At 38.7% G+C, this 133,682-nt stretch overlaps 3 protein-coding genes across 18 annotated transcripts; 1 reads left to right on the top strand and 2 right to left on the bottom strand.

Annotated features, from left to right (window-relative positions):
• Positions 1 to 2,087: 2,087 nt before the first annotated feature.
• On the bottom strand, positions 2,088 to 2,611 carry LOC128932434 (uncharacterized). The gene has a single exon (XM_078328742.1). It carries the CDS (start codon positions 2,544 to 2,546, stop codon positions 2,202 to 2,204), a length of 345 nt encoding a protein of 114 aa, XP_078184868.1. The 5' UTR covers positions 2,547 to 2,611; the 3' UTR covers positions 2,088 to 2,201.
• A 21,784-nt stretch (positions 2,612 to 24,395) lies between these two features.
• LOC128932433 (uncharacterized) lies at positions 24,396 to 24,899 on the top strand. The gene has a single exon (XM_054257996.2). The coding sequence runs from the start codon at positions 24,457 to 24,459 to the stop codon at positions 24,772 to 24,774; it is 318 nt and encodes a 105-aa protein (XP_054113971.1). The 5' UTR covers positions 24,396 to 24,456; the 3' UTR covers positions 24,775 to 24,899.
• A 20,352-nt stretch (positions 24,900 to 45,251) lies between these two features.
• Positions 45,252 to 118,341, bottom strand: AGFG1 (ArfGAP with FG repeats 1). Of its 16 annotated transcripts, none has more exons than XM_008999626.5 (15): positions 117,918 to 118,341; positions 103,126 to 103,219; positions 77,818 to 77,933; positions 74,052 to 74,214; positions 73,098 to 73,251; positions 68,134 to 68,253; positions 67,133 to 67,204; positions 65,601 to 65,810; positions 64,037 to 64,217; positions 62,622 to 62,701; positions 62,330 to 62,422; positions 55,999 to 56,046; positions 53,924 to 54,082; positions 52,580 to 52,671; positions 45,252 to 51,977 (listed from the first exon to the last, which is right to left on the bottom strand). In XM_008999626.5, exons 1-15 carry the CDS (start codon positions 118,082 to 118,084, stop codon positions 51,918 to 51,920), a joined length of 1,809 nt encoding a protein of 602 aa, XP_008997874.1. In that variant the 5' UTR covers positions 118,085 to 118,341; the 3' UTR covers positions 45,252 to 51,917. The 16 variants fall into 16 exon arrangements, with proteins under 16 accessions (XP_008997874.1, XP_008997875.1, XP_035161833.1 ...); XM_008999627.5 differs by having other exon boundaries at positions 52,580 to 52,665; XM_035305942.3 differs by lacking the exon at positions 117,918 to 118,341 and adding an exon at positions 117,698 to 117,802.
• Between the last annotated feature and the right edge of the window lie 15,341 nt (positions 118,342 to 133,682).

The raw sequence follows: 133,682 nt of genomic DNA, 5'->3' as shown, positions 1-133,682 counted from the left end.
TGGGATTACAGTCGTGAGCCACCACTCTCTGCCAAACCTGCCTTTTTATCTAGGAGTTTCTCTCTCTCTCTCTCTCTCTCTCTCTCTCTCTCTCTTTCTTTGACAGAATCTCACTCCATTGCTCAGGCTGGAGTGCAACGGTGCCATCTTGGCTCACTGCAACCTCCACCTCCTGGGTTTAAGCGATTCTCATGCCTCACCATCCCAAGTAGCTGGGATTATAGGTACATGACACTCTGCGTGGCTAATTTTTGTATTTTTTGTAGAGATGAAGTTTTACCATGTTGGCCAGGCTAGTCTTAAACTCTTGACCTCAAGTGATCTGCCCACCTCAGCCTCCCAAAGTGCTGGGATTACAGGTGCGAGCCACCATGCCCAGCCTATGTCTAGGAGTTTCTTGATGAGCATTGGTCAACAGAAAGAAGTCTCTTCTAAAAATTGTTAATGCTTCTAAAGACTACTCATGGTCTGAGTCATAAAACATTATTTGCCTTTCAATTTATATCTTCCAAGTGAATAATTATTGAGGATTATCTAATTATTGTCTACTTTTCTCTCTAGGTATTAAAAAAAATCATAGATCCTACACACACACAAATGGTTTTTCTACCAGAAATGGATTCACTTGTCTGGCAAAAGGACACAGATTAGATTATTCCCATCACAAGGCCCCTTAGGCTTATGAATTGGAAAAAAAAAAAAAAACAAAAGAAATGAATGAAAACATAAATCATAGTTCAAATTATTAAGTAATATCTGAAACGAATTAGAACAAAACCATAAGCCTTAACAATACTCCAACCATGGTTAAATTAATTTAGACAGAAAAGCAAAAAGCAATTGACTTAAAAACAAGAAGTGAGGCCCAAAGTGGACACAAGAAAGCCAGGAGAGCTAAGATAAATCCCAAATCCAGTATTCATCCGTGCCTCCTCAGCCAGTACAACCTGATGGCTTTAATTTTGTGGTTAGGGAAATGTAAAAGCAAAACCGCTAAAACCAAAGCTCTAAACGTGCACTGCTGGCTGAATATATGGTGTAGTAGCGGGTGGTAAAAATTAGGCTTCTAAGGAAGGGTGGAACTCTGCTCTCCAGGCACAGAGTAAATGACCCAGTAGATGGAAATCTAAAGCAAATGTAGTCACCTACATTTTGCAAATAGATGTGTTTCTGAAATTTTGTTTGAATTGGTTCTTTGTGAATAAAACAGGATTTTGAATGCATTCAGGAAATTTGTCAATTTTTTTTTTTTTTTTTTTTTTTTTTATGGAGTCTCGCTTTGTCTCCCAGGCTGGAGTGCAGTGGCACAATGTCAGCTCACTGCAACCTCTGTCTCCTGAATTCGAGTAATTCTCCTGCCTCAGCTTCATGAGTAGCTGGGATTACTGGCGTGTGCCACCATGCCCAGATCATTTTTTTTGTATGTTTAGTAGGATGGGGTTTTGCCATGTTGGCCAGGCTGGTCTCTAACTCCCAGTCTCAAGTGATCTGCCCTCTTCGGCCTCCCAAAGTACTGGGATTACAGGTGTGAGCCACTAAGCCCAGCCCAGCTTGTCTATTTTTAAAAGAACCTGCCATCTCAAAATTGAATACAAACTATAGAGAGAATCCAGGCTTTCAAATATTCTGCTTGGTAACTAAAGGGCACAAACAGTAGAGGCAGGAAGCGACTCTCAGGGTCTGTCACTTGCTCCACTGTCACTGCCTATCCACCACAGACTCTCAGAGAGGTTAAGATTTTCTAGGATGTGAGATATGTTCAAACCAAAATAAACACAAAGATAAACTTTTAACGACAAATTTTTATTTTATTAGGAAATTTAGAAAGTAGCTATTGACAAACCAGAATACAAGATAGAAAAGAAGCAGAAAAAAGCACACGAATGGGGATAAAATGATCGTATATGTCAAAAAGTCTGTTGGGACTCGTGATCCCCTTTGACTGAGCTCAGAGATGTGGACTCTTCCTGAAGAGGTAGGCTGTCCTCATGTCTTTGGTTGGCTGCTTGATATTAGAGAGGAAACTTTTCATATAGGAAGACTGGAAACAACTGAAGCAGAAAATACAAGAATCCAGAATTCAGGAGCAAAGTTACACACGAGCATAAGTGCAAGAATACCCAGAGGACAGGCAAGGCAGGTGAATGGGGTGAAGGAAAGTCTCCAGCATATCCTGCCACAGGACAGAGGCCGGGGGCCGCCTAGCAGCAGCATTGCTTCTGGCAGCAGCACTTTTGCTGACAACAGCCCTTCTGCTGGCAACAGCCCTTCCCACAGCCACAGCCACATGAGCTGCAGGTGCGGCGGCAGCAGCAGATCACGGGCGTGCTGCAGCAGCCTCCACAGCAGCCACGGCAGCAGGGGCAGCAGCTGGAGCAGCAGCCCACCCGGTAGCACCTGCAGGTGGTGCAGCTGCCACAGCCACCACCACAGCCACCACCACAACCACCACAACCACCACCGCAGCCACCACTGCAGCCACCACCGCAGCCACCGCCGCAGCCACCGCAGCCACCGCCGCAGCCACCGCAGCCACAGCAACCCATGGTGTCAGTAGAGAGGTCTCAGGTGAAGTGAGAAGAGGACTCAGGAGAGGTGAGGAAGATATGATGCCTCTTTCTCCTGGAGGGTCCTTATATACTAACTCTGGGGGAGACAATTGACCTAAGACTCAGTGCCACTTCCCTGTTGTTTATGCAAATATCCAAAACAGAATCTCACATGGCCTTTGTATGCTTCCTTATTGGATCCTTCTGACCTCAAAAACTTGCTAAATTTAGCTTTTACTTGTTTTTTAGAGCCATCTATAATATATAGAACAGTAAACACCTAACTGAAAAACACTTTTCTTTTCTTGGTAATTGTAAACATCAGAGTGGGATTGCAGTTTCCCTTAGCTATGGTACATTTCTCCCAGCCCAGGACAAAGATTTTTTCATTCCTAAATTATTTGTAACTATTTATTAATTCACAAAACATTCCTTTAGATGGAGGAGAGGACTCTGTATATTTAAAAGGAAAGAGTGATCTCAGGTTATGTCATTTTGTCCTCCCTAGGCAGAGCTCCTCAGGTGTTTGCTAGTCCTGTAACCTGAGTCAGAACTCTGATTCAGAGAAGAGGGGATCCTGCATTCTCAAGGGTTATGACATAGCATCCTTCATGTTGTACAGATGACAAAATCACATTCTGAGCAGAACATTTCCAAATTACTTGCCAAACTCAAAGAGGCTGTTATCAGCCTGTTAAGGAAGGAGGATAATGCTGAAGGCATGCTTCTGGCAGCCACCTGGTGCCTGGTTGATCACGGACCAGTACCTCATGGAATGCTTACTTGAAATGATTAGTTTCAATTGGCCATCCCTATGCAGACTACTCCTTTCTGTCAAAGGAAAGATGAAAATGAAAAATGGAATCGTTGAAGGCCATCAAGGAAATCTATAGGTTTTAATCCTGCATGTCTGCTCTTAGCAGTCACCCCAGGCCACGCCAAGGAGAGCAAGACAAGGAGAACTCAAGTGTCCTCTCAGCTCCCTGCAGGACCCAGAGTTGAAGGAACTCTAATTCCCCTGCATGAAGGTAGATTTTGTGTGTCAACTTGACTGGGTTAAGGGAGGTCCAGATAGCTGGTAAATATTATTTGTGGATTTGTCTGTGAGGGTGTTTCTAGAAGAGATTAGCATTTGAGTCAGTGGACTGAGTAAAGATCACCTTCACCAGCATGGGTAGGCTTTGCTATGGTCTGAATGTGTTCACCAAAATTCATGTGTTGGAAACGATCTCAGTGCAACAGTGTTGGAAGGTGGGGCTTAATGGGAGGTGTTTAGGTCCTGAGGACCCTGCCCTCATGAATGAACTAATACCACTATAAAAAAGGCCTGTGAGGCTGTGTGCGGTAGCTCACACCTGTAATCCCAGCACTTTGGGAGGCCGTGGTGGGCGGATCACTTTAGGTCAGGAGTTTGAGACCAGCCTGGTCAGCATGGTGAAACCCTGTCTCTACTAAAAGTACAAAAATTAGCTGGGCGTGGTGGTGGGCACCTGTAATCTCAGCTACTCTGAAGGCTGAGACAGGAGAATTGCTGGAACCCGGGAGGCAGAGGTTGCAGTGAGCCAAGATCACACCACTGTATACCACCCTGGGCAACAGAGCAAGACTCCATCTCAAAAAAAAAAAAGGCCTCTGAGAGCCTTTTCTGCTTCATCCTCTTCTGCTCTTCTGCCAGGTGAGGACACATGGTTTATCTCTGCCTTGCCCTTTTGCCTTCTACCACAAGAAGTTGCAGAAAGGCCTCACACATGCCAGTGCTTTAATCTTGGACTTCCCAGCCTCTAGAACTGTAAGAGAATGAATTTCTGTTCTTTATAAATTACCCAGTCTCAAGTATTCTGTTAGAGCAACACAGAAATGGACTAAGACAGGGATCATCCAGCCCACTGAGGAACCAAGTACAACAAACAGATAAAGTGAGGGGAATTCTCTCTCCCTCCTCAAGCTGGAGCATCCGACTCCTGCTCTGAAATCTCAGTCAGGCTCTGACTGGTACTTACACCATGGGCTGCCCTTCTTCTCAGGCCTTCTGACTTGGACTGAATTGCACCACTGGCTTTCCTTGCAGAGAGCAGATTGTGGGGGTCCCATGATCTTGGCATCCATAATCACATGAGCCAATTCCCATAATAAATCTCATTTATCTATTCATGTTTCCTACTGATTCTGAAAAATACACCTTGGAACAATATTACAATCTGGATTTTTTTTTTTTTTTTTGAGATGGAGTCTCTCTCTGTCACCCAAGCTGGTGTGCAGTGGTGTGATCTTGGCTCACTCTTGGCTCACTGTAATCTCTGTCTCCCATGTTCAAGCAATTCTCATGCCTCAGCCTCCCAAGTAGCTGGGACTATCAGTGTGCACCACCACACCCAGCTAATGTTTTGTGCTTTAGTAGAGATGGGGTTTCACCTTGTTGTCCAGGCTTGTCTTGAACTCCTGAACTCAGACAATCTGCCCGCCTTGGCCTCCCAAAGTGCTAGGATTACAGGCATGAACCACCACACCCAGCCATATGAGCCGGATCTTTAACATTGGACTTTCTTCGGATTAATTTTTAGTTAATGTGCAAGAAGTCTTAAAGATGACTTTTTTGAGAATGCAACTGTGTACTACTTTTCAAACCAGAAAGACACTGAAGTGGTTCCGCACTGTGGTTCTGTTGTGCAGCCCTCTACGTCCTGCCTGTACTTAGTTGGCTTCCGGTACCATGGTTCAAGGATGGGCCCCTGTGGAAAATAGTCAGTTTTTGGTTGATATTTTCCCCCAAAATTTTGGAATGTAATAATTTCCTGCGATGTGCTTAGTAACTTTTTTCAATATTCCAGATTAAAGACAGAACCGTTAAATTGCTTCAATAACTATATCATAAAAACACACACTGAACAAGCACTTCTTCTGGCATGCATTTCTTTCCAACTCTCTAATCTCCAGGATTTGTCTGTTTTTACTTAAGGAGGCCCATTACCTTCTACTTTAATGCACCATAATACTTTCCCATCATATAAACTTGCAGGGAGCAGTGTACTCAATTTAACAAATAGCTGTTGGATTGTCCTTCTCTTAGAAGAAAGTGGTTCTGCAGGACACTGAGAACCTAACAAGATGAAACCACAAGCTCCCAGTCTGGTAAGAAATGCATGAAAAGAAATTTCTATAAAAGCACCTGCAGCAAGAACCCTGCAGACCAACTCTCTTAGATGTATGGGGGAAAACTAATCAAGTCTGAGCATCTGTGGGAGAAAAGGAATTGGAAGGACTCTGACAGGGACTGTCTATCACAGGACAGGGCTTCAGTAAAGATTGGAGACAGGGAAATATGAGGACTAGTCAGGATGCACCTACTTGCAACTGCTCACTGTTTTCCTACCAATCCTCCACACAATTAGATCAAAATGTAAATTTCTACATGTAGTGAATGTGCTCCAAAGTGTACTTATTACAAGCCAAGTAGGGAGAATTGTTTCATGAGGTTTCCCCATGCTGAAAGTCATTTTTCAAACCAAGTATTCAGATAAGGAATGAGGCATTGACAGGTATCACAGTCACGTGGAAATTGCCATTCAGAAGCTCTGCTCTTGATTGGACTGATATCGAGTGGATTAACAACAATGAAAAGTTTCTTGTCTCTAAACAAAACTGAATTACTTGTTTGTATCTTGAACACTAACTGTGTACTTTTTTCTATATTTTGTAAGTGAAGTAGTGGGAGAGCACGCTTATTTAAAAAAAAAAAAAAGGAATCTGCTTCTCCTTCCTTCTTATAGGAAAGGAAAGAGGGGCTCTGTCCACTGATACACTGCCCTAGAGGAAAAAACAGACATCAATGGACTTGCAAAAGTATGTCCATTAGGGACACTTCACAGAGTATAAGAGATGATAGAAAGGAAGGGTTAAGTTGAGAAAAGGTAGACAGAGGTTGAGGAAAACTGGACTCTGGGCATTCCAACATCTTGGTGACTCCTGGACCACTATATATATGTGTGTGTGTGTGTGTATATATGTGTGTGTGTATATATATGTGTGTGTGTATATATATGTGTGTGTATATGTGTGTGTGTATATATATGTGTGTGTATGTGTGTGTATATATGTGTGTATATATATGTGTGTGTGTATATATGTGTGTGTATATGTGTGTGTATATATGTGTGTATATGTGTGTGTATATATGTGTGTGTATATGTGTGTGTATATATGTGTGTATATGTGTGTGTATATATGTGTGTGTATATATGTGTGTGTGTATATATATGTGTGTGTATATGTGTGTATATATATGTGTGTGTATATGTGTGTGTATATATGTGTGTGTGTATATATGTGTGTGTGTATATATGTGTGTGTGTATATATATGTGTGTGTGTATATATATGTGTGTGTATATGTGTGTGTATATATATGTGTGTGTATATATGTGTGTGTATATGTGTGTGTGTATATATATGTGTGTGTGTATATATATGTGTGTGTATATGTGTGTGTATATGTGTGTGTATATATATGTGTGTATATATATGTGTGTATGTGTGTGTATATATGTGTGTGTATATATATATGTGTGTGTGTGTATATATATGTGTGTGTGTATATATATGTGTGTGTATATGTGTGTGTATATATGTGTGTGTATATGTGTGTGTGTATATATATGTGTGTGTGTATGTGTGTGTGTGTATATGTGTGTGTGTGTGTATATATATATATATATGGTTGCACTCTTGTTGCCCAGGCTGGGGTGCAGTACCACAATCTCGGCTCACTGCAATTTCTGCCTCCCAGGTTCAAGCAATTCTCCTGCCTCAGCCCCATGTATATATTTTTAATTTTAGATGCAGTGGTTCATATGCAGGTTTGTTGCATGGATATATTGTTCACCACAATACTAACAATACTGCCTTCCACTGTAAGAGGAATCCCAAAGACTAGACTAGACTCCTACAGAGATCGCAAATACCATCTAATAGGTTCTTTGCTTTTCTAGACCTTTTAAACCAAAACTAGAAAAAATAATGATACTGGGCAACGACTAGAACTCTGGTGTATCTGCATTGAGATTCACCTACATACAGGCAGTCAACTCAGCGTGGCTTCATGGGGACAGACAGCGGTCCCAACCCCCAATCAGCCAACCTGTAAAATCCAGGTCATTGGAAACCACAAGGGATTCAAATGTGTGACCTGTTAGTCAGTAGCATAAGTTTCTACATAAAGCATGGCTCAAGTGTATAAGCATGCCAGTTAAATATAACCTCTATCCTAAATAGAGGATGCTATTCAGCACATCTATTCATTAACCTCTTGCTTGTAATCCTATTGTGAAAGATAAACATTTGAGCAAAATCAAACTGAATCAACAAGAATTTGCTGAACCCTTGCAATGTGCAAGGCAATACAGGTGATATAAAGATATGTATGCCTAAATTATTTCAAAGTAATAAGAGAGATGATGTCTGGGCATGATGGCTCATGCATGTAATCCCAGCACTTTGGGAGGCCAAGGCAGTTGGATCACCTGAGGTCAGGAGTTCAAGACCAGCATGGCCAACATGGTGAAAACCCCTCTTTACTAAAACTACAAAAAAATTAGCTAATCGCAGGCTGAGGCAGGAGAATCACTTGAACTTGGGAGGCAGAGGTTGCAAGGAGCTGAGATTGCACCATTGCACTCCAACGTGGGCAACAGGAGTGAAAGTCCATCTCGAAGAAATAAATAAATGGAGAAGAAATGATTGGGAAAAGTAAGGAACAAAAAGATTTAACTAATAGCCCAATAAGAGTTGTCTCAAAGTAGTTGCTGGTGAATATTGACTTACAAGAGAAGACAAGTTACTTCCAATCGGGTAGTAAAGAAAGGGAGGTTTTATGAAGAAGGCAGAGAGCCTTCTTGAATGGAAAACTGGACTTGAGTAGGTGGAGAGGAAGGAGAAGCAGAGGATGGAGGGTGTGGCGCGGTGCAGTCTGGGATCATCCTGTGTAAACTGATCCCCTGCCTCTAGAAAGATCTGATTTTTACCTGACTTCCCTGATGGAAAAATAATATCTATATCATCGGTTTATTATGAAACCTAAATGTGGTAACACATATAAAACACATAGAATAGGGCTTGGGACATAGTAAGCACTCAATAAATGTTTTAATTATTATTAGCATTTTAAGGTAGGCTACACGTTGTAAGGGAAAATAAAAGACTTATTCAGAAAACAGAAAGGAAAGCAATTTACCTATAGTGGAAATTTTATTCAATGGAGTTAGTAGATATTTAAGCTGGAAATAAAATTTGAGAGTAGTTATGAACTTTAGGCTGTGAAAACTTCAATGTTTCTTTTGCAAATGAAATTTATAGTACAGTAAAAATGTCATTTCAGGAAGTTATATCTGACAGTAATTTGTAGGATCAAAGTGGAGAAGAAAACCTATAGATGGATCAGCTAGATGGCTTTAGAGAACTTCATCCCCATGAAAAATTCTCAAATGCAAACAGTCTTCTTGAAATTCTTGTTCATCATAATATATTACACTAATGAATACAATAAAGATAGTTCCCCAAAGTGATTAGCCAACAACAGAAATACAAACTGAACATGTGTCCTGTTATTCTTTGCCGACAGAACCATCACACCGGGCTGCACACCTTTTTGCCGGGTGGTGTTCTAGGCATGGCTGGGAGTGAGAGGGAGGATCTACGAAGGTGACTGAGGAGGGGCTTCTGCTCCTGTGCTTTGGGCATTTCATAGGCTGAGGGCAAACTGAGCAGATGTTCTTAGTTTAATGTCAAAAAGTTCTGTTAGAGATGTGTGAGGGGGCTGTGGGAGAGCAGTCGCAGGCTCTGTCTATGGAGGGAGATGAGATCTGAGCTGAACCCTGAAGAATGAGAGGAGAGCACGTTCCCTGAAAGAGATCTGGTGCCCTACGTGTTCCTGCCAAGATCAGAGTCTACCAATACATTGGAACACAAAGAATGCGTTCCCCCAGTTGCTAAGAAAATCAAATCTATATTAGGAGTACTTCCATAATGCTTATACCTTTCTGGTTCTCTGTAGAAATATTTTTGAGCTCTTATAATGTTGCAGGCACAATGCTAAATATTTTACATGTATCATTTGGTGTGATTCTTGAAATAACTTTGCAAAGCATATACTCTTAATACCCTCATTTTACAGACGGAAAAAAAAACACCAAACCATTGTCCATAAGGAAATTGGAGAGTTGGAAAACAAGCCCAGGCAGATTGATCTCAGAGCCAGCTCTCCTAACCACTGTGCAACATTGCACTTCTCTTCACAATTCAACACCAGATCAGGAGTCAACAAACTAACGCCCACTCTTGGCCTGACACCTGCTTTTGTACACAGTGATTTCTTGGAACACAGCCACTTATACCTTTCAGTGCCGTCAGTGGCTGTTTTAAAGGTAGAATGATTGAGTTGACAAGTTGCAACAAACCATGTGGCCTGCAAAGCTGAAAATATTTACATCTGATACTTCACAGAAAAAAATTGCCAAACCGTAGTCTAGATCATGAAGAACGTTTAGGCAAAAAAAGATTCTGAATGCAAGCAAATTGCCTTGGGCCCAATACACTGTGGGTAGCTGCAATGCAATGCGAGTTTGGTGACTTGTCCTTTCTCCCACTTTGAGCATTACGTGTCTCTAAGCTTTTGTAGCTGAACTCCCTCCTAAGCGGAGTCTGTTTCGTTACCATAACCAGTGTTAGAATGCCTTTCTTATTTCTTTTTGCTGACCACTGTGGGGTGATCACGACTCACTATAGCCCCAACTTCCTGGGCTCAAGCAATTCTCCTGCCTCAGCCTCCCAAGTAGTTGGGACTACAGGCATGCACTACTATACCTGATTAATTTTTGATTATTTGTAAAGATAGGGTCTCACTATATTGCCCAGGTGGGTCTTGAACTCCTGAACTCAAGTGATTCTCTTGCCTCGGCCTCCCAAAGTGCTGGGATTATAGGGACGAGCCAACATGCCTGGCCCCAACTTTCTTACTTATTTACAGGTCTTTAAGACTACTGATGCCTCGTCGTGGTCTGGGAATAACCATTTGAACGACGGGCAGTCCCCAGCTTACACTGTTTTGGCTTAAGATTTTTTGACTTTATGGTGGTGTGACAGTGACATGTGTTTTGTTTTGGTTTTTGGTTTTTGTTTGCTTGTTTGTTTTTTGAGATGGAGTCTTGCTCTACTGCCCAGGCTAGAGTGCCATGGCACGGTCTTGGCTCACTGCAACCTGTACCTCCCGGGTTCAAGCAATTTCTGGCTAATTTTTGCAGTTTCGGTAGAGACAGACAGGGTTTCACCATGTTGGTCAGGCTGGCCTCGAACTCCTGGCCTCAAGTGATCCACTCACCTTGGCCTCCCAAAGTGCTAGAGCACACAGGCATGAGCCACCGCGCCCAGCCTCAGTGATACACATTTACTAGAAACCATACTTCCAGTACCCATGCAACTATTCTGTTTCTCACTTTCAGCACAGCATTCAGGAAGTGGCATGAGACATTCAGTCTGTTACAAAATACGCTTTGTATTGGATGATTTTGCCCAACTGTAGGCTGCTGTTAAGTGTTTGGAGCACATTTAGGGTAGGCTAGGCTAAACTATGATGTTTAGTACGTTAAATGTCTTTAATGCATTTTTGACTTACATTTTCCAACTTACAATAGATTTATTAAGAGGTGACCACACTGTAAGTCAAGGAGGGTCTACAGTCACTCTTCCCAACACATGCCATGATTCCAGATAGAATATTTATTTAGATCTGCATGAAAACAACAATGGTGGGATGGGCAGGGAATATTTGGATCCATGTGAGTTTTTCTGAGGGCTTGGACAAGGGGGAAGTAAATGAGGCACTTGCCTGGGGTGAAGAACTTAAAGTGGCACCAAAAACTCAAGTGTATAACTTCCCTCAGGAAGACAGAGGTAGTGGAAGGTTAATAGGGAAGATGGGATTGAAGCGATACCATACCACCTCTAAAAGTTCTTGAGCATATTCAAGAGGCATAAGTAATAAGACTTGCAAAATAAAGTCTTGCCATCTCAGGAGTGTGTCCTGCAATATCTATTGTGGAACCCAAAATCAACACAGCAGCTTCAAGAACTTCTGGAGATGTCTGTCAAAACACACATCTCCGGGAGGCCGAGGCGGGTGGATCGCGAGGTCAAGAGATCGAGACCATCCTGGTCAACATGGTGAAACCCCGTCTCTACTAAAAATACAAAAAATTAGCTGGGCATGGTGGCGCGTGCCTGTAGTCCCAGCTACTCAGGAGGCTGAGGCAGGAGAATTGCCTGAACCCAGGAAGCAGAGGTGGCGGTGAGCCGAGATCGCGCCATTGCACTCCAGCCTGGGTAACAAGAGCTAAACTCCGTCTCAAAAAAAAAGCACATCTCCCTCCTGTTAAGCATCGGTAGACATTTGCATTTCATCAGTAATGAGTTGATAGAGTAGCTGTCACTTTGTAAGCAGAGAGCATGCCTCTATGCAGCCCAGAAATATCTCCAAGCAGGGTCAAAAAGGAACTGGCCAGAGTGCAGGCTCCTACCCAGGAAGCGAGAGCCAAGGACCACCTGGCAGGGTGAGGAACAGCATGCGCGGCATGTGTGTGCATTAATGTGATGAGAAACGGGGCAACAGGAAAAGGAAATGTCTCTAAACTTCAAGAATCAGTACAGTATAGAAAGAGGGTCATGGGTTGGTGTAAGAGAAACCTGGGATTAAATCAGTCCTACTTGGTTAGGAGCGGCAGCTCACGCCTGTAATCCCAGCCCTTTGGGAGCCCAAGGCAGGCAGATCGCTTGAGACAAGCCTGGCCAACATGGTGAAATCCCATCTCTAGTAAAAATATGAAAAATTAGCCAGATGTGGTGGCACATGCCTGTAGTCCCAGCTACTTGGGAGGCTGAGGCATGAGAATCACTTGAACCCAAGAGGTGGAGGTTGCAGTGAGCCAAGATCACACCACTGCACTCCAACCTGGGAGACAAAGCAAGACTTTGTCTCCAAAAAAAAAAATCAGGACCACTTGTGTTTGTTAGGATGAGTTTTTTAACTGTTCTAGACTCAGTCTCTTCATCTGTGAAATGGGTCTAACACAGCTCACATCTGGGGTTATCATGAGAAATAGAAGTAGCCATGTTTGTAGGATTGCAAGGGAACTCACCACTTACCCCTTCTTTTCTGAATGGACATGGGAGCAGGAAATAGATGGAACAAGAGGTCCCCTCTGCTGCACTGCTGGTGGAGGTGGACTTTGGAAACCAGACCTTGGACCCAGTATCAATGTGGGGCTCCCACTCCTGCCCACTGGGTTGGATTAACCCACAAATTCAGCACCTGGAGACCAGCAGGTCTCCCTGCTCCAGGGTTTGCCTGGTGAGTTTAATGCATGAAATCAGCAGAAGAGACACACAGCTGTAGGAGGCCATGCCAAGGACACCAGCAAGGACATGAGCTACATGGAACCTCCCCACCCCGCACAGTGCTCAAGCTCCTTGTTCTGGCAAATATTTTACAGTCTTTTCAGAAACCACTCAGCACAGCAAGGTAGAGGCTACATGCATTCCCCCTTCCTTTGGGGCTTATTTTTTGTTTCCTAGATAATTTTTTTTTTTAAGATAGCGTCTCACTCTGTTACCCAGGCTGGAGTGCAGTGATGTTATCATGGCTCACTGCAGCCTCAACCTCCTGAGATGAAGTGATCCTCCTGCCTTAGCCTCCCATGTAGCTGAGACTATAGGAGCACATCACCATGCCAGGCTAACATTTTGTTTTTTTGCAGAGATGAGGTCTCTTATATTACCCAGGCTGGTTTCCAACAACTGGCCTCAAGGGATCCACCCATCTTGTTCTCCCAAAGTGCTGGGACTACAGACATGAGCTACCACACCTGGCCTTTTAGATACATTTCAAGAAGAAACGCAGACCTATCACCACCATCAATTCACATCACCCTCATCCCACCCTAGAAAATCTTTGGGAGAGTCCGAGTACACAGACCCCACAGGTAAGACATGGTTTCAGGGCAGCAGCACAGGGGGCTGTGTGACTCTCTGATAAACAGCTACAGGTTCGGGGGCTGGGCCAGCTTCAGGAGGGTGCAGGGGTGTCAGAGCCAGAATTGGACTCACTGCACAGGGGCAGATGCGCTGACGAAGGAAATGATTTAAAAACTATGACTAATGAAGCGGTTTTTGTTACGCACCAAGTCATTTTATTAGGAAATTTTAAACAGCAAATAGACAAAAGAAATGGGAAAGACTGCACAAAGGCAATGAACAGGAAAATGGTGAAACCCAGGACTAACTATTTAGGAAGGATCGAACATTAAGAAACAATAAACTACTAAGGTTCCTGGTTGGCTCTGACTTTAGCCAGTTACCGTCAGCTGCTTGGTTGGTCGTTTGTTTCACACTGTGTGGTCCTGGCAAGTTTGTGCCGAGTTCGGGCAAAGGAAGATCCCAGGACACAAAGTACAAGGCCCATGAAGCATAAGGCAAAGGGATCTGCTGGTGACAGATAGGTTAGAAAAAGGATTCGACAGAATGGGGTTAAGCAGAGCCTTACCAGCGGGAGACAGCGAGGGCTCCCAGAGCTCCTGGGCATGGGCGGAGCCAGGCCAGCAGCCTAGCAGCAGCATTGCTTCTGGCAGCAGCACTTTTGCTGACAGCATCCCTTCTGCTGGCAACAGCCCTTCCCACAGCCACAGCCACATGAGCTGCAGGTGCGGCGGCAGCAGCAGATCACGGGCGTGCTGCAGCAGCCCCCACAGCAGCCGCGGCAGCAGGGGCAGCAGCTGGAGCAGCAGCCCACCCGGTAGCACCTGCAGGTGGTGCAGCTGACACAGCCACCACCGCAGCCACAACCACCGCAGCCACCACCACAGCCACCACCACAGCCACCACCGCAGCCACCGCAGCCACCACAACCACTGCGGCCACCACCACAGCCACCACCGCAGCCACCACAACCACTGCGGCCACCACCACAGCCACCACCGCAGCCACCACAACCACAGCAACCCATGGTGTCAGTAGAGAGGATTTAGGTGAAGAGAGGAGGACGGACTCAGGAGAGGTGAGGAGGTCTGATGCCTCCTTCTGCTGGGGGAGGCTTTATGTACCAACTCTGGGGAGGAGAGGGAAGGCACATGACCACTTCCTTGTTATTGTTTATTTCCATTTCCACAGGGAAACCTCCTGGGTATGTCCCTATTAGGCACCTTTCATCTCATTAAGTCACTTATCTTCAGTTCAGCTAAATTAGCCTCTGTTCCATACAGTGGGAATATTCAGCCAAGGACCTATCCCTATTTTCAAATACAACCAGTCCTGGAATAGATGAGCCAGAGGGATACATCTGTCATTGATGGTTTCCTTGCTCATCAATATTTTCCCAGGGGAATCACATATTTCCCTTGACATCTCTCCAGAAAAAAATCCTAAGGTTTACTTCAGTAGGAGAAGGAGAACACAGAAGCTAAAAAGGAAGTTTCCAATGTTTGCTATTTTCTATCACTGGTCTGGAATTCAAAGAGGCCACATGCATGTAGGTTAGTGGCTATGTCTGATTCTTCTACCTGGGAGATGCCCTCAGCACACACAGTGAGCTCCTTTAGGGAATTATCAAGATCAGCCTCACTAGGGAAGCCCACAGCTCTCAGATCCAGCTTCAGTACCTTCTAGTCCTCAGGTTTCTGCCTCCTAATTCTTCTCACACAAGTCACATTTTGAAGGTCCCACCTTAACAACAGAGCTGGCAATAAGCCAACCACAGGTAAGAGTCCAGAGGCCCCAGGAAGCTCCACTGTCTCCAAAGACACCCTCATCTGACCTTGCAATGTTGCTCAGAACTCAGGAAGAAGGGGATGAATCAGTGTCAGGCTTCCCAAAACATATATATTAGAAGGCTCGTTCCACGGGACATTAAAAGGCACTACACAAAAAAGGTTTGACTATCTGTGAGAAATAATGAATTTAAATAAAGCCAAATAGGCTTTTTGACTCTGTTCTTTTCGGTGGTTTGCCTTTGTCATGTGCTCTGTGACTCTCCAAATGGGAGGGGAAGTACGCCGAGCCCCATACCTGTCCCCGAACTTCCTTTCAGTCTGGAAAGCAAGGCTTTCATTTACTTCTCAGGTATGAAGTCCCACGATGTCCCACGTTCGGATTTTGATGGTGGATTTAGAAAACCACATTCACACAGGGAGGGGAGCATCATACACTGGGGTCTTTGGGGGGGTACTAGGGTAGGGACAGTGGAGGGTAGGAAGTTGGGGAGGGATAACATGGGGAGAAATGCCAGATATAGGTGATGGGAAGGAAGGCAGCAAACCACATTGTCATGTGTGTACCTATGTAACAATCTTGCATGTTCTTCATATGTACCCCAAAACCTAAAATGCAATAAAATATATATATTTTTTAAAGCTCAGGTTTTATATGTTAATTAGGACAAGCGTGTGTCATATTGTTGAAATTTTTGAATCATCAAATAGTTGTGTTATCACAAATATTTAAAAAAAAAAAAGGAAAGCACATTCACACATTGACCAAAGAGGAGAAAGGGTAGAGCAGCAGTTCTCAAACTTATTACTCTCGTGACCCCTATGCTCCTAAAAAGTAGGGAGAACTCCAAATTGTCCTTGTCATATGGCTTATATCAATAGATATCTATTGCATTCTAAATAACACTGAGACTTTTTTAAAGTTTATTAATTCATTTTAAAAGAACAATATAAGCCCATTACATGATCACATACATAATACATTTTGGGAAAAAAGTAACTGCATTTTCCTAAATAAAAAAGAATGCATGAGGACAGTGTCCATGATTTTATATTTTTGCCAAACTCTTTAATGTCTGACTTATCAAAGACAGCTGGATTCTCATTCTCCTTCTGCAATCAATCTAATATGCTATGGTGTTTTGGTTGGAGTCAAAATCCAGCCTGACACAGATATGCAGCTGGAGAAAGGAGGAGTATCTTAATAAGCTCAGGGGCCCCAGAGGTCCTTAGACCATACTTTGACCACTGCCAAAGCAGAGGCTTGGAAAAGTTTTGGTCCTTGAGGAAACAAACTACTTTAAAATAGTCTCTTTTATTGACTATTTGTCATGGCTATACTTCATGATTTATACTCGAAGTATAAATCCTTATACATGGTCAGTGTATGGTATAATGATGGCTTAACACAATTTTATGAAATTTTTGGACTTCTGTATTTTAAAAGCTACTTTGTGCTGCTCTATATTCTTCAACATTTCATTCTCACTCAACAATTCAGACTCACTAGTATGGCGTTCAAATGCCCTCAACAATCCAGCTTCACTGGGTGCGGTGGCTCACACCTGTAATCCCAGCACTTTGGGAGGCCGAGACAGGCAGATCACTTGAGGTTAGGAGTTCGAGATCAGTCTGGCCAACATGGTAAAACCCTGTCTCTACTAAAAATACAAAAATTAGCCTGGCGTGGTGGCATGGGCCTGTAGTCCCAGCTACTCAGGAGGCTAAGGCAGGAAAGTGGAGGTTGCAGTGAGCCAAGATCACACCACTGCACTCCAGCCTGAGCAACAGAGCATGATTCCATTTAAAAAAAAAAAAAAAAAAAAAGATTATACACAAGAAAAACAGGTACAGTGGAGCTGTAGTCCCAGCTATTCGAAAGGCTGAGATTGGAGAATCCCTTTAGCCCAGGAGTTTAAGGCCAGTCTGGGCAACATAGCAAGACTCTTTCTCTTAAAAAAATAGATAATTAATTTTAAAAAAAATTATGCATAATAAAATGTGTGGGCATGTCTTTTAAAATATAAAAAATATAAAGCAAAATATTATCTATAATTCTAATTAATAACATTTTCTATTTTGAAAGTTATACATGCTTATTGTAGAAAATTTAAAAAATACACAGAAATATGAAGAAAAAAATTATCCACAATCACATCTTATGGAAATAATCATTCTTCACTTTGTAATTTTCTTCCAGAATTTTATGTCCACCAATCTGCACTACTTAAAAACAAAATTGGGGATTGTTGTTCCTTTACTATAAAACACAAGAATCTTCACCAAAAATTCTCCAAAACTTCCCCACTCCTCCCTAGACAACCCCTGCATATGAAATGCTCTGACTCAAATCCCCAGTGACCTCCATGGTGGTGGAGTCCACAATATGCTCTTTGACAATGTTACAAGATGACTTCATAGCACTATGTAATAGACAAATCTCCCTTTCTTAACACATTCTCATCTCTTGACTTATGAGACAAATTTCCTTGTTTTTCTCCTACCACTTCTGTTATTCTTCTTCAGTCGACTTTGCAAAACATGACTCTGGGAGGTTTGAGACTTGGTAAATAAGGCTTCCTTGTTGTGTCTTTGGGAGAATTTCACTTTTTTCAGATCCCACATACTTCTTTGTTGAATACCTTAGACTTGATTACATGGATCTACCTTTTTAAAATTCTGATTTTTCAGAAGACCTTCAGTCTGAAATATTTTCAATTATATATTCCTAAATGTAAGATCATTGTTTCTTTTTGGGGGGCAGGAGGCGGGCATCACCAGGCCTTCTGATAATCACCTGAATAATAAGGGAGCTCTAATTCTTCATCCACTTGGATCTGGACCAGAGCTGCCCAGTAGGACTTTCTGGGAAGATGGAAATGTTCTATTCTGAGCTGACCAATATGGTAGCCACTTGCCACATGTGTCTATTGAGTATTTAACATGTAACTAATGAAGCTGAAGAACACCATTTTTTACTTTACTTATTTTCGATTAATTTGAACTTAATTAGCCTACATTGTGAGTGGCTGCCATATTGAACAGAACAATTCCAGACTGTAGTTCTTTGAAAGAAGGAATGATGCCTTGTCTTTACTGGCATCGATTTATAAAAAGTTTAATATTTGTCTGCTGTTACACATTTCAGACACTGTGTAGCACTTGGGAGAGTAAAAGGAATGAGAGATGAAACTAGCCCTAAAGAAGCATGTAAGGTCCATCAAATAAGACACAAAAGCAAATCATAAGAATTTATTATGAAAACCCCTAAAACAGACGAGTAGAAAACATACAGGGGATCAATTATTTAAATTCCCAAAGCCTAGCACAGTTCCTAATATATAATACAGTCAGTTCTGCTATAACACTTGTTTTGGGAAATGTAAATATGTTCCAAGGAGGGTTGATGTATTGGGCAACAACTGGAGCATAATGCAAATTTTGCTCTTGCTTGTATGCAATTTTGTCCAAGAGAAATACCAAGTAGATAGAGAAAACTGCACCCAGCTAAAATGCACACATGCATACTTCAAACAACTACCTACTAGCTACCTGTTCACCAATGTGCTGAGTGAAAACCATCCACACATGCAGTTACAACTTTGTTTCATTTCAGATACCACTCCCTTCCTATCACTTGACAATAACACAAGCTGCAACCCTTCTTATGCCCACTTCCACAAACTTCAGGTAAAGTGCCGCATTTATTACAGGATACATGTACATCCTGTAACTGTGCATCCTTTTTATTAAGTTCTCCATCTTGTCTTTAATGAGTCACTGAAGTTTTTTGAGTGCTGTTCCCAGAGCTCAGTTTTAGCCATAAGTCCTATGATTTGATTGCACAATTTTGTACTATCTCATGATTTTTAGGAGCACATAGGTTGTGTTATAGAAGAACTGACTATAGGTGCAGAAAAAAAAATCTTAGCAATGAGTGCAGTTAGTACCCAGATCTTGGATTGTAAATATCATTATCCAATAAAAGGAACCAGAATCCTTGGAGAACAGGCTGATTCCAGATCTGGAACAGGAAAAGGATGAAATGGGACCTTGAACATCTTATGCCAGAATATAAGTTAGTACTTCAAAAATTATGGAGGTATTTTTTAAAACCACAGACCAGCTTGAAGGTGGTACCAATGGTGAAACTTGAAACAACTTGAGTATCAAAATAATGACAGTAACAGATTTATAACTCAGTGACTAGAACAGGGTTCTATCAACCAATATTGATATAAATGACAAACAGGAGAATGTGTATCTTTGACCTAGCCAGACATGGCTTACTTGCTCCCAGAACAGGGTATAGCAATTTACACTCCCACCTAACAAAGTATGAGAATTCCAATGGTTTGACATTCTCACCAGTATTTGGTATTGTCAGACTTGAACATTTTGATAATCAGGTGGGTGTAAAATTAAAACCACGTTGTGGTTTTTCTGTGCTTTTCTGATTACTACTGAGGTTGAGCATCTTTTTGTGTTGAGTTTTGTCTTCTATAACTTCTCAGTTCATATTCTTCAGTCATTTTTCTATTAAGTCGATTTCTTTTTAAAATTAATTTGTTCTTCAGCCTAGAGTTTAATCTTTATTTTTAGCATTTTGTTGGTGGTGGTGGTGGTGGTGGTGGTTTTTGGGTTTTTTGAGATGGAGTTTTGCTCTTGGCCAGGCTGGAGTGCAATGGCACGATCTTGGCTCACTGCAACCTCTGCCTCCCAGGTTCAAGTGATTCTCCTGCCTCAGCCTCCCAAGTGGCTGGGATTATAGGTATGTACCACCATGCCTGGCTAATTTTTTGTATTTTTAAAATAAATGGGGTTTTAAAATGTTAGTCAGGCTGGTCTTGAACTCCTGACCTCAGGTGATCTGCCCGCCTCAGCTTCCCAAAGTGCTGGGATTACAGGTGTGAGCCACTGCGCCCAGCCAATTTTCAGCATGTTTTTATGTGAAGATGTTTTCTTCTCTTTCATTTGAAGTATTTTCATTTTAATTCATAGTCTATTTTATTGTTTGGATTTTTCTATTCTAAGAAATAATTTATCCTTGGTGAACACAGATGCAGAAACGCTCAACAAAATGCTACAAGTCAAATCCCACAGCACATCAAAAAGCTTATCCACTAGATCAAGTAGTCTTTATCCCTGGGAAAAAGGTTGGTTCAACACATGCAAATCAATAAATGAGATTCATCACATAAACAAAACTAAAGATAAAAACCACACGATTATCCCAATACATACAGAAAAGGCTATTGATGAAATTCAACATCCTTTCATGTTAAAAACTCTCAATAAACTAGGTACTGAAAAAACATATCTCAAAATAATAAGAGCCATCTATGATAAACCCATAGACAATATTATACTGAATGGGCAAAAGCTGGAAGCATTCCCATCAAAACTGGCAAAAGACAAGGATGCTCTTTCTCACCATTCCTATTCAACATAGTATTGCAAGTTCTGGACAGAGCAATCAGGCAAGATAAATAAATAAAGTGCATCCAAATAGAAAGAGAGGAAGTCAAACTATCCCTGTTTGTAGATAACATAATCCTACATCTAGAAAACCCCATGGTCTCTGCCCCAAAGCTCCTTAAGCTGATAAAGAATTTCAACAAAGTTTCAGAATACAAAATCAATGAACAAAAAGCAGCATTCCTACACACCAACAACAGTCAAGTTGAGAGACAAGTTAAGAATGCAATCCCATTCACAATTGCAACAAAAAGAATAAAATACTTAGGAATATAGTTAACCAGGGAGGTGAAAGAGCTCTACAATGAGAATTACAAAACACTCCTCAAAGAAATCAGAGATGACACAAACAAATGGAAAAACATCCTATGTTCATGGATAGGAAAAATCAATATCATTAAAATGGCCATACTGCCCAAAGCAATTTACAGATTCAATGCTATTCCTATCAAACTACCAGTGACATTCTTTACAGAACTAGAAAAAGTATTTAAAAATTCACATAGAACCAAAAAAGAGTCTGAACAGCCAAGGTAATCCTAAGCAAAAAGAAAGCAGGAGGCAACACGTTACCCAGCTTCAAACTATATTACTGTAAGGCTACAGTAACCAAAACAGAATGGTACTAGCACAGAAACAGACACATAGACCAATGAAACAGAATAGAGAGCCCAGAAATAATGCTGCTCACCTACAACCATCTGATCTTTGACAAAGGTGACAAAAACAAGCAATGGAGAAAGGACTTCCTATTCAATAAACAGTGCTGGGATAACTGGCTAGCCACATGCAGAGATTGAAACTGGACCCTTTCCTTACACCATATACAAAAATCAACTCAAGATGGATTGAAGACTTAAATGTAAAACCCAAAACTATAAAAACCCTAGAAGAAAATCTAGGCAATACCATTCAGGACATCAGCATGGGCAAAGATTTCATGCTGAAGATGCCAAAAGCAATTGCAACAAAAGCCAAAATTGACAAAAGAGATCTAATTAAACTAAAGAGTTTCTACATAGCAAAAGAACTATCAACAGAGTAAATAGAAAACCTACAGAATGAGAGAAATTATTTGCAAATTATGTGTCTAACAAAGGTCTAATATCTGGCATCTTTAAGGAACTTGGTCAAGTGTATAAGCAAAAAGCAACCTCATTAAAAAGTGAACAAGGGAAACAAACAGACACTTTTCAAAAGAAGTCATCCATGCAGTCAACGAGCATATGAAGAAAAGCTCAGTATCACTAATCATTAGAGAAATTGCAATGAGATACTATCTCACAAGTCAGAATGGCTATTATTAAAAAGTCAAAAAATAACAGATGCTGGTGAGGTTGCAGAGGTAAGGAAATGCTTATATACTGTTGATTGAAGTGTAAATTAGTTCAACCATTGTGGAAAGTAGTCTGTTGATTCCTCAAAGAGCTAAAAACAAAACTACCATTTGACCCAGCCATCCCATTACTGGGTATATACCCAAAGGAATATAAATCATTCTACCATAAAGATACATACACACAGGTTCATTGCAGCACTGTTCACTACAGCAAAGACATGGAATCAACTTAAATGCCAATCAGTGGTAGACCGGATAAAGAAATTTATTCATTTAGGAATTTCTTTATCCAGCCTACTATCATGGAATATTATACAGCCATAAAAATGAGGTCATGCAGGGGCATGGATGGAGCTGGATCCTTAGCAAACTGACGCAGGAACAGAAAGCCAAATGCTTCATTTTCTCACTTATAAGTGGGAGTTAAATTATGTGAACACGTGGACACAATAGGAGAACAGCATACACTGGAGTCAGCTTGAGGGTGGAAGCTGGGAGGAGGAAGGGGATCAGAAAAAATAACTATTGGATACTAAGTTTAGCACCCAGGTGATGAAATAATTTATTAACCAAACCCTCATGACATGAGTTTACCTATAACAAACCTGCACATCTACCCCTGAACCTAAAAGTTAAAAAGAAAAAGAAATAATTCATTGTATCTTCTTTAAATATCAAGCTTTGCTTTTCATTTTTAGATCTCAAAATTATCTGGAACTTTCTTTGATGTATAGTGTGAAGAAAGATGCCAGGATATTTTTATTCATGTGGATAACCTGTTCTTTCAGAACTAACACTGAATAGTCAATATTTTCTTCCGATTTGTAATGGTTCTGCCAGGTACCAAATTCCAAAGTCTATGTGAGTCCCTTTCTGGGCTCTCTATTCCTCTCTCAGCAACAAAATTTCTCATTGTTTTAATGACCATGGCCTTAGAATTAGTCCCAAAATCTGATATGGCAAACTTTCCTCCTCATTCCTCTTAAAATATGTGTTTGATATTATTGAACTTTCGTTTTGTCAAATGTATTTTAGGGCATCTGTCAAGTTAAAAACAAAACAAGAAAAGTGTTTGCATCTCTTAATGTTTTTAATAAATTGCAATTAATGTATTAATTTATTTGAGAAGGATTGACATCTTTTAGACATTGAGACTTCCAATCCACAAACCTCTATTTATTTCTTCTATGTCCCTCAGTAGAATTTAGTAATTTTTTCTATCAAGATCCTGCATGTCATTAGATTAATATATTTTAATTTTAATGTTGTTATTTTAAATGGATTCTCTAAATCCTTGTTTTGAGTAAACCCATTCAAAAAGTAATTTTTAAAATTACATTTTCTATTTGATATAAAATCTCTTTGTGTTGAATGTTCATTTTTCTTTTGAGACAGAGTCTTGCTCTGTTGCCCAGGCTGGAGTTTAGTGGTGTGATCTTGGCTCACCGCAACCTCCACCTCCTGGGTTCAAGAGATTCTCCTGCCTCAGCCTTCTGAGTAGCTGGGACTACAGGCACACACCACCATGCCCAGCTAATTTTTGTATTTTTAGTAGAGCCAGGGTTTCACCATGTTGGTCAGGCTGGTCTCAAACTCCTGACCTTGTGATCTACCCACCTCAGCCTCCTAAAGTGCAAGGATTACAGGCGTCAGCCACTGTGCCCAGCCTGAATATTGATTTTTAAGAGTACCATTTCTTCCAGGACTTCCTATATCCTTTAAAATATTAATGTGAATTTTCCAAATGGAGACAATATGCAAAATTTCCTGGGCTTCTTTGATGATAAAACTCATTTTAATAAAGACTCTATATACCTAAGGTGTCTGGTTTTTTTAAAGGGTGATTACGGATAATATACACAAAACATATATACTTAAAGACAGATAAAATTTGAAAGAGGACTCTCCTCTGGGCAGCTATTACTGATTTGCAAAAGAGGAGAAAAGGCTGATCTCTTTGGCTACTATCAAAAGAATTTTACCCTCAGGCAGACAGATTGAAACAATGCAGTATTTTAGGGGAAAAAAAAGTTCTGATTTCATTTCTGAAATAGAAGTGAATTTATCTAAAGCTGAACTAAAAATCAAGTTGTGTACACCCTGAGGAAGTAACAAACAGGAAACAGAAGTTTGCCACAGAAAGTGGCCAAAACAATAAGGAAGTGACTGCAGTCAGGTGCCACGTCCCAGCAGGAGTATTTAAGGGTCCCTTGCAGAGGCAAGCATCAGACCTCCTTACCTCTCACGTCCTCCCTCCTCACTTCACCTGAGTCCTCCCTACTGATACCATGGGTTGCTGTGGTTGTGGTGGCTGCGGTGGCTGTGGTGGTGGCTGTGGTGGTGGCTGCGGTGGCTGTGGTGGTGGCTGCAGCGGTTGTGGTGGTGGCTGTGGTGGCTGCGGCGGCTGTGGCAGCTGCACCACCTGCAGGTGTTACCGGGTGGGCTGCTGCTCCAGCTGCTGCCCCTGCTGCCGCGGCTGCTGTGGAGGCTGCTGCAGCACGCCCGTGATCTGCTGCTGCCGCCGCACCTGCAGCTCGTGTGGCTGCGGCTGTGGGAAGGGCTGCTGCCAGCAAAAGTGCTGCTGCCAGAAGCAATGCTGCTGCTAGGAGGGGCACCTGCCTCTGGAAGAGGTTGCTGGATCTCCCTTGCCCATTGTAAGCCACCCCCCACCTTGCCCCGGTTCTCTTTCCATCACCGGGAGTCACGCATGTGCTCTCAAGGGCTGTAGATGTGATACCCTCCTCTCTGTCACATCGCAAATCTGTAATTTCAAAATATTGAGTGATATTGAGGTGAACAAGGAAAACCATGAAAGCAGGGGAGAGCCCAGCTCCTGCAAACAATTCACGTGAAGAAGTGGAAACTGAAAACATAGTTACTTTTATGTTTTTCTGAAATTCCTTAACACAGACTTCAGTGCCTGCCCTTCTTTTAACTGCACCATAAATTACATGCTGTTTCTACTCCATTTTCATATCCAACAGTTCCGTACCGCCAAAAATTAAATTCATAGAATAATGTACCATGTATTGATGGCTAAAGATCTCTTTTACCTTTACTTATTGTCTTGCTATAAAAGGACCTTTTGTGCTGTATAAATTCACCCAAATTAAATAAAGAAACCCTGTTGGGAAGAATTTCCTCTACTGTCAGATTCATTTCTTTTATGATCAAAGTTGTGCTAAGATGCATTATGGGCCCAATATCCAGGCCAGAAACACTTCACATGTAGAAGCAGGTCTCAGCTGGGTCTTATTTACCCAACTTCAATTTCTGTCTCACTGTTTGTGACACTCATTTCTTTGGAGTCAATGGAAATGTTATTTACTCCCAAATTGCCTACATCCCACTTCCACTCACTGTGTCAGGTCAAAGGAGCATGAACCCAATTTGAGTTGCTGACACTTCAAGAATAGCGGATGCTTTACCACAAATCAGCCTAATCCATCCCTGAAAACAATAACCTTAAAACAAATGTAATCCATTTTTTAATCTGCCTTAAATCTTTCCTTTTCTAATCCCAATTACAACTATATGACCTTAGGGCTGGGCACAGTGGTTGACGCCTGCAATCCCAGCACTTGGAAGTGGGTGAATCACCTGAGGTCAGGAGTTTGAGACTAGCCTGGCCAACATGGTGAAATCCCATCTCTACTAAAAATAGAAAAATTAGCTGAGCATGGTGGCAGGTACCTGTAATCCCAGATACTCAGGAGGCTGAGATGGGACAATTGCTTGAACCCAGGAAGCAGAGGTTGCAGTAAGCCAAGATCACGCCAGCCTGGGTGACAGAGCAAAACTTTATCTCAAAACAAAAAAAGGAAGCATATGACTTTGGATACAAAATACTTATCACAGAGGATTTTCAGAAGAGGTCACAACCAGGCCAGGCCAGCAGATATCTGCTCATGCAGAATTGGCTCTGTGCTGGGATGGGTTGAGACATATTGGGAGCAGGTGTGTATGCAGGTGCTGACAAAGTCTAAGGACCCAGATTATGCCCACCTTGAAGATGTGGAGGTTTCAATCTCTTTGTTTTCACTCCAGCATTAATCCTAGAAATGGTGATAATGGCTTAATGTTATATTTGCCAGTTTCAAAGAGTGATTAGTCACCTCATCCCCATGAGAAAAACAAAGCAAAAGTACAAAATGGATCTAAGAGGTTGATCAAGGGTCCACCATACTATTTACATGAAGTCATGAGCAGGAGCATGAAGATTTTTTAAAGTCTCTCTGCAACATGCAGATAAAGACTGAAATTACACTTAGCCAATCCAAACTAAGAATATAGCATAAGTACCTGATTGTTCATGACCCAGGAAGTTGTTCCTCATGTGTAACTAACAGAATAGAAGTTAAACAGATAGCTGGCATGGTGGCTTATGCCTGTAATCCTAGCACTTTGGGAGGCCAAGGCGGGTAGATCGCTTGAGCTCAAGGTTCAAGATCAGCCTGGGCAACATGGTGAAACCCATCTCTCCAAAAAATGCAAAAATTGGCTGGTGTGGTGGCACACACCTGAAATCCTAGCTACTTGGGTGGCTGAAGCACAAGAATCACTTTAACCCGGGGAGGTGGAGGTTGCAGTGAGCTGAGAATGTGCCACTGCACTCCAGCCTAGGTGACAGAGTGAGACTCTGTCTCAAAAAAAGAAAAATAAATAAATAAGTTACACAGAGAGAAAAGTTAAACAGAAAGAAAACATTTACATGATTGAAGAATTCAATGGCAACAACACCTAGTAAATTTAGAAATTGAAAAGAATTAATCTACACTGACTTTGTGGTATATCCTACATTTTTAATAATTTAATAATTTACTTTTAGACAGGAGAATTTCTAAAAAAAAAATTCAGGATAAACGGTGGCTTTTCTCTTTAGAAGAAGTCCAGGTATAGAAAATCCGTGTCCTCTACTGCTAGCCCATCTCAATGCACTGTTATTCACCACTTAAACATCTTCCATAAGCATGATTGAAATCTTCCCTGCTTTCGTGTTTCCTCTTGTCCTCTGTAGACCAAAGAGCAACATCTAAAGATGTGCTCAACAAAACCTTTTGTAGACCTGGTGACAGTCTCATTTCTTAAACAACTAGATCTCATGTGAACTCATTACTGTAGGGAAGGCACCAAGCCATTCATGAAGGATCCACCTTCATGATCCAAACACGTCCCACTAGGCCCCCCTCCAATATGGGAGGTCAGTCACACTTCAACATGAGATTTGGAGAGCAGAAATATGCAAACCATATCATTCTGCCCTTGGTCTCCTAAATCTCATGGCCTTCTCACAATGTAAATACAATCATTCCTTCCCAAGAGTCCCCAAAAGTGTTAACTCATTCCAGCATCAGTTCAAAATTCCAAAATCTCATCTGAGACTCAAGGAAAGTTCCTTCCTCCTATAAGCCTGTAAGAGCAAAAGCAAATTATTTACTTCCAAGACACAATACAGGCATTCAGTAAGCATCCCCATTCCAAAAGGCAGAAACTGGCAGAAAGAAAGGGGTAACAGGCCAGAAGCAAGTTCAAACACAGCAGGGCAAGGCATTAAACCTTAAAGCTCCAAAATAATGCTTGACTCCAGGTCTCCTCATACCCTGGGCATACTGGTACAAGGGGTGGGCTCCCAAGGCTTGGGCAGCTCTACCCCTGTGGCTTTGCAGAGTGCAGCCCCCATGGCTATTCTCATGGGTCATAGTTGAGTGTCTGTGGCTTTTCCAGGCTCAAGGTGTAAGCTTCTGGTGGCACTACCATTTTGGGATCTGAAGGGTGGGAGGGTGGTGGCCCCTTCCCACAGCTTCACTAGGCAATGCCCTGCTAGGGACTCTGTGTGGAATCTTGATGTGGTTTGGATATTTGTTCCACCTATATGCCATGTTGAAACATAATCCCCAATGTTGGAGGTGGGGCATTGTGGGGGGTGATTGGATCATAAGGGCAGATCCTTCATGGCTTGGTGCTGTCCTTGTGACAGTAAGTTCCTGTGAGATCAAGTTGTTTAAAAGCGTGTGGCACCTCCCCCTCCAACTCTGTCTCTTGCTCCTGCTTTTTGCAATGTGACATGCCTCCTTCCAGTTTGCTTCCTGCCGTCAGTAAAAGCTTGCTGAGGACTCCCCAGAAGCCACAGAGATGCCAGCACCATGCTTGTACAGCCTACAGAACTGTAAGCCAATTAAACTACTATCCTTTATAAATTACCCAGTCTCAGGTTTTCTTTATAGCAATGCAAGTATAGCCTATTACAGAGCTTCAACCCTACATTTCCCATCAGGACTGCCCTGGTAGAGCCCTTCTGTGAGGGCTGTACTCCCACAGTAGGCTTTTGCCCAGGAACTTAGGTTTTTTCATACATCCTCTGAAATCTAGGTGGAAGCTGCCAAGCCTCTGCATTCTGCATGCCTGCAGACTTAATACCACGTACAAACCACTAACACTTACAGCTTGTGCCATCTGGAGTGGTGGCCAGAGGTATTTCGGTTATCCTTTGAGCTGAGGCTGGAGCCAGAGTGGCCAGGATTCTGGAAGTAGTGTCCCAAGGCTGAACAGGGCAGTGGAGCCCCAGGACTGACCCCTGAAACTGTTCTTTCCTCCTAGGCCTCTGGGCCTATAATGGGAGGAGCTGTCTCAAAGAGTTCTGTAATGTTTTCAAGGCCTTTTACCCATTTTCTTGGCTATTAGCATCTGGCTTTTAGTAATGGCAGCTTCTCTAGCAAGTGGTTGCTCCATAGTCTGCCTACATTCCTCTCCTAAAAATCTGAAAATAATTTTTCCTTTTTTTTTTTTGAGATGGAGTCTTGCTCTTTTGATAGGCTGGAGTGCAGTGGTACGATCTCAGCTCACTGCAACCTCCATCTCTGGGATTCAGGCAATTCCCAGGCCTCAGCCTCCTGAGTAGCTGGGACTACAGGCGCGTGCCACCACACCCAGCCAGTTTTTCATATTTTGGTAGAGACAGGGTTTCACCTTGGCCAAGATAGTCTCAATCTCCTGACCTCATGATCCGCCCACCTTGGCTCCCAAAGTGCTGGGATTACAGGCACAAGCCACCACGCCCAGCCAACTTTTCCTTTTCTACCATACACCTAGGCTGCAAATTTTCCAAAATTTTACACTCTACTTCTCTTTTAATTAAAAGTTCCAACTTTAAGTAATTCATTTGTTTCCACATTGATCATAGGTTGTTAGAAGCAGCCAAGCCACATCTTGAGTGCTCTGCTGCTTAGAAATTAATTTTATCAGATACCTTATGTTATCACACGTAGGTTCAACCTTCCATGAATCACTAGGGCATGGATACAATGCAGCCAAGTGCTTTGCTAAGACATACAAGGGAGATCTTTACTCCAGTTCCCAATAAATTCCTCATTTCCATCTGAGACCTCGTCAGCCTGGCCTTCACTATCCATATTTCTATCAGCATTTTGGTCACAACCACTTAATTGGTCTCTAAGAAGTTCCAAACTTTTCCGCATCTTTCTCTCTTTTGCTGAGCATGATAAATTCTTCCAACCTCTGCCCATTACTCCGTTTCAAAGCTGCTTGCACACCTTTAGGTATCTTTGCTGCAACACCCCAGTCCTGGTACCAATTTTCTGTGTTAGTCCATTTTGCATTGCTATAATGGAATACCCGAGACTGGGTAATTTATAAAGAAAAGCTGATTTGGCTCACAGTTCTGCAGGCTGTACAAACATGGCAGCATCATCTGCTTCTCTTTTGGTGAGGTTTCAGAAAGCTGTTAGCCACAGTGGAAGGCACAGTGGGGAGCAGGTGTGTCACATGGTGAGAGAGAAAGCAAGAGAAAGAGGGCGGGCCCACTCTCTCTCTCTCTCTTTTTTTTAACAATTAGATCTCACCTGAGGTCATTACCATGGGGAAGGCACCAAGCCATCTGTGAGGGATCAGCCCCCATATTCCAAACACCTCCCACTAGGCCCCACCTCCAACATTGGAGGTCACACTTCAACATGAGATTTGGAGGGGACAAATACCAAAACCATATCAATCTGACAACCCAAATGTTTTTAGCTTTCAGTGGAGTTAGGAAAGGACTATAGGCTCATATCTGAACATACAACATTTATGCAATTATAATATGAACAAATAATGACTCAGATCTCATTTTCTCCACTATAATGTCCAATTTGGGGTTTGCAAGTATGATCACTCTAACAATGCCAAGCATTGAATACTCTTCTAATGATGTCAGTCAATTACACAATAAAAAAATGCAAGAATAATTTTTGGCTTCACAGCTGCTGGTGAATTGTGCACTGGCCCTATCCTCAATGATCAGTGTTGCTAACCCCAAAATTACTTACCTTGTCATCAGTTCTTAAATTAGTAAGTGAAGGAAATAAAGCATGTTCTTACAGTAAGTACATGCAGTACTTTTTTATAGAGAAAATTAAAAAGCTTAGAAAGATAGCTAGCTTGCATGAAAGTTTTTTAGCCCAGCTGTCTCATTCTAGACACATTAGAAAAGCCAAAAACACCTAACTCAGAGAGTAGTGTGGCTGCGTGAATAATAACAAAATCTCTTTCTCTAGAAACCATGGTCCCTCTTCCCCAACACAGGCAAACTCATAACGAACCACAACCAAGTATCTTGGGGTCCCATGGATGCAGAGGCATTCTAATCCTTACCCAGATGAAGATTCCAGAAATCATGTTTGAAAAATCACAGTTTTGGGACTAGCAATTCTCTTAGTGTTTTACATTCATAAAAATGGTACAATCTTCCACCTAACGAAAGGTTGAAAAAAAAAAAAGGAGAACAAAAAACGAATTGCATACTAACAGCAAACACACAGAAACAAATTTAAACCAATACCATTTACAATTGCTCCAAAAAGATGAAATACTTAGTGTAAATCTAACAAAACACGAACATAATCTGTACCCTAAAAAATCACAAAACACAGATGAAGTAAATCAAAGAAGAACTCAATAAACGCAGAGCTGCATCACATTCATGGGTTGGGGAAGACTCAACATAGTGAAGATGTCACTCCTCCCCAGATTGGTCTACAGGTTTAATGCAACTCCCAATTTCCAGTAAGAGTTTTTGTAGACATAGACAAATTTATTCTAAAACTTGCATGGGAAGGCACAGGAGCTATAATAGCTAAAAGGATTTTTTGAAGAAGAAATATTCAAGTGAGAAGAATACTCTCCCTTATTTCAGGATTATTATTCACATACGGTGATCAAGACAGTGTGAATAAAAAGAGGGACAGGCACAGCGATCAATGGAACAGAATAAAGGCTCTAGAAACAGACCAACACAAATGTGCCCAGATGATTTTTTTCTCTTTCTTTTCTTTTTCTTTCTTTCTTTTTCTTTTTTGTTTTGTTTTGTTTCCAAAGGAACAGAAACAATTCAATAGAGAAAGGATTTTCTTTTCAACAGACAATGATGGAGCAATTGGACATCCATAGGCCAAAAAAATTAAAGAATCTCAACCTAAACCTCACACTTAGACAAAAATTAACTCAAAATTGATCATAGATTTAAATATAAAACTACAAAACCTTTAGAAAAACAATATTTGGGAACTAGGACTAGGTGAGCATTTCTTAAGAGACTTAACACCAAAAGCAAAAACCATCACAGAAAAAACTGATAGAATGGATCTCACCAAAACTAAAAGTGCTTATTTTGTGAAAAAAGGAGAAGACAAACTACAGACTGTAAGAAAACACTTACAAAGAGGACATACAGCTGGCAAATAAACACATGAAAAGTTGTTCAACATCATTAGATGTTAGGAAAATGCAAATTAAACCACAATGAGATGCCACCACATACCTATCAGAAAGGCTAAAACTAAAAAAAAAGTGACAACACTAAATTCTGAGGAGGATGCAGACAAACTGGGTCGATCATACTTTGTTAGTAGGGATATAAAATGGTGTAGCTAATCTTCCTGCTACATTGACACTGTAACACATGTCAATTTATAAGATCTTGAAGTTCTTGAGGGCAGAAACCACGTGTCTTTTTGGTTTTGAATTCCCAAGTCCTTTCACAGTCTATGGCAGCAATAAATATCTGATGAGCTAATGACTTCACCCTTTTTCCAGAGGATGACACCAGGTGGTCACATCACCAAGAATCCATTTAAAGCCATTTACAAGGCCAGCGATGAGTACCAAACAGTGTCTTATGTAAGGTATATGGGCCAGACACAGAAGACCTAATACTTCCCTTCTCATTAAAGCACAAGATTCACCTGTGTCACTAAGTTTATGGCCTAAGAAATTCTACACAGAAAACTCACAAAACAGAGCAGCAAAGCTGCAAAGTTATAAACCAAAATCACAATTGTATCTTACAGGAATATTTTGAATTAAAACTGTTTTTAAAAGACACAATGTCTAAAGCATCAGAGAAAAGCAGGCCCCATAATAACAATACAATGAATTTCATTGAAAATAAAATCAATGGTTTTCACAAAGGATGTCCAAGTGACCTCTGGGAGTTTACCAAGTTTCCAGTAGTCAACAGAACAGATGATGGAAACTCAAATAATAAAGTCATCTTGAAAGCAGATATTTCTTTTCCATCGCAACCTCCACCTGGATTCAAGTGAATCTCCTGCCTCAGCCTCCTGAGTAACTGGGATTACAGGCATGCACCACTGCACCTGGCTAATTTTGTATTTTTAGTAGAGATGGGGTTTCTCCATGTTGGTCAGGCTGGTCTCAAACTCCCAATCTCAGGTGATCTGTACATCTCGGCCTCCCAAAATTACAGGCGTGAGCCACCATGCCTGGCCCCATGCTGATGCTTTTAAAAAAAACTATTATGGTGATCCCCCAATTCATTGAGAGTATTTGTTGTTACTATAATTTTTATCACTTGTTACCCCCAAAAACTGTAAATAGATACAAGCAAAACTGAGTTACCAAACCAAATAAAAACCAGGCCAAATATGTGGGCAATGAAGTACCTTTGAAAACCTTTGCAATGAAGTACCTAGAATGTCTAATCTACATGACACTTCATAATACCCTTCATTTAACTGCCTCAACAGGTTTTCAATAGTCTGGAAACTCAGCCTCCAGAGAGACATGCGCACCAGTTGCCTCCCACCAAGCCAGCATCGGCAAATGATGCCCATCCTGTGACCAGCCTGGAGATCCTTTGTTCAGTTCAACCACCAGCCTCTTGATCCTGGGGTAAAATGTTTTGCCAGCAAGACCAAAGCAAGAACAAAGAGACACAGCTCTTCCCTGGGACCCAAGGTCTTCAAAATGGCTTTTAACTATTTTTCAAGGAAGACGTTAATGGATATTCTTTTCTCTTTCAGCTATTCTGACACAAGACGGAATAAAGATTAGAAACTAACAGCCATTTAAGGAAACATAAAAAAACAGGTGTCTGGGCAACACTGCCAACCCACTAGGAGCCAGCAGGTAGGACCAAAATCTTCATCAAAGACTTCTTGATGAGAGCAATAGGATAGGAAGCTAAGCACTTCTGCCCAGAAATAACCAGCTCTGTAATTGTTCACAAGACTGGGGGAACATAGTGTGGGAGGCTATAATTACCACTGGCAGCTCTAAGAAGCCTTTTGAACCTGAGGTCAGAAAACAGCCTGGGTGTTGTAAGGCCAAAGAATCAGGATGGGTCAGAAAGACATGAGCTGGATGATATGCACTGGAGTGTGCAGACAGGGCATTGAAGGGCCACATAATATAGAGGCTTAAGGGCAAGTGACTTGTCTCACTATTTGCCTTTTTCTTAATACAGGAGTTGGTGCCCTGGAATGAACATGGATGGGAGTGGGAAGCAGCATGCTCTGGTTTTGTCCATGTCACTGTGCAGATATCTTCTTGTCAATAAGTCATTAAACCTCCATTTCCAGTAAGTCCAAGCCTCCATTTCTTCCCTTGTAAACACTGGAGGTCAGGCTCTCCTAAGGGTCCTTTTTAGCTCTTAAATTCTTAAGTGAATTCAATAAAAATACAGAATGATCCATTTTAACTAAAATGTATTCCCTGGATATATGCTTATTAAGGAGATTTATCTAAAGAGGGTAGAAGGGGTTATTTTTATTTGATCTGGATTGAAATTTTCTTTTTTATGCCCTTGATACAATATAATGTACGAAGTGATTATAGTCAAACTTCTTTTCATGGTGAGAGGTTAAGCAGATAATGCTAGAATTATAATTAATATTAATATAAGCATATAGGCCCCAATCATACTCTTAATAATCTAGACCTAAAAGAAATGGAGACTCTGAACTTGCAAATAAAGCCTATGTTCACAGGTAGGAATAGTTAAATAGTTAATAATTGAATAACAGTTAATACTTATTGAGAGCATACATACATATATATCAATCTCATTTAACTCTGATGACAACCATGATAAATCATTATCATGACTCAGATTTTACAAAGAGAAGAACTGAAATTCAGGGAAACCAAATAAGCTGCCAAAATTGCAAGTCTTCAGAGGTATGGAGGTGGAATTTGAATAAACACTTGAGAGATTGTACAGCTCACACTCTTTGTTCCTGTACTGTAAACACCAGCAGAGTCACAGAAACAGTGTTCCTGAATAAAAACGGGCAAAATGACAGGGTGGGAACAACTAGGCACCTGTATATATTTTAGCAGTAACTACTAGCATTGTTCATTCTTTTTGGATAAGGAGAATCAACTTGTCAGGAAATAATTGAAGGACAACTCTTGATTTGAGCTGTGTCAGCTTACTATTACACAAAAAGTAGTAGAAAAACAGACACCAGGTTCTAAACTAGGACAGGATGACTTTCCATTTGTACCTCAGCTAGTCCTCACCCTCTTTCTTTTCTCACTACCATTTGTATCTTCTCTTCCTCCCCCAACCTGTGATGTAAGAAGTTGGATTCTTTCATGACAAAAATATTCCATCCAGCTTCTTGATCCATGTTATCCCGGTGTTCTATACAAAATCCTAGAATCATCATCAACAAAGTGCTGGACCATTATCCATGATGATGAGGTTGCTCACATCACTTGAACAAGTGGATCATATTGGGTAAGTGGCTGATGGTAAAAGCCATTTCAGGAAGGAAAGCAATGGAACCACCAGCAGGGAGGGCAGACATCCGCACTGGGAAATGAGTCATAGGGACCCAATTTTATCATCCCTTGGAAGAGACTCAAAGAAATTTTATTTAGGATATCTGCGTCTAGTTCACTCAATCATTTCCTTGTTAAATTGCTAAAAATAAATAAATAAGAGGAAAAAAAAGGAGAGACAGAGTACCTACCACCTGCTGGCTTTGTGCCAGAAGTTTAGACAAGTCCCCATCATTCAGTAAAAGAGAGTATTTGAATGTTTTTATCCACACATACAGTTTAGTGTACAATTCTATGGTTTTTTTGTAAATTTGCAAAATTCACTATTTAATTTCAAAATATATATGTTTTTTATATGGAGTCTTGCACTGTCACCCAGGCTAGATAGAGTGCAGTGGCATGATCTCAGTTCACTGCAACTCCCACCTCCCAGGTTCAAGCAATTCTCCTGCCTCAGCCTCCTGAGTAGCTGGGATTACAGGCATGCACCACCACACCTGGCTAATTTTTTGTGTTTTTAGTGGAGACGGGATTTCACTATGTTAGCCAGGCTGGTCTTGAACACCTAACCTCGTGATCCACCCGCCTCGGCCTCCCAAAGTGCTGGGATTACAGGCTTGAGCCACTGCGCCCAGCCTATTTTTTTATATGGAGTCTTGCACTGTCACCCAGGCTAGATAGAATGCAGTGGCATGATCTCAGTTCACTGCAACTCCCACCTCCCAGGCTCAAGCAATTCTCCTGCCTCAGCCTCCTGAGTAGCTGGGATTACAGGCATGCACCACACCTGGTTAATTTTTTGTGTTTTTAGTGGAGACGGGATTTCACTATGTTAGCCAGGCTGGTCTTGAACACCTAACCTCGTGATCTACCCACCTCGGCCTCCCAAAGTTCTGTAATTACAGGCGTGATTGCAGGCCCAGAATATTTTTATCATCCCATAAAGAAATCTTGAACCCATTAGTAGTCATCTCCTATTCCTCCCTCCTCACAGGCCCTGGAAACCACTCCTCGGTATTTTGTCTCTTTGGATTTGCCTATTCTGAACGCTTCACAGAAATGGAAACATAAATACGTGGCCATTCGTATTTGGCTTCATTCACTTAACAGAATGGTTTCAAGGTTCATCCATGATGCAGCATCAGTCAGTGCATTATTCCTTTATAGGCTGAATGATATTCCATTGTATGGCCATACCATTTATCAGTGGATGGATTTGGATTGTTCCCACTTTTTGGCTCCTGTAAATAATGCAGCTATGAACACTTGTACATACAAGTTTCTGTGTCAATGTATGTTTTTATTCCTCTTGGATATATGCCTAGCAGTGGAATTGCTGGGTCATATGGCAACTCTATATTTAACTTTCTGAGGAGCTGCCAGGCTGTTCTCTAAAGCGGCTGCATCATTTTGCATCCCCATCTGCAATGTGTGAGGACTCCAATTTTTCCACATCCTTGCTAACTAACACTTGTCGTCCATCTTTTTGATGATAGCCATCCCAGTTGGTGCAAAGTGGTATCTCGTTTTTGATTTGTACTTATCTAACGACGAATGATGTTGAACATTTTATCATGGGCTTATTGGCCATTTGTATATCTTTTTCAGGAAAATGCCTATTCATATTCTTTGCTCATTTTTTTTTTTTTAGTTTGGTTGTCTTTTTATCATTAAGTGGTGGAAGGTGCTTCCTACAAAGGTATATAAAGGAATATATTACATATTATATTAACCCAAGTTTGAAATACATGCTTAAAATTTAAGTGTAACATCCTTATCTTACAATTTGGGTAATTTATAAATTGGTATTTAGGAAGCTGGACTCCTTTCACAGTTATTATTTAAAAAAGAGACATAAGAAATGCTTAAGCCTTAGGCTGGGCATGATGGCTCACGCCCAACATTTTGGAAGGCTGAGGCAGGCAGATTACTTGACGTCAAGAGTTCGAGACCATCCTGGCCAACATGGTGAAACCCCGTTTCTACTAAAAATACAAAAATTAGCTGGGCATAGTGGCATGCACCTGTAATCCTAGCTACTCAGGAGGCTGAGGCAGGAAAATTGCTTGAACCCGGGAGGCGAAGGTTGCAGTGAGCTGAGATTGTGCCACTGAACTCCAGCCTGGGCAACAGAGCAAGACTCCGTTTCAAAAAAAAGAAAGAAAAAAAAGTGCTAAAATCTCTACAAATAAAAAATGAGATAAATGGTAAAAAAAAAAAAAAAAAAAAAAAGTGGCAAATAAATTTAGATTTCAATACAGGAGATAAGCATCTCTCAAGTGAATGAATGAATGTACAGTTGGAAGCCTGAAAGGGGGTGGGGGACACGCTGAAAGAAGAGCATTTTTTTCAGCTTGAAAGAGTCAATGAATGAATGAATGTACAGTTGGAAGCCTAAAAGGGGGTGGGGAACAAGCTGAAAGAAGAGCATTTTTTTTTCTGCGTTCCGAACAGATTCTACTACTGTCAAATGATCCCCCATGCTTCCTCAAAAGCTGTGGTAAGTTTTGCACAGGTGAGGGCAGGAGAAAGGGGATAGTTGCTGATGGACACCATTTTCTCTGTATTCTCCACACTGATCTTGCCATGGATCACTGCTGGGCACCAGCTCACGCACATCACTGATAACCGGGATGGAAAAAGAAGTGCCAACTTTCATACATCCAACTGGACAGTGATCTGATACTGCAATCTCAATTATGTTCAAGAGCTTCTAGGGGCCATCAGCTGCTTGAACACTGAACTTGTATAAAAGTTGAACCATGAGGCCACAGAAGCAGTCAAAGGTTCTGGGAGGTTCACTTAAATCAGAACATTCTTCTGTATGTGGATGTAAACCTCTAGCAACCTAGCTCGGTTCAGGGGACTATCCAACAGCATCAGCAAACTCTGGTGGGAGTAAATGATTACTTTCTGAAGAACCTATGGTGAACCCAGGCTCGAACCCTTGTAGTTAAGACACAATGCCATGCATGGGATCACAATACATTTTCTTGGGGATTTCTAAAGCAATCAAATGGGCAACTCTTTCTGGCTCTTCCTTATTAAAACTTTCCACTAAATCATCATGCTCACCCAGTGAATTACCACTTTAATCCCTGCAGTTACCTCACATAAATGACTAAACTTCATATCAGCACTAACAGCCGAAGTGCTTTTCCAGGAGAGGCTGCTTGGACAGCCTCTAGGATAGAGTATTCTAGAATACTGGCACTTTTGGTGCTTTGTCTGCAACAGAGAGCTACTGCCTACAAATACACTACTCTTGGCCTATTCATTCCCCCCCCTCCCACTCAGTCTCCTAACTTCCACCCATTCTACGACCTCTATCACCACCTCTTCATTGTAAGAGCTCCCCTGTCCGTTTTAAAATATATATATCCATCTAACTTCTAGTGGTCCTTTATATCTTTTGTGAATTTTTGAAACTTTGAAGCTGTAAACATTCTATGCTGCAAGATATCCTACCATTGTTTAGCGTCCCCTACCCCTTTTTTTGGAGACAGGATCTCACTCTCTCACCCAGGCTGAAGTACAGTGATGTAATCCTGGCTCACCACAACCTCAGCCTAGTGGGCTCAAGTGACTCTCCCACCTCAGCCTCCCAAGTAGCTGAGACTACAGGCGTGTGCCACCATGCCCAGCCTGTTTGGGCTCTTGATATAAGCTTCATATCCTTGACTTCTAAATTTCTATAAGAAATGTAGAATAAAAACTGGACTTTCTCTCTAGCACTACTCCCAATAACTTCCCCCTGTAGTTTAAAAATTTTATCAACATCCAATATTTACACAAAAACTAAACCAGAGAAATACTATGAAAGCACACGTTTATATTTTCCTAACATTGGTTTAGTAAAGGGTTTCTTAAGCATGAATTCAAAGATAGAAATTACAGAAAAGATTGCCTTTGGTACCAAATAAACAACAACAAAAAAGTTATAGAAAAGATGGACAGATTTAACTTTACACAAATATAAAACTTCACATATAAAAATCAAAACAGAATATTCAAACATGCAAAATATATAACAGTGGTTTTACTACAAGAAGGTCTAAAAACAATTTTTAAAACATGAGTATACTAGGGAAGAGAAGTAAATCCCATGAAAAGGTTAATTCACAAGCATGAAAAGATGACCAACATCACTAGTAAGGCAAGAAACATGAAATACTCGATAACATCTTCCACCTATCAAACTGACAATTAAAAATAACCAGTGTTATCGATATTCCAGAAGAGTAAACATTCTCAAAAACTTGTAGGAACCCAAAGCTGGAAAAACTTTCTGGAGGACTATATGAATTAAAAGAATCATCAACTGTAGGGATTAATTTATGTGCAAACTAGTGTTGGACAAAGATGCTAAAAGAATGGCTCATGACCAGAAACAATGTCAACAATCTAAAGGCTCCATTAGACAGAGGAGGACAAACTGACCTGCACGCCTGATTTTTTATGAAAAGTTTCACTGGGACAAAGCTGAGCTTACATTTTGCTTACAACTGCAGCTGTTTTTGTTCTACAAAAACAGAGACCAGTAGTTGGAACAGAGAACACATCACCTGTGAAGTCTAAAAATATATACTAGCTAGCCACTTAAAAGTTTGCAAACCCGATCTACAGTACTAGGGAAGAAATGTATGCTCTGACCAGACAATCATATAGTGCAGTCACTACACATGCCTTTGTACACTATTTATGATGGAAAAAAGTAATTATTAAACCTTAAAAGCAAATAAGCTACACAAATTGTACACAAGAAAGCAATTATATAGGATGTATATATACACATAAAATAGCTAAGAAAAAAATATACACCAAATATTTTGAAACCAGTGATCTCACGGTAATGAAGTCAAGCATATTTTGGTGGCAGAGGGCTCTCTTTAAAAAAAAAAAAGTTTTCTAAAAATGCAAAACATATGTGCGAAGTGAATGCTTTTAAAATTTCAAAGGTAAACAGGGTATAAGAAAAATAGCTTCAAACACCAAACAGCTTTAAACACCATTTCTTTAGTATCAGGAACCATTGCCCCTTTTCAGCCAGTTTCTGACATCTGTGCCGTACCTTGGCCAGCAGGGTGTACGATTAAGGTATCCTCTTCCTCCTCAACGCTGCCACTCCTCTGAGCCAACTGCTCAAATGTGGACCAGCATCAAGGAGTATTTCAGGTGCTGTCAGGTGCTTTTCTCATCTGCAGCCTCCTTTCCTCTTCCAGTGACTTGATGATGACAGTGAAACCTGTGCTCTTACAATTTTCCTCTTCCACAGTATCTTCCAGAGGAAAAGTCTACTGCCTTTGCACTTATCTTCATTGCATGGCATCACCTAACGACTTTATGTGTGTGAGGCTGATACCAGCACACTTCTCTACTACTTTTTGCACAAATTCCTGACTCCTAGTAATACATGTATAAAACTGAACACACATAAAAAGTAACTTAATTCAAATGTACTTTCACAGAATTTATTTTTTCCAATCTCCGTAAGATTCTCCAGTGATTTTAGTATGACCAATAAAAAGCCATATATAAAAATGATGTAACTAACATAGAAACTAAATTAGTCCTTTCTATCCTTGAATTTCCATACAAACCACCTGGGGATTTTGTTAAAATACAGATTCTGATTTACTACCCTGGGATGGGGCCTAATCAAAATTCTATATAATTAACAAGCTTCGAGGTGACTACGTCCAGGCTGTAGGTCCTCAGACAACATTTTGAGTAGCAAATGACTGTAATCATCTTTAACGCCTCTGGTGCTACACAGAATTCCAATCTAATACTACCTCACACTAATTTTAAACACAACTATTATACCCATTCCATGTTCTTCATGCCAAAGGGATCTGGAAAGGAATTATTTTACAGTAAGTACTCTTACACCGACAGACACCCCATCCTTTAATCAATGCCCTGAGGAGACAACCTGTCCAATATATTTTCAGATACCTGCTTGTCCACCAATACAGCATAACCCCAATATACGGACTTATTTTCTTCTGCTTCCTTCTCATTCTTCCCCCTTAGTCTTACATTCTACTGCTCCTTCATAAATCCAGATTAGGTCAGACTGAGATGTCTTGTACTCTCCCACAGCCCCACTTTCCAGCTCTTGGTATGGACTTACATGTGCATCATATTCCCTTACTAGAAGACCAGCTCCCTCAAGGCACTGTGGTGGAATGGTTGAATTCTCGAGCTGAATTCAAAGCTCAGTTCTGCCACTTACGTTACTTGAACAAGTAAACCATCATTTCTAAGCCCATTTTGTCTGCTAAAATAGAAATCATACCTACATAAAAGATTGTGAAAATTATAGGAAATACTATTTAGAAATCACTTAGCAAAACGGCACCAAATTAACACCTACTAAATGGAAGGTACTAGGACAATGACATACAGCATTTAGTGTGATTGCTTTTACATGAGCAGCTCTCAAACATCACCAAATAAGCCAAAATTGTTGTGCATTTTAAAGTATTATTTCTTAATAGGAAAAAAAAAGATGTCTCTGGCCTGCTAGAATTTGCAAGTTTCTCTAAAGTTTCCATAGTTGAGAAAACTGGAAATCTTATCTGGAAGGCCTGGTATTCCTCTTCGCTCTTATTTGGGAGACCTACCCAAATACGGTCAGCAACTAAAATAGAAAAGCTGAAAGAACCTGTACTGTTCTAAAATCATATTATGATTTATATATTCTAAATTTATTATATTCTTCTGTGATAACTTGATGGAAATTTAGTCTGAATTGATACGGATAACCATAAACATTTTTAATGTTTAAAATCCTTCAAGGATTCCAAAGAATTTTACTTAATTCCTTCTTTAAAACCTTTATAAATCTTAACAATTAATGCAGCAAATAAGGCAATTAATACTTGAATACAGAATGGTTAAGAAACTTGCGGAGCTGGTAGCAACACACACACACACACACACACACACACACACAGAAATATAGATTCAAGAAGCATATCAAATCCCATGCAAAACACAAAAATAAAACACCCACATTCAGACACATCACAGTGAAACTAACACACCAAAAACAAAAATTAAAAAAAAAAAACAGCCATTATTGTGTGTTCTAGATACAGGGTAGGGAAAAGAAATAAGCTTTAAGTCTGAATAACAAACAGTTCAACTGGAGTATCAGAGTAAGTTATCCTTCTCTGATTTAAAAAAAATGAAACTAGAAGAAAACTAACAGTTATCTAGATTTTTCAATGTCTCGATTAGATTAGGTTATTCAGCCTAAAAGTTAAATGGCATCATTAGCAATAGAAAAGTCCCAGTTTGTGCCATCGTTATCCCAAAACAATGAGATATAATGAATAAAAATGTAAATTTAGCTAATCCGATTAATACCTTAACTATTTCTTGAGATGGAGTCTCGCTCTGTCACCCAGGCTGTTAAACTTTTAAGACAATTCATAAATGAGAAAATGCAAGTAGAAAATCATGAAAAAAATCAAACTCACCAATAATTAAAAAAAGAAAAAATAAGGAATCTTCTGAAATTAGCAATCATTAAAAAGAACTGGAGTCAAAATGGCCCATGTGACTTTTTTGGCATTATATAAATTAAAACAATCTCTTTAAATAGTAATTGAGAGAATGTTAATCCTTATAAGCTAACAGTATAATTTACAAGTATTTATTCCAAGACATAATCCAAATGAAAGGTTATAGTGAGGTATTCAATTAACATTAGGAAAAATGACAAATGACCACAAAAACTATACTGCAGTAGAGAAAAGAAGATGCATCATTATTCTTAAGATGTACATTGTTCACTTGGCAATTCCATTTCTAAAAACACATGATTCCAGGTCATGTGTACAACACAGGTAAAATTCCTGATGTTAAAAATTGGAAATAATATAAATATTTGTCATAGAGATTATGTGAACTCCATATAATGAAACTTCATTGGAAGAGAATCTGGGTCTATACTGACACTGAAAGAAAACCATGATATACTGAGGAAAAGATTACAAGATACTAAGTATAATATGCCATTCTGTAAGAAGTCTTTATATTTACCCATAAAACAAAATCCAGATATACTTATGATATACCTGCACAGGATTAAACTTTCATTTTCAAATTCTTTGCATTAAGTATGTCTTTTCACCATCAGAAAAAATAATACATGTATTTTGTTTGGAAGAAAACTGGTATGTAGGAAAAGTTCATCATGAACCCATCCATGCCAGAAGCTGCAAATATTTGTGAGTGAAAAAATCAGACTTTGGCAATAATCTTGAGCAGTAGGATATAAATAACTCTCCCACAAGCTTAGTGTCCCGATAATGGGACACTAGGCATAAATGGGTTAAAAATCAACTGGCTATGGCCACAACAAAATTATTTCACATGGGCAAGGAGGAAATATGGAAGGGAAATAACCCAAAGTTGAATCACTGGGGGCAGGAAGGCTGTAAGTAGTCCTTACAGTTTCCAACAGTGCTTGTGAAACAGGTTTTTTTTTAATATCCATACTCTTATTAGAATTGCCAGAATGAGGAGCTTCAAAGTAGAAATACAATATTGATGGGAAGATAAATTTTAAAATCAGACAGAATTCTACTCCCGCCACTTACTAATCAGCTGTGCAACCTGGCCAAGTGAACACTTGTGTTTTCTTCTGACCAATACTACCTTAAAGGGTTTTTGTTTCCATTAAATGGGATCAACTACATGAGGTAAATGGCACAAGTTGATTAAAAAATTAGGTCAAAGTTGCTGACAGTTGGCAATTTTTATCTACAAAAACGTGTTTTATATGTTCAATCTAACAGCTTTTTAAAAAATTATTATTTTTTTTTTCTTGAGATGGAATCTCCCTCGTCATCCAGGCTGAAGTGCAGTGGTGCAATCTCAGCTCACTGTAACCTCTGCCTCCCTGGTTCAAGCGATTCTCTTGCCTCAGCCTCCCAAGTAGCTGGGACAACAGGCATCCGCCACCACCCATGGCTAATTTTTGTATTTTTAGCAGAGATGAGATTTTACCATGTTGGTCAGGCTGGTCTCAAACTCCTGACCTCAGGTGATCCACCCACCTTAGCCTCCCAAAGTGCTGGGAGTACACGTGTGAGCCACTGAACCCAGCCTAACAGCTATTATTCTGAAATGTTTAATTCCAATTCCTAAAACATTACTGTGTAATTTAAATACACACTCCAAATGGCTGTGGAGAAACTTATTTTGGAGGAGACCTCATTTTTAAGTTGGAAAAGTGGAATTATCTGAATTTCCCACCCCAAAACCAGTTAATGGCAGAAAAGAACACAGGCAATTTGACTCTGGTATAGTAGTTTTCACAGAGTCCCAAATCTTGAGGTCAGCAAAAATCATTAGCATACCACTTAAGAAAAAAATATGAAGAAAAATAAATTGAATAGTTTCTCATTAAAGAGGCTAAAATAAACATTAGTTCTTTCCTTCTTGTCCCCACCCCCGGGTGGTGGAAATACTTGCTGATTCTAAGGAAACAAAATTTTCTTCTGTGTTCTGGTGATTATTAGTGAAAATAATTTAAACAAACAACCAGATGTACAGAATAACCAAGATGGTCCCATAACAAATAATAGTGAGTGACCACTTCAGGGAAATAAGATTAGTGGTGTGACAAACACAGTACAGTATTTACCTTCTAAATTTCAACAGTAGTAAGGCAAATAAAATCCCATTACAACACTTTCTTAAAACCAGCATACATCAAGGTATGTGCAAAAAAAAAAAAAAAATCAGTTTTTGAAGGAAAAAAAATTGCAAATTAAGTAACAGATCCTGTTTTTTAAAATAAGACTTTTTAATTTAAAAAAATGGCACAAGTTTAATTAATGGAATAAAACAGGTTAAGCTGGAAGTAAATGCATGAGCTATTTTACAGGAATGCATAATGTGAGTGACGAAAGAAACAAATATTCTTCCAATTTTGCAGATTATTTGACACCTAATTGAAATGAAAGAGGCTATTCCCAAATGGTACATAAATTCGTAAGTCTTTATTTTGAAAAAAATTCTTCCAACAGTATTTCACAATGAACAAGAACTTAACCAAATTTATCTATCATACTAAAGCATTTCAGAAATGAATATTGAATTCGGCCTGTAAGTTTTCATCCAGTATTTAAAACCACCTCCTGAACTAAAATTGGTCTTCAAAAATCATGGTGTATTAACATTTTCTAAACATGCCCTGCTGCCTAGAAGGTCCTGTTATTCTTTCTTTTGAACTTCTCAGTAAATTTCCTTGTTCCCTAGTTCTAGGATTTAAAGTGCAAAGGTACTTTCTATCAGCTATTAGGACAAGTATTCCTTAAGGAAAATAAACTTTTGCAGGAAACAAATCCTGTGCTTGACTAACAGGAAATACAAGTTAAGAAATTTCTGAGCTCTAAACCATGAGGAATCAGAATCAGAACTTTTGGAGTAATAATTTACATTTTTTTCTAAAGCATAGGAAGCTAATTTTGAAGAAATAACGAAAAAACATGTGGTTGTGCCAAAATAGAGTTTGCCATAGTTAACTGCTATTTTCTCTTCTTAAAAATAAGGTATAGTCTAAGCTAATGTAGATAAGAAAAGGCACGATACCAACAAACTGTAAAACAAAGTATAGCCCCAAGCCATGCACTTTTAGACTCATGAGTAGGGACAATGAAAAAATTAAGGTGCAAAACAGATGTGAGCTTGCACAATCTTTCAATGAACTGACTGCCTTAATAGTTTTAATTTAAAAGCATAGAATTTTTCATGTATCTTCAGTCAATTAGAGATATTTTTTTCTTCTTCTTTAAATTGAAGAATTTCTTAAATAGGGAAGCACAAGATCATACCTACACATCTGGTGAGTCTCAAAATAGAATGATGTCTATTTTATTGAAAGTTTCCAGTCAGGCAGAATCAAGAGTAATCTTCATATATGCATAAGGATATTATCATTGTAACAATATTTTTAGTAGAAAAGTCTATAAACAACTGTTCTCCAAAAGGGACATCCATATAATGGAATCCTGGAGACATTAAAATAATGAGTTAGAGCTGGATGTGGTAATATGAAAAGACAACCAAGTTAAACAAGAACAAAGTCACAAAACTGAACATTTAAAATAAGGAAGAACAGGAAGAGGCATATAGAGAGAGGCATATATAAAATAAATGATAACATTTCTGAAAGACTATACAAGACACAAGAAATTATATACCTCTTGGGTGTGAGAATGAAGTCACAGAGGGAGACATACTTTTTGACTTTATGCCCTTTGTGCATACTGCATAATTTTTAGAAAACATAAGCATATATTATAACATACAAAAAACCTTTAAAGTCTTTAAAAAACCTGATTGCAACCAAAGCATTCTATGAAACATTGACTATATAAGATTAGTTTACAACCCCTTGCTGCCTTTAGTTAATGATCATATGGTCAAAATTAGAAGGCTCCTTGGCGTTTGCTTCCTCTGTCTCTCCACTCAAGATTGAGGGAAGATGCTGAGAATTTAGACTTCGAATTTCATTCTCATTGCTTAAATTGTAACATGCATAACATATCAAGATTTCAGAGAACCGATTTAAAAAATTAAACTATGGGCATTTTCATAACCATTTGAAATATTTTATCCAGCATCACTGTATCTTTTACAAAAGCTCAAATCACAACATTCTCTTTTTATCAGCCTCTACGGCCCTATGTTGGACAAGCACAGATTTCAAAAATATACTGAAATATATGTTGAATTTTTATCCACTAGAATAAAATAATCAGAATGGTATGAATTCTTGGCAACAAGTCTTCACTGGGAAATACGATTGTCAGCCCAAACTTACACAACTGACTTCAAAATCAGACTAAGATGTGGCATAAGAAGAGCCATTTCCTACCTTCACTATCTATTCAGGATTTGCCAACTCAAAGGCCTTGAAAAGCATGTGAATGTTTGAGACTAAGGAAAACAGAGTGGTAAGCTAGTGGCCACCTTAACAGTACATGCCCCATTTTAAAAAGATGAATTCAGAATGCAACATTTTAAAACACTGTGCTGGTCAAACAAAACAGAACTGTACACAGAATTCAGAGTGTAAGCCTTGAATGTACAATCCCCTATAAAAGCACAACAATTGGACTTTTAAAAACCATGGTTCACAACACTTGGCTCTTTGCAGATTAAACACCTCAGTGCCCAGTATATCTCTAAAAGTGAACACGTGTCCAAATGCTTGCTGAATGAATTAACAACATAAAAGATCTTCAAATACTGGATATAATCATCAAATGAACAATAAATGTAATCAATGAGTTGTGGAATTACATGTCCTTACTGTGCTAGAGCTGGTTTGTAAAGGCTTGGGAGAGCCACTGGTCTGCTATCTCTTTAAACCGCATTTAACGACATCAGATTGGCAGGTAAAATCACCATGGAGATAGTATTTATACCACAAATATTAGTAAACACTACAAAACAGGGCCTTTTTTCTTTCGTGAAAGATGGTTGTTAAACATTCAGCAGCACACTAGATTACATTGTGGTTATATATTCGTTTGTTCACAAACAACCACATGAAAAGTTTAATGTCACTAAATTTTAAAATATAAAAAGAAAATTTTAGCTAATGAGGATGAACTCAATACAACAGGTTAATAGAAATTTTAATTATACTACCTTTTTAAAAGTAAATTTTAAAACTGTATAGGGCACATACTGTAACAATAAAGGTGGAATGCTTTACAAAACAGGAGTCTTTGACACTTCAGATGAGTCTTCAATTTAAAACACGCTCCACTAGTTACCGTATTACTTCTAAAGTTAAAAAAAAAAAAAACCCAAGAATAAACTGTATTGACTTCATCAAATTATGAAAAGAATTCAAGTGATTAAATTTTTTTTTTAGGTATACAAGATATAGAATGTAACTTGTTCGGAATTTCAAAATATTAAGGAATGTACTTGTAAAGAAATGTGATAGCATTTTAATCCAAATCTGTTCCCCAGAGCAAAAGCTACCACTAGCGTCACCTCTCTATGCTTTGCTTCTTTCATCCTAAAAGTATGGGTTCACTGCAGGGACTGTAGGAGATGAAATATGAAAATCATTTGGCAAGTGACTGTCTGATACATACCCCATACGTAATATCACTGCTATTATTACCTTGAAGTAGTTAGTGTTAAAACATCTGCAATTTCAGTTTTTCTCACTAGCAAACACAAAAAAACCTCAGGAGGTAGTATGTTAGAACAAGTGAATACTGTTCTAACAAATTTAAAGTATCGTGGTTCTCAAAGGGTCTGGAGACCCTTAAGGTCTACGACCCTTTCTTTGAAGGGCTGTGAAAGGTCAAACTATTTTCATTGTCCTACTAAGACATTATATATCTTTTTCTTTCTCATAATTTCACAAGTGCATAGTGGAATTTTCCAGTGTGTATGCTGTGTAATTTTTTTTTTTAAGTTGGAATGCTCTCACTGCTTTTATTAAGCCAGTTTTTTTAAATGCATAAAATGTAAAACATGTTCCTTGTTCTCATTAGTTTTTGCTTTGGAAAAGTTATTTTTATCAAAAATGTTATTTATGCTAGCAAGTAGTTTATTATTGTTATATTTAAATGAACATGTTTTAGAAATATCTCAGTATTAATTTCAATACAGTAAATTCTGAGAGATATAACGACATCAACAAAAGCTCTTTGGGGATCTTCAATAAGAGTTATGGTCCTGAGACTAAAATGCTCCAGAGATGTTCGTACACTGGTAAAGCAGCAGCCAGGTCACCCTCTTCATGTTGGCAACTGGTGGGAACTGTACGAGAGAGAGAGAGAGAGAGAGAGAGAGAGAGAGAGAGAGAGAGAGAGAGTGTGTGTGTGTGTGTGTGTGTGTGTGTGTGTGTGTAAGGGGCAGGGAATCTCACAGGTAAAGAAATGACATGCTTTTACAAATTAATAAAAGGAATTATTTTTTCACAAAAATAGTAAAATATTCTCTATTTCAAAAAATAAGGAAAAAATGTCTTTAAACTATGTCAAAAGTTTGCCATCCCAAAAAAAGATCCTCCTTCCTGAACAGGGATACCTGCAGATAGATACCTGAACAGGAAAAATGATCGGACTAAACCAGTAAGCCAGGAAATTTGGAGGTTTTCAGCCTTGTTACCCTTCCAGGATTTTTTTTTCCTCCTTTTTAGTATTCAACATAATTTTGATGGTCTATATAAAACTAGAACAAATCTGAATATAAAAGTCTAACAAAAGCTAATTTTCTTTAATAATAAACAGTCAATATCATATGAAAAACTACGTTAATACTTATAATACCTTAAAGCTACCCCCCTCTCTCTCTCTCTTTTTTTAATTCTTTTGAGATAGGATCTCACTTGATCACCCAGGCTAGTGTTCAGTGGAGTGATCACAGCTCACTGCAACCCCCAAATCTTAGGCTCAAGTGATGTCTCACCTCACCTCCAGGGTAGCTAGGACTACACGCTCTGCATCACCATACCCAGCTTGGGTCTCTTCTTAAACTAAACATTTCTATTTTATAAGCACTAATTTAAAGTGAGTAGGAGCTCCCATTTAATTACAAACTTCAATAGTTACCCAGAAAAAGAAAGAGTCTTTAAAATTATTTTGATAACAACTGTTTAATTTACTACTCAGAGGGAAAACCTGGTAGGTTATTTGGGTAATGGCCTATAATTAGGTAGTATATAACTTCGTACACATCATCAACTGGGACCCGATACAATCTAAAACAGAAATTCAAATTTTCCCTCAATGAAAAGGGCTGAGGAAGTCCCCCAAAATGTAGAGACATTTCAAGCCTACATCAACACACACCTGGACCTGTGAAGCATTCATTTAATTCTAAAAGAAGAGGCATACTACTCAGAAAAGGGGCAGTGATTTCCCAGTGATCTTGCTTATTAAAACGGTTCAGATAAACCACACTTTCGGCTAGATGTACACTGGACAGCAATGTTTTAACAAGTCTAAAACACCATGCAGATTTTAAAATACTATGATAACAACTCAGTCATCATTGCAAAAGGCATTCAACATGAATAAAATATTTGAGTAAATTAACGTTTACCTCTTTGAATACCAAAGCTTTTTAAAAAGTTTTAATCAATTCAAGATAAAACTTTTAAAACATGTACTACATATCTGTGTATGCAATTTCACCTTCATTACCTTGATTACCTAGAGGCACAGTAAAGACTGATCATCAGATGATGTAGTATAGTGATGTCCTCTAGGCTGGCTAGTGGTCCTTACACTAATGGCCTTGGACAGTGTATGCTCCTCAGAGTTTTTTTTCCAGTCGCCTTCCTTGCAAGCCATCCCTTCTAAACTGCTAATATGCTATAGTCTGGACAAGCAAATAACGAAGTTTATTAAAATCCCTCATAAAAACAAATGCATAAGCTCTAACACACATTTAAAAAACTATTCCAAGTTTCTGAGTTACATACTAAACTTAGTATCTTTGCCTTTTTAAACAAAGTATCCCATAACTTCAAGGTAACACTGAGTTCCAGTTTCTTTCCCCCAAAAAACAAACATAAACAAATATCCTAGATATAATATCGTTTGCCCAAAGAAAGAAGAGAACTGAGGTGCAATAATGTCACAGTTAATGCATGTCTACTTCCAATACATTCAAAGACAATATTGTTTTTAAAAAATCAATAGTTAAAATAGGCCTTTTGCAGTCTGAGAATTCAAGATACTTAGAAAAATTTGTAAATACACATACATGCAAATTCTTCATATATACAAATTTCACAAAATTAATAAGCTGCAAAGAAATTAGAAGGATTATGGTAAATCTGACAAGCTACATTTAAATGCTTTACCACTGACATATTCCTGAATGTAGCAGTCATAGTAGTTTTAATAACTTTTCTACATGGCCTTTTTATAAAAAGTAACTAAGAAGTCTTTTAAGAATTCAAGATGTTCTCAATTCACTACTCATATTTAAGGCCACTTTGGTAAAGGCATTGCAGCAAGAACACAAAAACAATAGCATATTTTATAATATTTATTTTTTTCACCTGCAAACTGTAGCAAAACATGATCAGCTTTATTATGCAGACAGGTATCCCTCTACATTTTAAAAGATTTTAGGCATGTATAAATAGAAGAGCTCTTTAGAAAGGAAAAATTCAAGAATGAATAAAACCTTCCAATTTTGACTCTGTAACTTTCCAGTAGCAATGGTTAAAATGATTTTAGGTCATTCATTCCAAGATATATGACAGCACCTTAAAAAGTGGCTGATCTTTTCCCCAGTAACATTTCTCACATAACAGTGTGTTAAAGTTACAAATACTGATATGCACAAATAGCTAATTTCTAAGAAAAATATGTACAGTACTGCAGCATAATAATGTGGTATCTGCAATAACTTAATATTAGCCAATTTTAATATACATGATACCGCTACCCTTTTCTGCCAATTCAGGTTAAAAGGTGTTACTGGAGCCCTCGGTTTTGCTCATATCACCTGGTGTTTAATACACAATGCAGGCTTTTTAAAGACTTCTCTTGTGTTTAAAGCTAAGATCAGTGAAACAAGACAACAGTGCAAGAGGTGGAGAGATGTAATGTAACCACATAAAAGTTCGTTCCAGTAAATTGTCTATATAAGGCTATAAGAAAGGATTGGTTGATGAGCTTCCTGTTGGAAATTGTCCTGTTGGTGCACCAGTCTAAAGGAAAACATAAGACAAATAAAGAGATAAAAGTGGTACATGTACAGAATAAAAAAACATTACACTGAATTTAATTTTATTTAATTAGACATTTTGGTTAAGAATTTTTTTAAATTATTGACAATAACATTTATTTGTTATTGGCAATATGCTATATAAAACTATTACGTGTCAGGAACTGTGCTATGCCTTTCATAACCATTAATTTCATAGAGTTGTTGTAACAGATTCTAGGAAGAATATTAGAATGGTCTTAAAAAGCCCTTAGAAAAGACTCAAATGAAACTTCTGACTCTTAAGACCTCTTTTTTATGTTCACCAATTCTTAGGGCCTCTGTAAAGTGTTATTTTGACAAGAAAGCAAGTAAGTTTCATATTATAAAACAGCTGAACTACTGTCAATGCTTTAATTTGCAACTAGTTTTTTTAAAAGGTCAGAAAAGGGTCATACATAATGGCTCCAAGTCAATTTGTACAATTGTATCATGTCACATCAACAGGATACCAAATACCATCTAGGAATATTAACATCCTGCTATTCCTAATTTAAAAATAAGATTTAACAACTTATAATGTACTTAATTTTAAATTTTGCTTACCATAAAAGGATTACTAGATACTCCAGCAGCTGCAACTTGACCGAAAGGGGTTACCACTGGCTTTGTTTGTCCAAATGCTGCAAAACCTGCACCTTGTTAAAACAGAACCACCAATTATAACCTGTATCTTTAAAAGACAATCTGATGCTTATAAAGTCTCATAATAACTTTCAGAGAAATTCCTATCAGAGCAATAAAAATAAAATATCAAAGTTTAGTTGTTAGGCCTCAAGCTCTTTCAGATACCAAAGAAAAACTGATGGTAGCATGTCTTAAAGTAACTCTTTTTTGGAGGCAGGATCTCGCTCTATTGCACGGACCGGAGTCCAGTGGCACGATCATGACTCACTGCAGCCTCAACCTTCAGGGCTCAGGTGATCCTTCCACCTCAGTCTCCCAAGTAGCTGGAACTACAGCCACATGTCACCACACCCAGCTAATTTTTATATTTTTTGTAGAGACAGGATTTCATTATGTTGCCCAGGCTGGTCTTGATCTCTTGGGTTCAAGTAATCCACTTGCCTTGGCCTCCCAAAGTGCTGGGATTTCAGGCATGAGCTACCACACCTGGCCAAGAAAACTTTCATTCAGCTCTTTCATTCCAATTTGTCTCAATAACTAAAATTCATAGGATTTCACTACTAGATGAGCTTGTGACTATTTGGGACAAGCCATGCAGACAACGCAATGATTTCTATGTAAACATCACAATATTTTGTAGAAAATACTTTTCTTATTTATGGCTCTTCCATAGTCCATATTTCAGATTTTTAAATAACCATTTATTTAAAAAAAAAGTAATGTAGTTATGATTCAAGAATCTTCAAATCTATACACTTCAAACTTGAGCAAATGACAGAAATAGGTAAAAATGGTCAAGTGACTCTTCCTATCTCTTCCTAAAATCAAATAACAAACTCTAACTACAGTAGAGTTATCAAATTAGAAAAGTAGTCTCTTTCACACACACAAAGGTACACATTTCTTTGATGAAAGAAAAAAAAACATTTTAGGTCTATGAAGTCTCCTTTAAAAATCAAGAAGCATATTAGAACATGTAAGACAAATTAATCAGAAAAAGGCTCTAGAAACCCTGAGAATGAAGAGATACTCTTTACATAGTCACTGATTTCCCATAAATCATAACCTGCTCCCAAAAGCTTACAAAATCACTTAGCTTTCTGAGGTTCAAATCACCAAAAGCTATTATTTTTGTGTAGTTAAATACTCGGTAGATAATACTATAGCATTAATTAGAAAAGTCTTTCTGCTCAAGCACACAACATTATGATATAAAAAGAATATATAAAATGAACATACAGTTTGCCAAATGTTAGATCTTACCATTGGGCTGTTGAGAAAAAGCTGTCTGTTGAGGGAAAGCTGCTTGGGCCGGGAAGGCAGGCTGCTGGAAGCTGCCACTAAAGCTGGTAGGAAGACTGTAGGGAGCAGGAGTGCCAAATCCCGTGGGCATGCTCATGGATGCAGTGCCAAAGGTTGCCGCTGACAGGAGGAAAGAAGGGCTGTTCAGTTACATACAACAGGACATGTTTAGTTTCTCACAACATTGTAAAAAAAGACATCATTTACCTTGAAAAATACTAGGATGTACATTAAAGGCAGTGTTAATTCCAAAATTCCAACAAAGTTACCAATGAGTTTTAGTGCTATGCTGTTTTAACATAACCTGTAGAAATGTTGTTCTCCTAAAACCCAATGACCAGAATGAAGCTACTAAGGCTGAAATTTGAAATCCCAAGAAAATTTCTCAAATTATAAATTCAAATCTAAACAGTAGTCTTTTTAAAGGCTCATCATCATGCAATTCACACAATTCACATGTATACTAGTGAATGTATACTAGTATACATTTTTGTTTTTAGTTTTCTTTTGCTGTATGTAGTAAAATAACAGCCAAATTTTAATCTACTGAAGTATCTGCCATAACGTAATATGTGTTTCTCGAAAAAAAATTAAAAACCACTGAAAAATAGTTTGTTATTTTTGGAAATGTAATCTGGAAAAAGAGGGTTAGTTAGAGGCAGACCATTCAGAACCTATGCAGCTTTGTAACTACAGCCAGAGAGAAACTCTATTAACAACACTAACACAATTAAAGGACATGGTCCTATTAAATCAATTATATGGATATATATATACACACATGGACTCCCACCTTCTTCTGGAAGGCAAATAAAGACAGCTTTGGAAGACTCAAGGAAGGTTAGGGCAGCTGAGCTATCGAAATTAGTGGGAAATCCACAAAGACTGTATTCTTAGAAAGAATGCAGAATAAATGGCCATAGTGTTCAATGCTACTGTACTCTTCCTTGCCTTGCCATGTCTAGCTGGTATTACTTTGTGGACAAGGTATTACCACATTGGGGGAAATGTGTGTTATCAACTGCTACATATGTGGAATGCTGCGGTAATTTCCCTATTTACTAATCACTTGGGAACTAAAGTGAATTACAAAAACAAATGCAATAACAGAGCAGTATGTTACTTATTACTAGTGAATATTAAAAACAGAACCGCCAACTATATGTTCTAGGAAGGGTCTCAGTAAAGTAAGAGCCAATAATGTTGCTTTAAATATAGACTACTAGTAATGAACTAGTAGATTACATAATGAAATATTCTTAGCATGATGCAATCAAAATAACATGCTAATTCACTAAATTTACTGATTTTAACAAATTTACCAATTAGATCACTGATTTAATGCACAGAAATTAAACACTAAAAATGTTACACAGAATGTCTTTTATCTTTAAAAAGCTGAAAAACAAATTATAGATGTTGCCCAACAGTAATCTCTGTAGTTGTAATGTTTATAACAATGCAATTTTGCTCGGTGAACCTAATTAGAATATCAAGAAAATTACTTTATTATTGATGAGAAAAAAAGGAAAAACAGGCCATTGGGAAGCAAGTGAATTAAAGAATAATAAGCACACTGCAAGGGTAACGGGAGGGCTTCATAACAGACAGCAATGCATTGACATAACTTTGACAAATCACTTTAAGAGAGCACTAAAAAGCAAAACTTGGATACAGTTAAGCAAAACCAAACTCCATGGAATAATGCAGTATAATGATTTGCTATATCAAAAAGGCGACAAAGTATCATGAATTCAAACTCAAGAAAAAGAATCATAACGGCTATTAACATTCTAATGTGACCATGTAGGTAAGCAGTAATGCTTTTCAGCATTTACACATAAATCACTACAAAATATTTTCATGGAATTTTAAATACAATGTAATCTGAAAGCCACACATCCATGCCCACTCCATTTTAAAACACGGAAAAAACTTAATTCCACATGCAGGGATCCAGAACACTAGCAGAAGCTTCCACAAGCAGGTAGACAAATAATGCCACACAAATCTAGATATTAATTGTGGCCACCTACCAAAATGAGCGTGAGGAAACACTTGAGAATGCATTGCTCCAGAAAGGCCTTATGGGAAGCCATAGAGAGACCAATGTCAATTAACTTATGGATAACTATTGTTAAAAGTAAATTTGTTTCATTAAAGAGTTATAAAATTAGAGCATACTGTTGCTAAGGAGGTAGCATAATACGTAACAAAAGCACATTTACAAAATAAGCCTTTTAATTCATGACACTGTAATATTTATACTGTTTGAAATAAAGGGGAGATTAGAATAATACATAACAGATTAAGAAGCAGTGATGAAATCAATTTTTTAAACAAATAAGCATCACCTTTTTAATAGTCATTAAAAAACGCTTTGTAGACATCATAAGCTACATCTAAATATGCTATTCATAGGATTATCTGAAATTATCGAGCATCTACATTTGGGATCGAAACCAAGTCTTGGGAGACAGGGCATGAACAATGCTCGATTGTTTTATTTACAACTCAGCACATTAACTAGAAATACACAAATAATTCAAATGAACTAATTAAGTATTACAAGGAAAAAACTATTAAATATACTAGTTCATAAGAATGGTAAACAGTATTTTCAGGTTAAAATATAAACGCTAAAAAGGAGAGAAAAAAGCAAAACGAATCTTGTATAGATCTTACTCACCTGGCATTTGTGAAGATAGACAGGTTACATATAAATTAATAGAAAGTAAACCTAGATTGTTAAATACTAGAACCTTTTTTTGTTTAACAATCTAAAGATTGTCTCTAAAATATATTTCCATGCATTTAAATTGGAATATTTTTTAAACTGGCATAAGAATGATTAAGAAACTGAATAGTTCTGAGTTGTGGTTCTGTCATTTTCTAGCTGCATAATGTTACTTTATTTTATAAGCTTCTGTTTCCTCATTTGCAAATGGGGTAGAGGGACAGAGATATTAGTATCTACACTTCAAGCTGCCATGAAAAGTAAATGCAACAAGGGATTAAAGTGTTGGGCAGTAAATACTGAATGAATGTAACTTTCTTGCAAACTTAAAAAAGTATCACTATGTTCCAAATACAAAAAAAGGTTAATTGAGGGAGATGGGCCTGTAAAAAAATAAATGTGACCCTTACAGTTATCTCCTTTCTTAAAGCACTTTACAGGTTCAGAGCTGTCCTGCATTAATGGCATTGGTTAAACTGTGTTTATTCCAGCATTTCCCACATGTATTTAGACACAGAACTCTTTCCCTAGAATTTTGCTAACATTACAGTAGACATGTTTCACAAAATACACTGGCAAAAACTGACTTTTAGACAATAGTGACTGTTAGCCAATATTAATCAATGTACCTCAGTCTGCAACAAGATGCCCCCCAAGCTCTGGTCCTGAACTGCTATAAATTTTTTTTAGACTTTATACAACTTTTGGAAATATAATTCACATATGACACACAATTCATTCACTTAAAGTATAGAGTTCAATTTTTTAAAATATATTCTCAGGGTTGTACAACCACACCATCACAATCTAATTTTAGAATATTTTCATCCCCCCTCAAAAGAAATATCATACCTATCAGCTGTCACTCCCCATGCTGCCCCACCACTACTAAAATCCCAGCCCCTGGCAATCATTCATCTACTTTTTCTTTCCGTTTCCGGACATTTCATACAAATGGCACCACAAATATGTGGCCTTCTGTGACTAGTTTCTTTCGCTCAGCAGAACGTTTTCAAGGTTCATCATGTTGTAGCATGTATCAATGCTTCATCACTTTTTATTATCAAATAATTTGTCACTGTATAACTATTCAACATTTGGATTCATCAGTTGATGGAGATTTGGGTTGTTCTACTGTTTAGCGATGATAATAGTAGAACACAAATAGATGAAAAATTTGTGTACAAATTTTTGTGCAGATGTATGTTTTCATTCCTCTTTGGTATACTCCTAATAGTGGCACTGCTAAATTACATGGTAACTCTATGACGACCATTTTGAGGAACTGCCAAAATGTTTTCCAAAGGGTTATACCATTTTATATTCCCACAAGCAATATATGAGGTTTCTAATTTCTCTACCTCCTCACATTGTTCATCGTTTTTTCTTTTACCGACCATCTGTATCCCTTCTTAGAGAAATGTCTATTCAAATATTTTGTTCACTTTTTAATTGGGTTTTTTTTTTATTTAGCTGTAAGAGTTCTTTATATATTCTGAATACAAATCCCTTATCAGATGTATGATTTGCAAATATTTTCTCCATTATCAAGTTTTCTGTCATGTAAATTTTTACAACTTCCCTTTCTTTTTTTAATTACCAAATTGGTAATTTTCACTTTTGGCTCCTTTTTAAAATACCAACTCCCTTTCTTTTTTTAATTACCAAATTGGTAATTTTCACTTTTGGCTCCTTTTTAAAATACCAACTGTAGAGTACTAAATATTAGAGATGTCCAACTATTAAGAGTAAACTGAGAATGAGAGACGACAGGGAGAGTAAATCACCAATGCTATAGACAAAATATGTCCTTCAAAGCTCAAGGTAATTTTCTACTTAGGGTTTTCTCTTCACTTTTCGTCAGCTACCTACCTCCAACCCTTTTTTGTATTAATCCTCACTTTCGGAATATGCTAGGCAAGTGAGGTGAGCCTATTGAATATTTAGGAATAGCACGTAATGTTAATTTGTGAATGTTTCATCAATGTGAAACTAAAATATAAATACGGAGGCAACTGTACTAGAACAAAAACAATGTTGGTTCAGAAGTACTCTGGGTGTTAAAATCAGATCAGCCATTACTGAATTTTGAACCTTTAAGGCAAATTAATTAAATCTTAGCAAATCGACTTCCATCTAGGTAATAAAACAAAGATATGAGGGTTAGATGCCATCCAACAGGCTATGCATTTCTACAAGTTCCTTTCCTTGGGGAAAAACATCTTTGAAACCATTCATTCATCAAACTGCTAGGAAATAATGACCATTCAGTGACAAAGAAGAGACCTAAGGGTTACAAAAATTTACCACTATTTAAAAATTATTTTACCTCTATTAATTAGATTTAAGAGCTCTAGGGGAGAAACAAGAATCCTAAATATCAGAGAATCCTAAAATTAGGCCATAATAGGTAACCTCCTAATGAGAGTTCCTATGTAACATTACAGTTTTTAAAAAAGCTAAAGCCTCAAAGTTTTATAAATCCAGAAAAAAAATGATTCTTCAAATGTTATTTTAAGAATGATCACGGTGCAGTGGGTCACAACTGTAATGCCAGCACTGTACAGGGGCTGAGGCAGGCAGATCATTTGAGGCCAGGAGTTGAAGACCAGTCTAGTAAACATGGCAAAACCCCACCTCTACTAAAAATACAAAAATGAGCTGGGTGTGGGGGCATACACCTGTAATCCCAGCTACTCAGGAGGCTGAGGCATGAGAATCGCTAAAACCCATGAGGGTAGAGGTTGCTGTGAGCTAAAATTGCACCACTGCACTCCAGCCTGGGTGACAGAGTGATAATCTGTTAAAAAATATATATAGATAAAACTTTTCAAATTTCACACAGAACTATTATGCAATACCCTCCTCCTCAATTTTTTTTTTTTTTTTTTGGAGACAGAGTCTCACTCTGTCACCCAGGCTGGCATGCGGTGGCACAATTACATCTCACTGCAGCTTTAACCTGCTAGGCTCAGGTAATCCTCCCACCTCAGCCTCCTGAGTAGCTAGGACTACAGGCGCCTGCCACCATGTATTTTTTGTACACCATGTATTTTTTGCCATGTTGTCCAGGCTGGTCTTGAACTTCTGGGCTTCAAGCAACCCACCTGCCATGGCTTCCCAAAGTGCTAGGATCAAAGGGTGCCTCAAAATATAATTTCACAATGTTAATATATTAGTTTGTTTTTGAGACAAAGTCTCATTCTGTCTCCCAGGCTGGAGTGCAGTGGCACAATCTTAGCTCACTGCAACCTCTGCCTCCTAGGTTCAGGCAATTCTCCTGCTTCAGCCTCCCAAGTAGCTGGGACTAGAGGCGCATGCCACCACACCCGGCTACTTTTTGCATTTTTAGTAGAGACAGGGTCTCACCAGGTTGGCCAGGCTGTTCTCAAACTCCGGGTCTCAGATGATCCACCTGCCTCAGCCTCCCAGACTGCTGGATACAGGCATGAGGCACTGTGCCTGGCTAGTGTTAATATATTTAAAGGCAACAAAAAATTCTTAAATAATATTAATTTCCATGGTATAAAACACTAGAAATTCTTGAGCGTAGTACATTTATCAAAGTATTGTTTGTATTTCAGCTTCAACAGAAACATGCAGTTAATGTTTAAGTGATTTGGTCAATTCAACAATAATCTAATAAAGGTGATCAATGTGATCAATTCAAAATGACTTATAATGGAAAATATGTTTTACCTTAAAATAAACATTTGTAGACACAGTAGTTTTACCTTTCTAATAAATTTTTGTTACTTAGTACTATAATTATCTTATATCATCTGAACATGTTATTTTATATCCTATGTAGAACTTCAACTTTTATAAAACTTTTATACTCTAAGTAAAATAAGCAAAAAAAAAGCCCTTAACTCTAATGATAGAACCAACTCAGAGGTATAGTCATGAAAGAAAAATCATAGGTCTGATTTACTGAGCATATGCTATAATGCAAAGACCATACAGGATAAATTTGCATCATCTAATTTCACAACAAACCTGCCAGCAAGAGAATATTGTTCACATCCTACAGAGAGGGACAACAGGAAGGCTCAGAAACGTTAGGTCAACATGATTAGGCTCAGTCAAGACATAATTTGAGCTTCCATTCATCAGTTCTTAAATGAGGTTACAGTATCTATAAATAATAGCATCTTGTGAACAGATTTATCACAATAAATGTTTGAACATCCTCCTATCATTCTTACCCCATTCATTAAAAGAACAAAATTCAAAAGGCTTTCTTATGGTCAACCAGCAAGTAACTATAAATCAGAACTCAAACACAAGTTTGGCTGGCTGTTCTCAAAATACATCCAATTAACTTTTCTGGGCCTGTTCCCTCAGCTGTCACACAATTAAAATATTTATTCGATGAGAGCTGAGTGGATTAAATGAGGCAATACACAAAAATCCACTGTATCATGAGACATTTTACAAACTCAGTCTGCTAAATCAAAACAGTAGACTAAGAAACAGAAACACTGCACATCTCATGCACCTGATGAAGAAATTCTATGAATAAAAATTTAAAACAATCATTCATCAGGTACACTTGAATTAAAACAAACCATTTTTAAAAAGATAAATTTTGTGTGAAATTCCAATATTTACCAAACATCTATTATGCTAGTTGTCAACAAAGTATAAGTGAAGACATTTATGTAAAAAGAAAATAGTTATGGTTCAAACTCCTAATGTTGCGATTCTTAATCTTGTTAATGACAGATTTAGTAAAAACTAGTAATTCTTAATGGTTTAATTTGATTACGATGTTGCAAGTACCTAATCTCTCAAGATTTCATATCAAGAGTTGCCGTAACTGGAGTTTAGGCTTTAGTTCTAAATTATTGTGGCAAATTCACAAAAACAAAGCATATAAACCCTACATTTAATGGATACCAGCCATACCACATGTACCTACTGACATTCCAAGATGATGGCAAATATCTCTGGTGTTTAAGGTAATACGACAAAAATCAGAGGTATAACATGAGAAAGATGTGACTGGCTTGCAGTATAAATCAAAAAGAAAAAAGGGAGAAAATAAAGAGAAATTAAGGTAAAAAATTATCAAGAGAAAAATATTCAGTATTATATCCACAACTGAATCAAGTTTCCACAACTTAAAAAATGTTAACACAACATGTGAAAGAGAGATTCACCAGAAAAAGACCTAATTATTAAGAATTCATAAAATAATTTGATGCAATCTCATAAAAAAAAAAAACTTCTCGTAAGATGCTTCCATTAAGACTGCATGAATTAAAACCAGTAATTCTGAAACCATACCACTAAATACGTCTAAATTGCTCTGTTCAAGTCCCATCCCTGTCATAAATTCTCTGTGGAGTCTCACCTCCATGTCTGGGCTTCCCTACCTGAAAAATGAAAGCTTTACCTGGAAAGGGTAGACACTAGATAATTTCTAAGGTCCCTCTCAACTGTTAAATTCCAGGGTTTTATAAACTTTCAGCTAAAATTTGTCTTTATGGAGAAATTCTTCTATCCATTTGCCATTCACTTCACTAAGAAAGAGGCGCCATTTTCTGGTGTTCTTCACATGATGTCTTTGTTGATAAATGCCTTCCCCAAAGCTTACTGTTCTACTGACTGTCTCTTTTTCTTACCTGTTGCTCCTCTGGCATTGGTCTGAAATGGATTTGTAGAAGATGCCACAGAAGGACCAGCAGCAGCAACAAATGGATTTGTGGAAGGCGTAGCTTTAAAAAATTATAAAATACACTATAAAATCCTAATACATTTTGTATTTAAGATTTAAATTATTTGTTCATTGTATTTATCAAGATAGAAAACTCAGGGATTCTGATAACAAATCATTGCTTTGATTCCTAAGAAAATGCTACACAATATGTAGTTGGGTTCTTTATAAAAACCAGTGTATATACCAAAAGCACATACCTCCAAATGGAGCAGGCACACTTGATGAAGCAGGCTGTGTCTGTGCAGAAGCACCCACTGGCACTGTTCCAAAAACATTGCTGAGAACAAATATTGAAAGAGTTCATTTTTTTTTGTTTGTTTTTTTAAAAGAAAACAAAAGAGAGAAAGTAAGGATAATCAATCTACAGGGTAGCCATAAAATAATGAACATATCATGTATCACAACATCAATATCAAAACAAAGAAAATTAAGACATATTTAAGTGTAAAGATATAATAAAATAAACAACTGTTACTGCTTCATTAAGAATAGTCATTTAAAAAATCAAAATTACAAGTAAAACTGTATGTGTAGTGGGGAGGAATAGGACTATTAGAATGACTAGTACAGTTTGGTGCCACTATCTTAATTAATATTCATGTTAAGATTCCAGCAAGTGTTACTTGCCATTGTTTTTACACCATCAATACAAATGTCAATTACTCAAAAGGTAAACAATCTCTCAGAATTTAAGAAAGTTTTAACCTCATAGACCCCATGAAAGGGTCTCAGGTACCTAAAACATTCTATAGACCAGACTTTGTGAGCCCCTAATGTACGATAATGCAGTATCAATAAATTATGTATTATATATAAAACATGTTTCCTGACTTTGTTTCCAGAAGTGTTATAATCCTAATATTTTTCTCTAGAAAAGATGTTAAAGGAAAATAAGCTACTAGAATAACAAAAGAAAGCAGTAAATGCAATCCATAGGAATAGAAAACAGAGATGAATAAAACATTGTTATAGGTAAATCTCTTGTATTTCTAAGACTATTTCCACAACTCCTAAATAAAGGTAAGACTAGAAGAGTTTTTTAAAAGTGTCATGTCCTTAAAATGTGTTAGACTTCCTGCTGCCAAGGATTCTAACAGATATATTTGAACAGAATAGCAGATGTGCTTACTTATAAATACGAGGATGACACTGAAGAGATACAGAACTGATTTTGGGCTTTGGTGCAAACATTTCTAAAAATCTGTATTTACTGTAATACAGTACTTTCACGGTTTAATTTTCATTAAAAATTATGAAAATAATTTCATTAAAAATACATAAAACTGTATTTTTAAAGTAGTTATTTGACTACTAAATGGATATCTCTGAGTATAATCTGCAAATAACTGTCCATTTTGAGATGTGCACATGCTGTCAAATATATTTTAGTGTTCAAGGACAAAACATAACAAAAATGTCTGACTCGATGAAAAGATAAAATTATCGCAATTATTCAAGGATTATATTTTAATTAGCAAATTAAATTCAAATTCAAATTTATAAATATATTCAAGAATTTTAAAATTATACCTTGAAACAGTCATTTTTTAAATTGATTGTTCAAAGCTGGAAAAAAATACACAAAGCAGGAGGGCTAGCTAAGACAAGGTACCTGCTAGCATTACTTGTGGAAGTATACGCATTACTGGAGGTGGCTGCAGAACTGAAAACGCTGTCTAGTTCTGCCAGAGCTGCATACTTGTCTGAAGATGCACTTGACTGACTGGGAACTGAAACCACAGAACCAACAGGAGCTTTACCTGTGGTCCCAAAGCCACTTCCCTGATCACCACCTGGGAATGAACAAAATCAAGTTACACCAAAACTTTAAAGTTATGCTGTCAACTTATCAACCACATTTACCATGAAACATGCGTAAACTTAAAATGGAATCAGAGCTAAGCAGGACTCCAAAGCCTTAATCTAATAAATAACCTGACCATACTGGACAGGATTAGTTGTTATACGTAACACTGTGGTAAAGACAGAATATGTTTTTTAACAAAAATTAAGACTCTGCACCAAAAAAAAAAAAAAAAAAGTCTAGATTACGCCTAAGAAAGAACTCAAGTGCTACATTAATTTCTCCAAGATGGGTAGATCTTGTTCAAGTGAACATATAAATTCATATAATGCTAGACCTAATGTGAACAACCTATCAATAAGGTCGTTTCCCCAGCATTCTCCATGAAAAAAATTAGAGTCAGTAATAATGGGAAACACTTTCTGAGCACTTACTATGTGCTGGGCACTGTTCTAAATGACTTACATGCAGTAATTATAGAACACAACTCCATGAGTTCAATGCTTATAATTGTCCTCATTTTGGAGAGGAGAAAAACAGGCCTAGATATCAGAATGGAGAATTCCATTTAGCAACACACCCCTGCTATTCACCACTGCCATATGCATTTTTAGAGGCTACTAGCCATAAGATAAAACTGGATATTATACTATAAAATTCATCAATTTTTTTAAAAAGAAAAAACCCACCAAGATGTTAACAGAAAATTGTTCAAAGTAAATATATTATAGAAACCACCAAATAACCCCCATTCAGCTCTGCCAGTGGAGTTTCTTGGCTCTTTATAACCAAAGAAAAATAAAGCATGCCTTCTACGACAAAATAAAATTTTTCTCAACTATTAAGACGGAAAGTTTACAAATCAGCTTCTATGTCTTCAGTTTTATGGTTGATCTTTCAGATCCAAAATGTGCCAAGTGAAGTTTTTTTGTTTTGTTTTGTTTTTTGAGATAGACTCTCACCTTGTCACCTAGGCTGGAATGCAGTGGTGTGATCTGGGCTCACTGCAACCTCCCCCTCCTGGGTTCAAACGATTCTCCTGCCTCAGCCTCCTGAGTAGCTGGGATTATAGGCGCCTGCCACCATCCCAGCTAATTTTTGTTATTTTTAGTAGAGACGGGGATTTCACCATGTTGGGCAGGTGGCCAGGCTGGCCAGGCGCAGAGGTTCACACCTCTAATCCCAGCACTTTGGGAGGCTGAAGTGGATGGATCATGAGGCCAAGTGAACATTTTACTCAAAATGACAGTGTAGCCAAAACTTCTATACAACAACTGAGAAAAGTATAACATGTCCAGATTTTAATAAATATAACCAAATTAAGAGCACTGTTTAACACAAATTTGTATTTGTTTTGTTTAAAGCTCGATACCTTGCCCGGCACTGAAGATATTGTCTAAATTAGCAAGTGCTGCATATTTGTCTGCTGTCTGTAAACCAGCTTTGTTTGTAGAAACTTTACTAACAGCTGATGCTGTTTGATGACTCTGGGAAGTATTGAAGGTTCCAAAATCAGCACTGGAGGATTTGGGGAAGTTATCAAAATGAGCAAAATTAGCATTTACTGATGCAGCACTTCCACCTGTAACAGAATAAACAGAGCACTTGAAATTTCTAAGCTTTTCCTAATACCCTCTCGTAGACTGTATGATCATTTCTTCCTAAATTAAACGTCCTATAAGCAATCTCACAACCTTAAAACCAATGACTGACAAAGGCTTTCGACTACAAGTAACATTTTGTAATTTGTAAAAGTAGATTTCTCAAAGGCCTTGGCAACATGTAAAATAACATGTTTCTGTTTATTACCTACCATGCAATGAAAAATGTAATTCATGGGGAGGTAACTCCATGCTACCTGGTTTGAGATTCAGTTACTTTCTAGTCCAAATATGCTATAGCCTTTTACTAGCTCTCCCTAAACAGACTGCAACAAGATGCAAAGTATCTTACTTGAAGAATTTCAAACTTTTGTACCTCCATGGTGACACAGTTTAAAAAAATACCAGGGGTAGCAATTAATAACATGTAAAATGTGTTACAGTGATCCAGAATTTTTTAAAAGATGGTCATTGACATTTACACTTACTTCACTTGAAGAGCTACATTTAATTCCACATAATAATTTAATGTGTATACAATATCATGATGTTCACTGTAAAATCATGCCCTACCATATAGGTCAAGGCATTAAAATTATGGTACATAATACATTATAGCAATTTTTGACTTTATAAACCACAGTTCATCTAATGGCCACTATTGTGTATATCCTGTTAAATCTTTAAAGTCTGTTCTCTATTATAGAGACCTCCTTAAAGTACTATCAAAAGACTAAAACCAGTATATTTTATTCTATGCTTTTGATACTACATCTTTGGGATATTAGTTCTTTATTTCTAAACTTTGGTGTTTCAGCAATCAAAATAGTATATATGCACAATTACACATTAAAGTAATAGAAAACACAACTACAGATAATTTTAAAACAGAATGCATGAACCTCTTAAAAAATATGAACACTTTCTATCAAACAGGTTTTTATACATCCTAAACAAATACATAATGATAAAATTTCTTTCAGGAGTTAAGTTTCAATTAAAGGTAAGTAATATATGTTAGTATGTGAAAGACTGTGACCTGTTACAAGGAGCTGGCAAACAAAGTGCATACCAAACTTTCAAAATTCATATAAAGAATATTATTTCAAATTATTAATGATTAAACTAAAAGTAACTCTGTCTACTACTGTGTCCTCTAACTCTGAGTTTAATAAATAGAGTGGAAAGAGATCTTTACGAAGGATTATTACTAAAGATTAACAATCTACAATTGGAAAAACACTTGAAGTATAGCAAAAATATACAAATTAGTATAAGATGCCTACTTGACAACAGAACTTACTGTGGGTAGCCTGAAGAGGAAAAGCTGAAGTAAATTCACCAAAACTGCAGCTAGATGAAAGCATTCTAAATGCTGGACAGCCAGAAATTATGTAAATGATGAAAGTTAAAGAAAAAAAAAAGAAAATTGAAAGAAAAGGCTTTAAGACAATACGCAGAGTTAAAAGTTGAAAAGAAAAGTAATCAGCCAAAGATCTAAATAAGGGTTCAATGAATTTCCAAAAACAGCACAATTTACAGAAAGAATATTCAATGTTTAAAGACCAATTCCTGCACAGAAAACTATTTCCAAGTTTGACTTAAGTGATCATTAATCTACTCTTGTCTAATAAACATTTAAAATTTTTTCTCAAGCTTGTTGTCCTGAAAATTACTTACATTTTTCGCTCTATGGAAGCAATTAGCTTCCTTTATTCAGAGGTATAATGGCTGCCTAAATCAATGAATTCTATGAACCTTAAAAAACTTACAGCATTGGCTGAGCACAGTGGCTCACACCCGTAATCCCAGCACTCTGAGAGACCAAGGTAGGAGGACAGCTTGATACCAGAAGTTCAAGACCAGCTTGAGCAACATAGTGACACCCAGTCACTACCAAAAAAAAAAAAAATTATCTGGGAGTGGTGGCATGTGCCTGCATTCCATGCTAAGGCAAGAGGACCACCCAAAAAAAAAAAAAAGAGAGAGAAAGAGAGAAATACTTATAGTAGTGTGATGCCTCTGTCCTCTGTGCATGGTAGATATAAGGAAGATTCATGTGCAGGTAAAGGAGGAGAATGGATGTAGTCAAATAGACAATGACAATACAGTAATTAATGCAGAAAAACAAATGAACATAGAAAAAAATAAAGGGTTCAGGTTTCCCCAGAGCTTTTTAAGATAGAACCATTTAAAAGTCAGATAATTACAGTTATTTAAGTTTAGACTAATTTTTCAAAACTACACTTAGAGAGTTTTGTTTTGTATAGTAAACATTTAAGCACAATGCTGGAGAAGCTCTACCTGTAGTTTGGGGCTGAAAAGGAGAGTGACTTGCTGTGGGGAAACCTCCAAAATTACTCGAACCACTAGACTGTCCAAATGCATCAAAGTTTGCAAAATCTGCATTTGCAGAATTCTGAGCTGTAAATGGTAAGGAACAACATATGTTAATGAATATGAAAACTATAAATGAAAATACATGACAAATGAGTTTAAGAACTGCAATGATAAGTTCTATGTATCAAAACTCACTTAATAGAGAATTTGCTTAGAAATCAGATTTTAAATCCTACCAGCATTTAACCCAATTACAAGTAATTTACTAAGGAGTAACCAGGAATTTCCAAAAACACTTTGTGCAATGACAAATTTGGACACAGTACTCTGTATATGACAGATAAGTGACTCTATTAGCAAAGAAAACTATTTCTGAGTACTGAGTTACAGTAAGGCAGACAAAGATGTAGAAAATATTCTGCAAAATTCACTGAGTACACATGGTAATTAACTATGTGAATCAATAATAACCGAAATATTTAAAATGATACAAAGATGGTTTAATTAATAAATAACACTTTCTTAAGTTTACAAATGTGTCACCATGGTCATATATACAAATTTTAAAAAGGACAAGATCACCAAATCAATTAAAGATATTCACATTCTATTAAAAGCCTGCAATTTTAAACTTATTAAAATTTAAGAAACAATGAATACTAGTATAGAAATTACAGCATATAATTCAGAGCCCCAAGCATTAATTGAATACCTATTAAATATGGCAATATAGGACTTTGTAGTACTTGTATCCATTTTTACTTCTAGGTACTGATCTATTCACTATCTTCAACAATAGATTATAAATGTTGCAGAATGAAATTTTTTAAAACACAACTTTGGAAATTAAACACTAATAAATTCAGTGTTAGAAAAATTACTATCTGGACACTCAAGCAATCTATGCATAAAGAAATCCAAGCTAAAAAGAATGTAACACAATGGTAAAACTGACTCTCAATTAATCATATTTCAAAAAATACAAAGGAGTCAACTTAGTATGAAACCTAAGATCCCAAATTAATGAGCCCGAGTCTTCGTAATAGCTGTCATTCCTCCTCAATGAGAAATTCGTGAGACAGGAAGACAAAGAGAGATCATAGGATGCAAACTAGCAGCACTCAGCAAATTTATCTGATAGATATGCTTTGTTGCATCTATACAGTATTTTACATTGTTTCCCATCAATTCCCAACATTTAAAGAGGGCATTTCACAATAAACAACAAGACTTCCAGCTTCTCTTATTTAAAATTAAAAAAAAAAAAAAATCAATGTATCTCGTAATCCTAAATCCCTATCTCTACGTGATAACAGATTAGAACATCTTAAAAAGTGCACCATAGTTCCTTAAACAGAGCATTATACTACTCATTTGTGTTACCTGAGCTGCAAAGCAGTTGGGTTTACATCCTACAGTACAGAGTGTGACAAAAATCAATTACAGTTTACAGTGCACAGGTTTTGTGATGATTGATGTTTATCATTAGGCAAAGTAACTACTAAATTCAGCAGGTGAATTTTATTTCTAGTTCCATGCATATTTCTGTAAAAAATGACTTTTCTGAACCCCACACAGCAACATATACATCCACAAATACTACACCTCAGCCTGAATGCTCATATAAAGAATAAAGTCTTCTGGCTTTTAAGTCACTAAACTTTCTACAAAAGAACAAGTTTTCCTACAAAACAGTGCTAACCAACCAGACTGGCATATCTGAATAATTGTCATTTGCCATTAAAGGTTCTGTCAGTCACAGCAAACTGCTCAGGATAACATTCTCATCTAATATTTTTGAAAAATTAACAGGAATATCAGGATGAGAACTTGGCAATCAATAACTTTATTTGTGAACCTTATATGGAAAAATAAAGATTCTGAATGCTTGGAAAGGCTCTGGAAAAAATCATTTCAGTTAAACCATGACCTAGTTTTTATACCTAGAGACTACTTCAAGGCAAAATGTCAAAAGATGGTTATCAACCGTATAGAAGGAAAAATAAATGAGTAATTCAGTAGTTTCTTCTTGTAATAGGCATATACATTTTAATCACCTGTAATTAAACCAAAATTCAAATAAAGGGGAAAAAAAGGTAATTTGAGCAGTCATTTTTAAGTAAGAACTTTAGACTAAAAAAACAACTCCTCTGATGCAACCTGACTTACAGTTAGCCTACGTGGCTATTACTTTCTTTCTTCACAAAACAGTTAAGATCAACCACTTTCTATCAGTCTGATCAAAATAGAAGTTTCTTTTCCTTTACTGCATATTCTATAATTAAATGATGGTGATTGTTTTCAACGTGCATTTTAAGGGAGTTGTTGAAAATATAGTGCAACCATGGTACAAGTAAGTCTGTAGAGTTGCACTGATTTATCTAACAATTTTTGGCTAACAGAGCAACAAAGAAAAGTTCAGCATTAGCTGTGAAACTCACAGATTGCATTTAAAGAGAGAGAAACAATGGGAACAAGAAATAAGTTGCAAATTTACAAAAGAAGTCGGTACTTATCAGTAATTTCACATTATATTTTAATAATCCTAAAATAAAGATTAAACCAGAATATATTCATAAATTATACAAGGTTTACTATTTATTGGTTTTCCCATCAACTCTTTTTACCAGCATTCAGAAGCAGGAGGTGGGAAAAGAGAGTTGGGGTTCTTATTTGGTCAGAGGGGAAACGGATTTCTATCTGGAGGTTTAAGGGGAAAGAGGTTCTCAAGGTTTTCTGGGATTTTGCAGCTCAGTTAATACAGAAGAAGGAAAATCTACCACAACCTCAACAACTTAAGCAAAAGAAAATCACAATTTCTTATCCTCCTCAGTTTAACTTTTCCTGAAAAAAAGAAATCCATGTCATCCTAAGACTCCTTTTTAAAGCAAATACACACGAGACATATAAAAATTATACTGTAACTTCCTTCTAAAGCATGTCCTTAAGAAATGTTTTTATTAATATTTAAAACAAAAGGTTCCCTTATTGCTTGCTAGAAAGAAATGTGGCTGGAGAAAAGTTTTTCTACAATTTTCAAACTATACCAAACAGAACATTTTGGAGTGTGATTACATATAATATGCTTTATGTCATCATTATCCAAAAAGTTGAGGCATCAAATTGAAAGAAAAAGAAAAACCATCACAATCTCACAGGTAAGTAAAATAAGGCAAAGTAAGTTCTAAAATACAAATAGGAAATCAGTTCTATCAGCAATAGTTTCTGCTATGCTCATAAAATTGTGAAATACATCTTTTAGAAAAATAGTCTTGAGTTTTTCTTGTCCATAATTGAACTTATAGAAAATAATATAAAGCAAAGTTTCAAATTATCAAAATAAAACTATAAAATGACTAAATTCCTAAATTAATGTTCTGCATTTGGTTGATACTTATGTAATCACTCAAAATGCAAACGGGTAAACTTTCCATGATATCAACATCACAGCTTACTGGCATCCAAAATAGATTCCATACACATTTCCAACACAAACACTATGTATGCTTTTACACTGCTAACGCATAAAGCAGCAACTATAAAGATTCAAGAAATTACCAAGCTGTTGGGAAATGAATCTAAACCATTTGGGGAATCTTAACTAAGATCGAAAGATTAAAACAGCATAAAAACTTGCTATAAACTATGATTGTTTTTCTTAAATGCACAATAGGTAAACATACAAACACACATAAGTGTATATGTGTATACATATGTACATATATATGTAAAAGGTGTGTAAAAGAGAGAATATTTATTGTACCTTTTAGATGCTAACCAGTTAAATGCATCATCTCATTTGAACCTTGCCATTTAACAAAGATAATTTATAAAATAAAAAATTTAGAAATGTTAGGTAATTCGCCCACAGTTAAATACATAATAAGCAAGAAAGCCAGCATCTGTCCCAACCAGGTTGTCCCAACTCCAAAGCCCAGGTTATTTTTAATACATTATGCCACTTCCCTATCAGACCATTGCTATCACAATTAAGGAGAGACAGAAGTGACTGAATCTACACTTCAATAATCAATTTTTAAATATTACTTAGGTACCTCTGCGAGGTTTGCATATTTGTTAACAAAATAAAACTCCATAAATCCCAATTTCTGGTGAAGTGCATTAAACTGTTTGTAACATATATGTTAAATCTCAGAATAAGGAGGGAAGAAAAGGCCAAAGACCACAAGTGTTCTATCAAAAAAGTATCTTTAGGTCTGGGCACGGTGGCTCATGTCTGTAATCCCAGCACTTTAGGAGGCCGAGGCAGGCAGATCACCTGAGGTCAAGAGTTCAAGACCAGCCGGGTCAACATGGTAAAACCCCATTTCTCTACTAAAAACACAAAAATCATCCAGGCGTGGTGGTAGGCACCTGTGGTCCCACTTACTCAGGAGGCTGAGGCAGGAGAAGTGCCTAAACCCAGGAGGCAGAGGTTGCAGTGAGCCAAGATCACACCAGTGCACTCCAGTGAGGGCGAGAGTGTGAGACTCCAACTTTAAAAAAAATAAAAAAAAAAAAAGCAGTTTGGGAGGCTGAGGTGGGAAGATCACTGAAGGTCAGGAGTTCCAGACCAGCCTGGCCAACATGGTGAAACCCCATCTCTACTAAAAGTACAAAATTTGCGGGTGCTGTGGTGCATGCTTGTAATCCCAGCTACTTGAGAGGCTGAGGTGGGAGAATCCCTTGAACCCAGGAGACAAAGGTTGCAGTAAGATCTCACCACTGCACTCCAGCCTGGGCGAGAGAGTGAGATTATAGACATTATATCCTTTCCCCATTTTTCCACAAAAACAGGTCATGCCAACAACTGACAGAAACATTCTCAAAAAAAATGTTTACTGATATTTAAAGTGTGATAAAGAAGTAATGTTTCTTGGTGCTTTATATACATTCCCCAGCAAAAGTTGTTGAGAAAAAACACTTACCTGCATGACTGTTGAAATGTGCAAAGTTAGCAAAATTGGCTGTAGCTGTTGACTGAGGAGGTGGAGCAGCAAAGATGTCTGAGCCAAGGTCACTTAACAGGTCAAACTGCTTCTTCTCCTGCTGCTGCCCTTGAGAACGACCTACAACTGGGGACTATAAACCACATACTAACTAAAAAGATATTCCAGTCAGATCTGCAAATCTTTATACAAAACTCTCTCTAAACTTAAAACACATTTATACATAGGAAGAGTTACAGTATACTGTTAACCTTTCTCATTTTTCACTCAAACCTATTGTGAAAACAGAGAAATTTATTCAAATGTTCTAGTATGTGTTATCAAAAAGGATTCAATCCATAGTACTATGTTTCTGAACCATTCTTGTAAAGGATAGAGGCTGCAATACTATACAGTAACAGATCTGTCACAGCCCCACACAACTATAATAAAGTACAAACTTTAGGTAGCAACTTATGAAAAAACTCCATTTTGTTCATTTCTAAGAATAAGGTATAATGCAAAGCCCCCTGTGTTTTAATGATCAAAATGCTTCACATCACACATGTAGGAAAATTGCACTACTAAAGAAATCCCTTCCTAGAAAAGTGTATCACAGAGACTTTATGTTTTAACTCTGATAGTCACCACAGATTCATGTTTTACTAACTGCATATATACATACATACACACACATAGCTATAGCAACATTCCTGTAGAATTCACCTTTTCAAAGATGCAGAGAAGTCAAAGAAACTCATATTAGCAACAGCAACAAGAACAAACATAAATCCATTTCAACCACTTAACCTACAATTTCTTAATGTATAATAAACCACTGGAACATAATGCTACTGGCATAAAGGTTATGCTGCTATCTTAAAGAATTCTCAAATTCTTGATACTCAAGCCCCCTTAAGTTGAACTCCCTGCAAAGATTCAAAGACTACTCACCTGACTAGGTGTGCCCTTATTTAAGTGCAGTGTTGGGGCAGAATCCCCTAAGAGAGATTTCAGTGGTTTGACCTCAGGTGTGCTGCTTGTGCTACTGGCAGAGGACCCTGAAATAGATGCATGAACTGATGCCACGACTTTGGCCTGTTCTGGTGGGACATACCTAAAATATGTAAAAACCAGTTAACTAAGAAAAATGTAGGTAATTCTGTAACAAAAAATGATAAGCTTAATTCTAACTTTGTACGAGACTGTTTCACCATTACTCTTTATCTGAAAACCCTCTCACACAGAACTGATACCTATTTTTTTTAAAAAGAAACAATAGCTTAAGACAACACCCATTAAATAACTGAAATACTCAGAGAAAAAGAATATTAACCAAAAAACTCGTTTCAATTACTTATTTATAGCTTTTCTAAGATATTAAGCATAATATAAGAAATAACTGCTTTTAACAGAGGACCTACAATTAATCATCGCAATGAATAGTTAATAGTATAATTTTAAAAATTATCTTAGATCATAAATGACTTTAAGACAGATGAGGTAGGAAAACACTGGTAATATTACAGCTAGGGAAACACTGGTGATATTACAGTTAGCCTAAAATATAAAGGCTTAGAATAAGATCATCCCATTTTAAATGAACAAAAGAAGCAATTCATAGAAAGACATAGAAATAAAAACACTTTTAACTTAACAAAAATGCAAATTAAGGCTTTATTCACCTATGAGCTAAGTGTGATCTTCACAAATTTTGTATTGCTACCTACTAAAATAAATAAATAAGTGTGCTTTGTGTACCAGAAGTATCACTTCCAGAAACTTATCCTTAAGAATTGATAAGTAAATAGATACATGTACACAGTCCTCTCTTTATCATTTCAAAAAAACTGGGAAACTCAACGTCTATCAAGAGAAAAATATTTAAAGGGATTATGCCAAAAATCACTGTAATACAATACTCATAGCTACTCTGCTTTGATGTGGAAAGATAAAACTTCGCAGTTCTTGCAGGTTTAATTCCAATCATGTAAATACATGATTTATGTGAGTAGGCAAGTCAAGAAAGAGGCAACAAGGATATAATAATGTCCAAACATCGGCAATGGTGACCTCTAGGTGTGGGATTATGTGAGAGCTTTTGCTCTTTGTAATTCCGGGTTTTGTCCTACCCTTCTTTTTATTCCCCATATGAAGTAGGTGAGGAAAGAAAGAAAACCATGTTTAAGAGCACCTGTTCCAGAAACAGTTCAAATCCCAGCTCTACCACTAAATGGCTGTGAAACCTTGGGTAAACTATTAATACTTTAACTCTTTGCGCTTCTATTTTCTGATAAAATGGAGAGACAGAGTTGCCGTGAGGTTTAAATAAGTTAACATTTGTAAAGCACTGAGAACACATTCCTAGTATAGGTATTTGTTAACTACATAAGTGTTGTCACCAAACTACATAATAGTCACAAACAATGCAACTGCTTTTTTTAAGTAAATGGAAGAGACAAGAGATATGAGAATGAATACAAGAAGTTATACTTTCCCATAATTTAGCACACTACTGATATAGCCAAGTCTTATCAAAGGATAAAATCAGATGACAGTTATTGGTTCAAGACTGACTTGACACAGTAAATAATCTTGTTTAACACAGAAAGTGCTTTTGAGAACTAGTCAAAAGAACAATTTCAAAATCCCTATGGAGAACAACAGCATCACTGTTTTAAGTACAGTTACGGTGAGTATTTTTAGGGAGACAGCATCTGGCTAGTGCTTATTCCATGTTAGAAACCAATTTCACTGCTCTCTAGCTATATGTTACAGGTGTGCAGGAGTCTGCATTAAAAACATACAGGTTCTGGACTTCTTAATGATGGTTACCTGTCCCACCACGTAAAGTCTGTATTTGTATTACTGTTATTATCCTGTTTCTCAGGGAAGAAAAAAAACACATAAATTATAATTACTTGAGGTTTCCAGGTACTTGGGTTATAGTTTAAATGAATAATACATCACTGTTATAAATGTGAGGGTAAGGATCTCTGATTTTAGTTCTACCAAATATTACTGATGCTCATTTTTCTCCTGATAGCTAGAGCTGACCATAAGCTAATCCCTAACCAAACTCACTTTCTGAATTGGTAAAAGTAACACAGCTGAAAAAACAAAACTAGGTTAGGGCTACACAATGAGAACAGTCTTTCCTACAGGATGGAATGTCTAGGAAATTCAGAACCAAAACTATAAAAGGATAATTATACCTTTCATGTTAAAAGAATCATTTATGCTACCACATTTTTACTATCAACCCACCTCCTAATATTCTCTTCTTTCCTAAACTTATGTTTTACTGGTGTATTTTAATCTATTTTCATACCTGATGTCTTCTGGTGTAGCTGAATATAGCCCTGACTAACCTTGCCTTGCAAAAAGTAGTCTATTTTAGGCCGGGCACAGTGGATCACACACCTGTAATCCCAGCACTTTGGGAGGCTGAGGCGGGCAGATCACCCGAGGTCAGGAGTTTAAGACTAGCCTGGCCAACGTGGCAAAATCCCATCTCCCGTATCCACTAGAAATATAAAAACTTAGCCAGGCATGGTGGTGGGCACCTATTATCTTGGATACTTGGTAAGCTGAGGCATGAGAATCACTTGAACCCGGGAGGCGGAGGTTGTGGTTAGCAGAGATCGTGCCACTACACTCCAGTCTGGGCAACAAGAGCAAAACTCAGTCTCCTTAAAAAAAAAAAAAAAAAAAAAAAAAAAAAAGTAGTCTATTTTGGAAAGCAGTAAGAATAGAAATTTTGATAGAGCATGCAAGTCAGAGCTAATGTGCTCCTGAATGAAGGCAAAGACCTCTACCGTAAACCACGTCAAATGTTCTCTCAGGACCAAAACAGGCTCTGAACATATTCTCTGGGTTGAAACAATTTCTGAGGCAAACAAGAGGCCTGTTACTTCCCCATTATATGCCCCCTATTTTGACTCTCTGCCCCATCTTCTTCAGCTCCCAAGATGAAATATCCGTTATTCAATACTATTAAAGAAACAACCAAGAGTTCATAGTAAAGAGTCTTAGTAACTATACTTATATTGTGCTCATATAGCTGAAAATGAAAAGCCCTGAGTAGATGAACACTAGAGCTTTATGTATATAGTCCCTATTCCACTGTAAGGGGCTTACTAGCTAAATGAACAAACTGTTGGAATTAATTTTTAAAAATTAACATCCAACAGATTTAGTTAGGGAAATATAAATACTCCCTTCTTAACCAGGAAGTAAACTGATTTCTTAGGTAGAAAGAAAAAAATATTTTGAGTGAAGACTACAACAGAAAACTAGGTAGATGGATTACTACACCAGAGCTTTAGCACAGTGCCTAGTATATAGAAGATGCTACTCAACAAATTAAAAAAAAGATATGACTCAATAAATACTTGCTAAATTAATGATTTTTAAGAATGGAGACTTTGTAGGAAAAAATACATTTAAAGAAGCTAACAGGGAATGAGTAGAAGGAAGAATCCCTAACTTTCCTGGTAATTATTATTTTAAAAAAGGCTGCTGCCAGCACAGATGAGTTAAGATAAAGTAGAAGTAAAGGTTTTTGGAAATCAAATCAACAAAAAGCCAAGGGATAATGAATTATATACTTATCTAGTTCTCACTGTCTGTCTTTTATCCTTCATTGTGTCAGACTAACCTTATCCATAGTTAATGTGATTTGGGGAGGCTTTTTTCTACATAAAAACTATTCACTCACCATCTTTTCTTTTCATATTTTTCTTGCAGAAACTCTTTCACTTTTTGTGGATCCCTGAAGTCTGGAATTGCTGAAGATCTATCATCAAACAATCCTAGCCAAATCTGTTTACAGACCTTTGGAAAGAATTAAAAAATATATATGTTAAATTCAACATCTTCACTTAGTAAAATTTTAAGGGGAAATAATGATTCTTTCAGGAAGCTAATCTACATAATAATTTTAATAATATGCATTCAATGAGGATACTATTAATAAGAAATAAACTAAATTTATTTTTAATATGTTGCAGTATATAGTAAATTTTTAGCAACAGAATCATTTAAAAAGGGAAATGAACAGTGAAATGGGATTTGAGAGAACCTGGGCCTTTTTTGGTCTTCGTGGAAACATAAACCTTAACCAGTAGCAAAGTCTTGTAACCTATATAAACCTCAGTTCTTTTACTCACAAAACAAAGGAACTGAACCAGTAACAATTTTACAGGCTTTTTAACAAGTCTAACAAGTCTAAAACAACACAAAAACACTAGAATCATAAACAATGTACTGCAAAACTGTAACAATAAACACAAATATAAGGCAGATACACTATTAGCTTTACAGTTGTCTCCTACGATTTTTTTGTCCAATAGCTTAAAAATGAGAATCTGAGATATTTAACTTTCAGAAAAACCAAGAGAAATGAAATAAAATAGCACAAAAAGAACTATAAAGAGAAAAACTTACAGACTTCATCAAAAATTATTCTTCAAAAAAACTTAAAAAATGAAAAAACAAGACTCCAACTGATAAAAATACTAGCAAAATGTTTAAGAAACTGAAACTGGAATATATAAAGAACTACTACAACCCAATTATAAAAGACAGATAACCCAACACTTGTTTGGGGTTTTCTTCTGGTTTGTTGTTGAGAAAAGGTCTGGCTCTATTGCCCAGGTTGGAGTGCAGTGGTGTAATCTCAGCTTATTTGTAACCTCCACCTTCTATGCTCAAGCCATCCTCCATCTCAGCCTCCTGAGTAAGCTGGGACTACAGGACTGCAGCACCACATGTGACTAATTGTTTGTATTTTTTTGTAGAGACAAGGTTTCACCATGTTGCCCAGGCTGGTCTCAAACTCAGGGCTCAAGCGATCCGCCCACCTCAGCCTCCCAAAGTGGTAGGAATTACAGGCGTGACCCACCATGCCCAACCAACACTTGTTAAAAGAGGGGGCAAAAGATCTGAACAGACACTTCACCAAAGATATAAGCAGCCCACTGTCATCAGTCATGTATAAAATGCAAATTAAAACAATATTGAGGCCAGGTGCAGTGCCTCGTGCCTGTAATCCCATAACTCTGGGAGGACGAAGAAGGTGGATCACCTGAGGTCAGGAGTTCAAGAGTAGCCTGGCCAAAATGGTGAAATCCTGTCTCCACTAAAAATACAAAAAAATTAGCCAGGCACAGTGGCGCACACCTGTAATCCCAGCTACTCGGGAGGCTGAGTATGGAGAATCGCTTGAACCCAGGAGGCAGAGGTTGCAGTGAGCCAAGATCATGTCATTGCACTCCAGCTTGGGCGACAAAAGTAAAACTCCATTTAAAAAAAAAAAAAAAAAAAGACACTGAGACTCCCAAGATAAACATGCATAGACACCACTAGAAAAGCTAAAAACAAAATTGTGAGCACACAATGTGCTGGTAACAATGCAGAATGGCCGGAACTCTTTAGAATATAAAATGGTATAAGCACTTTGGAAAACATGTGGCAGTTTCTTAAGAGTTAAACGTAGACATGGCATGTGAACTTAGCCATTCTACTTCTAGGTATTTATCCAAGAAAAATAAAAGCACTTGTCCACACTCAGACTGTACATGAATATTTACAGCAGCTTTGATAATAACCCCAAACTGGAAATAACCCATTGTCCATAAACAAGTGAATAAAAAAATGGCAGAAAATCCACAGAAGCATATTATTCAGCAATTAAAAGGAGCAAACCATTAATACAAGAAACATGAATAAACCTCAAGATTATGTGCACCCCCCTCCCCACCAAAACGTATATACAATGTATTTCCATTCATTTAAATCTTTAACGTAAACCTGTCTACAGTGAGGAAAAGCAGACCAGTGGATTCATTACAAAGGGTTGCACAATGAAAATGGATGCTCTCTTGTTATTGCGGTAGTGGTTTCATGGTATATAGATAATGTCAAAACTCATCAAACTGTATACTTTATGGACACATTATCAATTAAATATGTACAAGTTATCAGTTATTCCTCAGCAAAGTTATCAAAAACAAATCCACAAGTTTCCAAGATTATATTAATTTAAAGAATAAGCAATTACAACACTATGAAAAGAACACAGTATCTGGTTTCAAAAACCCTGACAAATATTAAGACATGGGAGAAGGAAAAGCATACTTCTCAGTCTTACTTGCTCACTGAACTAACTATAGGAGATATAAGAGAAGGCAGAGGAAAAAGTACCTGCCCTTCTCTCCTACCATGTCCCCAAACATGTTTCAAAATATTTCTTGCGGTTCCTTCCTATTTCAGGCTCAGTACAGACACTAAAAAGTCATTTTGGAAGTGACAGTTGACACGAGTGAGGACTAGAATAAGGCATAATCCATTATGAAGACATTTCAGTGTCAAAGCCTGAGAAAAACAGACACCCAGGAACAGTAGGGCAACTTACTGCTGGAAATACCACAAACCTTAAAGAGACCCAGCTTGTCCAATTAGTTTTTAGCCACTTAAAAAGAACTACATGGGACTCTGCTCAGGCAGAAACCTAACTAATGATTCTTGCAGAACTGTAATTCTTTAAGATTTTTAAAGATGTGTCAATTACGTTCATAAATGGAGGACTGCAAGTTTTTAATTCTTCTATTTTAAAACATCCCAAATGAGGAAACAAGAGACGTGGTAGTTATTTGCCCAAAGACATGGAACTATTGACTGTACTTGACAGAATTACTTCAACACTTTAGTCTCTACTTTCTAAAACTTCTGCCATATACAACTTTTAAAACTAAAATTAATAAATGAATAATAAATAATAAGCATACAAATAAATAAAATGAAGCCGATAGGCTAAGGGCAGACAGACCGTAGAGCTGCCATCTTGGCACTCATAATGGTAATGCAAAGCAAAGATGGAGTGCTTGATGGTAAACTGTTTGACATAAGCAGATTGTAGGATTTCCTCTAAACTGCATACTAACTGCTGTGGTTCTGCACCTGCTCTCTGACAGGTCACACTGCTAGAGAAAGTCATTAAAAATAGCTGCTTGGGTCCTCTACAAATTCAAAATATCTCACTGTCAAAGTTCCTCAAAGTTATTAATCAGCTTTAATTTCCTATTATATTGCCCCACAGCAGCTATTTCCTATATTTACAGCTCAAAATCCTAACCATTCTCCACACTCTTGGCAGTTGAATTCTTACTCAAGTGAAATGACTCTCAATATGTGATTCTCAATTCCTTAAATCAGCAAGCAACATCAGTGTCACCTAAGAACTTGTTGGAAATGCAAATTTTCAGGAGCCACCCAAGACGTGTGAAATCAGTCCCTCTAGGTGGAACCAAGCAATCTGTTTCATCAAGTCTTCCAAGTTATACTGAAGTAGGCTAAAGTTTGAACCAATGCTTCAGTAACATCTAGGCCAGCAGATGGAAACTTACTTCCCTACCTGTAACTTTTCATCTTTCCTTGCCTCTATCAGAACATAAAAGACAGAGGGAAAGAGAGATTCAAACTATATACAGCTTTCAGAATTTCTGAAATTTAGCCACTAAACCTATTATGGGGCAAGATTCATTTTAAAAAGCCAGTGTTTCAGTGACACACCTGGGAAAACATCAGTCTCTAGCTCCTTACGACCTACTCACAATTTAGTCTCTGAAAGGTCACCTTCTGCTCCCAACACTCTACTAACATTACTATTTCAGGCATCTAGATTTGCTGATAAAGTCTCTTTTCTGCTTGTTTTGTTTTTTTAGTAAAACCAATACCATCAACTGAAAAAACAGGTTTCAAGGTTAGGAAAAAAGGTTGAGAATGAATTAACTAAGAAGCACTGAAGACTTGGGGCCATAAATATCTAAAGTGAAACTACCTTTATCTGGCTATTTAGGTAAAAGTAGGTAAAATATTGGTTTAATTGGGCAGAACATGACAGAGGTTGGAAAAAGGTGATTATATTAACAGACCATGGAACCCAAGACATCATGAGGAAGACAGATAACAACATTTAGTGAAATGAAGGAATGGAGGTCCTGATGATTGTCCCAAAATTGTTGGCTCCACTATTAGAGGGAGTAAGCTGGAAAGAGAATCAGTGGTGGTCAGAGAACTGGATGCTTGAAACTGAAATCTGGGAGTTGATACAGTTATCGATAAATAAAAGGTTTAAAGTAGTATGAAGGATCAGTGGAGGTCATGGAATTCTGGAGGCCATGGAGCTATCTGTGTGGATATGGGCCATGCCAAAATGATTAACAATAGTGGAAATAAAAACAGTATTTAAAATGAATGAGGGGGCTGAGCACGATGGCTCATGCCTGTAATCCCAGCACTTTGGGAGGCCAAATCGGAGGGACTGCTTGAGCCCAGGAGTTCAAGACCAGTCTGGGCAACATGGCAAAACTCAGTCTCTACAAAAAATATGAAAATTCACCGAGCATGGTGTTGAATGTGTTGTCCCAGCTACTTGGGAGGGTGAGGTGAGAGAATCACCTGAGTCCGGAAAATAGAGGTTGCAGTGAGCCTTGATCATACCACTCTACTCCATCCTGGGTGTCAGAATGATACCTTCTCTCTAAATACATACATACACACATACATACATACATACATACACACACACACACACACATACAATACATAGTGAATGAGGGAGTTTAGTACAATTGCAACAAGATGCAGCCACTGATAAAATCTATTGACATGAAAAGTGGGGACAAGGAACTAAAAACAGCACTGAAGAGCAAGAATGACACTTAAAAATAAGGAATTATACAGAACAATGGAATTAGCTTTGATGGTCTGTTTTGGGGGAGGTAAATAATCAGCTCTAATTATAGAATAACATGGTGGTGATGGTAGTTAATGAGTTTGGACTAGGGAATCAGACTGTATGAGTCTGAATTCCAACTCTCTTTGCTATTTCACTTGTGCAAGTTAATTTTTCTTTACCTGTAAAATACAAATAATAGAACCTATTTCATAGGGAGGTTTAGCGGGTTAAATAAATATATGTTTGGTAACAAGAACAGGTATATAAACTTTAGTATTAGTTTGGTCAGGCGTGGTGGCTCATACCTATAATCCCAGCACTTTGGGAGGACAGGAGTTTGAGACCAGCCTGGCCAATGTGGTAAAACCCCATCTCTAATAAGAACACACACCAAAAAATTAGCCAGGTGTGGTGGCATGCACCTGTAATCCCAGCTACTCAGGAGACTGAGGCAGGACAATTGCCTGAATACAAGAGGTGGCAACTGCAGTGAGCCAAGATCACGCTGCAGCCTGGGTGAAAGAGCAAGACTGTCTCAAAAAAAAAAAAAAACCGTATGAGTTTTATTACTTTTGGGCCTGGTCTCTTAAGTGGTTTGCAGTGATGGGCTACGGAGTGAGAAGATAAGCAATGACTGGGAAGGGTGGTCTCACCAGGAAAATACAGGAAACTGAATATCTCCCTTCATTCCTGCTGCAGACACAATGAAAGTGGTCTTGACAGAGCAATCTCTCTCCTCGACTTCTAGCACTTTGTAGCTCTCACATGAAACTCATTCCAAACTGCCTAGTAGTAGAATCACGGAGCGTGTGTCTCATTTATTTCTGGACTCCCCATAATGCTTTAAACAATGGGCTGTGCCATATTAAGTATTCAATAAACTGAATACTGAAAGCCAGATCTTACGGAAGAACTGAAAATCACACCAGACAACAGAATAAATTCATAAAATTGTTAATTTTTCCCTTGATAGTGCTAATCCACTCTAGAATTGAAATCACAATAGCCACTGACAGAATCTAAAATATGTTAAAGCATATTTTATCTATCAGTCAGTTACCATAGAAACAGGAGGCACAGTCAATTTGGATAATTTGAAGGAAGTTTAATAAGGAGACTGTTACAGAGCATAGTTAAGTTGTCAAGGAAATCATAAGTGAGAGTGTTCTATCCTAGGGTTAGTAACAGCAGGGCCTACCCCTACCCATTGGCAGTAAAGCAGGGGAGGAAAGAAAAACATCAGCAGAATCCTAAAACAAAGAGGACTGCCTGATAGGAACCGCAGACTTCAATAGAAGGATGCAGCCAGGCTACAGAAATCCCACAGGAAGAAGTCAGGAAAGTAAAAATCCTAACCTCTCTCTCCTCCTTTCCTTCAACCAGCTGAAAATGTTCCCCACCAGCTGAACCCAACCAGAAACCAGGGTTAAGAAGCCCAATTGTATACCCAGACAGACCAGCTGCTTGGAGCCAGAGCAAGGAAAAGACTAGAGTCAGAAATGCAATAACAGCTATCCAACACAGCAGCCAAATCGTAATAATAAATATACAGGGCAAGCAATTTTACAAACTCAGTTACGAATACCAAAAATAGGAAGCCTTCATACTCGTTCCCAATTACTCATATAGAAAAGGAAAGGTAAGAAACAATGTTATATCAGTAATCCTTGAGGGGGACAGCAAATTGGAGGGGAAACTTGTTGAAATGGATATTCACCTTTATTTGGACAAAACCTTATTTTCACAAAAATGATAAAAAGAATAAACCAAGATTATTAACATTTCCTACACCGATCCAGCCTACTTTAATATGACTATAGTATTTCCAGACCACCAGCTGATTAGTTATTTCTCATGACACATATCTGAACAATATATACTGAAAGATGCCTACAGAAACAAATAAAAACACTATCTGCATGTGCTTTTTATGCAAGAGAAACTGAAAGTTTTGCATTTATATACATTTTTTAAGAAACTTTACAATGCATTCTATCATAACATTTGGTTTTATAAAATGTGCTACCAAGAATTAGAACTTATGCAACTGAGTAACTAAAAATAGGTACACACAAGCTGTATGTGCAGATCTCTGAGACATAGTACCTTTGAGAAGCAGCCACATAAATGGACAGGTAAGGGAATATCAGACATATGAGATATCAAATCCAACTTATTTACTTTGTCCTAGGGTTTTTAAAAAAAAAATAAGCACAAACTACCTTATAACAGCTTCCTTAACGTAGGAATCAAATTCTTCATCACAGCCTATTAGGCTCAACAGAATGTGACCCCTGATTAGTCCTCCAAACTAATTTCTAAACTCTTTCCAGCCCACTGGCCTCCACAGAAAGTATTCCCTAACCACCTAACCCAAAGGGGCATTTAACACCTGTACCAAATCCCAGATAAACTCTCACAATATTTTCTCAACCTTAATCTCATAATTTTTAAATGCAAATTGCATGAGGCAGGAACCTCCTCTTTGATTCAACACTATTTGTATGCTTGATACCTGACACACAGTAAGCACTTAAGAATGCAACTTCCTTAACAGCCCTCAAATGTATGCACAACAAAAATTATCTTTTTTCTTTTGTTCCACCTAAAATACACATGCTGACCTAGTTTCCCAACTTACTTGGTAGAAATAATAAATTCACTGATCCAAATTATTATGTCATATATGGGCCAGGGATCAGAAAATTGGGCAAAATCTGGGGACTTTGTTTGCAGATAATGTTTTCTTAGAATACAGTCACACCCACTTGCTTACCTATTGTCTATTAGTACTTTCAGCTACAACATTAGCATTAATTGTAACAAAGACCTTATGGAACCTACAAAGCCCAAAGTATTTATTATTTGACTCTTCATGGAAAAAGTCTGTCAACACCTAACATACCTGCAACCATGGACTATGCTACCATTCCAGCATTGGAAGAAAAGTAACAATTTGAATACGATAATAAAAACCTGTTTTAGAGGCAGGTATTAGAATGCACGGAGGGATAACACAGAGATGGGCAAAACTTTTCCCTGGAGGAAGAACTTCCCAAGAGCAAGGACTAAGAGCCAGTCTATTATACAGACTGGTTCACTTGATAATATAGGAGAAAAAGTACAAGAATAAGTTCTGGTGAAAGATGAATAAGTACTTAACACTTGTTTTCTAAATACTAAGTACAAATAAATATAAATGATAAAACATTTGGAAAGGGATTATGAAATCTCACAAAGAAAAAGACAGAAGCAAATGCTTAGAATACTAGAGAGAAATAAAATGCAATGGAGAGTAAGAAAACTTACAAGTATCTGCACTGTACAGAAGAGCAACAGCTCTAATTCAGACATCTAGTGTAAAGACTTAGTAAAAGGCAGCAAACGCAACTCACATACCCACAACTTATTTCACTTGAAGTCTCTAACATCAGAACTGTGTTCCAGATAGGCTAAAAAGAATCAAACCCCAGCTATATTAGTTTGGATAAAACAGATTTGTAGACAGCATACACCAAAGCACTCCACCACAAAACGAATACTTCATGGGAACCAGAGATGCAAACAGGAAACCATCTGGGACCTGGACAGTTTGAGTGTCTCTTAACTCCGCTCTCAACTAACCCCTCCACCAACATACAGTTTATCATTTGCTTCTCATACTATGTCTTGCCCCACTTTTGCTTATCTAAGTACAAGTTTTTGTTTGTTTACTTGTTAGCCTGCACAGAGACTAATAAATCTACTGAAAAACAAATCTATCTAACAAGTCTATTGAAAAATACATACAATTTTTCGGTTCAAATGACTCATTGTTTGAATACAGCCTCTGTGAACCTTCTTACTTCAATTTCTGAAGAAACAAGACCTGATAAAGTCACTAGCCCCAGGGTTAGGTGTCCATTTCTGGTGCAATCAGGGGCATGGGTGGGTGTGTGTGTGTGGGTGTGTGTGTCTGTGTTTCATGGTATTCCCAGGGCAATAAGCCTCTTCTTTCAGCAAGTAGCATGAGTACAGTAGGCACCCCTCCTTACCCTCACCAACACACAGGTCATTTATGAATGTGCTTTGTAAATTACAAAGACCTTTACAAATTTAAGACTTATTATTAGTGAAGTCACAGTAGTTTCAAGAAAAATTATCATCTGCCCAACTTTTCAAACTGAGATGACAAAGGTAAATTACCCGGTATAGTATAGTGCCTGGCACAGAAAAATGGCTCTGCCTTTTAATTTTATTTACTGTGCCTTTCACGAGCTTCCTTGTTTTATCTAGTTAAATATTCAGTTTTCACTTTGTGACTTCCTCCATTGCTTTCAGTCTATAAAGTCCTTCTGCATTCAAATGTTAAATATGTAGCTGGGCTATTTGGCTGTATTTTCTATAGTAATCACCTCCTTCTGTTTTACTGTTACCCACTCTCCCCCCATGTATACATCCTTAAACATTACAATTTAGTTTTGCTTGGTTTTCTATTTTACAGAAAAGTTGATAGTAGAAACACATCTCACATACCCTTCTCCAAGTCTCCAATGCTCTACCATTCTCCTGAGAAAAATAATTTTTTAATGAATCATTTAAACTGGTGACATAACAAGCCTTTTACCCCAAATGTATATTTCCTAAAAATAAGTACATTCTTTTACATAACCATAGCACAATTACCAAAATCAAAACATTAATATTTTATATTATCTAATGTAAAGATCAGTCAGTAATCTTAATAATGGCCTTTATAACAAAAGAAAAGGTTTTCCTTGTCTAGAATCCATTAACTGTCTCGACTCTTTTAATCTGGAACATTCTTTACTCTCCCCACCCCACCTCCTTTTTTTTTGAGACAGTTTTGCTCTCATTGCCCAGGCTAGAGTGCAATGGCGTGATCTCAGCTCACCACAACCTCCACCTTCCAGGTTCAAGCGATTCTCCTACCTCAGCCTCCTGAGTAGCTGGGATTATAGGCATGCACCACTGCATCCAGCTAATTCTGTACTTTTAGTAGAGAAGGGGTTTCTCCGTTTTGTTAAGGCTGGTCTCAAACTCCCAACCTCTGATGATCCACCACCTTGGCCTCCTAAAGTGCTGAGATTACAGGTGTGAGCCATTCTTTACTCTTTCTGTCTTTCATGACCATGACATCTTTGAAGAGTACAGACCAGCTATTTGGTAGTATGTTCCTTACTTTGGGCTTCCTCATGATTAAATTAACATTAGGTATTTTGGGGAAGATACCACATAAGTGATGTGTCCTTTCCAGTGCATCATATCAGAGATATACAAGGTCAATTTGTCCCAGTACTGGTGATATACTTGGATTACCTAGTTAAAATGCATCTTTCTCTCCATTTTAAAGTCACTGTTTTTCCCCATTGGGATTAATAAATATCTTGCAGGTACATCTTTTGAGACTATTTTCTACATGTTTTTGGCTTCCTTTAATGACTTAATGCTAAAATTTTTCTGAAATTTTGGTGTATTATGTCAGCTAACATTCTAATTAATTTTCCATTTACTGAATAACCAATTTCCACAATGAATGCTGAAATTCATTTGTTTTACAAGATCATTCATATTTATAATATATGTCATAAAGGTTACAGTATATCTCAAGATCTAATCTATAAATCTGTGCCTATCCTTGCACCAGTTTCAGACTGCTGTAATTATTGCAAGTTTATATCACAAATTACTGTGTATAAAGAAAACAGAGATTACAAACAGTGAACAATTTTACAAATTATTCCCAACTAGTTTTACTCTTTTGTCCTCTTGGATGAGATTTAGAATTATTTCCCAAAAAGGGAAAAAACAATTCCAACAGTGTTTACATTCCAATAGTTCTAAACTTATTTTGTGAAGCCTCCTAAAGCAAAGCATTCTCTCTCTCAAAGATATTATGAATCTGATAAGAAAGGCTGCTAAGAAGGAAAAATTAACCAATGGTGTGTTCCTGCCTCCCTCTCTCATACATAGACATACACACAGAATAAGCTTTACATTTTTTACCTTTCCCAGAATATACCTAGAGCAAACAAGGAGTTGAGAAAGGGAGTAGCAGAAGGGGGCTAGCTTATTTGGTCATATAATCTTTAGAAATCATTGTTAAGAACATACTTTATATTTTATTATGTCTTGATATGAAGTAAGAATTGTCTGTGGATTATCTATAGTTTAAGGTATCATCAATACCAGTGGCCACCTCTAATCCATTATTTAGTTCAACCTAGGACTCAATGATAGTGATCTATTTGTACTGACACTCTATTACCTTGTTGTCCTGCTGACTGAAGGCATGCATTTGTGAGGCAGCTGACTGAAGTTTGGAAGGTAGTCATTGGCCAAGGAACAGAGAGAATCTAGCCCAAATTCAAAACAAGCCTCTGAAGTAAACCTCATTTGTACCGCATTCTATGTAAATAAACCAAAAGGTGAGGAAGAAAAGTTTTCTTTCAACATTTCTGAATACATGGGTGGCTAGCTCATTGAACAATGGGGAAAATTTGAGCATCAGTAAAAGTAACTGAATTTGGGTGAAACATATCAAATAAATAAATTCATGGTAATTTTTAAAAACCTAACCAGTTGCTATTGGAAATGTTATGGTACTCTTTTTAAAACAGTTCAATATTGAAGAATTATCTACTGATATTTATAGTTTTAATGTTCTTAAAGAAGAATGACAATAAAACTATTGCACCTTAAAGTAAATAATTTTTATTTATAAAAATAGCTATTTTTTTCAAAACAAAAAAATTAGTGAAAAGTCACTGTTTTAATTTTTGTAAACTTTATTAATGCCTAGTTAAGTAGAAGTCAGCTGATTTCTCATCTGTTTCTGCATTTTTATGTTATGTAGCTTCTGGAAAACTCTGTATACCCATGAAAACAGGAGTAAAAAACAGCAAACTGAGTCTCAGCTTTATTATTAAACTTTTTTTTTACCTTAAACAACCTCTGAAAAGGTCTCAAGGATCTCCTATGAGTCCCAAACTGTACTTAGAAAACTACTCAGTTAGAATATCACCATTTTATAGTCTCTAATTAACAGATGTAGGCACTGAGCATTAGCTGCTAACAGGACCAAAAATCAAAACTTTTTAAAGTGGTTCTTGATAAAAGAACATACCACACAACCTATGAAATAGCAGATCTTTCCTCTTCCTTAAATTAAGCCTGAATCTTAAGAAACTACTATAGCAACCATCAGTTTATAGGTAACTGGAAGAAGAAAGGAACACTGAACATGGATGGCATTAGCAAAATCCAGACGGTGGGAAACTTACTGAACAAATGACTTGGTGAACAGAGAATAAGAATGAGTGACTGGAAAGGAAACTTAGAGGATAAAAAACACTTAAAGGGCAAACACTATGGATTCCTTCTAGTAATGGCAAAAAGACTCATATTAAAAACCCAACTCTCCAGCAGATAACAACTATAAACTCTGGACAAAGCTTATAAAGACGCTAAACAGCAACCACAAATAAGCTGAAGAGGAAAGAAACAGCACTAGGTATGTGCTTTTTTTAATTTAAGGATCATCACTTGAAAACAGTCATGCAGGATTGCTACAACTCAAACAGAAATACACAAGTCTTAAAGCTTCAAGTACAAGAAGACAAGAGGTTCACCACAGCCACAGAACTGGAACGTGAGGGGTAAATCCCCGAAGACAGATGCCCAGAGAAGTAAAATAAGTACCACAAAACATGTGTTATCAACTTCTCTCAAATCTCTAGCCCACTCCTGACCTATGTGTACATGGGGCTAACTTCAAACAGTTCAATTAAGGAACTGAGCAAAGATTTCACCATGGGAGAAAGTAGAGTTTGCTAAAGTAAAAAACAAAACAAACAAACAAAACCAATAGTTTTTGAAGGAACAAAACAGAATTCAGAGGCACTACATATACAAAGAAACAGGAAATTATGACCCAAAATAAAAAGAACAATCAATCCATACTAGACTCTGCAATGATAAAAATTTTAGAATAAGGAGCCAACAACTTAAAATAGCTAGTATATCCATATTCAAGAACATATTATAGGCCTGGCATGGTGGCTCAAATCTGTAATCCCAGCACTTTGGGAAGCTGAGGTGGGTGGATAACAAGGTCAGAAGTTCAAGACCAGCCTGAGCTAGATGGTGAAACCCTGTCTCTACTAAAAATACAAAAATTAGCTGGGCATGGTGGCATGTGCCTGTAATCCCAGCTACCCAGGAGACTGAGGCAGAGGATCGCTTTGAACCCAGGCAGTGGGGGATGCAGTGAGCCAAGATGCCACCACTACACTCCAACCTGGGCAACAGAGCAAGACTCCATCTCAAAAAAAACAAGTATTAAAGAAAACATGATTACAATAAATAAAAACGAACAAAATCTGAGCAGAGAAATGAAAACTCTAGAAAAAATGTAAATGTTAAAGATGGAAAAGATAATATCTAAAGTTAAAAATTAGAGCTTAGAACTAACAGAAGAGTTGGGGATAAGAGAGAAATTGTCTGATCCAGAAAGTATAAAAATAGAGGGAGAAAAATTAAGAGAACCTCTGGAAACTGCAGAACAGTATCAAAATGCCTACCAACCAAGCAATCGGAATCTCAGAAGGAGAGTTAAGAGAGAATGAGGCAAAAAAAATACTTGAAGGGAAAATGTTGACATTTTCTCAGTTTGGCAAATGAAAAATGTATAGATTGAAGAAGATCAACAACCATAAGTAGGATAAATACATATACACAGACAAAGCATGTCCAGATACATCACAGTCACATGCTGAAAACAAAAATAAAGTGCTTCATGACAATCCATCACTATAATGAAAAAACAATATAAATATGAGATAAAGTAAATTTCAAAAAAAAATCAAAGACAGACATTACATAATAACATAATCAAGAAGACAATTATATACCAGCACCAATAATGAAGTTTTCAAATATATGCAGGAAAAAATGATGTATTTATTATAGAAAAAAATATGAAAATCCACACCAGCTGTCCAATTGTTCCATCTGCAGTTACTCAACTAGACAAGATCAGTAAGGCGAATCCACAACATCTAAGTACCACCATCAGTCACAGAGCTATAACTGTCATTCATAGAACACTACACCCAACAGGCAGATCTGGCCATTGTCCTATGACTTTGAGCAGTCTCTGTCCAAGTTCAGGGTCTTGCTGTAGCTATCTAGGAAGCAGGTTCTGAGAGACAGTATAGCAAGATAGCCAAATCAGGCTCCCTGCAGGCAAAGCAGCTGGTAAACCACTGCGCTCACACCACGGCGGCAGGGGGACACACGACACTGCTCACCTGCCGTAAGACCTATTGACACTATGCTGCCATTAGATGGCACAAAGCAGGACAAGTTCTCCTATCAAAAGATAACTGCTCATAGCCACTCCAACCTGAACCTAGCATCACAGGCCAGTATGAGATTGTCCTTGGAAAAGTGGTGGGAGTCATGATCCAGTAGGAGACTGACCAAAAAGTATCACCCAAATCAACAAGAAGTTCTTGCAGGCATGGCCTCTGGCTACTACTATACAAACCCTAAACATCATTACAAATTCCTCAAAATTCTATGGGGCTGGAAGGCCTGTTTATTTTCTTCTTACCAGCTCATAATGTACCCCATAACCAGAAGGCACACTGTTGCCACAATGAATGTCAGTTGCTGTCCTGACAAGCAGCTTCTTCTTCTGCAGTAAGAACCCAGCATCTATTTTCGGGAGACTGAGTAGTGGCTGATGCCAGAGCAATGGAAAAGACACAGGTAAAGGACTACAACTCAGATGTGTACCAGGTAGCACTTATGCTGCCTGAGTGTCCCACAAGGCACTGGAAGTCACCTGAGCTGCTCTGTTTCTCAGGGACTTTAAGCTGGCAGGGGCCCCAGGTTACAGACTCTCCATGCCCAGAATAACTACCTGGCCTGAGGCCCTCACTGTCTTAACACAAACCTTTGCCTAAATCTATGCCACATACCACTAATACAGGCCCATTCCAGTCCAATCTTTGCAGGGGTCACTGTGAACCATCTAGCTTCCTTTTTTTTTTTTTTTTTTTTTTTTGACAGTCTCACTCTTGTCACCCAGGCTAGAGTACAGTGGTGCCATCTCAGCTCACTGCAACCTCTGCCTGCTGAGTGCAAGTGATTCTTTTTTTTTTTTTTTTTTTTTTTTTTTTTTGAGACGGAGTTTCACTTTTGTTACCCAGGCTGGAGTGCAATGGTGCGATCTTGGCTCACCGCAACCTCCGCCTCCTGGGTTGTTCAGGCAATTCTCCTGCCTCAGCCTCCTCAGTAGCTGGGATTACAGGCACAAGCCACCAAGCCCAGCAAATTTTTGTATTTTTAGTAGAGATGGAGTTTTGCCATGTTGCCCAAGCTAGTCCTGAATTCCTGGCCTCCAGTGATCTGCCTGCCTTGGCCTCCCAAAGTGCTGGGATTACAGGCATGCGCCACCGCACCCAGCCAAGCCTCCAATCCTTTATAAGCAGTACAAAGTTTTAAAGCCCATTTTAACCACTCAATGTGTGGATCTTACCTGGATCCTCATTCAAACAGACCATTAAGAAAAAAAAGAAAAGATATTTATGAACAATAGAAAACTTAAATGACCAGATGACTAGATTATCAATTGTTATAGGGACAAAAAATAGCACTGTTGCTATATATATTTTAAAGTCCTTGACGTTCACAGATAACACAAGAGTTGAGTTTACAGATGAAATTTTATGTCTTGCATCTGCTTTAAAACAATAAAAAGACAGCCATGGGTTGACAGAAGTTTGTTATACTATGTACTTGTGTAAATGCATGAATACCACAATAAAGTCCTTAAAAAAGAAACAAAAATGTCTAATGATTTATATATTTTTAATTAGAGTCAAATAGGATTTTTTAGAAGTTAACACACAATGGCAGGGAAAAAAATAAGCTGAGAGATTACAGGAAGCTAGAATGGTAAGGCAAACAGCTAGAAGGAAATAAACACTGTAACCTGGAATATGTCGTGTAAAAAAAAATTAAGTGAACGCTCAACATAAACTGACAACTAACATCTAGCTTCTTCTATAATGCTCTGGGTTTTCTGTCATCATTCAAAAAGACCCACATGTTATGATATGTACAAAACATAGGCATATGGCATTTCTACATTTTCTTAATTAGTATATTTCTCTGAAAGCCAACAGTTAATATCAAAAAATATACTCTATTTTCAACATTACTAAGTTACTACTGACTAGATTCAGCTAATATTTATAAGAGCTACAGCTCATACCTTTCTCTCAAAATGCTTAAGAGCCCAGACATGTGCATAAATATGCAGACACCAAATAAATATCCCTTAAATAATACAACGGTGTGCTTTAATATTTTAATTAGATTGTTTTAAATCTCAAATATCCCTCTAGGAAGCTAGTCCCTTAAAAAATTAATTTTGTAGTTTAAAATGTTTTTCAGTGTATTATCAGTGAATGTTTTCGTTTATTAATTCAGTCAGTATGATGGCATACTGACTGAAATTCTACAAAAATTTATCTCCACCCTAAATTCAATTGAAAGCTTGCCATGTTCCTATTTGATATTTATTTTCTGAGTTTAGGAAACACCTGGAAAAGTACCTTTGCATGTAAAAGCACAATCTTTACAAGTTACTAAACCTGGTAAAAAAAAAAATTTAATTTTAAAAACAAAAAGAAAACCATGATCTTACATCTACATAATACATGAATTTTCAAAATGTTTTCACATATACTACCTTCAAATCAACCTTGTGAAATAGGCAACACTGATATTTCTCACAGATTACAAAGGAAAATGAAGCTCAGGGAAAAGTGGTTTGCCCAACGTAACAAGGTTCATAAATCAGTGGTAATCAAACTAAACCATGGATATTTTTGAGTCCTAGTAAATTAGTCAGGCATGGTGGTGCATGCCTGTAATCCCAGCTACTTGGGAGAATCTCTTGAACCCAGGAGGCAGAGGTTGCAATGAGACCAGATTGCACCACTGCACTCCAGCCTAGGTGACAGTGAGACTCCGTCCTCACCCAAAAAAAAAAAAAAAAAAAAGAAACTCACTTGGGTATATATGCTTGTGCATTTTCACTGCTTTAGGCATAATTTAAAAGTATGCAAGATGATGCCACAGAAATGTCCACAATGTCTTGAAGGCAGTAAGACCGATACAGAAGAAACTAAGAGCAATAACAAAGAAAAATTTTTTTGTAAATCTTATAGTGAATGCTATTTTTTAAAACGGTTTAAAATACATAACAGAGATGTTAGTATCTATGAGAGATAAAAACTCCCCGAAGACTGACAGGGTTAGAAGAGAAGAATCAAGCAAATATAAAAGCCAGCATCAGTAAAATGGCAAGAAAATTAGAACACAGATAGCATGTATGGAAAAGACAACAAAGACCATTGTAGTTAAAGTATTTCTGCTGGCAATAACTTTAAGAAAAGATTAGCTAAGTTAAGATGCCAGATCATAAAAGGATTTATATTGCAAGCTGAATAACAAGAGTTCTATACATCTTCAATCAACAGACCAAACTGGGTAAGTGGCCTGTTTTTATACTGCCTTAATCTAAAAATGGTTTTTACACTAAAGAATTGAGAGGGGGGAGGCAGCAATGAATTTCAAACAAGAATATGCAACAGAGAATGCAGGTGGCCCACAAAGCCTACAATATTTACTATCGGGCCATTAGAAACAGTTTGCCAACCCCTGCTATGAGCAACACAATAATTGTAAATCCTGAATTAATGAGTATGTAACTTAACTTTCCCATTCTACAATGACAATATGTTGTTACTAAAATAATAATATTTTCATTATTAAACTCAGCAGAAAATCAAAGTTAAAACGCTCCAAGAATTTAAATACATAACCCGAATATTAATGTAAATGATATGACAGTATGCTATGAAAACAGAAATAAACCCCTAATGAAACCATACAAACCAGGAATGAAATAAAAATTGATAATTCTTCTTATGACTTCTACCACTTCAGATTCAGATTCAATAAATAAATATTCTCTGACAAGAAATATGCTGGGAATCTTCCCAAGTTGGCCCAGTTCAAAAAACCCTAGATTTCTACACACAGGTATTATGGTTACTAATAATAGAAACTCAGGCTCAGAAGCCTCTTGCTCAAGGTTCACAACCTGCATAGTCCAAATCTGAGCTGTCAGCACAAGACCACTGTACTTTTATTGTGTCTCCTCCCCTACAAGACTGCAAGGGGAGGGCAGAAATTATCTCTGTTTTTGTATCTCTAGGACCTAGGGACAGGTCCTGGCACATAGCAGGTAATTTATTAATAAATCTCTGCTTCAAGAATGAATCAATCATGAATGTTAACAGGAGAAAAGTATGTTATTTCATGGGTTTGTTTTCAAAGCAATCACTTTGGTTTGTTTTTAATCCAGTATAAAGATAATCAAATACTGGCATGCAATGCCTGATTTTACTCCTAACACATAGACTATGGCTGTGGAGCATCAATAGTAATGCTTTTTTTTTTTTTTTTTTTTTTTTTTTTTTTTGAGACAGAGTCTCACTCTGTTGCCCAGGTTGGAGTGCAGTGGCACAATATCACTGTAATATCTACCTCTCAGCTTCAAGCAATTCTCCCACCTCAGCCATGAGAGTAGCTGGGATTACAGGTACACATCACCGCACCTGGCTAATTTTTTTAATATGTATATTTTTAGTAGAGACAGTTTCCCCACGTTGGCCAGGCTGGTCTCAAACTCCTGGCCTCCTCAACTGATCCATTCGCCTCAGCCTCCTAAAGTGCTGGGATTACCAGTGTGGCCCACCATGCTTGGCCAGCAGTAATGCTTTTCCTCTTAAGTCTTAAAAAAACTAGGAAGGTTAACTTGATACTGTAAAACATAAACTATACATTTCAAAATAAAATTATTCCTACTTTTTTTTCTTTTTCTTTTTCTTTTTTTTCTTTTGAGATGGAGTCTCACTCTGTCTGGAGTGCAGGCTAGAGCACAGTGGAGTAATCTTGGCTCACTGCAACCTCCGCCTCCCAGATTCAAGCAATTCTCCTGCCTCAGCCTCCCAAGTAGCTGGGATTACACCACCCCACACCCAGATAATTCTTTGCATTATTAGTAGAGATGGGGTTTCACCATAGTGGCCACCCGCCCTGGCCTCCCAAAGTGCTGGGATTACAGGCGTGAGCTACCGCATGTGGCCCCTACATTTTCTTTCTACTGAATTATCTATCTATAGCAGTGTTCACCAGCCCACCTTCCATTAAGTTTAAAATGAGAAGTTAACCCAACTTCCATTAACTAGAAAACCATGATTTGCCCATGACATTACAAAAAAGGACATACAGAAGATCACTATGGAATTTTTTTTTTTTTTAAACAGTATCTCACTTTGTCATCCGGGGTGGAGTACAGTTGCATGATCATGGCTCACTGCAGCCTTAAAACTCCAGGGCTCAAGCGATGCTCCCACCTCAGCCTCCTGAGTAACCGGGACTATAGATGTATACCACCGTGCCTGGCTAATCTTTAAATTTTTCTACAGATGGGATCTCACTTTGTTACCTAGGTTGTCCTCCAAGTACTGGCCTCATGGAATCATCCCACCTCCACCTCCCAAAATACTGGGATTACAGGGGAGCCACAGTACCAAGTTCACTACAGATTTGTTTTAAAAATAACTGTATGATACAAAAGAAAGCATTACAAAATAAATACATGGAAACTTTTTATGAAACATTTTGGTTTTGAAAAAAACAAAAAAATTACTTCATCAAATAAATACAAAGTGCTCCAATGCAAAATATTTTACTAGCATCTGGCGTATTATGTTCTATAACTTAATAATGTACATATCTGCTTGACGAAACACACTGTAGAAGTCTATAAACACTAAAGCAATAGTTAAGAAATTTATAAACCAATTTGTGTCATTACTTTCTGTATAAAGTAATAATATACTCTGTAAAAAGTATGGTCTCTATGCATATGTATAAATAGTAATAACATTATTTGCTTACCACAGCTACCTATACAGACCAATACATATATATTTCATTGATAACTAAAATATAATTAGTATTGCCATCAGTTGTGTGATTATATCCATGCCGTGTGCTCTGTAACTTGGAAGCCCACCCCACTCTGATTCCGGGCTTGGAGCAGGACTTTTTTTTGGCAATAGGATATTCAACTATAATGCAAGTATGTAAGACAAATTAAATTATATATGCAGATGATCATACACAGATGTTTCCCATATATAAATGTCTAGAGGAACATTCATAGCATATGGCATGCAGGTTAATTCTGTTCAAAACATTATAAGTCACTCATCATTCATGGCACTTGCCTGCTTAAGCCAGCAACATCCCCCAATAGTGACAACAACCAAACATGCCCCCATGCGTACTAAAACTCCCTGGTGGGGGTCAAAGACCCAAGGCTGCTGCCAAAGCCAATACATTTTCTGATCTTTTAGTTTTGAAAATACCCTTCTTCAGGCATGAACTCATTCATGCACAAGATGTATGGTAGTACCTTGTTAACCCAAAACTTATGTGACTGAATATGGTCCTTTCCAAACTACTGAAAGGTGACGAGAGAAACATGGCAACTTATTTTGAAATGTAAACTTAAATTCTGGTACTATTCCCTACAAATGTGATACTTATGATTTAAAGGTTTTAAAAAGATAAGCTGATAATAAAACACTTGTACTTGAAATCCACAAAGATTTGGTTCTAAAGCTGTAGCAACTATCTCACACTTCATATCTTCATCCTCTAAACACCTCTCAAAAACTTAAAAACAAAGATACTGTTAATACTATAAAGAAACAGATATACCTGTCCAATTATTTTGGTTCTAAGATGTCCTTTGGTACACTATGAGAAGGTATGTTTGTCTTTCTTAACAAGCATTTACAAGGTCAGTATATATTCTAGCAATCTATTGCAAGTCTCCCTTTTCTTTTTGTATTGTTTGCTCCACCTTCAGTGACTTCCACTATCAGCTTAGGTCCTAGTTACCCTCAAAAACCAGCAAAGGTGTTACTTCTTCCGTGGGGGTCTTCCCAATCCTCTCCTTCCCACGAAAAGACTAGGTCCCTTCTCCATACCACTTCTGATACTTCTTATCATTATTTATCTAACACCATGCTGCAATTATGTTATTTATCTGTCACTCCAACTGGAGCCCTCTATCCACTAAGCCAGTGTTACACATCTATAACCACATCCAGAATGCCCAGCACAGTAACAGCGATTGTCATAGTAAGTGGTTTGAGTGGTTTATCAACCTGCATACCTCTTTGTAGGACTTAAGATTCATGAATGCATTTCATATATTTTGCTTCTACTTTCTGATACAGTGAGTTCCCCTAAATCAACTATTTATTTTATATATTCTAAATTTACCTTAATGCTATAGCCTTAAAAAATACTCCCTCAAAAATCTGGCCATATGTGACAATAAAGATGAATCTTGAGGACATTACACTAAGTGAAATATGCCAATCACAGATTGACAAATATTGTTTAATCCATTTATATGAGGTATCTAAAATAGTCAAACTCATAAAAGCAGAGAGTAGAATCGGGGCACCAGGGACAGAGGATAAAATGAGCAGCTGTAATTCAAACGATAGAAAATTTCAGTTATACGAGATGATTAATTTCTAGAAATCTGCTATACAACACTGTCTCTATAGTTAAGCATACAATATTGCACAGCTAAAAATTTGTTAAGAGGGTAGATCAATGTTCCTACCACAACTAAAAATACATACTCCTTCAATCTTGGTATTTTTTGTAACAGTCTCCACCTAACCTTATCTCACATGTGATTATATTTTGACTTCTTCAATGAACTGCCATTATCATAGTTTCTTTACTCTGGTTTTACCTATTGTCACATTTTAAATCTAAAAATAGAATAATATTCTTTATTTCTGATTCCATTCTAATTTCCAAAATTTTGCACACTAAGCCAATATTCTAAGAAAGTAACTTCAGGTGTGCAGTGTTAAGTTAATCCTACTTGTAAAATTTATACAAATAGTTCAAATTGTATTTTAATCAATATATATATTGTTCTATGCTTACTGTCATTAAAAACCTTCTACCCTTTCATCCAGCTTTACACGTTCTTATAATGTATTCACACTAGTCTGGAATCTGAATACTCAAAATAATTTGTCAATTGCAAAATTTGGAGACTTCAAAATATGCTCTCTTCCTTAAATCAGGTATTTAAATATATTTCATAGCTGTGAATTTATATTTCCTCACTATTTTAGAACCAAAAGCACATGGACATCACAAGTAGGCAAACGATTTTAAGATATGACTTTCTAAGTATTAGGAAGAAAGGCAAAGTGTAAAATGCTTGCACAGATAGTATACCTAGAAGACCCCATCGCCTCAGCCCAAAAACTCCTGAAACTGATAAGCAACTTCAGCAAAGTCTCAGGATATAAAATCAATGTGCAAAAATCACAAGCATTCGTCTACACCAATAACAGACTTAAAGAAAGCCAAATCAAGAACGAACTGCCATTCACAATTGCTACAAAAAGAAAAAAATACCTTGGAATACAACTCACAAGGAACGTAAGAGGCCTCTTCAAGGAGAACTACAAGCCACTGCTCAACGAAATCAGAGAGGACACAAACAGATGGAGAAACATTCCATGTTCATGGTTAGGAAGAATTAATATCGTGAAAATGGCTATACTGCCCAAAGTAATTTACAGAATCAACGCTATCCCCATCAAGCTATCGTTGACTTTCTTCACAGAACTGGAAAAAACCACCATGAACTTCATATGGAACCAAAAGAGAGCCCGCATAGCCAAATCAATTCTAAGCAAAAAGAACACAGCGGGGGGCATCACACTACTAGATTTCAAACTATACTACAAGGCTACAGTAATCAAAACAGCATGGTACTGGTACCAAAACAGAGATATAGACCAATGGAACAAAACAGAAGCACCGGAGGCAACACAACTATACAATCTTTGATAAACCTGACAAAAACAAGCAATGGGGAAAAGATTCCCTATTTAACAAATGGTGTTGGGAAAACTGGCTAGCCATGTGCAGAAAGCAGAAACTGGACCCCTTCCTGACACCTTACACTAAAATTAACTCCAGATGGATTAAAGACTTAAACATAAGACCTGGCACCATAAAAACCCTAGAAGGAAATCTAGGCAAAACTATTCAGGACATAGGAGTAGGCAAGGACTTCATGAACAAAACACCAAAAGCATTGGCAACAAAAGCCAAAATAGACAAATGGGACCTAATCAATCTCCACAGCTTCTGGACGGCAAAAGAAACAGTCACTAGAGTGAATCGGCAACCAACAGAATGGGAAAAAATTTTCGCAGTCTACCCATCTGACAAAGGGCTGATATCCAGAATTTACAAACAACTCAAACAGATTTACAGGAAAAAAACAAACAAGCCCATTCAAAAGTGGGCAAAGGATATGAACAGACACTTTACGAAAGAAGACATATATGAGGCCAACAATCATATGAAAAAATGCTCATCGTCACTGGTCATCAGAGAGATGCAAATCAAAACCACATTGAGATACCATCTCACGCCAGTTAGAATGGCGATCATTAAAATATCTGGAGACAACAGATGCTGGAGAGGATGTGGAGAAAAAGGAACACTTTTACACTGTTGGTGGGAGTGTAAATTAGTCCAACCATTGTGGAAGACAGTGTGGCGATTCCTCAAGGCCTTAGAAATAGAAATTCCATTTGACCCAGCAATCCCATTACTGGGTATATACCCAAAGGACTATAAATCATTCTACTATAAGGACACATGCACACGAATGTTTATTGCAGCACTGTTTACAATAGCAAAGACATGGAATCAACCCAAATGCCCATTGATGATACACTGGATTGGGAAAATGTGGCACATATACACCATGGAATATTATGCAGCAATCAGAAATAATGAGTTCGTGTCGTTTGTAGGGACATGGATGAATCTGGAGAACATCATTCTCAGCAAACTGACACAAGAACAGAAAATGAAACACCGCATATTCTCACTCATAGGCAGGTGATGAAAAATGAGAACACATGGACACAGAGAGGGGAGTCCTAAACACTGGGGTCTATTGGGGGGAAAAGGGGAGGGCCAGTGGGAGGGGGAGGTGGGGAGGGATAGCCTGGGGAGAAACGCCAAATGTGGGTGAAGGGGTGAAAGCAAACAGAACACACTGCCATGTGTGTACCTATGCAACTGTATTGCATGCTCTGCACATGTACCCCAAAACCTAAAATGCAATAAAAAAATAAGAAAAAAAAAAAGAATGCTTGCACATATTTTCTAAGGGTCAAAGAGAAGATTAAAACTTATAAAATCGCAATATTTATTTTTTGTTTATTACGGATACCAAAGATGCAACTAAAAGTACCACTAAAGTACTACTTATTCCTTTCTAGAAAATAAGACTTTTCTGTGAAATAATAATAGCTATTATTAATCAGCTTGGGTTGACTGGCTCATCCTTACCCCAGGATTATAAAAAATGCCCACTTTCTGTTAATTTTATTAATTTTAAAAATATTAGAAAAGTTTTAAAACTTTTACTAATAGCAAAACATATACCTAAAAGCAAACAAGCAAACAGAATGGAATTACTGGAAGCCCATTAAAGGCAAGAAGAAAAAAAGCTTCCAACCAAATCTTTGTATCACCTGGCTCCCCATGACACTTGGCTTCCACTGAGAACTACTAACCTCTTCCCTACTGAATACCTGCTAAACATTACACATCACATATACATCCAAAGTTAAAAATTTAGAAAAAATAAAGGAGAGGACTTCAAGTGAAAGCTGATCATACAGCAACAGCCTAACAAGTTTAATATAAAAATCACAAAATAAATTCTCTTTCTCTTTTTTGACTTTTAAAGTGAAGACTAACAGTAATTGTAATAACAATGTACTCTGAAATGCCTTTTATATTCAAGACTGAAGAATTTGAAATACATACATTTCACCTCAGATTTAAAGTGTTTATGTACTAGAGATTAATTCCAAATATATTTTTAAATATTCCAAAATATCTAAATATAGGATACAAAAATAACCTTTTTAAGACCACGAAATTCAACATTTAAACAACTCATTAATCTTATTAAAATGACTGCCAACAAAAAAGTTGAAAATTGCAAAAAAAAAAAAAAAAAAAAAAAAAAATTAAAACACACATACTTACTTCATTTCCATGTTTTTGTAAGAATTCAATTTCCTGTTGTGTGAATGTTGTCATGGAGATAGATTTCACCCTGTGTGGTGGATTTAATCCTCGCCTAAAAGATAAAATATTTTACAAAATTTACTAGTACATACATTTTTTTAAATGACACATATAGTAATTCAAAACATTTTAACCAACATACAAACTTGAAACAGTGTTTTCATTCTGTAAACTCCAAGTATTTTTAAATTATTTTAAACTATTAAGCTTCATAATAGATGTTAAAGTAAGTTTGGTTAGACTCATTAAATAGTAGACTTAACAATAAATTCAATTAACTACCTATTAAACACAAAGTAACTGTGACACATGAGCTTCTAGGAGATGCAGAGTGCTTTAGTGTGTTTCTGATGGTAAGAAAAGGCTATATATGTGAAGAGCTCCACAGTACAGAATTTTAATTCGTTAATATTTTGAATTTCCTAAGAAACCAAAAATGATATGTTAAGACTGGAGCTATACAAATATCCTTAACAAACAGTTGTTACTTTTAAGTAAGTTTAAGACTAATTTAGAAAACTATGTGAAAAGTAATGTAACAAAATGAGATAACCAATTGGTAAAGTCCTATTGTGCCATCAATTCAACAAGTAAGAATCTATAATAAAGAACATTTTTAGTTACCTCAGAAGGCAGTGAGTGTACAAGAGGAAATCGCAGGGACATGGGAAAGAGATTTAAAAACTGCTGAATGCACGACTAAATGATTTTTAAGGTCCTTTACAACCCTGAGTCCTTTTCTGTATGGATGGCCTTAAAAAGACTTAATCTTGATGTTTGAACACACATGAAAAACTGAGTGGAAATGCACTCAAAGAGAGTAAATAACTATTTACATGTTGTCCAACTATCTTGTGAGCAGGTCCACCCGCAAGAATAATGGCCAAATAATCTATGCAAAGTAACAAGTAACCTATGCAAAGTTCCATAAAACTACTTTGGGGTCCATGTCCTCTGACAAAGGTGTCATTTGAAATCTGGGTCTTACAGCAATTACTGTAGCAATATTTTTTAAAAATTTGTCAATTTGTAATTACGCTTGCTAAGAGATTTAATAATGATGTAAAATAATAAATCTACCAAAAGTCTTTAAAAATATTCTGAGAACATTTTGAATAATTAAATATGGTACATAACATTCTAGAAATATATGCTATTTTGGTGGCAGAGACTGTGGCTCATGTCTGTAACCCCAGCACTGTGAGAGGCCACGGTGAGCGGATCACTCAAAGACCAGCCTGGCCAACATGGCAAAACCCCATCTCTACTAAAAATACAAAAATAAGCTGGGCGTGGTGGCATGCACCTGTAATCTCAGGTACTCAGGAGGCTGAGGCACAAAAATTGCTTGAACCCAGGAGGTGGAGGTTGCAGCAAGCCAAGATCGAGCCACTGACCTCCAACCTGGACGATAGAGCAAGAATCTGTCTCAAAGAAAAAAAAATTGTCAAAAAATTTTGTCAAAACACTAAGTAGAACCTCCTCAATTCACTGCTTCTTTTTCTCCCTCCCCCTTGTCATAGATAAATGTCATCTTTCAGATTATGATTTGAATTAAGACAAGTTACACTTCATTTGTTTCATATTTCGAAGCAGGGAAAAGTTAATTTGGGTTTGGCTGTTGTTTTGCTTTGCTTTGTTTAAATTTTATACTGATTTTTTCCTTCTATTGTCATAAAATAGGGAAATAAAGACTGAACAAGAAGAAGTAAGTTAATGAAATTTTACTCTGGTAAAACTCTCAAACTTGGCCAGGCGCGGTGGCTCATGTCTGTAATCCCAACACTTTGGGAAGCCGTAATGGGCAGATCACTTGAGGTCAGGAGTTCGAACAAATTAAAGCTCTACGGATTAGTTCCAAATTTCCAAAAGTGGCCAGATGCGGTGGCTCATGCCTTAATCCCAGTACTTTGGGAGGCCAAGGTGGAAGAAAAACTTGAGGTCAGAAGTTTGAGACTAGCCTAGCCAAGGTGGTGAAACCCTGTCTCCACTAAAAACTACAAAAATTATCTGGGCGCGGTGGCACAGGTCTGTAGTCCCAGCTACTTGGGAAGCCGAGGTAGGAGAATCGCTTGAACCCAGGAGGCAGAGGTTGCAGTGAGCAGAGATTGCACCACTGCACTCCAGCCTGCGCAACAGAGTAGACTCCATATCAAATAAGTGAATAAATAAATTTTCCAAAGTGAAACTTAAGAAAAGTCATTATTACTCACGGTGCAACACTCTTGTTTCCAACTCATCAGTATTATGAGAACACTTAATCCACTACTTTCAGGGAGGGTTAAATCATTTGATAAAATATTTACATTCTACCTTGTCCCAAAACAATTTAAAAAGTAATTAACATATGCCTTTACTACTTCCCTCTCACTTTGCAACTCTGTCTCTCCTTATTCTGTGACACCTCCTCCTTAATCCAGACAAGGCTTTACCTTTCCACTTTCTGGTAATATCTCCTTTTTTAAAATGGAAAACGCAAAAGAATAAACTTTTTGATGAAGAAATATGAAACACTATTAAAAGGATTGTGTTTTGGAAATTTTGGAGCAAACAACTATACCCGTATACTTCTCAAACTGTTCAGTGAGGAAACAGCAATTCATAAAGCTAACCCTCTTTTTAGTTACATCACACATATGTAGTCTCACAAATGCAGTGCAGCGTGTAAATATATCCCTACCATATCACAGGGTCTATTAATGCACAAAGAAGGTATTCATACTACCTAAATAAGTGAACAAAATTTTGAACTTATGAAACAAGTCAACCAGAATGTACTCATAACCAAACGAGGAAAGGACATTTTTTCCCAAGTGAAATCTGTTACAGGATTTGTTACTCATTACAGGATTTATTTAAATGAGCTCTCTCTCAGTACATTCAAAATAAGATACAATTTACAAAATGACAGACAATTTTACAAGGCTACATTTATTACATAAATTGAGTAACCACAAGGAATTTTTATGTGTGTTCATGTTGCTTTCCCTAACTGTTCTTTTATATTCCATTTATCCAGCGAGATTAACTATATTCTCAATCCGAGGCTATACAAGCCTTTTTCATTTTTTAGCCTTCCGAAGCTTTGTACATGGATTTTACATGCTTAGAAGAGTCTGAGAAAAAGCTGAAGACTGATTCCATGAATGTCTTAAGTAGCATTCAGAGTGATGAGATGCAAAGAAAATGAGTAGTCTTGCCCCCCCCACCCCTCCCTGCCAAAAAAATGAGTAGTCTCAAACACCGACAGTGGGATAAACTCACCATTTTTTATTAAGAATCTCATTACTGTCATTTGACCCAGCTATGCCACTTTTGGGAATCAATTCTAAACAAAGAATTCTATATATAGCTGACCACCTATGTACAAGATGTTCACCAAACATTATTCATAATAGGAAAATATCAGAAACACCAAAAAGGAAGTGATTAAATGGCAATTTTTAAAAGTATGACATTATGCACACTTACACTTGTGCTTTAATTTTTTCAGATAAAAATTATATAATATTCTCATACCATTTTTTTAAATACGAAAAAAAAACAAATACTCCAAAATGTTAACAGTTCTTGCATATAAGTAATGAGATCAAATGAACAGTTTACCAACAATAACATTTAAATGAGGTGGGTGTGGTGACTCATGCGTGTAATCCTAGCACTTTGGGAGGCCAAAGCTGGTAGATCACCTGTGGTCAGGAGTTTGAGACCAGCCTGGCCAACATGGCGAAACTCCATCTCTACTAAAAATATAAAAATCTGGTGGCAAATGCCTGTCATCTCAGCTACTCAGGAGGCTGAGGCAGGAGAATCATGTGAACCTAGGAGGCAGAGGATGCAGTGAGCTGATATTGCACAACTGCACTCCAGCCTGGGCCACAGAGCAAAACTCTGTCTCAAAAAAAAAAAAAGAAAAAAAAAAAAACACTTAAATGAGACTACTTTGTATTTTTAAAGGCCCCATATTAATATAAGATTAAAATGTTGATTAAATCTGTAATGTTATCAATAGTACAATTTCAACTGTGACCTTAAAAGAAAATGGAATTCTACTAATAAAAGGGAAAATCAAAACCGAACCAAAAAACTTTGTCAATGTTTTAATAAAATTAAACATTATCTGCCATACAACCTAGCCCTAGATATTTACTCAAGTGAAATGAAAACTTATGTTCAGCCAAAAACCTGTGCATAAACATTTACAGCATTTCTATTCACATATATCTCAAGAACTAGAAACTCCTCAAATGGGCAGTGGAAAAACAAAAAAGCAATGAAATACTACTCAGCAATATGGAGAAAAAACTATTAAAATAAATGACAACTAACTTGGATTAATCTTAAGATAATACGTTGAATGAAAAAAGGCAATCTAGAAAAGTTATGAGTCCATTTACACAACGTTCTTGGAAAGACAAAACCTGTAGTGTTGGAAGAACAGATCAGTAATTGCCAGGAGGTGAGGAAAAACAAGGCCTAAGAGTTTTTTGGGGTGATGTTCTAATTTTAGTGGTGGCTTCATGAATCTACACATATGTTAAGATTTATAGAACCGTATACCAAAAAATTACAATGTATGTTAACTTAAGAAATAAAAACTGTAGCCCTGATTTCATGTTTCTATAGTAACCAAAATTCTCACACTAATTAAATTTTTTATCATTAGCAGACTATCTTCACCTACCAAATTTGACCATTTAAGTGTCCTTCATAAATCAAAACAAATATTTTTAAGATTTATTTCTGGAACCTGGTGTCACTTCCCTTTCTTACTAAGGCTCGTCTAGCTGCAGGGTGAACTCGGTGTTTATAAAACACTTTTCTGTAATGATATTAGTCATAACTATTGGATGAAAGTGTTGGGTAAGTAAACCACATTACTTTTATAGGGCCAATACTGAAGTATCACCCATTCCAGATCCTAATATACACATTTTAAGTCTTCAGGTTTGTAGTAAACAAACAAACAAGAAAAAAATCCACACTTAATAACTGCAGTTTTGATATTTTGAAAATATGTTTGCAAGTTAACTGGTTTCAAGAAGTTCAAAGTAACCTATTGGTGCAGCCCAGTATGTTTTTGTAGTGTAATTAAGTCATTTGCAGATCCCCAGGAGATTTAGTTTTAATGACCACCACCCAGGTATGACTATAACCAGATGGTGTGACTCATTCCATATGTCCATCAGTATGCTGCTCTTAACTAGGCCTCAAACAATCTTGCAAATAGCCATTTGTTCAATTCACATAACAATCTGTGCTGGATGAGTAAGTAGGAAAGCTTATTTAGTTTTATTAATTGTTTTTCTCCTGCTGGGGGGAGAAGCTGGTTAAAATATTTTTAATAACCTGTGGAAGTTTATGTGGTTGCTAATAATAATGGCAGAAAGTAATAAAGTTGACATTTAGATCTAGCCCATCCTGATTATTTACTAAAAATATTACTTATGTTTCATAGTATAAAATAATACATTTAAAATCTAGAACAGATGGAAGATGCCTTTAGTAGGTTATCAAATCTACAAACTATTGATGCCAAGACACTGTATATGTTGGCTAGTCCAAAATATTTGTCTAGCCAGAGTCCAACATTAAAAAACTGAATATATTTAGCTTTCCATATATAATAATAAGCATGATATAAATCCCAATTGTTATTTTGGGTTTTTGGGAAACACCTAGAACAAGCATCTAAAACATAATATTCAGGTTATGATTTAAACCTATTTAAGTCATTCTAGTTAAAAGTGGTAGACAAAATCTAAATGTCTTCACATCCCCAAACCCCCACCCCATGAAATGACAGCAAAGGAACACGAAGGTTCCTCTGCCCACAAGAGACAGAGGGTTATCATGATGCATTTATCTCACACTGTATGCCTATATCAAAATATCTTGTGTGCCTCATAAATACATACACCTACTATGTACCCACAAAAATTAAAATAAATAAAGAGACAGGGTCAGAGAACAAGAGAGGGGCCCAAAGCACACGACAGTTCTCTAATAACAAAATTTGGAAAATTAAAAAAAAAAAGGCTGGGTGCAGTGGCTCACGCCTGTAATCCCAACACTTTGGGAGGCCAAGACAGGCGGATCCAATAGGTCAGGAGATTGAGACCATCCTGGCCAACATGATGAAATCCCATCCTACTAAAAATACAAAAAAATTTGCTGGGATGGTGGTGCGTGCCTGCAGTCCCAGCTACTCCTGAGGTTGAGGCAGGAGAACGGCTTGAACCCAGGAGGCAGAGGTTGCAGTGAGCCAGAATCGCACCACTGCTCTCCAGCCTGGCAACAGAGCGAGACTCTGTCTGAAAAAAATAAAAAATAAAAAAAAATACCTGCAGTGTTATATCCTATAGCAGTGATTGACTTTGAAGAGAAAGTGAAAACAAAAGCTCTTGCAAAGGTGGGAGAAGCCAAATGGAAACTGATTCCCACCACAGGGCCTATGAAGATTTACTGAAGGAACTGGATACAGGGTGGGGGCTAAAGTGGGGTCAGAAATCATTAGACATTCCAGCTTCTCAACAGTCAAAAGCAAACTCCCATCAGCCCTAGGCAGAAGTCTGAAGAAAAGTTTAAAGAGGTTATAGCACAGAGACTCCAAACTCAAACATTGCTAAAGACCATGTTAAAAACTGGAGGATTATCTAAGACTGAACACACAGAATGACAGTCACCTCCCTCAACTTGGCTTCCAGAACAGTGGCATCACAGGCTTTTATATTCCCCAAAAAAGAAGACTGGAAAAAATATGTCTGAACTATAAAAAGCATTGAGTTTCCAAACAGAGTCAAAAAAAAAAAAAAAAAAGCCTAAAACATTGAACAAAAGACCTACACCAAAATACTTCAATATGAGGTTCTGAACAGCAGGAATAAAAGATCTTACATACTCCAAAAGAGGGAAGAAAAAAAGTGGGTCAGAAAGAATCAGTAATAAGAACAGCATCAGACTTCTCAACAGCAGCACTGAAGGTTTGAAGACAACTGAGCAATACATTAGAAGTTCCAAGGGTAAAGTATTTTCTTCACCTTTGTGAGTGTAGACAAACTAAGTTTAAAAATAAGGGCAGAATAAAACATTTTCAGCTTTGTGGCTTTCAAAAATGACCTCTCATTCACCTTTCATCAGGAGAACCATGGAAATGTGGGGGTCCTTGAAAAAGTGCATCTAACATAGGTTACAGGTGAAGGGAATTTCCAGAATGAAGGTAGAAGAAAAGTTCCGGTATGAGAGCTGCACAGCAGACCTAGAAAGCAGCACTTCCAGAGCAGATGATTAAAAAAGTACCCAGAAACAGTTTATTAAAAAAAAAAAAAAAAAAAAGGCCAGGCACGGTGGCTTACGCCTGTAATCCCAGCACTTTGGGAGGCCGAGGCAGGTGGATCACGAGGTCAAGAGATCGAGACCATACTGGTCAACATGGTGAAACCTCGTCTCTACTAAAAATACAAAAATAGCTGGGCATGGTGGTGCGCACCTGTAGTCCCAGCTACTCGGGAGGCTGAGGCAGGAGAATTGCTTGAACCCAGGAGGCAGAGGTTGCAGTGAACCGAGATCGTGCCATTGCACTCCAGCCTGGGTAACAGTGAAATTCCATCAAAAAAAAAAAAAAAAAAAAAGGAGCTGAAACATCTGATCATATTAAAGGAAGTTCATTACAGCTCATGCCTGTAATCCCAGCTAACAGAGAGGCTGAGGCAGGAGAGTCTCTTCAACCTGGGAGATGAATGTTGCAGTGAGCTGAGATGGCACCGCTGCACTCCTACCTGGGAGACAGAGCGAGACTCCAACTCGAAAATAAAATAAAATTTTTAAAAAAAGAAACACGGAAAAAGACAAAAATTCTTGGAATCCAACAATTGTAAGGAAAATTCTTTCTTCCTTTTCTAAACATAAACAGTTTCTCCATAATGTACAAACGCTGGTGTTGTATCTCCCCCTAGAGTCATAAAAATAAATCTATTACCTCTCCCAATACCTTAAATTACCCAATGACAGCGATCATGTGTACAGCTTCCCACTGTAGAATCTCGCCTTCTTTAGCTAGTAGCATTTTTGGTTCCTGCAAATGTTCCTCTAATACATAGTTTCAAACTTCTTTACCATCTTGATTACATTCCTTGGAGCATGCTCCAGTTAGTTAACATTCCTCCTACAGTAAGCAACCAGAATAAAAGTAAGGTATAATTACGACCTCCTTCCCTCTACAAAACATGTATGGTGTCAATCAAAAAGACTGCTACTTAGTTAGAAGTCTTTGAGCAAAGTATGTTCTAACTCAAACAAAAAACAATTCACGTAAGTTTCCTGTCCCCACTGTATAGTTAGTTCATGAATTTCATTCTAATGTTCAATCAGGTGTCTTCAGCAATAGTTCTCATGTGTAAGGTTGTAAAGGATGTCAGAAGGAACATGCTACTAATATAAGTACTCAAAGTTATAAATGATTTAAAAACGTTCTTATATACATTAAAGGTATCCAAGTTGTATTTCCCTAGACAATCATCACTTTGATTTGAAATAGAAAATGCATTATGGAGTGAAGAAAAAAATGGGGGGTGGGGGTAATAACACCTAGTCCTGAATATTCCCACAGGAGTTTCTCACAAATCTGAGCATAATGCATGCTGCATAGAAAAGACGGAAAATATCAAATATGGAGATTTGCCTGTTTTCCAAAGAATGCTATCAGAACAGATACAGAGGTTTCTAAAGAGGCAATGATTTTCAAATAGAGATCCAGGGCTCAGCAAGTTCCTTTAAAACAATATTTTAATTATTTTTGTTCATAATGCACTAATAATATTATAAAATTTAATGTAAATTTAATCTAAACTGTATTTTATCCACTTTGAAACTAAGGGCCAGTGTTTAAAAATCACATGCCAAAAATTATGGATGAATGAGTAACAGAAAAAGCCTTAATATGGAAATGATACATTCATACCCAGTTATGGTCAAATGATGTCACCATGCCCTGAATGCTGGAGTTTTCCCAGTATAAAAGGTACCCACAGCACTAAACAGAAGAGTCCTTCTTATCCAATTTGCTGGTTAAATCTCTATTTCTCCTTCCCTCTGAAAAAGCTAAAGTTAATGCCTACTACACAATGAACATTCATGGCTAGAAGGCCACTCTCTCCTATTCCTCTCTTAGGAGAGTAAGTTTCATGCTTATCAAATTTTGCTTGGTATAGTATTTGGTAATACAGTTGGTATCGGACTTAGTGAGTATATGGTTTAAATGAATGTCATATAAAACATTGACACAAGTGAGAAGAACTGGAGAAGAACTGTTTCCATGTAAACTAAGTATTTTAGAGACTAAAACAAGTCACTAGGATAAGCTGTTATTTGACCACAAAAAAAGAACTGTAAAAGACTGTGAGAAAAAAAAAAATCATAAAAACCTAGAAGAATTCAGTATTCAAACTGTTTTATAAGTACATTAAAATGCTAAAAATCACAAATAGCACAGCATGAGTCTGGGTTATATTAGAAGACAAAGAATCTAATCAATGGATCTATATTCAAAGTCTTACATGCCAGCAAACTAACAGTTATATGTTAAAATTTTAAAACGTAATCTTGAGGCAGGGCACAGTAACTCACGCCTGTAATCCCCACAATTTGGAAGACCAAGGTGGGAGGACTGCTTGAGCCACGAGTTGGAGATCAGCATGGGCAAAATGGTAAAACCCTGTCTCTATAAAAAAATACAAAAATTAGCTGGGCATGGTACACGCACCTATATTCCCAGGTACCTGGGAAGCTGAGTCGGAGGATCACCTGAGCCCAGGAAGGTCAAGGGTGCAGTGAACCACGATATTGCCACTGCACTCCAGCCTGTGCAATAGAGAGCCTGTTACAAAACCCAAACGAAAAAAAAAAACTACATGTGCTAAATATATATATATATCTACATATAATAGATACATGTATATGTATGTGTGTATGTATATATTTTTTCTCTTTTTTACTGATTGCTTGCTTTAACTGAATTTTTTTAATTAACTTATCTGCTATCAATCCTGAGTGCATAGAATGAGAGCATCTAATTAGAGTTCAAATATAAAAAATAGCAAGAAAATTAACGGCACATGGTAGTATGGATGTGACAAATTCAAAAGAATTGCTGATGGAATGCCACCATCTTCCCACCAAATCTTCTCAATAAAACTCAAAAATAAGAACACACATTTTGGAGTTAAGAAGTTCCTCAAAAATAATAAAAGGCATGGCAAAGCCATAAAACAAACATTTATGATGCATCATAAAATATCTATTCTGGGTGGGGCATGGGGGCTCACTTTCAGAGGGCAAGGGAGGTGGATCACCTGAGGTCAGAAGTTTGAGACCAGCCTAGCCAACATGGTGAAACCCCGTCTCTACTAAAAATACAAAAAAAAAAAAAAAATAGCCGGGCATTGTGGTGCATGCCTGTAATCCCAGCTATTTGGGAGGCTGAGGCAAAAGAATCACTTGAATCTGAGAGGTAAAGGTTGCAGTGAGCTGAGATCGCACCACTGCACTCCAGCCTGGACCACAAGAATGAAATTCCATCTCAAAAAAAAAAAAGTCTATTCTGCTATTTAAAACACAATGAAGTAGAATCTACCATTTAAATTTCCAAAATATAGAATTCACAACAATTTACAATAACCATGGTAACCATACATTCTCTGGTGGTGGAATCAGCAAAGTTCCAGATCCCAACTTCTAGCAGGTTATAACAGCAAAACACTAAGAGTGAGTACTAATTTTACAACTTAAAGCTCAGTTTGGATAATAGCACCTTCCTCATATGACTGTTACTAGAATGTCTGTCACACAGCTAGCATTCAAACAGTTTTTATTTTTTTCAATAAATACTTTAACTGTTATATCTCTAGCACATCAGCTGGTAACTGGCACTTAATAAACATTTGCTTAAAATTAAAAATGTGTCCTTCACGACTGAAAAAGTATCAAGGCCAGGCAAGGTTGCTCACGCCTGTAATTCCAGTACTTTGGGAGGCCAAGGTGATGCATCACCTGAGATCAGGAATTCAAGACCAGCCTGGCCAACCAACATGGCAAAACCCCATCTCTACTAAAAATACCAAAACTAGGTGGGCATGGTGGTGGGCACCTGTAATCCCAGCTACTTGAGAAGCTGAGGCAGGAGAATGGCTTGAACCTGGGAGACAGAGGTTGCAGTAGGCCAAGATCGCACACTGTGCTCCAGCCTGGGCAACAGAGTGAGACTCTCCTCTCAAAAAAAAAAAAAAAAAGAAAAAGTATCAAATATTTTGGCCACTTACTCTAAATTGAAACATTACATTATCAAAATACCTAATGGAATGTGGCCACATCAAAGTATCTTAAAAAGGAATTATGAGTATAAATCCCTGCTCTATTCTAAAGGTTCACAATCTAAATTCAGTTATACACTCTGAAAGAACATCATTCAAGCATACAGGAGAGTCATCTGGAAAAAAAGAAACAGGAAAGATTAGCTCCAAGCCTGGTAACATTAACAATAAGATACTAGTTCAATTTACTTTTTAAAAAGATATTACTATAAATGATAGAAGGGATGCCACTATCCTAAAATTTAGAATTCATGACAGTGGATACTATTTGCTATGATTCATATTTTCCAGGTAAATCAAGGAATGGCAGTTAGCATGCCTTATTTCAGTATCTCTAACTCCACTGATTAGCCCTATCCTCAAATACAGTAGGTGCTCAATAAGTATCATTTAATCCTCTTAACAAACCTGAGCTATATGTTATCTTCTTATCACAAATAAAGAAACTGAGGCTAAGAGGATGGGTCTAGGCCAACCTGCACATAATGGCCTAGCTTAATGCCTTGCCCTAAGTCATGAAGCTAGTAGCATTGTCAAAATCTGACTTCAAAATTCACATTCTTTCAATTATACCATGTCATCTAAACAGCAAATACATAATTATTAAACCCAAGTTATATTATTCTTCCTAAATTATGTTCCTGCATTAGTGCTTGTCAAAGAAAAAAATCTTCAGCAGCTGTTGTCTCTTGAGTGTTCTACTGTACACATTTGATGGCTGCCATTTCAGTCTTCATTCCCTACATCCCAAGAATTCTAGAGTTCAGATTTGAGAAATCTATTTGGGAATCCTTGTGACAATAAAGTAGAACATGTGTCCAGCTGTAACATGATTTAAGCTAACCCAATCAGAAAGAAATGCAGAACTCCTGGAAGTGCTGGACCAATGACATAATTAAGGCAGTATGCCCCAGGAGCTGGGGACTACCATACTTGAATGAGGAAAATCTACGCATTATTATTAAACCACTGGATAGCTTTACCTTAAAATTAATCGATAAACCCTTCGTATTTTTAAACCAATTTGATTCCGGTTTTGAGTTACAACCATAAAATCCAAAATGATAGATTTTTATGAGGATATTTCTCATTTACTATCTTTCACATACAGTACTGTTCCCTTACTCATGGAATGTCTTCTCCCTTGATGCTTCTCATCTATGGGGCACTTATTATACATTATTTTTAATAATGAAAAGAAATCTACATCCAAAGCCTACAAGGGAAATCTTATCCTCACTGTTTCATATATGAGAAAACTCAAGCTCAAATAGATTGAGTGGCATTCTAAATACCGCATAATACTTGGAGACAGAATTCAAAGCCATGTGTACCTAGTACCATGTGTTTACATACTTAGAAAGCACGCTCCCTAGTACAGTTAAGATCCAGGTACTCCAGTGCCTCCCACAGTATATGACACAGGACAAGTGGCCAATAAATATTTGAGGAACTCAATAGAGAAATGAAGTCCTATCGGCTACAGATTAAATTTCATTAAGATAGACAACTATCATTATACTGAGATATCCTTTTATATAAAATGTTGAAATGTGGTATCTAGGAAGAAATTGGAAAATATTTCCATGATATTACATATTTGCTGCTGTACTTACAAGGACTACACAGAAATGTCAGAAATCCAGAGCTGTAGATATACGTATTTTTTTCACACCAAATACTTTAAATGCATTAAAGGACCTGTGTTTCATAAAAGCAGGACATACCTCTTAAGCATGTAATAAAAATCAAATACAATTAAAACTGTTCTATTGTCTCCAACGTTGTCCAACCTAAGTAACAACTTTCTAGCTTTACTTCTTTTTCTGTAAACGAAATGCACGAACCAGACTACATCTTTGATATCACCTAGCTCTGTGATTCTGTAGCAATTCAAGAATATCACTAACTGGCAACTTCCCAGAGTGTCTGCCTGATTACACAGCCTAAAAGTAACCGTGAAGTCTCTCCTTTCAAACAATTTAAATGCTCAGCACAGTATTTGCCTATGACTCTTTTTCTTACTTATGCATCCCCACTAGACTGTAAGAACCAAGAGAACAAAACTTAGCTATATTAGCACACCCCAGGGCTTTACACAACCTAATAAGCACCCAAAAAATGTCCGCTGAAGAAGTAATACTCATGTAATACTAATAATGCCTCTTTGCCCAACTTTAGAAAGCAAACAGTATATGACTGGGCATGTTCTGCATTTTCTAAGAAATCAGTGTTCCCACATAAAGTATTATATGCTTTGTCTGAGTATTAATCTTACAAGCAAAGGTTTTAAGAATACTTAGCAACTGCCACGTTGCAACTTTGAATACAAGATAATCAGTAACATAAAGGCATTTTATCAATTCTGAAACTACCTGCAAATTTTCCAAATGAAATTGTACGGCAATAAAAATCTTTATCAAAATAAAGCTTAATGAAGCAAAGAAGAACAAACACGAATCATCCCAGTAACTCAGGACGGTAGTGTCTTTCTGAAAACATGCTGACTAGCTAGATCTCCTCATTTCTATGTATAGCCAGGGCACTTGGGTATTGAAAACAGATACAGATAAGTCTCACAGATACCTCCATCATATTTAGAATGATACAGCTCCTAGTCTGTACTTTATTGCCATTAAAAGTTTCCCCAAACTCCTCAACACTCTCTTTGGACCATAAAAGTAAAACCCCACGACTTCAAATCTGCTCTTCTGCCTCCTTCTCTCGCAATTAATCCTTTCGAACTTTTCCCTGGGGCTTCAGATATCTGCCATGAAGATGTTTTCATCCTGCTACTATTCCGAAGTGTCTGCTTTCTTCCAGTTACCTAGATACCCTCGATCCAGGAAAAAAGGCACCGGCGAGGCGTCCCTGCTCCTCCCACCCCCGCTTCTCCGACCCCCTGCGCCGGCGCCCGGCAGGTGCCTCTCTCCGCACCGCCGCGCCCGGGCCGCTGAGAGGCGGGGCACACAAAGGACCCGCACGGACCTCCCCGGCCTCCCAGCGTCTTCCCTCCACAGCCCGGCGCCCCGGGGAGCTGGGGAGTGAGGGCGGCGGCCGCAGGCTCCGCGGAGACCCGGGAGGCTCGCCCCGGCCGCCCCCTCCCTGACCCCAACCCCGCCCACGTCCCACCCACGAAGGCTGCCCAGAGCGTCAACCCTCACCCGGCAAAACCGAAAGCGCATCCTAGCTCGGCTGCCCTGGCCCGGAGCATCCAGCCCGCAGCCTCCCACGCCGCGCCCGCCCGCCGGCGCCCAACGGCCGCCCCCGACCTCCTCCCACGCCGCCCCGTGCTTCCCCGGCCCTGGCAGGATCCCGGCCCTGCCGCCCGCTCCCCCACCTCCTGGGAAGGGCCCGACACCCGCCCGGCCGCCCCGCACTCACAGGCTGCCGGAGCAGGAGGTACACACGAAGGAGCCGACCGTCATGTTCACATAGGTGGGGCCGCGCTGGTCGCAGTCGAAGCACTTTCGGTTGTGCGGGAGGCCGGTCATGTCCCGCAGCATCTTCAGGTGCTTCTCCTCCTGCTTCCGTTTCGCGCTGGCCGCCATGGCCGCGGTGCCGAGGGAGGAGGCCGGCAGGGCCGGGAGCCGGGCGGCGCTGCGCCGGGGGCCCGCGGTCCCACGGGCCGCCCTGGCCGCGGCCGCCGCCCTCCGTCAGCGCACGCCGCCCGCGCCGGACCCGGCCGCCGCGGCTCGGCTCTACTGGGCTCGACGCGGCGCAGGCGCTGCGGTGCGCGGGCTGACGAGCCACACCAACCAGCCCAGCCGGGACAACCGCCACCGCCGCCACCTTCCCGACTTCTCCTGAGGGGAAAAGACGAGGAAGGGGACGGCAAGAGGAGGCCCGCCCCGGGCGGCCGGTGGCCAAGTGTCGGCTGGCGCCCTCTGCTGGACAGGAGGAGTCACTGCGGCCGCGCTGAGGCAAGGGCCGGGTCTGGAGCAAAGTAGGGAAGACACAAGTGATAATAATATTAATAATAGACACTATTTACTGAGCGCTTATATATGCAAAGCGTTTCACATGGGTTACCTTCCCCTTCTGTTTAAAATTCTCCAAGGGCTTCCCACTGCTTTGGGGATAATTCCAAATTCCTCACCATGCCCTGAAAAGTGCTCCGTAGTTTAGCCCCGTCCACCTCATTCTTCACCATCCTCACTCAGCCACACTGGATTTTGAGTTTTCCGAACACAGCAAGCTCCTTTCTGAATGCTGCAGGACCCTTGCCCCTGCTCTTCTCTCTTCATCTATGGACCGGCTAATTTGGGGGGTTGGGGTGTCCTGTGCACTGTAGGATACCGGGCGGTGTTCCTAGCCTATACCCACTAGATACGGGAACAAACCCAGCAATCCGCAGTGGTGGCAACCAGACATCCCCGGACGCTGACAAAAGTGGAGGGAGGTTTAGAGGGCTGCAGTCACCTGGGTTGAGAACCGCTGCTGCACATGGAAACCCGGATCCATAGCTGACGTCCTCTAAGTCAGGTGGGGTTCAGATGTCACCTCTGCCAGACTGTCCCAGATCAGCCTGGTTAATGTTGCAGCTCACCTTTCTCGAAGTTGCTGTCCATCAAATTGCTGCGTTGTATTTTCGTCTCAGTTCTAGCTATTTTGAAATACTTATTTAGTGTTTAGCGTATGTGATCTGGGCTCTCCCTTTAGACTCTAAACAGCTCGGCCCCGATATTTTCTTTGCCACTCCACCACATTCCCCTCCCAGAGCTGGAGAGCAGGTGTTCAGTGTTGGTGGAATGAACGCCTGAAATCGTTCATGTAATCTTCACAACAACCCTTTGTGGGCAGCGCTGTTGTTACTTACATTTTACAAAACGGGAAGATGAAGCCCTGAGGGATGAAGTAAATTTACCCGAAGTTATACCTAGGGGGAAGCTCGATTCCAACCTAGACAGTCAGACCGCAGGACCCAAATCTCTTAGTCACTGCAACTGTCAGCTTTCGGGCAGGATGGTAGAAATCATCCCCATCTCTCATTTTCCAACGGAGTACAGGGAGACTCAGAGGACTGAAGTTCCCAAGTCACTAGGCTGCTGAATGGATTAGAATCTAGGTTTTCTAACAGCCAAGACAAAGTGCCCCGTCTCCCATGAAACGGACTGGGTGAATCAAGAAAGTGAGACTTCATGTTAATATATTGCTAATAATTAATGTTTTTAACATTAAAAGAAATGGACAGATAGATTGGCCAATGAATGTTTTTAAACTTTTTTTTTTTTAGACCAAGTATCCCTCTGGAGTGCAATGGTGCTCACTGCAACCTCCGCCTCCTGGGTTCAAGCGATTCCCCTGCCTCAGCTTCCCGAGTAGCTGGGACTACAGGTGTGGGCCACCATGCCCAGCTAATTTTTGTATTTTTAGGAGAGACGGGGTTTCGCCATGCTGGCCAGGATGGTCTCTATCTCTTGACTTCTTGATCCGCCCACCTCGGCCTTCCAAAGTGCTGGAATTACAGGAGTGAGCTACCACTCCCAGCTTTTTAAACTTTTCTGTTACGGAAAATATTAAACTCTCATGAGCCCATGGACCACTTTCAACAATTATTAGCTCATGGCTAATCTTGCTTTATGAAGACCTCAACCCATCCCTCTCCATCCCCTCTCCTATTATTTTAAAGCAAATTCTAGATTTTGTACAATTCATCTAAATGATGCATAGTTCCATTTGTCTCCCTAAAAAATAAAAACTTGATTGCTTACACACTTATCCATGATACCATTAGCATATCTGAAAAGTTAACAATAAGCCAGGCACAATGGCTCACGCCTGTAATCCCAGCACTTTGGGAGGCCAAGGCGGGTGGATCACTTGAGGTCAGGATTTCAAGACGAGCCTGGCCAACATGGTGAAATCCGATCTCTACTAAAAATTAAAAAAATTAGCCAGGCATGATGGCATGCACCTGTAGTCCCAGCTACTCAGGAGGCTGAGGCAAAAGAATCACTTGAACCTGGGAGGCAGAGGTGGCGGTGAACTAAGATCTCTGCTGCACTCCAGCCTGGGCAATAGAGCGAGACTCCACCTTGAAAGATTAAAATTAAAATGTTAATAATTCCTAAAGATCATCAAATATCTCACTAGTGTTCAAGTTGGCAATTATCAATATTTTAATAAGATTTTTTACAGTTTGTTTGAACCCACACCTTGCAACTGGGTAGTATGTCTCATAAAGTCTCTTTGGCTTTCTCCATTTTTCTTTAATTATAATTCATTTGTTTTAGTAATTGGGCACTTTATTCTGTAGAATTTCTCATAATCTGTATCATTTGACATGTTCCTCAGTTCCATTTCCTAGAAATTGGTAGTTGGATCTGGTTCACTTGTATCCAGTTCAGTTTTTTTGCTGGCACAGGCGTTCATTTCATTGTGTTGTTCTATCGGGAGGCACAAAATTGACGAGAAACTATCTTTTTCATGACGTTAGTAGCCACTGACGATTAATCTCTAGATTTATTCATTCATTAACAATTAGAAAATAGTGATATTGTAATTCTGACATTCTGGCTGGGAGCGGTGACTTACACCTGTTATCCCAACACTTTGGGAGGCTGAGGCAGGCGAATCACCTGAGGTCAGGAGTTCAAGACCAGCCTGGCCAACGTGGCAAACTCCTTCTCTACTAAAAATACAAAAATTAGCTGTGTGTGGTGGTGGGCACTTGTAATCCCAGCTACTTGGGAGGCTGGGGCAGGAGAATTGCTTGGGAGGCAGAGGATGCAGTGAGCCGAGATCGTGCCTCTGCACTCCAGAATTGGTAGCAGAGTGAGAATCTATCTCAAAAAAATATAAATAAATAAATAAATAAATAAAACTAATTCTTTCATTCCTTCATTTATCAGCTGAAAATTTGCTATAAAGAAAAAAAATTTCCTTTCGTCTACCATTTTATTTGGTATCGTTCCTGTCAGAAAGGCAGGACAAATATTTGTTTCCTTTTCTTTATTCATAAATTTTCAAAATAATGTATATATTGATCAAAATACATCATTTTGAAAAATTAGCCAGGCATGATGGCATGCACCTGTAGTCCCAGCTACTCAGGAGCTTTATATATATTGATCATTTTGATCAATATATAAAGAGAGATATATCTATATCTATATTTTGGAGATAGGTCTCACTCAGACACCCAGGCTAGAGTGCAATGGTACAGTCATAGCCGACTGCAGCCTCAGACTCCTGGGCTCAAGTGATCCTCCCACCTCAGTGTACCCCATCAAGAAGCTAGGACCACCACACCTGCCTTTTTTATTTGTTGTAGAGACAAGTTGTTGCTATGTTGCCCAGGCTGGGCAATCAGTATTTTTAAAGTGCTATTACAAACTCGAGGATTTAAACATATTTAATATACTTTATATCCCCGATGCTTACATTGTCTCATAATTGGCCAGTGGGAACCACTGAAAGCTGGCTCTTGAGTATTTTTGACAAGACCCTTGACTTAAGGTCAGCTGAAGTTTTTGTTGTTCTTGTCGTTGAGATAGAGTCTCGCTCTGTTGCCCAAACTGGAGTGCAATGGTGCAATCTCAGCCCTGCCTCCTGGGTTCAAGTGACTCTCCAGCCTCAGCCTCCTGAGTAGCTGGGATTACAGGCATGCACCACCATGTCCAGCTAATTTTTGTATTTTTAGTAGGGACAGGGTTGTACCATGTTGGTCCGGCCAGTCCCCAACTTTTGACTTCATGTGATTCAGTGGCATTGGCCTCCCAGAATGCTGGGATTATAGGCAGGGAGCCACTTAGGGCCCTGAAGTTCTGTTTTGACAGGGCCATTCAAGAGAGGAAAGCAAAGATGAATCCTTGACTGATCCAGACAGAAGGCTTACTTACCAGCCCCATGCTGGCTAAATATGACACCCAGCAGTCTCTTATTCATAACTAACAAATGCCCCCACGCCACAGCCCGTGGCTTATCTGTTTCTATATTTGCAGTCCTCCCTTGTCATTTGTCTGTTCGCTGGTTGCTCATCTCTTCATGGTCTATCATCTGACAAATTCCAAAATCAGAAGCCGTGACTGCAGCACCTTACACAAACAGTTGAATGAGTGGTTGGTTGATTCTTGTGTTTTTGTCGTTTTAAAGAGACAGGAGTAAGGCTGGGCACAAGGGCTCATGCCTGTAATCCCAGCACTTTGGGAGGCCAATGTGGGAGGATCGCTTGAGCCCAGGAGTTTGAGACCAGCCTGGGCAACATAGTAAGACCTTGTCTCTACAAAAAAAATTTTTTTTAATTAGCTGAGTGTGGTTGTGTGTGCCTCTAGTCCGAGCTACTCAGGTGGCTTAGGTCGGAGGATCGCCTGAGCCCAGCAGGTTGAAGCTGCTGTGAGCCATTATCGTGACACTGAGCTGCAGGCTGAGTGACAGAGCGACACCCTGCCTCAAAAAAAAAAGAGAGAGACAAGAATAGGTACAGTATTTCCAAACTGTGGATCTGTAGGAAGGTGAAGTTTAGGTCCAAGATGTTTTCCTCAAGTGAAGATGTTGTCTGTTTCACGCCACACATAATGTCAAAGTCGGTTTCTACTTTAAAAAAATCCCAAGGAGAGTTCACTGTGTAACGAGCAAAACTACTTATTTAATTTCCTTAACTCTCACAACAACGCAGAAATAGGTATCATTACCGCTGTTTTATATAGGAGGAAACTAGGGCTCGGGAAGGCTGGCCTGCCCAAGGCCACACCGGAAGTGAGGCGTGAAGCCAGGATTCAAACCCAGATCTGGCTGCAAGGCACCAGCCTCTGCTTCCAGTAACTGAATACTGACCCTGCTTATTGGATTTATAAAGGAGAAGTTACCTTTAGAGATGTTAACACTGCAGCCAGAGTAATCATTTCAAAATGTAAGTGTGATTCATATGTCCCCAGTCCCCTCCCCCCTACTTAAGCCTTTCAGTGACTTTTGCATTGCTCTTAAGATGAAAGAACACCCAGGAGGCTCAGAAACCCTGCAATGGCAGCTTCCTTCCTGCCCACCCTAGGTTATTCCCAGCCTAGCCCCGCACTCCCTTGCCCCTGGCCTCTGCCCCATGCCCCAGTGCCTTGGGGACCGTCCTAGGTCCCCAGGGCTCTGCTCCAGCCCTACTTCCTCTCAGTTGTTTATATTCTCCTGGTTCCCACCACAGGGTCTTTGCACATGCTGTTTTGTTGGCAAAAATGGTCTTCCAACTTCTCTTTCCCTTCTCAACCCTAACAGATCCAGCTTCCGTCTTTGTTTTGTTTTGTTTTTGAGACAGAGTCTCTCTCTGTCGCCGAGGCTGGAGTGCACTGGCATGAACAGATCCAGCTTAATATACGTTTTTCAGAGATCCGTTCCTGACATGCCTAACTACGTCAGACCCCGTTATATGTGCTCATAGCCCACGTGCTTGTCCTTTCTAGTATTTGCTGCTGCGGCTACTTACATTGCTTTGTGATTTTCAGTTAGGATCCCTCTTCCTTCCCCCCTGCCCCATACACTGCAGGCCTCCTCCAGGAAGGGACCAAGTCTGTGTTTGCCCACTGCTGTTTCTCCAGCACTTACTGTGAGACGTGGCACTTAGAAGGGGCTCAATAAATATTAGTTGAATGAATAAATAGATGCAGCAATGGGGAGGCAGAAATAAAGCTTCCCTCACTTTCATGCAGCAGGCTCAGCATTCTGTGTATTGTTGTCTCTGCTGTTTTGGCTTCCAGAATGACGACAGTCCTGTCAAAGCTACAACAGTTTTGTTAAGGAACTTGCAAATTCTGGGCTCAGACTTCAGTGGTAAGAATCTAAAACCTCCCTGAATGCTGTCTGACTTGCTTAAAGGTTCTTGGCCTGTCTTATCCCTAGTGGTGAGTCAGAGAAGAGATCTCCGACAAATCCTGGTGTTTGGAGAGGCCCCAGGGAGCCAGGGAGCCAGCAGCAAGCGGCCAACTCTTCTTAGGCTGCTCCACCCACCATGCCTGCAGGCGAGGCCCCAAGAAGAGGCCCCTGTTTACTTGAGAGCGAAGCAGGGCTAGCAATAACAGGCATCCTGGGATGGCCAGTGGTGGCTTTGTCCCTGGAGGGCTTTCCATTCGTAAAGGACCTTAGTTTAGACTTTTTTTTTTTTTTTTTTTTTTTTGAGACAGAGTCTCACTCTATTTCCCAGGCTGGAGTGCAGTGGCATAATCTGGCTTGCTGCAACCTCCGCCTCCCAGGTTCAAGCGATTCTCCTGCCTCAGCCTCCCAAGTAGCTGGGATTACAAGCGTGAACCACTATGCCTTGTTAATTTTTTTTTAATTAGTTAGTAGAGACGAGGTTTCGCCCTGTTGGCCAGGTTGGTCTCGAACTCCTGACCTCCAGTGATCCTCTCGCCTCAGCCTCCCAAAGTGCTGGGATTACAGGCATGAGCCACCCACCCATCTTCACTTTAGACTTTTGACAGTATCTCTGAGTTACTGCGGTGTCAGAAAGATCCAACAGAAGATATTGCCAGACCCACATGCATGTCCCATGCCGTTCTCACCACCTGCAGTGCGCTCATATTTTTAGTAAGTCTTGAATCTACTTCGTGAATAGTGCAATTGCTGTGTTTTCCTTGTTTACTTGTGTATTAAGTTTAATATTGATTAAACTTAATATATTGGTTGAGTTTAATTATTTTAAAATATGCCACAGTTTTGGGAGGCCCTTTTTTTAAAAAAATCAAATCAATGGTATTTCATGGGAGGCCCTGTTTTGACATCTTTTCATGTGACATCTTTTCATTCTGGGAGCCTCGAAAAAATTGAACTGGTCACAAAGCAAGCTGCCTTCTTCCCCAAGGCCCCACATTCCTGTTCATCTTTCCCTAGCCCCAAGTCTTGGAGCACAGAGCATTTCTCAGAAGCCCCCAAATCCTCCCTCAGACACCCAGTTTCCGTCAGGTAGGGGTGGCTGGAGACCCTCAATATTGTCCATTCTTTTCTTTGAGACAGGATCTTGCTGTGTCACCCAGGCTGGAGTGCAGTGCAGTGGCCTAATCATGGCTCACGCAGCCCCCAACTCCTGAGCTCAAGTGATCCTCCAGCGTAGCTAGGACCACAGGCATGCACTACCACGCCCAGCTAATCATTATTCTTAATATTTTTTGTAGAGACAGGGGTCTCGCCATGTTGCCAAGGCTGGCCCAGGAGTTCAACTCCTGCCCTCAAGCCATCTTGCTGCCTTGGCTTCCCAAAGCACTGAGATTACAGGTGTGAGCCACTGTGCCTGGCCTCAATATTATCCATACTTAGGGTCTTCACATGTTCCTTTCCTCCGCCGCTGTGGTGCCCGGAGCTGCTTTGGATTACAGAGAGGAGCTACCTGACAGCAATCAGCATTTACAATGTAGGAAAACTGAAGCTGTAGCTTTTGCATTTTGATTAACATTCTTCCTTCCCCATGGTGTGACATTTCCCATTTTTGGCCGTGGAGCCAGTGCTCGTTTGTACAGCCCACATAAGTAATGCAAAAGAAAAGTAACAGTGGCCCCATTAACTCCCCCAGGCTCTGGTGGGTTTCACAGAGTGAATACTCACAGGGCCTCAAGTATAAAGCACTGCGGAATAATAGTTGACTCAATCCCCCCCCAACCCCCATCTCTTCCTTTAGCTGTGGTTTGATTATTTTTAACATTGCTTCTTGACTTGCTTTTTAATTTGTAAGAAGCAGCATGATAAAAAAGAAAGAGGGGGCAAAACCTACAGAGAACAGCAGTTGGTGTATACTTCCTGGAAATCATTGTGGTTTCTGGGTAGACTCTACAGAGAGCACCGGGAATATAGAGGCTAGACACCTGAAGGGCACACATCCCTCCCAACCAGTGGCTGTGGCACTTACGGGTGGGTACCCAGCCTCTCTTTCTTTAGAGATGCCAGGAAAGACAGAAGCTGCATACCTGCCCTCCAGCTGTGCATGTTGCTGGAGACCTGCTTTGCTCTTACCTTGGTCCATTTTCCACTGTCATTTGTGAGCTTTGTCTCATCAGCTGAATTTTGTGCTGTCAGAGAGCGGAGACCAGGTCACATCCTTCTGTGTTCCTGCTTTGCTGAGCCATAAAAGATCATTCCTAGGCTGGGTATCGTGGCTCCTGAGGTGGCTCCGCAGCACTCGGGGAGCTTGAGGTGGGTGGATCAGTTGAGGTTGGCAGTTCAAGACCAGCCTGACCCTTATGGAGAAAGCTTGCCTCTACTAAAGGTACAAAATTAGCTGGACATGGTGGTGCTTACTTGAAGTCCCAGCTACTCAGGAGGCTGAGGCAGGAGAATCACTTGAACCCAGGTGGCAGAGGTTGCAGTGAACCCAGATCGCACCATTGTACTCCAGCCTGGGCAACAAGAGTGAAACTCCATCTCAAAAAAAAAAAAAACTTTCATAAATGTGCCATTTGATTGACTGATCCAACCTCAGGCCATTCTAAAAGCCCAAAACCATTGCAACCTGAATTTAGTTATCCATTTATCAGAAAGACATTATTTTTTGGATTTTAGAGGGAAACCAGAAGTACCTTTCAGTCTTTCTTCTTTCATTCAGTGAAAATTTACTGAGCATCTGCTCTCTGCCAGGCACTGTGCTAGTCACTGGGGATTCAGCAATGAACAAGACAATAATCTACTTTCCTGGACTTTATGTTCTGTTGGGAGGGAGAACAGACAAACACATTAATATAATGGACCAGGTTATGCTAAGTGCTCTAATGGAAAATGAAGCAGGGTAAGGTAATAGAATGTGAAAGGAGAGGATGCTACTGGGTGGTTAAGGCAGGCCCAGAGGAGGCGAAGCAGGGGAAATTCTAGGGGTTGCACATCTCAGAAGCCATGGGTGAAATGACCTGGCATGGCGGCTCTACAACCAAGCAGCCTCCCTCCCTTTGGTCAGTTTGTGCCAGAATCAGGATTCCTGGGCTGCCCTTGTCGCCTGTAGAGGACTTGAATCATAATCTTCAGGAGCCAAGGGAGAGAGAAAAGGTCCCTGCCTCTGCAGTGCAAAGAGTGTCCAGGGTAAGAAATGCTCCATTCACATTGTCAATGGAACTTTGTTCTTGTCCATGACTGAAAAGAGAAAGGGGATCTTCCCTTCTGGTTCAGGGGAAAAAAAGGGGTCCCTGTGGGGAGAGAAACCTGCTTTAGTTATCAGAAAAGAAACACCAGTGGGGCTGGCTGGGCGCACAGAAAAGGAAAATGGAGCCTACCCATCAGCCCTCCATTTTGAAGAGGTCAGATGGGGGTATTTTAAAAGTGGGTCTCTAAAAAAACCTCATCTCTTTCTTCTTGTGTTTCTCAACAAATGCTGGCAGATAGGCAGTGGCTCCTTAGACAGCAGGTGGTGAACTGAGCACAAAGCAACTCCCTTGAGTCCAGTTGACTGATGTCGCCATCATACCCCATCCCCTGAGAAGGGAATCGCTTTCACAGAGCTCCATTGTCGATACCCCAGTAACAATGACTAATGTTACCTGGTTGACTAAGCACCCAGTTAATATTCACGGCAAACTTCAGACATAGATTTTATTGTTATAGCCATTTTACAGATGAAGAAGCTAAGGGTCCCAAGTTGAGAGCTAATCAAGGTCCCATGGCTGGGAAGTGATGGAGCCAGCATTGGAAGGCCAGTGGTTGGACTTCAGAGGCCATAATTTAACCTGTACGGTCAGCACCGCTCTCTGTTGAATCCTTTTCTTTGTGAATCCAAATCAACGCCACATGAGAACAGGAAGACCTAGGAGACATGTCCTGGTCTTGAGCTGGGCACTAGGAATACAAACACCCCAGGATGTAACTGGGCTCTGTTAGCCTGAGGTTTCTGCTTTGTAAGGGTGCTAGGCCAGCCTCAGGGCTTCAGGCTGAGCACCCGATGCACTTGAAGGACCTGTTTTGCCTCAAGAAGTTATTCAAATGAGGGAAATCACCTGAAAATTTACACATACCACTTTCCCACAGTGAAAACATCCTGAATATTCATTTAGGTAACTGTTGCTATCCAGTGGTGTCCCTGTCTGCATAGAACTTACAGCAAAGGACTTTAACAGTGAAAAGTCCAAGGCCACTTACGACTGGGCAAGTCCCCTGGAGCAACTTTACAGGAATAAGGCCACAGTCATTTTTACCAGAAGGACACCCTTATCGGTTCATCATTAGTCACCACCCCACCTCTGGGACTATTAATGATTCGGAAGATTGCAGTAAAAACAGAGTAAGACAATATACTCAGCCCAGCACCTGGCCTAAATGTAAGCACCGCTATCATTTTTCTCATTGTTTTAAATATGGTATACCAGTTGCTTCTCCATTGAGCGAGTGTTGTTTGTAAGTTACCAAGCCAACCGAAACTGCAGTTTAGCTGTAATTTGCCAGAAGCTGCTGTAAGTGAACCACCTTGTGTGTGGCTACCCTTTGCCCAGAGCATTGCTGCACTTGGATCGGTTGAAACTGTGCTCTAAGTGATCTGAACAGCAGTCAGTGACATGCATGAACAATTATTTTTTACTCAGTTCATGCAAGTTTTTATTTCTTCTAAGTAAATATCAGACTATGTCCAGTTCAGGAGATACTGCAGATAAAATTCTCCATACACTTCTAACCACAGAAACAACATGTTCTTTTATAGATGCTTTATTTGAAGAGAAAAAGGAGAGTGTCTGTGTGTTGAGGAAGTGATGTTAAAGTTTCTTTTTCCCCCCCCCCCGCTTTTTTTTTTGAGACGGCGTCTTGCTCTGTCACGAGGCTGGAGTGCAGTGGCGCAATGTCGGCTCACTGCAACCTCCGCCTCCTGGTTTCAAGCGGTTCTTCCACCTCAGCTTCCCAAGTAGCTGGGACCACAGGCGCATGCCACCATGCCCAGCTATTTTTTTTTTTTTTTTTGTATTTTTAGTAGAGACAGGGTTTTACTGTGTTGGCCAGGATGGTCTCGATCTCTTGACCTCATGATCCGCCTGCCTCAGCCTCCCAAAGTGCTGGGATTACAGGAGTGAGACACCGCGCCCTGAGATGTCAAAGTTTCTTGACTCAGACCTGTGTTGCCTATGTTTGCTCAGACATGAAGGACAATAGAGCATGTCCTTTGTGTCTGGTTATGAGCACAATTTCTGATTCCGACTGTCCAGTCCTGGCTCTCCCCTGGGAGCTTGAGCAAGCAACTTAACTTTTCTGTGCCTCAGTTTCCTCATCTGTAAAATAGAAATGATCACATCACCCACTTCCTAAGGTTCCTATGAGGTTTAAGTGATTTAATATATATGAAAAGCACTTAAGAGCGCGTCTGGCAGAAGCATCCTACAAGTGTTAGCCGTATCACTGTATTCCCCTCTTTCCCCATCAACCAGCTCCTCTACAATCTAGACAGAATAAGCAAGTGTGTATATACATTAGCTTCCCATCACACCCTTTTTCTTGTTTCATCTTGTGTTTTGATATCCTAAGTAATACATGAATGCAATCTCATTTTGAAAAGAAAGCAAAAAGGTCCTGGTATAGTGAAGCACCTCCTAAAACTTCACATTTGACCATTACCTCAGGATGTGGCCTTATTTAGGAATAAGACCTTTGAAGATGTGATTCATTGGAGAACTTAAGATGAAATCCTTCTGATTCAGAGTTGGTCCTAAATCTAATCACTAATGTCTCTGTAAGAAGAAGAGAGGACACACACAGACATACAGGGAGGAAGGCCATGTCGTGATGGAGGCAGAGATGGGATTCATGCTGCCACAACTTAAGGAACACCTAGGACCACCAGAAACTGGAAGAGGCAAGGAAGGAGTCTTCCCTAGAGCTTTTGCAAGGAGCATGGATCTGCTGAGTCCTTGATTCCTCATCTCTAGCCTGTAGAATTGTGAGCATAGATAGGCGTGGTGGCTCACGCCTGTAATCCCAGCACTTTGGGAGGCTGAGGAGGGCAGATCACGAGGTCAGGAGATCGAGACCATCTTGGCCAACATGGTGAAACCCCGTCTCTACTAAAATACAAAAAAAATTAGCTGGGTGTGGTGGCGCAGGAGACTGAGGCAAGAGAATTACTTGAACCTGGGAGGCGGAGGTTGCAGTGAGCTGAGATGGCGCCACTGCATTCCAGCCTGGCGACAAAAAAGAAACTCTGTCTCAAAAAAGAAAAAAAAAAAGAAGAATTGTGAGCATAAATCCCTGTTGTTTCAACCACCTAGCTTGTGACAGTTTGTTAGAGAAGCCCTGGGAAGCTAATGCAGCCAGAAAAACCAAAGTCCCCTGTCCACAGCTCACACTCTCCCATCCACATCCCCTCATCCAGCAGTAGCAGCACTTTGTGGACTTTCCAGGCCTTTCCTGTGCTTTTCTATATCCCACACTATGGCTTGGATATGTAAGACTTAAAATGCTATGACCATCCAAGTACATGGAATGCTTAGTATCTGCCAGATACTGTTTTAAGTGCTTTTCATATATTAAATCAATCTTCATAGGAACCTCAGGAAGTGGGTGATGTGATCATTTCTCTTTTATAAGTGAGGAAACTGAGGCACAGAAAAGTTCAGTTGCTTTGCTCAAGCTCCCAGGGGAGATCCAAGATTGGATAGTCTTATTCAGAAACCGTGCTTGTAACCACCATACTATACTTCATCTGGTTGACAGCAACCACATTTGATGAATGTGGCAAAACCCTCAGAACAGCAACCCAGCATTCTGCAGCCCTGGTTGCAGCCAGGCGTCGTGGGCCACAGCCAGGACGAGGCTGCTGCTGCCGCCACCCCCAGGAAACCCCAGGGAGCATGGCCTTACCTCCCATGAGCATTGCTTCTGATTTGCAGTCCTTAAAAGGCAGGAAACCCTCTAGAATAATGGCTCATTTTTATAACTCATGGGCTTTCAGGGTAATTTTAACAACCCCTATTTCTCCTTTCTTATACAGGTTACATTCTTGGTCTATTTTAGACATCTTCAAATCTGATAAATAGGGGTCCATTCTCTCTAAGAACTAGAAGTTGCCATTTGAAGAGTATTTTGCTACATCTTCCAGCTGTGAGCATGATACATAGGGTATATGATTGCATGAAAAGGGATTTTTTTTTCTTTTTTTTTTTTTTCTGGAGAATAGTTTTGTTCTTTTTGCCCAGGCTAAAGTGCAATGGCTGGGTCTCAGCTCACTGCAACCTCCGCTTTAAACAGGGTTCAAGTGATTCTCCTGCCTCAGCCTCCGAATTAACTGGGATTACAGGTGCCTACCACCATGCCCAGCTAGTTTCTGTATTTTTAGCTGAGATGGGCTTTCACCATGTTGATCAGGCTGGTCTCCAACACCTGACCTCAGGCAATCTGCCCACCTCGGCCTCCCAAAACTCTGGGACTACAGGCATGAGCCACCGTGCCCAGCCCCTTCCCTGTTTTTTTAGATGAAATCTCTTGGTCACCCAGGCTGGAATGCAGTGGTATGATCTCGGCTGAGTTCAAACTATCCTTCCACCTCAACCTCCCAAGTAGCTAGGATTATAAGCATGCATGCACCAGCACACCCAGATAGTTTTTGTATTTTTAGTAGAGATGGGGTTTTGTCATGTTGGCCAGGCTAGTCGTGAACTCCTGATCTCAAGTGGTCCACTCGCCTCAGCCTCCCAAAGTGCTGGGATTACAGGTGTGAGCCATGGCACCCAGTGAATCGTCACATACAAAGTTTCAAATTGAAAGGATATTAGAAATCACTTAGACCAGTGACTCAACAGGTTTGGGGTTAGAGTCCCTTTTGAGAATCAGATAAAAGATACCACATCTCCTTTCCTTAACCATGCACCAGACATGTAAAATATCAACCCAGGCTGATTCCATGCCCAGTAGAATGATTAAAATCCCCCTCATTCTACTGAGGAAAACAAGGGATCTATTGGCAGAACCAAAACAGGAACCCAGATTCTCCACAATGCATCATTTCCCTGAGGTTCCCTCTGTCTGAGTCTGAAGTCCCCAGGACAGGGGCAACAAAGGTGGGGGGGTGGGGAACAGAGAGAGGGGAACCCTGGATTTAAGAAGGAGGATGGGCCAGAGAAAGGGGAGTGTCTAACATCTAAACCAAGTTTATCTGACCCACAGCCTGTCGGCCACATATGGCACAGGACAGCTTTGAATGCGGCCCAACACAAATTCGTAAACTTTTTTAAACACTGTGAGGTTTTCTGGGATTTGGTTTTCTGTTTTCTTGTTGTTGTTGTTGTTGTTGTTGTTTGCTTGTTTGTTTTTTAGTTCATCAGCTATCATTAGTGTTACTGTATTTTACGTGTGGCTTAAGACAATTCTTTTCCCAACATGACCCAGGGAAGCCAAAAGATCGGACACCCCCAATCTAGACCACAGACACAAGTGGATTCCTGGACAGGGCACTCCTCCATTCTCCCCAAAGGCCAGGACAACAGAAACTAGCTTTACATTAAAGCAGTCCCACCTCGGATAAAACAAGAATTCATTTTAAGTAACAGTCTGCATTTCTGAAAGGATTATAAATCATATCCTCTCCAGGCTTCTTTTTTTTTAATGAGATGGAGTCTCACTCTGTTGCCTAGGCTGGCATACAGTGGCAAGCTCTTGGCTCACTGCAACCTCTGCCTCCCAGGTTCAAGCAATTTTCCTGCCTCAGCCTCCCAAGCAGCTGGGAATACAGGCATATGCCACCACACCTGGCTAATTTTTGTAGAGATGGGGTTTTGCCATGTTGGCCAGGCTGATCTCGGACTCCCGACCTCAGGTCATCAGCCCGCCTTGGCCTCCCAAAGTGCTGGGATTACAGGCTTGAGCCACTGCAGCAGGCCAAAGCTTTTTAAAAATAGAATTAGCATCTCATCTTTCTAAGATGGTCTGAATGTAGACAGATAAGAAGGCAAGAGGACCAGCTTGTCAGGAATGTTAACTATGTGCTCTCTGTCCACCACTCCTGCCTCTTTAGCATGGAGCCTGCATCACTCATGCTCATTGTACCATTTCTAGCCAACACCATGTGTAGCCCTGTAATTCCTTGGAACTAACTCTGCTCCAGAAGATACCGCTAATGATCCCCATTGGCTGTGAGATCTGTGCCCTGTTTGCCGCTCTGTGGCTAGCTGACCTTCCCACATTGCTTCTAGTCTCTTGTGATATTTCCCTGTAGTCTCATTTAAACTTTCTGATGGCTTTACTTGGTTCAGCAGAGACCCAGAGACCTCTCTTTCTAGG

The sequence above is a fragment of the Callithrix jacchus genome, chromosome 6, assembly GCF_049354715.1.
Source record: "Callithrix jacchus isolate 240 chromosome 6, calJac240_pri, whole genome shotgun sequence".
Classification (NCBI taxonomy): domain Eukaryota; kingdom Metazoa; phylum Chordata; class Mammalia; order Primates; family Cebidae; genus Callithrix; species Callithrix jacchus.
Note: the sequence above shows the minus strand (reverse complement) of the source record. Positions and strands in the feature narration are given on the sequence as shown.

Excerpts from the sequence above, each read along its gene's own strand:
- LOC128932434 (XM_078328742.1), bottom strand. The coding sequence starts at position 2,546 with ATGGGTTGCTGTGGCTGCGGTGGCTGCGGCGGTGGCTGCGGTGGCTGC.
- LOC128932433 (XM_054257996.2), top strand. The coding sequence starts at position 24,457 with ATGGGTTGCTGTGGTTGTGGTGGCTGCGGTGGCTGTGGTGGTGGCTGT.
- AGFG1 (XM_008999626.5), bottom strand. The coding sequence starts at position 118,084 with ATGGCGGCCAGCGCGAAACGGAAGCAGGAGGAGAAGCACCTGAAGATG. Across the intron at positions 103,220-117,917 it reads ACCTCCTGCTCCGGCAGCCT|GCGAGGATTAAATCCACCAC; the intron begins GTGAGTGCGGGG and ends TTTATCTTTTAG. Across the intron at positions 52,672-53,923 it reads TTTTTCTCAACAGCCCAATG|GTGCAGGTTTTGCAGCATTT; the intron begins GTAAGATCTAAC and ends TGTTTTAACAAG.